The following is a 140329-nucleotide window of genomic DNA, read 5'->3' on the forward strand; positions in this document are numbered from 1 at the left end:
CCTCTGCCCGGCCACCACCCCATCTGGGAGGTGTACTCAACAGCTCATTGAGAACGGGCCATGAAGACAATGGCGGTTTTGTGGAATAGAAAGGGGGGAAAGGTGGGGAAAAGATTGAGAAATCGGATGGTTGCCGTGTCTGTGTAGAAAGAGGTAGACATGGGAGACTTTTCATTTTGTTCTGTACTAAGAAAAGTTCTTCTGCCTTGGGATCCTGTTGATCTGTGACCTTACCCCCAACCCTATGCTCTCTGAAACATGTACTGTATCCACTCAGGGTTGAATGGATTAAGGGCGGTGCAAGATGTGCTTTGTTAAACAGATGCTTGAAGGCAGCATGTTCGTTAAGAGTCATCACCACTCCCTAATCTCAAGTACCCAGGGACACAAACACTGCGGAAGGCCGCAGGGTCCTCTGCCTAGGAAAACCAGAGAACTTTGTTCACTTGTTTATCTGCTGACCTTCCCTCCACTATTGTCCTGTGACCCTGCCAAATCCCCCTTGGCGAGAAACACCCAAGAATGATCAATAAAAAATAAAAATTAAAAAAAAATTATTTCTTTATATTTATTTATTTATTTATTTTTGTTTCAACAGGTTTTTGGGGAACAGGTGAACAGGTGGTATTTGGTTACATAAATAAGTTCTTTTTTTTATTTTGTATTTTTTTTTTAGACAGAGTCTCGCTCTGTTGCCCAGGCTCGAGTGCAGTGGCTTGATCTCAGCTCATTGCAAGCTCTGCCTCCCAGGTTCAAGTGACTGTCCTGCCTCAGCCTCCTGAGTAGCTGGGATTACAGGCATGTGTTACCATTCCTGGCTAATTTTTGTATTTTTTTAGTAGAGGCAGGTTTTCGTCATATTGGTCAAGTTTTTTTTTTTTTTTTTTTTTTAATAGAAATATGGTTTCACTATGTCGCGCTGGTTGGTCTTGAATTTCTGGGCTCAAGCAGTCCTGCCACTTAGGCCTCCCAAAGTGCTGGGATTACACATGTGAACCATCACACCCGACCTGAAAGCAAGCTTATCAGGAAAATAAAGGAATAGCCGGGCGCAGTGGCTCACGTCTGTAATTCCAGCACTTTGGGAGGCTGAGGCAGGTGGATCACCTGAGGTCAGGAGTTCGAGACCAGCCTGGCCAACCTGGTGAAACTCCATCTCTATTAAAAATACAAAAATTAGCTGGGTGTGGTGGTGCATACCTGTAATTCCAGCTACTCGGAAGGCTGAGGCAGGAGAATTGCTTGAACCTGGGAGGCAGAGGTTGCAGTGAGTCAAGATCGTGCCACTGCACTCCAGCCTGGGCAACAGAGCGGGACTCTGTCTCGAAAAAGAAAAAAAAAAAAAAGAAAAAAGAATAGGAAAGGAATAAAGAATGACTCCTCCATAGGCAGAGCAGTGGCATGGGCTGCTTGACTGAGTATACTTAGTTATTTCTTCATTCTATGCTAAACGAAGTATGGGTTATTCATGAGTTTTCCAGGAAAGGGCAGGGATTTCCCAGAACTGAGGGTTCTTCCTTCTTTTAGACCATATAGGGTAACTTCCGGGTGTTGCCGTGGGACTTGTAAACTGTCATAGTCCTGGTGGGAGTGTCTTTTAGCATGGTAATGTATTATAATTAGTGTATAATGAGCAGTGAGGATGACCAGAGGTCAGTTTCATCACCGTTGGTGGGTTTTGGGGCTGGCTTCTTTACTGCGTCCTGTTTTTGTTTTCTTTCTTTCTTTTTTTTTTTGGGGGATGGAGTCTCGCTCTGTTGCCCCGTCTGGAGTGCAGTGGTGCGATCCTGGCTCACTGCAACTTCTGCCTCCAGAGTTCAAGCAATTCTCTTGCCTCAGCCTCCTGAGTAGCTGGGAGTACAGGTGCCTGCCACCATGTCTGGGTAATTTTTGTATTTTTGGTAGAGACAGGGTTTCACCATGTTGGCCAGGCTGGTCTTGATCTCCTGGCATCAAGTGATCTGCCCGCCTCAGCCTCCCAGAATGCTGGGATTACAGGAGTGAGCCACTGTGCCCTGTCAGCATCCTGTTTTATCAGCAGGGTCTTTGTGACCCGTATCTTGTGATACCAGTCCTGCCAACCTTCTGTCTCATCCTGTGAATAAGAATGTCTCACCTACTGGGAATGCAGCCCAGCAGGTCTCAGCCTCATCTTACCCAGCCCCTATTCAAGATAGAGTCACTCTTTTTCAAATGCTTCCTTCCAAAAACAAAGGATAACAGGCTGGGAGCAGTAGCTCACGTCTGTAATCCCAGCAGTTTGGGAGGCTGAGGTGGGCAGATCACTTGAGGTCAAGAGTTTGAAACCAGCCTGGCCAACATGGTGAAACCCCATCTCTACTAAAAATACAAAAATTAGCTAGGGGTGGTGGCACATGCCGATAATCCCAGCTACTCGGGAGGCTGAAGCAGGAGAATCACTTGAGCCCAGGAGGCGGAGGTTGCAGCGAGCCGAGATGCCATCACTCTACTGCAGCCTGTCCAGCAGAGTGAGACTCTGTCTCAAACACACACACACACACACACACACACACACACACACACACCACAAAGGATAACAGGAGACAGGAAAATTAGAGGACCATCTGAATCTTAATGTTTTCAAGGTGATTGCAAAAAAAAAGGGGAGAGACAAAGAAGATATGAAGTATTCCGTAAAATGTAAAAAAAAAAAAGTCTAAGACCTCAGTAGAGAAAATTATGAAATATTTGTTCACAAAACTTATGCATTTTTTTTTTGAGATGTAGTTTCGCTCTTGTTGCCCAGGCTGGAATGCAATGGCACAATCTCATCTCTCTGCAACTTTCGCCTCCCGGGTTCATTGACTCTCCTGCCTCAGCCTCCTGAGTAGCTGGGATTACAGGCATGCACTACCACACCCGTCTAATTTCGTATTTTTAGTAGAGATGGGGTTTCACCATGTTGGCCAGGCTGGTCTCGAACTTCTAACCTCAGGTGATCCACCAGCCTCGGCCTCTCAAAGTGCTGGGATTACAGGTGTGAGCCACTGTGCCTGGCCTTCCCGTCTCTCTTTTTTAGTATATCTGCTGCCAAAGGGAGCACCCGTCTCTCTTTTTAAAAAAAAGAAGGAAGGGGCCGGGCGCGGTGGCTCACGCTCACGCCTGTAATCCCAGCACTTTGGGAGGCCGAGGTGGGCGGATCATGAGGTCAGGAGATCGAGACCATCCTGGCTAACACGGTGAAACCCTGTCTCTACTGAAAATACAAAAAATTAGCTGGGTGTGGTGGCGGGGGCCTGTAGTCCCAGCTACTCGGGAGGCTGAGGCAGGATAATCGATTTAACTTGGGAGGTGGAGCTTGTAGTGAGCTGAGGTCCCGCCACTGCACTCCAGCCTGGGCGACAGAGCAAGACTCCGTCTCAAAAAAAAAAAAAAAAAAAAAAAAGGAAGGGAGGGCGGGAGGGAGGAAGGGAGGAAGGAAGGAAGGAAGGAAGGCAGGCAGAAGATCTGAAGAAACATGAGTGGCCACTAAACACGTAAAGATGCTCAACTATAGAGGAAATCAGGGAAACTCAAATTAGTACCACAGTAAGATACTGTATTGTACCTGTTAGTCTGTAAAAAATTAAAAAGATCTGGACAAGGAAGAATCTGATATACTGCAAGTGAGACCATAAATCACTAGAACTGCTTTGAGAAACAATTTGGCACTTTTCTTCCTTTCTTTTCTTTTCTTTTCTTTTTTTTTTTTTTCATGAGACAGGGTCTGGCTCTGTCACCCAGGCTGCAGCACAGTGGTGCAATCATAGCTTACTGTAGCCTTGAACTCCTGGGCTCAAGCAATCCTCCTGCCTCAGCTTCCCAAAGTACTGGGACTTTAAGGTAAGTCACCTTACCTGGCCTTTTTCTTTTTTCTTTGTTTTTGAGCTGGAGTCTTGCTCTGTTGCCCAGGCTGGAGTGCAGTGGAGCAATCTTGGTTCACTGCAACCTCCGACTCCTGGGTTCAAGTGATCCTCCTGCCTCAGGCTCCTGAGTAGCTGGAATTAGTGATCCGTCCCAAAGTGCTGGTATTACGGGCATGAACCTCCGCACCTGGCCTTTTTTTTTTTTTTTTTAATTTATAGAGGAAAAGGCTGGTCCAGGTGGTGTGGTGGCTCACTCCTGTAATCCCAGTACTTTGGGAGGCTGAAGCAGGCGGATCACTTGAGGCCAGGAGTTTGAGACCAGCCTGGCCAACATGGTGAAACCCCATCTCTACAAAAAATACAAAAATTAGCCAGGTGGTGGCTGGTGCCTGTAATCCTAGCTACTCGGGAGGCTGAGGCAGGAGAATCGCTTGAACTCAGGAGGTGGAGGTTGCAGTGAGCTAAGATTGTACCACTGCACTCCAGACTGGGTGACAGAGTGAAACTCTGTCTCAAAAAAATAAAAAATAGTATAATTTAAATCCCCAAATAGGATAATTGACTTTTTTTTTTCTGTGCCACCACGCCTGTCTAATTTTTGTATTTTTAGTACAGATGGGGGTTTCACTATGTTGGACAGGCTGGTCTCGAATTTCTGACCTCAGGTGATCCACCTGCCTTGGCCTCCTAAAGTGCTGGGATTACAGGCGTGAACCACCAAGCCCAGCTGAGTTTGGAGCTTTAAATAAAAGAGATCCACCAGCATAAGCCCTAGTCGAATGACCTATTGATCATTAAGTGTTGCCCTGTTTATGGAAGATTTACCAATACTTGAAAAATGACTTTAATTTGGTATTGGAGCTTCTTTTTTTTTTTTTTTTCTGAGACAGAGTCTCACTCTGTCGCCTGGGCTGGAGTGCAGTAGCGCGATCTTGGCTTACTGCAACCTCCGCCTCCCAGGTTCAAGTGACTCTCCTGCCTCAGCCTTCCGAGTACCTGGGATTACAGGCGCACGCCTCTATGCTGAGCTAATTTTTATTGTATTTTTAGTAGAGACGGGGTTTCACCATGTTGGCCAGGCTGGTCTCGAACTCCTGACCTTGTGATTCGCCTGCCTCGGCCTCCCAAAGTGCTGGGATTACAGGCGTGAGCCACCGTGCCCGGCCTGGAGCTTCTTAAAGTAGAGTTTTGAAGTTTTTTGTGAGCAGTTTTGGACCAATCCCAGAAGGAAACGTAGCATATTTTATATGCACATGATTTCTCTACTGTGTTAACTCTGCAGCTTTTAAAACATTTTTATTTTTAGAGACAGGGTCTTGCCATGTTGTCCATGCTGGTCTCAAACTCCTGAGCTCAGCAATTTGCTGGTCTCAGCCCCACAAAGTGCTGGGATTACAGGCATGAGCCAGTGTGCCCGGCCAAGAAATTATATAATTTTTTAAAAGCCATATTAATTTGTGTAAAACAACTGACTCTGTTATAAACTGTCATGAAAAGCCTTCATAATTGATTTAGTATTTAGGTGGTGCTTTTGCAGTGGAAATTATGATTAAAGTCATATATGACTCCAACAAAAACATAGTTTTATTGTATTACAAAGTACTGTATTGATTTGCCAAAATTTTATAATTTGGAAAAGGTATTACCTTCTTTAGATCCGTATTTCTAAAACACTGTATGATTTACAATGCTATATTCTAGGCTGATTATATTAACTGAAAAATATTACCTAAATATTGCTGCACTCTAAATTTAAACAGAGGAACCATTGTTCACCTCTTTTATAGCGTTTTTTATTTGCTAACCTCATAAAATTTCTATGTGTCAAAATCACACTTCTATAATTGCCAAAGCATGAGCTATTAGATTATTTGAATGTAATTGGGTTTTGAAGTAATTGTGACCACAAAACATTCTTATAAAAGGAGCTTTGTACATTATGTAACTTATAAATCAACTACAGCATGAATTCCAGGTGCTTAATGCTTTTAATAATATGATGTCACAGCCAGGGGAAAAACTCTATGTACACTAATCACTAAAAGCACTGCAGTGGTTTTTATTTACAGGAAATCATTATTTCCGATTACTGAAGGTCAGGTGCTATCTTAAAAACAATGTAGTAAATGAATTTTGTTTCACATTTCAGGGCAAGTAATTGTCAGCCATTAAATGGTATTTTTGAAGCCGGGCGCAGTGGCTCACACGCCTGTAATTGCAGCACTTGGGAGGCTGAGGCGGGTTGATCACCTGAGGTCAGGGGTTCGAGACCAGCCTGGCCAACATGATGAAACCCCGTCTCTACTAAAAATATAAAAATTAGCTGGGCGTGGTGTGCACATCTCAATTCCAGCTACTCAGGAGGCTGAGGCATAAGAATCGCTTGAACCCAGGAGGTGGTTGTTGCAGTGAGCCAAGATTGTGCCACTGCACTCCAGCCTGGGCAACAGAGCAAGATCCTTTCTCAAAAAAAAAATTACCCAGTTTCAGGTATTTCTTCTTCTTCCTCCTTCCTCCTTCCTTCCTTCTCCTTCTCCTTCTCCCCCTCCTCCTCCTCCTTCTTCCTTTTTTTTTTTTTTTTTTTTTGAGACAGAGCCTTGCTCTTTCACCCAGTCTGGAGTGCAGTGGTGCAATCTAGGCTCACTGCCACCTCTGCCTACCAGGTTCAAGTGATCCTCTTGCCTCGGCCTCCCAAGTAGCTGGAACTACAGGCACACACCACCACACCTGGCTAATTTTTGTATTTTTAGCAGAGACGGGGTTTCGCCATATTGGCCAGGCTGGTCTTGAACTCCTGACCTCAATTGATCCACCTGCCTCGAGCTCCCAAAGTGCTGGGATTACAGGTGTGAGCCACCATGCCTGGCCTGAGAGACTTAATATTATTACGATGTCAATATTCCAATACTCCCCAGTTCACATATAGACATAAACCAATCCCTGTCAAAATCCTCAGCTGGACCGGGAACAGTGGCTCATGCCTGTAATTCCAGTGCTGTGGGAGGCTGAGGCAGGAGGATCACTTGAGGCCAGGAGTTCGAGACCAGCCTGGCCAACATGGTGAAACCCCATCTCTACTAAAAATATGAAAAATTAGCCGGGCATGGTGGCAGGCGCCCATGCCCACCAGCTACTCGGGAGGCTGAGGGAGGAGAATCGCTTGAACCCAGGAGGCAGAGGTTGCAGTGAGGCGAGGTCGCGCCATTGCACTCCAGCCTGGGCGACAGAGTGAGAGTCCATCTCAAAAAAAAAAAAAGATCAGCCTGGTAGGGCAGGAGTTTGAGACCATGTCACTACAAAAATTAAAAAATTAGCAGGGCATGGTGGCATGTGTCTGTATTCCCTGGTACTCAGGAGGCTGAGATGAGAGGATCACTTGAGCCTAGGGGTTCCAGGCTGCAGTGAGCTAGGAGTTGTGCCACTGCACTCCAGTCTGGGTGACAGAGTGACATCTTGTGTCTAATCAAACAAATCCCCAGCTGGCTTGTTTTCAGAAATTGACAAGCTCATCCTAAAAATTCATGTGGAGGCTGGGCATGGTGGCTCACATCTATAATCCCAGCACTTTGGGAGCCTGAGGTGGGTGGATCACTTGAGGCAAGGAGTTCGAGACCAGCCTGGACAACATGGTGAAACCCCATCTCTACTAAAAACACAAAAATTAGCATGGTGGTGCATGCCTCTAGTCCCAGCTACTTGGGAGGCTAAGTTGGGAGAATTGCTTGAACCTGGGAGGCAGAGGTTGCAGTGAGCTATCTCGGCACTTAAAAAAAAAAATTCTTGTGGAAATTCAAGGGACTTCAAATAGCCAAAACAGTCTAGAAAAAGAAAAACAAAGTTGGAAGGCTCACATTTCTCAATTTCAAAAGTTAAGACAAAGCTACAATAATGAAGACAATTAGTACCGATACAGGCATATAGCTAAGCCCCCAAATTGTGGATTAGCCTGGGAGGGTTTTTGGTTTCACTCAAAGAATTCAAGGGTAAGCTGGTGGTGTTACACAGCAATCTTTTATTGAACCAGAGCTGCTCCTTGCAAAGCAGGAGTTAATTCATAAGCAATGCACCCAGAGCTGCGCTTGTGGGCAGTTGGCTAGCTGTAATTTTTTTCTTTTTTTTTGAGATGGAGTCTCGCTCTGTCGCTCAGGCTGGAGTGCAATAGCGCAGTCTCGGCTCACTGTAACCTCTGCCTCCCAGGTTCAAGTGATTCTCCCGCCTCAGCCTCCCAAGTAGGTGGGATTACAGGAGTGGGCCACCACGCCCAGCTAATTTTTGTATTTTTTGGTAGAGACAGGGTTTTGCCAAGTTGGCCAGGCTGGTCTCAAACTCCTGGCCTCAAGGGATCCTGTCTTGGCCTCCCACAATGTTGGGATTACAGGCATGATCCACTGCACCTGGCCTCTTTTCTTTTTTTGAGATGGCGTCTTACTCTGTTGCCCAGGCTGGAGTGCAATGGTACAATCCAGCTCATTGTAGCCTTGACCTTCTGGGCTCAACCAATCCTCCTGCCTTGGCCTCCCAAATAGCTGCGACCACAGGTGTGTGCTACCATACCCAGCTAATTTCTTTCTTTCTTTTTTTTTTTTTTTTTTGAGATGGAGTCTTGCTTTGTCACCCAGGCTGGAGTACAGTGGCACGATCTTGGCTCACTGCAACCTCCGCCTCCCAGGTTGAAGCAATTCTCCTGCCTCAGCTTCCTGAGTAGCTGGGATTACAGGCGCCCGCCACCGTGCCTGGCTAATTTTTGTATTTTTAGTAGAGACAGGGTTTCACCATCTTGGCCAGGCTGGTCTAGAACTCCTGACCTCGTGATCCGCCTGCCTCGGCCTCCCAAAGTGCTGGGATTACAGGCGTGAGCCACCACGCCCAGCCTAAATTCTTTTTTTTTTTTTTTTTTAGTAGAGATGGGGTCTCCCTACATTGCCCAGGCTGGCTTGAACTTCTGGGCTCAAGGGATCCTCCTGCCTCAGACTTCCAAAGTGCTGGGAATACAGGCGTGAGCCACCACACCCGGCCCCTAGTGGCACTTTTCTTTTCTCTCTTGGGATATTCATTCTGGAGGCTGCCGTGGGGACTCTGAAGTAGCCCTATGGAGAGGCCCATGGGATAAACTGAGGCCTCCTACCAGTGAAACCGTGCCCCAAAGAGTTAAAGAAACCAGTGACTAGCAGAAATTTTCCAGTTTGCAGGATGGCAGATAAAAAAAGAAACGACTTGCAGAAATGCTGAAATTCATCTGCTGGTGGGATTAACACGCTGGCTGAAATAGATTGGGACCAATATGGCCAACTGCAGTTTGCACAGAACAAGCTTGCTGATGTCACAGCCCGAATTTCCAGTGCATGTTACATACTAACCACCCCCGGAATTTGCACATGCCCCCCATGAGATAACATGAAGAGGGAACTGCGCATGCCTGAGCACTTTCCAGGCCTCCCCTTTGCTTCCACCAATCACCTAATCTCAGAATCCACCCCCTAAACCTTTCCTAATAAAATTACTGCCTTAAAGCCGGCACAGGGGGACAGATTTGAGCTAGACTTCTGTCTCCTTACTGGTTGACTTGCAATAAAGCTATTCTTTTCTCAAAAGCCTGGCGTCAGCTGGGCATGGTGGCTCATGACTGTAAGCCTAGCACTTTGGGAGGTCGAGGCAGGAGGATCACTTGAGCCTTGGAGTTCAAGACCAGCCGGGACAACATAGCGAGACCCCAACTTTAAAAACAAAAACAACGGCCAGTCATGGTTGCCTGCACCTGTAATCCCAGCACTTTGAGAGGCTGAGGCAGGTGGATCACTTGAGGTCGGGAGTTTGAGACCAGTCTGGCCAACATAGTGAAACCCTGTCTCTACTAAAGGTACAAAAATTAGCCAGGCATGGTGGTGCACGCCTATAGTCCCAGCTACTAGGGAGGCTGAGGCATGAGAATCCCTTTAACCTGGGAGGTGGAGCTTGCAGTGAGCCAAGATTGTGCCACTGCACTGCAGCCTGGGTGACAGAATGAGATTCTGTCTCAAAAAAAAAAAAAAAAAAAAAATACATAAATCATAAAAACAAAAAACCAAAAGCCTGGTGTCATAGTATTGGCTTGTAGCACATTGGCTCAAGCCCGTTTTTCTCTGTAGAATCAACTGCTGGCACCAAATTGCCTGCCATGTGAGTGAGCCACATATGAGGGTTCTTGGAAGGGAACTTCAGCCCCAGTTACACCCTCAAAGGACTGCAGCCCCAGGAGAGACCCCCACATACAAATCCCCCACCCAAATGACTCCCAAATTCTTGACAAACAGAAATCAAGCTGGGCGCGGTGGCTCACGCCTGTAATCTCAACACTTTGGGAGGCCAAGGCAGGCGGATCATGAGGTCAGGAGTTCGAGACCATCCTGGCTAACACGGTGAAACCCTGTATCTACTAAAAATACAAAAAATTAGCCAGGTGTGGTGGCGGGCGCCTGTAGTCCCAGCTACTTGGGAGGCTGAGGCAGGAGAATGGCGTGAACCCGGGAGGCGGAGCTTGCAGTGAGCCAAGATTGCGCCACTGCACTCCAGCCTGGGCGACAGAGCGAGACTCCGTCTCAAAAAAAAAAAAAAAAAAAAAAAAACAGAAATCGTGAGCAACGAGTGATCCCTGTTACTTTAAGCAACCAAGTTGAGAGGTGACTTCCCTATGCAACATTAGGTAACTCAAGTGATCACCTCTCCCCTTCAATCCCCCCACCGAGGGTGGTAGCTCTCTCCTGCAATCATCTCTGGGTTACCTAAGTGTCCACTTTTGGCCTTTCCTCTGTCTTTCAACAGCCATGTAAAAATTTCCTCGTATTGGCTGGGTGCAGTGGCTCACGCCTGTAATCCCAGCACTTTGGGAGGCCAAGATGGGCAGATCATGAGGTCAGGAGATCAAGACTATCCTGGCTTACATGGTGAAACCCCGTCTCTACTAAAAATAGAAAAAAATTAGCCGGGCGTGGTGGCGGGTGCCTGTAGTCCCAGCTACTCGGGAGGCTGAGGCAGGAGAATGGTGTGAACCCGGAAGGCAGAGCTTGCAGTGAGCGGAGATCGTGCCACTGAGCTGTAGCCTAGGTGACAGTGCGAGACTCCATCTCAAAAAAAAAAAACCAAAAAAACAAAACAAAAAAATTCTCGTATTAAATGTGGCTGAGCATGGAGTCTCATGCCTGTAATCCCAGCACTTTGGGAGGCCCAGGAGACTGCTTGAGCCCAGGAGTTTGAGGCCAGCCTAGAGAAGAAAGTGAGACCTTGCCTCTAAACTTTTTTTTTGAGAGGCAGTTTCACTCTTGTCACCCAGGCTGGAGTGCAATGGCATGATCTCGGCTAACTGCAACCTCCGCCTCCCAGGTTCAAGTGATTCTTCTGTCACAGCCTCCCGAGTAGCTGGGATTACAGGCGCCTGCCACCACACCTGGCTAATTTTTGTATTTTTAGTAGAGATGGGGTTTCACCATGTTGGCCAGGCTGGTCTTGAACTCCTGACCTCAGGTGATCCGCCTGCCTCGGCCTCCCAAAGTGTCGGGATTACAGGCGTGAGCCACTGCGCCTGGCCTCTCAAATTTTTTTTCTTTAAATTAACTTGGTGTAGTGGCGTGTATCTATAGTCTCAGCTACCTGAGAAGCTGAGGTGGGAGGATTACTCAACCCTGGGATGTTGAGGCTGCAGTGAGCCATGACTGTGCCACTGCTGTCCAGCCTGGGTGACAGAGTGAGACCTGTCTCAAAACAACAACAAAACAGAAACAAAAAACCAAATTAAATGCCCTGTATTTGCAATACCTAGTGTGTTTTTAAAATGTTTTATTTATTTTTGAGACAAGGTCTTGCTGTGTCACCCAGGCTGGAGTGCAGTGGCACGATCACAGCTCACTGCAGCCTTGACCTCCCAGGCTCAAGCAATCCTCCTGCCTCAGCCTCTCAGTAGCTGGTACTACAGGCACACACCACAGCATCTGGGTAATTTTTTTATTTTTTGGGTAAAAACAGGGTCTTGCTATGTTGCCCAGGCTGATCTTGAACTCCTGGCCTCAAGTGATCCTTCCACCTCGGCCTCCTGAAGCGCTGGTATTCTAGGTGTGAGCCATCACGTGCAGCCCATCTTCTCGATAGAACCCTTTAGTTTAGTTTAGTTTTGTTTGAGATGGAGTTTTGCTCTTGTTGCCCAGGCTGAAGTGTAATGGCACGATCTCAGCTCACCACAACTTCCACCTCCCAGGTTCAAGCAATTCTCCTACCTCAGCCTCCCCAGTAGCTGGGATTACAGGCATGTGTCACCACACCTGGCTAATTTTTTGTATTTTTAGTAGACGGGGTTTCTCCATGTTGGTCAGGTTGGTCTTGAACCCCCGACCTCAGATGATCCGCCCACCTTGGCCTCCCAAAGTGCTGGGATTACAGGTGTGAGTTTTACAAGAAAACATTTAAGTATGAAAGCAGTACCTCCGGAATATGCGCGGCCCTCCAAACCCAGCTTTTGAAGACTCTTCACTTGTCCTGGCTGGGCCACCACCTCAGCTCCACATAAAACTGGGCTGCGCTCTCTTCCCCCCTCCATCCCTGCCTTTTTTTTTTTTTTTTTTGAGACAGAGTCTTGTTTTGTTGCCCAGGCTGGAGTGCAGTGGTGCAAACATGGCTCACTGCAGCCTTGATCTCTTGGGCTCAAAGAATCCTCCCACCTCAGCCTCCTGAGTAGCTGGGACTATAGGTGCATGCCACCATGCCCAACTAATTTTTTTTTTTTTTTTTTTTTTTTGAGATGGAGTTTCGCTCTTGTTGCCCAGGCTGGGGTGCAATGGTGCAGTCTCGGCTCACTGCAACCTCTGCCTCCTGGGTTCAAGCAATTCTCCTGCCTCAGCCCCCCAAATAGCTGGGATTTCAGGCATGTGCCATCAGACCTGGCTAATTTTGTATTGTTAGTAGAGATGGGGTTTCACTATGTCAGTCAGGCTGTTCTCAAACTCCTGACCTCAGGAGATCCTCCTGCCTCGGCCTCCCAGAGGGCTGGGATTACAGGTGTGAGCCACTGTGCCTGGCCTGCCAATTTTTTTTTTTTTTTTGGAGACAAAGTCTCGCTCTGTTGCCCAGGCTGGAGTGGAATGGCACCACCTCGGCTCACTGCAACCTCTGCCTTTTGGGTTCAAGCGATTCTCCTGCCTCAGTCTCCCAAGTAGCTAGGACTACAGGCATGTGCCACCACGCCCGGCTAATTTTTGTATTTTTAGTAGAGACGAGTTTTCACCATGTTGGCCAGGCTGGTCTTGAACTCCTAACTTCAGGTGATCCACCCGCCTCTGCCTCCCAAAGTGCTGGGATTACAGGCATGAGCCACCACACCTGGCCTCTGCCCAACTAATTTTTAAAAAAATTTTGTAGAGACAGGATCTCACTATGTTGTCCAGACTGGTCTTGAACTCCTGGGCTTAAGGGATCGTCCTGTCTCAGCCTCCCAGAGTGCTGGGATCACGGGCATGAGCCACCACACTCATCCTTGTCTTCTGGTCAGGGAAGACTAACTCCTCTTACCTTGACTATTTCCCCAGGGCCCCAGACACACATCGCCACGCAGGACCTGGGTGGGGAGTACGGAATTTATTTTATTGTTCTGCGTCTGGGTTTGGTTCCTTGGACGTCACGGTTCCTGGATGGGGGTGGGTGAGTCCCACCTCCCTAAGTCATGGTCCCACGGGCCTGTCGGGATTGTTTTCCAGGTTCAAAGTGCACTGAGAAAGCTTCACAGTTTTAATACTTCCTAGATGCTCAACTGAGGCAAAGTGACAAAATGGCCCTCCCACCCCCGCCCGCCACAAAAATAAAATCCCAAGCCCCTGGCAGCTGCTGCTGCAGCCGTATGAAAAAATAATACAAACTCTTCTTAAAAAATAGATTACACAGAAAAAACGCAGAGGACAGAGGGGCATGAGGAGGGGCAGGGAGCCTCGGGGGAGAGGCCCGGGAAGGGGCTCTGAGATGACTGCAGGGGCTGAGCTGCTGGTGGACACCTGCCCCGTCCACTGTGCCTATCCTCTCACTGCCCGAGCCAGCTCCTCCCCATCACCGGCCAGGGCACCGCAGCTCCACGCTCCCTCAAGGGACCCCCTTCACCCTGAGGCTTGGTACCTGCTTCTCACTAAAGTGGCTTTAAGAAAGAAACAAAAAAAAGACCTAAAGCGAGAGAAGGGGCTGTTTACTCAGCCACTGGGGACCTCCGCCCCATGGGATCAGCCCTCTCTCTGCTTTGGGGGTTTGGAGAGTCCTCGATACCTGTTGCTACCTAGACACCCCCTGGGGGGAAAACGGGCCCCAGACTCCCCATTTGGTTCCTGGGAACACAGACACCTGGAACTTGGCCTCTGCCCTGATGTGCGCCCTCCCACGCACCCAAGCGTTATATGGAGCATGGTTCGGAGGCTGCCTCCTGGCCCAGCCTCCAGGGAGCTATGGACCAGACAGGTGGAGCGTGAACAGGGTTGCTGGGGCAGCGGCGTGTGGAAAGGGGCGTAACTCACACGGGCCCTCCAGCTCATGCAAGGAGAAGCAAGAGGGGACAGCCCTGCCAAGACAGAGGTTACAGCAGGGCGAGAGCATGGTGTGTGTGTGCAGCTGGGCCGGCTCTGGGCCACGGCAGAGAGAAGGCAGGGGAAGCGGTCCACGGGGTGGGAGAAGGCAAGTCAGGGCCTGGCTCTGAGGAGAAGCCTGGGTCCCCACTGTCCCAGCTGAGGGCCACCTCCCGCGGAGGAATCTGGTGGGGGTGGATTCTCCAGAGGTGGGGACAGGGGCAGCTGAGTGGCCCTGGCTCAGTCGGGGACCTCAGGGTGGGCAGGCAGTCCGCTCTCGCCGCGCCGGTAGGTCTCCCAGAAACCTCTGTCCAGCTGCTCCAGCTGTGGGCCCAGTGGCAGGTGGCCGGCCAGGTGCATGCGGAGGGTCTCCAGCCAGTGTTCCAGCTTCACAAAGGATGGCCTGGGTGACAGGCGGGTGGGGAACGGTGGGTCTGGCTCTCCCGGGAATCGGCCCCACCGTCTCCCAGGCCAGGGCCCCACCCCACTCACCTCTTCTCGGGGTCCAGATCGCAACAGCGCACGGTGATGGGGAAGAAGCTCGGGGGGCAGTTTGGGGGGCAGTAGCGGTCCAGGAATCCTCGCACGTTGAGGCCAAAGTCCATGGTGCGGGGCAGGTAGTCAGGGTCTGCGTTCACCCGCCCGATGATCTGTCCAGTACAAGGCCCAGCAGTTACTCCAGGGGGCCCTCAGCCTGGGCATCTGGGTGCCATCCAGGTGGTTTGAGGGCAGGTGGCACTGGGCCTGGCTGCAGCCTGACTGCAGTACCCCATGGGGGCCAGCCCATGCCTTGCTGTGGGCAGCCTTCCTGGCATGAGGCCCTTGCAGATGCTGAGCCTGCAGCCTGGGTGAGTGGGGAGGAGCCCAGGCCTCAACACCGCTGCTACCCAACCCTGGACCTACCTCGCACAGGACGATCCCAAAGGAGAACACATCCACCTTCTCATCATAGCTGCGGCCTGGATAAAGAGACCGACTGTCAGCAGATGAACACATGGGGGTGCCAGGGATGCCAAAAGGCAGGGGACCAGGCCAGCTGGGAGGATGCCCCGGCCAGGAGGTCCAGGCCCAGGAGGCAGATGCCGGCAACCTCTATGGGAACCCAGGCTTAGGCTCTTTCCCCCAACCCCACCAGGTCTGAGCAAGCCTTTGGGAGCTCTGAGGAGCAAGGGGCAGAGCCCTGGACAAGGAGTTCGAGGCACTGATCAGCTGCGTGACTTTGCACAAGTCATGAACTCTGTGCTGGTCCCAAAAGGGAACCATGTCAGGTCTCTGGAATCTGTGAATGTTACTGGGTCAGAAAAAGGGTCTTTTGCAGATGGGATTAAGTTAAGGATCTGGAGATGAGATGATGCTGGATGATCTGGGTGGGCCCCAAATGCCACTGCAAATGCCCTCTTGAGAGAGACACAGAGAAGACACAGCAGAAGAGGAGGAGGTGGCCCTGTGAAGACAGGGGTGGAGACTGGAGTGATGCGGCCACAAGCCCAGGATTGCAAAACAACCAGAAGGTGGAAGAGGCAAGGAATGCATTCTCCCCTAGATCGCCCTGGAGGGAGCGCAGCCCTGTTGGATTTCAACCTTCTGGCTTCCAAAACTAAGAGGGAATAAATTTCTGCTGTTTATTTTATTTTGAGATGGAGTCTTGCTTTGTCGCCCAGGCAAGAGTGCAGTGGTACGATTGTGGCTCACTGCAACCTCTGCCTCCTGGGTTCAAGCGATTCTCCTGCCTCAATTTCCCGAGTAGCTGGGATTACAGGCGCCCGCCACCATGCCCAGCTAATTTTTGTACTTTTAGTAGAGATGGTGTTTCACCATGTTGGCCAGGCTGGTCTCGAACTCCTGACCTCCAGTGATCTGCCCGCCTCGGCCTCCCAAAGTGCTGGGATTACAGGTGTGAGCCACTGTGCCTGACCATTTTCTGCTGTTTTAAATAATCAAGTTTCTAACAATTTATTACAGCAACCTCAGGAAACTGACACAGACTCTCTGAGCCTCAGTTTCCTTATTGTAAAATGGGAATGATACCAGCTACTTAATGATGTTAAAAATAATCGGTACATGGCCGGGCACAGTGGTTCACACCTGTAATCCCAGCACTTTGGGAGGCCCAGGTGGGCGGATCACCTGAGGTCAGGAGTTCAAGATCAGCCTGGCCAACATGGTGAAACCCCATCTCTACTAAAAATAGAAAAATTAGCCAGGCATGGTGGCAGGTGCCTGTAATCCCAGCTACTCGGGAAACTGAGGCAGGAGAATCACTTGAACCCAGGAGGTGGAGGTTGCAGTGAGCCGAGATCACGCCACTGTACTCCAGCCTGGGTGACAATGCAAGACTCCATCTCAAAAACAAAAAACTGGCCGGGCACGGTGGCTCACACCTGTAATCCCAGCACTTTGGGAGGCTGAGGCGGGTGGATCACGAGGTCAGGAGATCGAGACCATGGTGAAACCCCGTCTCTACTAAAAATACAAAAAATTAGCCAGGCGTGGTGGCGGGCGCCTGTAGTCCCAGCTACTCGGGAGGCTGAGGCAGGAGAATGGTGTGAACCCGGGAGGCGGAGCTTGCAGTGAGCCGAGATCGCACCATGCACTCTAGCCTGGATGACAGAGCAAGACTCGGTCTCAGAAAAAACAAAAAACAAAAAACAAAATACCCAAAACAATTAGTACTAAATGCCAATTCTCATTTACTGAATGCCAACTAGGTGGAAATGAGTTTACAACCTTTAATCCTCACACTAATCCCTAAACATAGGAAACACTAAGACTTTTTTGTTTTTTGAGACAGAGTCTTGCTCTGTCGCCCACTGCAACCTCTGCCTCCTGGGTTCAAGCAACTCTCCTGCCTCTGCCTCCTGGGTTCAAGCAACTCTCCTGCCTCAGCCTCCTGAGTAGCTGGGATTACGGGCGCCCGACACCATGTCCAGCTAATTTTTGTATTTTTAGTAGAGATGGGGTTTCACTGTGTTGGCCAGGCTGGTCTCAAACTCCTGACCTCATGATCCACCTGCCTCGGCCTCCCAAAGTGCTGGGATTACAAGCGTGAACCACTGCGCCCGGCCACTAAGACTGTTTTATAGTCTTCTTTGGGGGCTATGTTAACTTTGTGTCTGTGTGTGTGTGTGTGTGTGTGTGTGTGTGACACAGAGTCCCACTCTGTCGTCAGGCTAGAGTACAGTGGTGCGATCTCGGCTCACTGCAAGCTCCGCCTCCTGGGTTCACATCATTCTCCTGCCTCAGCCTCCCGGGTAGCTGGGACTACAGACGCGTGCCACCACGCCCAGCTAATTTTTTTGTATTTTTAGTAGAGACGGGGTTTCATCATGTTGACCAGGATGGTCTCAATCTCTTGACCTCGTGATCCGCCTACCTCAGCCTCCCAAAGTGCTGGGATTACAGGCAGGTTTTTTTTTTTTTTCTTTTTGAGACACAGTCTTCCTCTGTCGCCCAGGCTGGAGTGCAGTGGTGCAATCTTGGCCCAATGTAACCTCTGCTCCTGGGTTCAAGTGATTCTCCTGCCTCAGCCTCCCTAGTAGCTGTGCCACCACACCCGGGTAATTTTTGTATTTTTATTAGAGACAGGGTTTCACCATGTTGGCCAGGCTGGTCTCAAACTCCTGGCCTCAAGCAATCCGCCTGCTTCAGCCTCCCAAAGTGCTGGAATTACAGGTGTGAGCCACTGTGCCTGGCCTATTTTTTGTTTTCTTGAGACAGGGTCTCACTCTGTTGCCCAGGCTAGAAGGCAGTGGTATGATCATAGCTCACTGCAGCCTTGATCTCCTTGGCTCAAGTAAATCTCCCGCTTTGGCTTCCTGAGTAGCTGGGACCACAGGCATTAGGCACCACGCCACATGCCAGGCTAATTTAACTAGGTTAACTATGATGAGGTGATGGCTGGGGTCTGCCTGCCCTGAACCTGTGTTCATGTGTCACCTGCTTGTAGAAGGACTTTATAACCTATAATCTGGGCATATATAGGACCATTGACAGCAAAGAAATGGACTGAGGGAAGCAGACCCTGTGGGAGGCAGAACTATGATCCCCAAAGATGACTGCGTCCTGATCCCTGGGACTTGTATACGTCCTACCTTCCAACGGACTCTGCAGATGGGATTAAGTTGAGGGTCTTGAGATGGAGGGCTGCTTTTGGATTATCCAGGTGGGCCCAATGTCACCATAAGGGTCCCTATCAGAAGGATGGAGGGCCATGGTGGCTCATGCCTGGAATCCCAGCACTTTGAAAGGTCAAGGCAGGAGGATCGCCTGAAGCCAGGAGTTTGAGACCAGCCTGGGCAACATAGTGAGACCCCCGTCTCTATTAAAAATTTAAAAAATTGGCCAGGCGCGGTGGCTCACGCCTGTAATCCCAGCACTTTGGGAGGCCGAGACGGGCGGATCACGAGGTCAGGAGATCGACACCATCTTGGCTAACACGGTGAAACCCCGTTTCTACTAAAAATACAAAAAATTAGCCAGGCGTGTTGGCGGGCGCCTGTAGTCCCAGCTACTCTGGAGGCTGAGGCAGGAGAATGGCGTGAACCCAGGAGGCGGAGCTTGCAGTGAGCTGAGATCACGCCACTGCACTCTAGCCTGGGAGACACAGCGAGACTGTCTCAGAAAAAAATAAAAAATAAAAAATAAAAAAATTAGCTGGGTGTGGTGTTGCATGCTTGTGGTCCCAGCTATTCAGGAGGCTGGGGTGGGATGACAGTTTGAGCCCAGAAGGTTGAGGCTGCAGTGAGCTATGGTGGCACCACTGCACTCCAGCCTGAGCAACAGAGTGAGACCCTCTTTAAAAAAAAAAAAAAAGGAGGAAGGTTAGAGCCAGGGAAAGAGATGCGAGGATGGATGCAGAGATCAGAGAAGAGAAGATGCTTTGCAGCCAGCCCTGAAGACAGAGGAGGGGGCAGCAACAGGAGGAATGAGGAAGCCTCCACGAGCCAGAAAAGGTCAGGAAACAGGTGCCACAGAGCCTGCAGAAGGAGCTCACCCTGCCGGCGCCTTGATTTCAGCCCGGTGAGGCTGACGCTGGACTTCGGACTCCAGAACTGTATGATCATTTATTTAAGCCACTAAGTGTCTTCTATTTATTTATTTTTTGAGATGGAGTTTCGCTCGTCACCCAGGCTGGAGTGTAATGGCGCGATCTCGGCTCACTGCAACCTCTGCCTCCCAGGTTCAAGCGATTCTCCTGCCTCAGCTTCCCTAGTAGCTGGGATTACAGGAACCCGCCACCATGCCCAGCTAATTTTTGTATTTTTAGTAAAGAACGGGGGTTTCACCATGTTGGCTAGGCTGGTCTCCAACTACTGACCTCAGGTGATCCACTCGCCTCAGCCTCCCAAAGTGCTGGGATTACAGGCGTGAGCCACCATGCCTGGCTGCCACTAAGTGTGTTATAGGAGCAACAGGACCCATAGGATAACTGAAGAGCCAAGGAGGCTGGGAGGGGCCAGGGGCTCGGGAGGTTACAGCTCTGCTGGGCTCCCCCATGGCTTCCCGTGAGGGCCATGATGGGCAGGGCTGAACCACTCACCGTTGATCATCTCAGGCGCCATCCAGTAGGGGTTGCCCACCACGGTGTAGCGCTTCTTGCGGTCTGGCTTCTTGAGGCTCCGCAGGCCCTCAGGCTGAGTCTTCTCGTCCACCATGAGCCGCGCCAGCCCGAAGTCAGCCACTACCACATTCTTGTTCTGGGAAGGTGAAGCCGGGTCACGCTGGGACCCGATCCTGGTACTGCCCGCTTGGCCTGCCCCTCCCCAGGACCCCAAGCCAACCCGTAGACAGCCCAGAGAACATACCTCTGATACGCTGTATTGGCACAGGGTGGGGACCCCTTCCTTCCCCAAACCCATCGGCTCTTTGCAAATGGAGCTGTGGGAAGCACCTGAAGATAGCAGTGTGGCTTCCTCCCTCCCACCACACGCTGCACCCTCTGCCCCCTCCCCACCTGCTCCCCAGACCGTGGCGGCCCCACTGCTCCCTCCTGCAAGCGCTCCCTCCCACCTGCACTCCCTCCCACCTGCGAGGGCACTGATGCTGCTTTGTTTCGGAGAGAAGACAGGAATTCTTTTGTTTTTTTTTTTTCAGATGGAGTCTTGCTCTGTCACCCAGGCTGGAGCGCAGTGGCGTGATCTCGGCTCACTGCAACCTCCGCCTCCCAGGTTCAAGCGATTCTCCTGCCTCACCCTCCCGAGTAGCTGGGATTACAGGCGCCTGCCACCATGCCTGGCTAATTTTTGTATTTTTAGTAAAGACGGGTTTCACCATACTTGGCTAGGCAGGTTTCGAACTCCTGATCTCAGGTGATCCACCCACTGTGGCCTACCAAAGTGCTGGGATTACAGGTGTGAGCCACTGTGCCCATCAAGACAGGAATTTTGATTATAGACCCAGGTCCTGTGCTTGGCATGCCACCAGATTTACTATTTATTTAGGTTGATTGACTGATTGAGATAGGGTCTTGCTATGTTGCCCAGACTGGTCTTCAACTTCTGGCCTCAAGTGATCCACCTGCCTCAGCCTTTCAAAGTGCTGGGATTACAGGAGTAAGCCACCATGCCTGGCCCAATTTTATCTTTTTTTTTTTTTTTGAGTTGGAGTCTTGCTCTGTTGCCCAGGTTGAAGTGCAGTGGCACGATCTCAGCTCACTGCAAGCTCTGCCTCCCAGGTTCACGCCATTCTCCTGCCTCAGCCTCCCAAGTAGCTGGGACTACAGGCGCCTGCCACCACGCCCAGCTAATTTTTTGTATTTTTAGTAGAGACGGGGTTTCACCGTGTTAGCCAGGATGGTCTCGATCTCCTGACCTCGTGATCCGCCCACGTCGGCCTCCCAAAGTGCTGGGATTACAGGCATGAGCCACCGTGCCTGGCCTAATTTTATCTTGAATATTCCCAATAAGCAGGTGAGGTCTATGTTTTTTGCTTTTCGGGTTTTTTTTTTTTTTTTTTTTGAGGCAGAGTCTCCCTCCCGTGGCCCAGGCTGGAGTGCAGTGGCACAAACACAGCTCATTGCAGCCTCAACTTCCCAGGCTCAAGCGATCCTCCCACCTCCACCTCCTGAGTAGCTGGTACTATAGATACTCACCACCATGCCAGCTAATTTTTTAATTTTTTTGTAGAGACAAATTTTTTTATTTTTTTGCCATGTTGCCTGGCTGGTCTCAAACTCCTGGGCTCAAGCAATCTGCCCACCTTGGACTCCCAAAGTGCTTGGATTACAGGTGTAAGCCAACACAGATCTCTGTTATTTTTTATTTTTTTTGAGATGGAGTCCCACTCTGTTGCTGGAGTGCAGTGACGTGATCTTGGCTCACAGCAACCTCCACCTCCCGGGTTCAAGCAATTCTGCCTCAGTCTCATGAGTAGCTGAGACTACAGGCACCCACCACCACGCCCAGCTAATTTTTGTATTTTTAGTAGAGAGGGGTCTCACTGTGTTGGTGAGGCTGGTCTTGAACTCCTGACCTCAAGTGATCTGCCTGCCTCAGTCTCCCAAAGTGTTGGGATTACAGGCGTGAGCCACCGTGCCTGGCTTGTTGCTGTTTTAAAAACGGGGGCTCGCTCTGTTGCCCAGGCTGGAGTGCAGTGACACAATCAGAGCTCACTGTAACATTTACCTCCTGGACTCAAGGGATCCTCCCACCTAGCCTTCCAACTAGCTGGGACTACAGGCCCATGTCACCATGCCTGGCCTGACTCTAACAGTATTAAGAGGCAGGGCCTGTAAGAGGTGATTGGGTCATGAGGGCTCTGTATGAATTAACAGATTAATGGGTTATTGAGGGACCAGGTTAGTTATCACAAGAGTGGGTCTGTATAATGGTCAGTTTGGGGGTCTCTTGTCAGCCCCTCTTGCCATGTGATGCTTTTTTTTTTTTGAGACGGTGTCTGACTGTGTCACCCAGGCTGGAGTGCAGTGGCATAATCTCAGCTCACTACAACCTCTGCCTCCTGGGTTCAAGCAATTCTCCTGCCTCAGCCTCCCGAGTAGCTGGGATTACAGGCATGCGCCACCATGCCTGCTAATTTTTGAATTTTTAGTAGAAACAGGGTTTTGCCATGTTGGCCAGGCTGGTCTTGAACTCCTGGCTTCAAGTGATCCACCCACTTCGGCCTCCCAAAGTGCTGGGATTACAGGCGTGAGCCACAGTGCCCGGCCTTGTTTTGTTTTGTTTTTTGAGACAGGGTCTGGCTCTGTCTCCCAGGCTGGAGTAGAGTAGCACAATCTCGGCTCACTGCAACCTCTACCTCCCAGGCTCAAGTGATCCTCCCACCTCAGCCTCCCAGGTAGTTGGGACCATAGGCTTATGCCACCACGCCTGGCTATTCCGTTTTGTATTTTTGGCAGAGATGGGCTTTCATAATGTTGCCCAGGCTGGTCTCAAACTCCTGAGCTCAAGCAATCCACCTGCCTTGGCCTCCCAAATTGCTGGGATTTTAGGTGTGAGCCACTGTGCCCGGCACATTTCTGTTGTTTTGAGCCATCTGGTTCACAGTACTTCATGATGGCAACCCCAGGACACGAATACACCACCTCTCCAGATGGGCATGGTTACTCGCTCCTGTGCTTTCGGTGGAGAACTGGGCTCTCCTCCCTTGCCAATCCTTAGACACTGGGCTCTTTGCCTGCCCGTCCCCTGCTTAAATATCCACCTAAAGCCTCCTCTTTTTTTTTGAGATGGAGTCTCGCTCTGTCGCCCAGGCTGGAGTGTGGTGGCGTGATCTTGGCTCACTGCAAGTTCCGCCTCCCAGGTTCACACCATTCTCCTGCTTCAGCCTCCCAAGTAGCTGGGACTACAGGCACCTGCCACCACACCCGGCTAATTTTTTATATTTTTAGTAGAGATGGGGTTTCACCGTGTTAGCCATGTTGGCCAGGCTGGTCTTGAACTCCTGGCTTCAAGTGATCCACCCACCTCGGCCTCCCAAAGTGTTGGGATTATAGGCGTGAGCCACAGTGCCCATGTTAGCCAGGACGGTCTTGATCTCCTGACCTTGTGATCCGCCTGCCTTGGCCTCCCAAAGTGCTGGGATTACAGGTGTGAGCCACTGTGCCCGGCTAAGCCTCCTCTTTCAGGAAGCCTGCCCTGACCACTCCAGCCCATACGCCTATGCCCCCACTCTGTGGCCCCCAGATGCTGGTGCTGTCTGGTGTAGCCCATGGCCACTCTGCCGTGGGCTGTGCTCTATGAAGACCACGGTCCTGGTCCTTTGCAGCTTACATGTCACTTTCTCCTTCATTGATTTATGAGACCCTCCTACCAGCCTGGGACTCTGATGGTCCACCGTGAATCAGTGGCAGAGACAGGACTCAAACCCAGGTCTGTCTGCCTCCTGACCCTGCGCTCTTCCCCATGGGCTGCTGCCCCCCACCCCCACCTCAAATTGAAGTCATGGAGGCAACATGGAGGGGCCTCCAGTTCTGGGAAGGCCCTGAGGCTGGGATTGGATGGGCTCCTGCTGTCTCCCGACACCCAGCCACGTGGGGCCCTGGTACTCACCTCGCGGACCAGGCAGTTGTGGGAGTTGAGGTCTCGGTGGATGATGTTCATGGAGTGGAGGTAGGCCTAGGGACAGGGACACGGGAGTCAGAGGGCAGCTGTGCAGAGGGACCCCAGCCCATCCTGGCTCCCCAGGAACTCCCTCCGCTCCCACCCCAATCAGGCCAGTCGGGACGATTCTTCCCACTCTCCCATCGACCCCCTCTGCCCTCTTTCAAAGCTTCTTTGTGGGTTCTGTTTGCAAATTCCTGGTGGGATTATGAATGGAGCTAGAGCACCCGGCTCACTCACCATCCCTGATGCGATGTCCTTGGCAAAGCTCACTCTCTGGCTCCATGGGTACTGGCTGTCCTGGGATGGAGAAAGAATGGCCAGGGTGGGGCCGGTGGGGGCCCCGGTGGCAGGGATGGTTGCATGAGACAGAGGCAGGAAGAGGCAAGCGTCCTAGAGGGTCCCTGGGCTCCCCAACACCCCGATTTCTTCGGGCACCCACAACTGTCTGCTTCTAAGGAGTATGAGTCAACACAGCTCACAGACATTATTTCCTTTTTTTTTTTTCTTTAGATGGAGTCTCACTCTGTCACCCAGGGTGGAGTGCAGTGGTACCATCTCAGCTCCCTACAACCTTCGCCTCCGGGGCTCAAGTGATTCTTGTGTCTCAGCCTCCTGAGTAGCTGGGACTATGGGCATGTGCCACCACACCCAGCTAATTTTTTGTATTTTTAGTAGAGACGGGGTTTCACCATGTTGGTCAGGCTGGTCTTGAACTCCTTACCTCAGGTGATCTGCCCACCTTGGCCTCCCAGTGTTGGGATTACAGGCATGAGCCACTGCACCCGGCCTCAAGCAATTCTCTCGCCTCAGCCTCCCAAGTAGCTGGGATTACAGGTGTCCACCACCAAACCCAGCTAATTTTTGTAGTTTTAGTAGAGACAGGGTTTCACCATGTTGGCCAGGCTGTTCTCAAACTCCTAACCTCAAGTGATCCACCTGCCTCAGCCTCCCAAAGTGCTGGCATTACAGGCGTGAGCCACCGCACCCGGCCCCTACAAACATTATTTCCTAACAGAACTGATTTCAAACTCTAAGCAGGGATATTCCTCTATAGCTCCCAATCTGCCTCCTCTGAGAAAACAAGCTATATTTATTTTCTATAAAATCTCATCTTTCTGTCAGGTGTGGTGGCTCACGCCTGTAATCCCAACACTTTAGGAGGTCAGAGTGGTTGGATCACGAGGTCAGGAGTTTGAGACCAGCCTGACCAACATGGTGAAACCCTGTCTCTACTAAAAATGCAAAAATTAGCCGGGTGTGGTGGTGGGCTCCTGTAATCCCAGCTACTCGGGAGGCTGAGGCAGAATCGATTGAACCTGGGAGGTGGAGGTTGCAGTGAGCCAAGATCACGCCTTTGCACTTCAGGCTGGACAATAAGAGCAAAACTCCGTCTCGGGAAAAACAAAAACAAAAACAAAAAACTCATCTTTCTAGGTTTTTAAAAAATTAGAACCTACTTTCACAGACAGGTAAGAGGTAGAAGGGCCCAGCAAGGTCACCTGCGGAGTGGCAGCACTGAGCTACGCCAGGAGAACGGGGCTTTGGGCTCAAATCATTTGGGGGAGACGCCTCATTCTCAAACCCCATCCCCTTGGAGATCTTTATTTTTTATTGAGACAGGGTCTCACTCTATCACCCAGGCTGGAGTGCAGCCTCGACCTCCTGTGCTCAAGTGATCCTTCTGCCTCAGCCTCCCGTGGAGCTGGAACCACAGGCATGTGCCATCACATTTGGCTAATTTTAAAATTTTTTTTGTAGAGATGGGATTGGGATCTCATTATGTTGTCCAAGCTGGTCTTGACCTCCTGACCTCTAGTGACCCTCCTGCCTCGGCCTTCCAAAGTTTGGGAATTCAGGTGTGAGCCACTGCGCTTGGCCTAGCCCAGAGTTTCTAAATTGCACCTGACAACGGAACCCGTTGTGTCAAGTTACACCTAGCAGGAGCCCATAGGGTCCACACCTTGGATACAAGGTAATCCAACCTGAGGAAGATCCCATGGTCTCAGGGTGGTACAGAAATGGGGCTGGAGGCCAGGACTGGATCCCCAGGGCGTGGTCCAGCACAGGGCTCTGTGAGGCTTCCTCCAAGCGCTTTTTTTTTGAGACGGAGTCTCGCTGTCACCCAGGCTAGAGTGCAGTGGTGCGATCTTGGCTCACTGCAGGCTCTGCCCCCTGGGTTCAACGCCATTCTCCTGCTTCAGTCTCCCGAGTAGCTGGGACTACAGGCACCCGCCACCTTGCCCGGCTAATTTTTTGTATTTTTAGTAGAGACGGGTTACCAGGATGGTCTCGAACTCCTGACCTCAGGTGATCTGCCAACCTCAGTCTCCCAAAGTGCTGGGATTACAGGTGCCTGCCACCAGGCCCAGCTAATTTTTGTATTTTTAGTAGAGACGGGGTTTCACCATGTTGGCCAGGCTGGTCTTGGACTCCTGACCTCAGGTGATCTGCTGGCCTCAGCCTCTGAAAGTGCTGAGATTATAGGCATGAGCCACTGCACCTGGCCTGAGCACTTTATTTCTAAAGATGGATTTGTAATTTTATTCAAATCCTTAAGGAAAGCTCTGAATTTTATTTTAGTTTTTGAGATAGGGTCTTGCTCTGTGGTCCAGGCTGGAGTGCAGTGGTGAGATCACAGCTCACTGCAGCCTTGAATTCCTGGCCTCGAGTGATCCTCTTGCCTTGGGCTCCCAAAGTGCTAGAATAACAGGTGTGCACCATTGTACCTGGCCTTTCCTAGCTTTAGATGGAGTCAGTCGCTCCCCTTTTTGATTAGGAATCAGGGTTCAGAGGGCCTTTGAGACCCCTGTGGCTTCCCCCCATTGAAGAGATGAGACTGAGGCTCACAGAGGGAGCTGCTTTGCCCGGGGCCGCACAGCTGGGGTGGCTGGCTCTGCCCAGGACTCACCATGCTCTTGATGATGCCCCGGAGCGTGCCGCCCTTGATGTACTCAGTGATGAAGTTGAGCCTCTTGTCCTTGTAGAGCACCCCGATGAACTTGAGCACGTTGGGGTGTTCCAGGCATCGCATGACCTTCACCTGGCGGGGCACAAATAGGCTGGGCCCGGGCTCTGTGTGGTCCCAGCTGTGCTTGGGTCTGCTTCTCCCTTTTCCATCCCACCAGGGGCTGTAGGCGGTCTCAAAGATACGGAACCCCCAGCTCCCCTCTCCTGCCTCTGCCACACCCTCTGGCGTCCTGTGCCCTCTGCTTGAGCTGCCCCCACCCCCAGCGATGCTCTTTTTCCCAGTCCCCTGCCTGCAGTTACTTTCTTTTTTCTTTTTTTTTTTTTTTTTTTGAGAAGGAGTCTCACTCTGTCGCCCAGGCTGGAGGGCAGCGGCACGATCTTGGCTCACTGCAACCTCCGCCTCCTGAGTTCAAGAAATTCTCCTGCCTCAGCCTCCTGAGTAGCCTGGATGACAGGCACTCACCACCATCATGCCGGGCTAATTTTTGTATTTTTAGTAGAGACGGGGTTTTGCCATGTTGGCCAGGGTAGTCTCGAACTCCTGACCTCAGGTGATCCGCCCGGCTCAGCCTCCCAAAGTGCTGGGATTACAGGCGTGAGCCACTATGCCCGACCAATGCAGTTACTTTTATTTTTTTTGGACACAGGGTCTTGCCTTGTTCCCCAGGCTGGAGTGCAGTGGTGCAATCATGGCTCATTGCAGCCTCCAACTCCTGGGCTCAAGCGAGCCTCCCACCTCAGCCCCCCGAGTAGCTGGGATGACAGGTGCACATTGCCAAGCTCGGTTAATTTAAAATTTTTTTGTAGAGACGGGGTCTTGCTATGTTGCCCAGGTTGGTCTCAAAGTATCCTCTCTCCTTAACCTCCCAAAGTGTTGGGATTGATTACAGGCGTGAGCCACTATGCCTGGCCTGCTCGCTCTTCTTTCAATGGTTCCCAGAGCCCTTTTCCGACCTGTGTTGATGGGGCAGGGGTGAGCACCTGGAAGTCCCTCTGGAGGGAAGAGGGCATTCCGCTCACTGACCTCCTTGAGGAACGTCCTCTGGGTCTCCTCGTCGAACCGGATCAGCTCCTTCATCACCATCACCTCACCTGTCTCACGGTGTGTCACCTGCGTGTGGGACACAGAGGTGTGAAGACAGAGGCTCTGCTGTAAGCCCGCCTTCTAGGAAGCCCCATCTCCACCCCAGGACTGCCAGGGAGATGTGCAGATGGCTTCATACTCTAGGCTGTGCATGGGATGTTCCCAAATACCCAAGTGGATGGGATGTATTAATCCCTTGTCTTTTTTTTTTTTTTTGAGATGGGGTCTTGCTCTATTGCCCAGGCTGGAGTGCAGTGGCATGATCATAGCTCACTGCAGCCTTGAACTCCTGGCTCACAATCCTCCTGCCTAAGCCTCCCAAGTAGCTGGGACCACAGGCATGCACCACTATACCCAATTAATTTTTAAATTTTTTGTAGAGATGACGTCAAGGCTGGTCTTGAATTCCTGGGCTCAAGCGATCCTACAGCCTTAGCCTCTCACAGTGCTGGGATTACAGGGATAAACCACTGTGCCTGGCTAGGAGCCACCTTTCAATGACCTCCCGCACATAAGGTCTCAGTCTACCTGTAGGAGGTCCCCTGTTCCTAATTAGCTCCAGGAGGCCAAGGGAGGAGAGGGCACTGGCCAGGGAGTCTGGAAGCCAGATACCCCTTCCACTGTGTTTCCATAGACTGGGAAGGAAGGAGGATGGAGGAGTCCCACCCAGACTGTCCCCTGAGACCCTGGCATGCTCTGTACCTTGATAGCCTGGCCGAAGCAGCCCTTGCCCAGCACCTCCCCGTGGATGAGGTCCGACGGCCGGAAGATGCGGTGTGGCCGGCAGACTACGCGGAGGGACTCAGAGCGACCCAGGTCCTTGCGCTGGGAGGCCGGGGAGCCCAGTGAGCCAGCGCCCGGAGATCTGTCGATGCTGCAGCTCCTCCTGGGGGGCACACATGGTGCCAAGTGCCACCGGGGGACAGGTAGCACCCGGCCAAGGCCCTGCCCCTTCCTCCTCCTGCCTGCATGCCCCTGTCCATGCCAGTCTATGCAATCACCCCCTGCTTTGGGAGGGCCCGCCTGGGACAGTCCAAAGGCTGCCCATCCCAGTGTCTCGGCCTATCCTGGCTCTAGTGGCAGCCCCCAGCTCCCCTCAACCCCTCAGATCCCGCTCTGTCATCCTCTTTTTTTTTGAGACAGAGTCTCACTCTGTTGCCCAGGCTGGAGTATAGTGGCGTGACCTTGGCTCACTGCAACCTCCATCTCCTGAGTTCAAGCGATTCATCTGCCTCAGCCTCCCGAGTAGCTGGGACTACAGGCACCCGCCACCAAGCCCGGCTAATTTTTGTATTTTCAGTAAAGATGAGGTTTCCCATGTTGGCCAGGCTGGTCTTGAACTCCTGACCTCAGGTGATCCACCTGCCTCGGCCTCCCAAAGTGCTGGGATTACAGGCATGAGCCACCACGCCTGGCCCCGTCCCCGGCTTTTTAAAAAATGTGTGTTTCCTCTTTTTTTTTGAGAGTGGGTCTTGTTTTGTCACCCAAGCTGGAGAGCAGTGGTGTGATGACAGCTTACTGCAGCCTCCACCTCCCTGGCTCAAGCCTGGGCTGCATTTGTGCAGGGCTGGCTCCCCGACCTAGGTCCCACAGGCCCTGAGCCCCAGCAGGAGTGAAAGCACCCAGCTGAACCGAGGAGCAGGCTGACTTACAAGACAGGTTTCTGCCGGGCAGAGCTGCCCGCCTCCCCGCTGGGAGTATAAGCCGGAGAGCTCAGGGGGCTGGTCTCAGGCCCCAGCCCGTGGCCCAGTGTATCGTGAGGGTCATGCTCGAGGGTCAGCTGGAGCAGGCGGCTGGTTTCCTGAATCAGCAGGTCAATCTGGGGACAGCAGGCATGTGAATGGGGGTGGAGTGGGGAGGGGGCTAGGCATGAAGGCACTACCTCCCGTCCTGCCCCACAGACTCAGGACCGTACCTCGTCCAGGGGCACATTTCGGATGGGTGTGCCATTGATTTCCAAGATCCGGTCTCCGACGTGGATGGAATTCTTCACATCTGGGCTCATGCAGCCCGGATCCACTCTGTGGGTAAGGCAGGGGTCAGGCCAGTGCCCACCTGTCCCTCAGAGCCCCAACAAGAAACCAAGGCGAAGGGCACCAGATCCAGGGTGAGCAGGTGGAGGATTCTACTTCGTGTGACTGGGAAGTAGCAGATGGCCAGAACACCGAGTTCTGGTTTCAGGGGAGGAATTCTGTAATCAATTACTGATGTCTGCCACAGGTGTGAGCTGGAGAAGGTGGCACGCTTGTAGGCACTGGCCACCCACACAGGATGCTCAGCTGTTCCCATTCAATGGACCATTGTCTCCACCCTGGGGGAACAGATCTATCTATCCTTCCAACTCCCAGGTATGCTTGGTCTCGATTTTTTTTTTTTTTTGGAGACAGAATCTCACTCTGTTACCCAGGCTGGAGTGCAATGGCACAATCTCAGCTCACTGCAGCCTCTGCCTCCTGAGTTCAAGCGATTCTCGTACCTCAGCCTCCCGAGTAGCTGGGATTACAGGTGCACACCACCACACCCAGCTAATTTTTTTTGTATTTTTAGTAGAGATGGGGTTACACCACATTTCCCAGGCTGGTCTCGAACTCCTGAGCTCATGCAATCCGCCCGCCTTAGCCTCCCAAAGGGCTAGGACTGGCCAGGCGCAGTGGCTCACACCTGTAATCCCAACAGTTTGGGAGGCCAAGGCGGATGGATTACTTGAAGTCAGGAGTTTGAGACCAGCCTGGCCAACATGGTGAAACGCCATCTCTACTGAAAATACAAAAATTAGCCAGGCGTGGCAGTGGGCGCCTGTAGTCCTAGCTACTTGGGAGGCTGAGGCAGGAATTGCTTGAACCTGGGAGGTGGAGGTTGCAGTGAGTCAAGATTCTGCCACTGCACTCCAGCCTGGGTGGACAGAGCGAGACTCCGTCGCAAAAACAAAGTGCTAGGATTACAGACATGAGTCACTGCACCTGGCCTGCCTGGTATGCTTGGGGCAGATGAGTGCCTTGGGTCCCAAAAAGGTCCCAGATTAGTAGCTTCATATCTGACTCCCAAACTCGCCTGCAAGAGGAGGCCAAGCTCTATTGCTCCTGCATTGGCAGGAGGGAGCTGGCAGCTTGCCCTGAGCCACAATTGCAGGGTGAAGACGGGAAAGAGACCCTCGATCAGTTGCCCATAAGCTAACTCACAAAAAGACCAATTTGCCAAATTTACTTATTTCTTTTAACTCTTCGGTGTTAGGGACCTGGTTTTCTTTTCTTTTCTTTTTTTTTTTTGAGACAGAGTTTTGCTCTTGTTGCCCAGGCTGGAGTGCAATGGAGTGATCTCGGCTCACTGCAACTTCTGCCTCCCAGGTTCAAGTGATTCTCTTGCCTCGGGCTCCTGAGTAGCTGGGATTACAGGCATGTGCCACCATGCCTGGCTAATTTTGTATTTTTAGTACAGATGGGGTTTCTCTATGTTGGTCAGGCTGGTCTTGAACTCCTGACCTCAGGTAATCCACCCACCTTGGCCTCCCAAAGTGCTGGGATTATAGGCGTGAGCCACCACGCCCAGTCTGGGACCTGGTTTTCATTTTGCCTCATAAAAGTTTTTTAGGGAATGCTCACTTTGTCTCTGCCCTAGGTCCTGGAGATGGAAAAGAGGATGGGGGTAAGGCAGAGAGAAGACTGAGAACTTTAAGAAAAACAGGGCCAGGTGTGGTGGCTCATGCCTGGAATCCCAGCACTTTGGGAGGCCAAGGTGGGAGGATTGCTTGAGACTAGGGGTTTGAGACCAGCCTGGGCAGCATAGCAAGACCCCATCTCTATGACATTTTTTACAGAAAATTAGCTGAGCATGGTGGCACACTCCTGTAATCCCAGCTATTTGGGAGGCTGAGGTGGGAAGATCACTTGAGGTCAGGAGTTCGGGACCAGCCTGAGCAAAATAGTGAGACCTCACCGTTACAAAAAATAAAAAATTAGCCAGGCATGGTGGTGCTGCCTGTAGTCCCAGCTACTTGAGAGGCTGAGGCAGGAGGATCGCTTGAGCCCATGAGGTCGAGGCTGCAGTGAGCTATGATCATGTCACTGCACTCCAGCCTGGGCAACAGAGTGAGACCCTATCTCAAAAAAACAACCAAGCAAACAAAAAGACTATTCTCGTATGGGGGAGAAGCTCTTCCTTACAGTAACAAATGCAGAAGGAAGAACAGAGTTAGAAATTCAGCATTTGGTAGCCACCCTAGTAATAATCGCTACAGGCAAGAATCATCAATAGATGCTCAAATCATTTGGGGAAGGGTTTTTGGGAACAGGATATTTACAGACTCAAATCTCACAAATGGTTTATTGATGACAAAGGGAAAAAAATCCTTACAGTACAGAAAAAACAAGTAATCAAAGTGAACATCCTCAGCAAAGGGCACACTGACATCATATGTCTCCCGGCAAGATCCACTTGGAAGGACAGAGGATCACTTATGCAGTATCAGGCCAAACCCGCAGAGCCTGTCTCCCTAAGAGGAAACATCAGTCAAACCCAAATGCGAGGGCGGGTGCGATGGCTCACGCCTGTAATCCCAGCACTTTGGGAAGCTGAGGCGGGAGGATCACTTGAGCCTAGGAGTCTGAGACCAGCCTGGGCAACACAGTGAGACCCTGTCTCTCTTTTAAAAAAAAAAAAAAGGAAAAACATTTTACTTTAATGACTGGCCTGTATACTTCAAAAATGTCAAGATCATGAAGGGCAATGAAAGGCTGAGGAAATGGCCAGACGCAGTGGCTCATGCCTGTAAACCCAGCATTTTGGGAGGCTGAGGTGGGTGGATCATTTGAGGTCAGGAGTTCAAGACCAGCTTGGGCAACATGGTAAAACCCCATCTCTAATAAAAATACAAAAATTAGGCATGCATAATGGTGCACGACTGTAATCTCAGCTACTTAGGAGGCTGAGGCAGGAGAATCACTTAAGCCCAAAGGCGGAGGTTGCAATAAGCCAAGATTGCGCCATTGCGCTCCAACCTGGGCAACAAGAGCAAAATTCCGTCTCAAAAAAAAAAAGATACTGATGACACATGACTATTAAATGCAATGTTGATCATGGACTGGACTGTGGATGAGGGGGAGATTGCTATAAAGGACAGTTCAGTAGTTCAGTATAGAGACAATAGGCAAAATTTGAATATGGTCTGTGTATTAGATAATGGTATCAATGTTACATTTCCAAAATGTGATCACTGAACTATAAGATACAATTGATAATTACATAACAGAATGCCTAGCCAGGCGTGGTGGCCCGTGCCTGTAGTCCCAGCTACTTGGGAGGCAGAGGTGGGAGGATCACTTGAGCCTGGGAGGTTGAGGCTGCAGTGAGCTGTGATCGCATCACTGCACTCCAGCCTCAATGACAGTGATACCCTGTCTCCAAAAAAAAAAAAAAAAGAGAAGGTCCTTCTTTTGAGAATATCTAGCATAATTGTGGGGGAGTCAATGATCCCTGCAACTTACTCCCAAACGATCAATAAATAACAACATGTACATATATGTACAAATATAAACAAGTCACTAAACATGTATATGTATCTGTATCCATATATGTATATATAGAGAGACACACATATAACTCCCAAATATGGCAGTTACGAATTGGTGACCCTTGGTGAAGGGTGTGTATGTATTCAATGGACTTATTATTTTAGCAAATTTTCTATAAATCTGCAAAATGCGAAGATGAAAAGTTGAAAAAAACCAAAGAAAATATTTTCATTGATACGGGCTTTGCATGCATATAACCTTAAAAATAAGCCAGGCATAGTGGCTCACGCCTGTAATCCTAGCACTTTGGGAAGCCAATGTGGGAGGATTGCTTGAGCCCAGGAGTTCAAGACTAGCCTGGGCGACACAGCAAGACTCAGTCTCTACAAAAAATTAAAAAATTAGCTGGGTGTGGTGGTGTGTGCCTGTAGTCTCACTACTCAGGAGGCCGAGGTGAGTGGATTGCTTGAGCACAGGCGTCTGAGGCTACAGTGAGCTATAATTGTGCCACTGCACTCCAGCCTGTATGACAGAGCAAGACCCTGTCTCAAAAAAAAATTGTGTGTCTGTATATATATATATGACATACATATGTAAATTCCTTAGAATCTCACATCCTCTCCCTTGGTTTGCTAAAGCAGCAGGTGGCCTGGATAAATTAGACCTTCCTTAAAACGCTGCTATACACAAAATGAAAAGCGGTCAACTAAAACCAGTTTAAAACAAATAAGTAAATCTTTGGCAAGTTGGGCTCTTTCTGGGAAGGGTGTGGCTCTTTGCAGAACTGGGATGTTCCAGATGTTGGCTGGGCGAATGCTTACCCAGTGAGGCAGACAGGGAGGAGACGTCATTAACTCTCTTCTCCATTTTTATTTTAGAGATAGGGTCTCGCTCTGTCGCCCAAGCTGGAATGCATGGTGTCATCATAGCTTGCTGCAGCCTCCACCTCCTGGGCTCAAGCAATCCTCTCACCTCAGCCCTCCGAAGTGGCTGAGATAACAGGCATGAGCCACTGCACCCAGCTGACTGTCTTCATTTCTAAAATTCTGCCTGGATTTCAGGGACCAGCAGCAGCCTCTGACTCTGTGGGGACCTCCCTTGGCCCTCTGGTAAGAGCCGTTGGTCTGGGAGTTTCCTCATCTCTTTCAAGCAGCTGTCTGCTCACTCATGTATGTAAAGCAGCTGCTGGCTTGGCTGATGCCAAGGGATGGCGACACACAGTCAAGCCCAGTACAATTTTCTGTCCCCAGGGCCACCTTCACATCTCAACAGTGCCTATGCAGTGCCAGGCACCTGCCAGGTGTACAAGAAACATTCACTGCGTCAAATGAAAGCTAGCACTTGGTAGGGCCGGGCGCGGTGGCTCACGCCTGTAATCCCAGCACTTTGGGAGGCTAAGGCAGGCGGATCACGAGGTCAGGAGATCGAGACCATCCTGCCTAACATGGTGAAACCCTGTCTCTACTAAATATAAAAAAAAAATTAGCCGGGCATGGTGGCAGGTGCCTGTAGTCCCAGCTACTCGGGAGGCTGAGGCAGGAGAATGGCGTGAACCCAGGAGGAGGGGCTTGCAGTGAGCCGAGACCACACCACTGCACTCCAGCCTGGGCGACACAGCAAGACTCCGTCTCGAAAAAAAAAAAAGAGAGACAGAAAGCTAGCACTTGGGCCGGGCACGGTGGCTCACACCTGTAATCCCGGCACTTTGGGAGGCCGAGAAGGGAGGATCACTTGAGTCCAGGAGTTTGAAACGAGCCTGGCCAACATGGTGAAACCCTGTCTTTACTAAAAATACAAAAATTAGCCACGTGTGGTCACCTGTAGTCCCAGCTACTCAGGAGGCTGAGGTGCAAGAATTGCTTGAACCTTGTGGGTGGAGGTTGCAGTGAGCTGGTATCACACCACTGCACCCCAGCCTGGGCGACAGAGTGAGACTGTCTCAAAAAAAAAGAAGTGACCAATTGCCCAAAAGTGGAAACACTGCATGCTACTTCTCAAGGTGTCAATAAAGGTGCCACAGAAATCTTAGAAAGCTCCAAGGTATCCAACTCCCTCATTGTTCAAACAGACCCCCAAAGCCTAGAGAGAAAGCAGCTGCTCAGAGTCACACAGTAATCTAATCTTTATCAGCCCTGCCCCATTTTTTTGAGACAGGGTTTTGCTCCATTGCCCAGCCTAGAGTGCAGTCGTGCAATTATAGCTCACTGTAGCCACGACCTCCTGGGCTCAAGAGATCCTTCTGCCTCAGCCTCCCAAGTAGCTGTGACTACAATGTTTCCCAGGCTGGTTTCGAACTCCTGGCCTCAAGTGATCCTCCCATCTCAGCCTCCCAAAGTGTTTCGATTATAAGTGTGAGCAACCATGCCCAGCCTTTATGTGTTCAGTGATTTCACCATGCCCGGCTAATTTTTAATTTTTTTTTTTTTTTGTAGACATGCAGGTCTCACTATGTTGCCCAAGCTGGTCTCAAACTTCTGGCCTTAAGTGATCCTCTCACTTTGGCCTCCCAAAGTGCTGAGATTACAGGTGTGAGTTACTGCGCCCAGCTTCTTCACTCATTCTTGACTTGGTTCCTCCTCTTTCTTGTTGGATCAGACATGGACTAAAGAAAATGTCTTTTTATTTTTTGAGTGTGTTTTTTTTATTTTTATTTTTTTGATACAGAGTTACACTCTTGTTGCCCAGCCTGGAGTGCAATGGCAGTCTGGGCTCACTGAAACCTCCACCTCCTGGGTTCAAGTGATTCTCCTGCCTCAGCCTCCCAAGCAGCTGGCACTATAGGCACACACCACCATGCCTGGCTACGTTTGTATTTTTAGTAGAGACGGGGTTTCACCACATTGCCCAGGCTGGTCTCGAACTCCTGACCTCAGGTGATCCACCCACTTCGGCCTCCCGAAGTGCTGAGATTACAGGTGTGGGCCACCATGCCCGGTTGAAAATGTCTTTTTATTGTATCTGGCATTTGTAATGGTATTCAGAGGAATGACTGGGCCAGAAATCTGGCAAACCAGGTTGTCAGAACTGGGCCCCATCTGTACCCAAACACTCGCCCATTCATTTTCAGGGCCCCCAGTGCCAGACTCTGCCACCCACATCAACAGCCATAGCCACACCGATGGCAGCCTCGGCAGGCCGGCCACTCACCCCTGGACGCGGACGGTGTGTGAGTGCTCGGTGCCACAGCCCGGTGGGCCGTGCGGGGGGTCGATGGAGACTGAAAGTCCACGCTTGCCATGAGATGAGGCTGGGATGGACACTAGGGTGACGGTGTGGGGCAGGTGGGAGCCGGGGGAGTCAGGCAGGATCTGCTCGATGACGGGGGTCACCACAGTCTGGTAGTAGCAGTGCCCGCTGCAAGAGCCGCCGGGGTGGGAAGAAAAGAGTGTCAAGGGCGTCATCAATTTCAGCATCTCTGCAGCCCCCAGCCCCAGGCTCTTCCCCCAATCCCTTCCTTTTTTTTTTTTTTTTTTTGAGATGGAGTCTCACTCTGTTGATTACAACACTGCACCCCAGCCTGGGTGACAAAGCAAGACTCTGTCTCAAAAGAAAAGGAAAGCTAGCAATTGTCCAAAAGTGCAGTGGTGTGATCTTGGCTCACTGTAACCTCCGCCTCCTGGGTTCAAGCGATTCTCCTGCCTCAGCCTCCTAAGTAGCTGGGATTACGGGCACGCACCACCATGCCTGGCTAATTTCTTATTTTTAGTAGAGACGGTTTCACCATGTTGGCCAGGCTGGCCTCAAACGCCAGACCTCAGGTGATCTGCCTGCCTTGGCCTCCCAAAGTGCTGGGATTATAGGGGTGAGCCACTGCACCTGGCCAGCTTTCTTTTCTTTCACTTCTCCTATGGAACTGGGAGCAGGAACTGTGCGTGCCCAGCCAGCCCTCGTCCCTCTGAGTCATTCGGGTCTGTCTACTCGCTGTGATCCTGTAAGGCGGCCAGGACAAGGCCTGAGGATAAATCCAGTTCAGGAGGAAGTCATTAAAAGCCCATCTGGAATCAAGCCACGTTGTCCTCTAATCCAGCTTGATCAGTGTGGTATAAGAAAGAATCTGTCTGGGTTTTGTCCTGATTCCTGGGAGGGAGACTCTAAGTCCTTGGAATGGGGTATCTTTGTTATTCATGAGCCCCTCGGACTATTCCTGAGTTGATACTAATGAGAGACTCAGCCCCGCAAAGATACATCATGTGATTTGAAGAGGGTTGCAGCTTTCATCCAGCCTGACCTCCAAGAATGGGGGCTAGAGACTAAGCTTGATCATACGGCCAATGACTCAATCAGTCATGACGACGTAATGAAATCCCAATAAAAACTCTGGCTGCTGAAGCTCAGTGAAGCTTCCTGGTTGGTGATCACATTGATGTGCTAGGGGAGGGAGGGGAGATGCTTCTTCATTTGGTCGGACCTGAGCTGTGTCCTTCATAATAAAACTGGAATAAAAATGGAGGCTTTCCTGAGTTCTGTGAGTCTGTTAGCAAACAATCAAACTTGGCAGGGTCTTGGGAGTCCCTGAATTTGTAGCCAGTCGGTCAGAAGTGTGAGTGGGTTGGGGACCCCTGAACTTGTGGCTGGTGTCTAAAGAGGGAGCAGTTATGCTGGGGATGGTGTCCTTAACTTGTGGCATCCACCCCACCTCTGGTGGTTTGTGCCAGCACCATGCTGCAGCCATGGCCAGTAAGAAAGCTGACGTCTGAGGTTTTTTGTTTTGAGACAGAGTCTTGCTCTGTTGCCCAGGCTGGAGGGCAGTGGTGCAATCTTGGCTCACTGCAACTTCCACCTCCCAGGTTCAAGAGAGTCTCCTGCCTCAGCCTCCTGAGTAGCTGGGATTACAGGCACCCGCCACCACACCTGGTTAATTTTTGTATTTTTAATAGAGGTGGGGTTCCACAATGTTGGCCAGGCTGGTCTTGAACTCCTAGCCTCAAGGGATCCACCCACCTCGGAATCCCAAAGTGCTGGGATTACAGGCGTGAGCCAGCATGCCTGGCCGTCTGAGGCTTTTTCACACTGACTTCTGTGTGTTATTTCTCACTTGTTTCCATGCCGGGATGGGAAAGGAGATATGAACATTTGCCCCAACAAACCTCACCCCATGGGAAAGGGCAGGAGGCCCGGGTGTGGGAGAGTCAGCACCCTTGCAGATCTGTGACACAGGTGGGCCTCCCAGGCTCAGGGAGGGGCCAAGGCACTCACCAGTACAGCTTGGAGTGCTCCACCAGCGTGTAGGTGTCCCCGTCACCGATAAAGGTCCCACACGTGAGGCAGATGAAACACTCGGGGTGGTACTTCAGCTCCCCAGCCACCTGGTGCGGGGGTGAGGAGGGAACAGCCCAGCTCAGCAGACGCAACAACCCCCACAGATCCTCCCCTAGGCCTCTTCGAAGGGTGTCACCAAAAAAACAACTGCGGGGACCCGGCTGGCCAGCTGCTGAGCTCCTGGACAGAGCTGGCTCCATAGATGGGGGCGCTAAGGGATACAGACAGACAAGTCAGGCTCAGAAAGCAGCTCCAAAGACCAGCAAAAAGGAGACCAGGAGAGACAATGATGGGAGAGAGACCTGGAGCATGGGGTCTGCTTGGATACCCCCACCCCAGGTGAGTGTGCAAGGCAGGGGGCGCTCACCATAACCAGTCCCTTGGTGATTTGCTCAGAGCACCCATGGCAGGACTCGCCATAGCGGGCCCAGTAGTCCTTCTTGCAGAAGAGCTGCCCATCCTTCTCATAGTACTGGTGCGACAGGGAGGCACTGCAGTCACAACACCTGCAGGAGAGGGGCCGGGCTGAGACGTCCACTCCCGCCCTCCTCCACCTCACCTGGGCCCCTGCCTCGGCTACAGGCACCTTTGTAAGAATTAGAACAAGTTTTCTTTTTGTTTGTTTTTTGAGACGGAGTCTTGCTCTGTCGCCAGGCTGCAGTGCAGTGGCTCGATCTCGGCTCACTGCAACCTCTGCCTTCCGGGTTCAAGTGATCCTCCTGCCTCAGCCTCCTGAGTAGCTGGGACTACAGGCACACACCACCATGCCCAGCTAATTTTTTGTATTTTTAATAGAGATGGGGTTTCACCATCTTGGCCAGGATGGTCTCGAGCTCTTGACCTCGTGATCCGCCCACCTCGGCCTCCCAAAGCGGTGGCTCACGCCTGTAATCCCAGCACTTTGGGAGGCCGAGGTGGGCAGATCACTTGGGGTCAGGAGTCCGAGACCAGCCTGGCCAACATGGCAAAACCCAGTCTCCACTAAAAATACAAAAACTAGCCAGGCATGGTGGTGGGCACCTGTAATCCCAGCTACTCGGGAGGCTGAGGCAGAAGAATCGCTTGAACCTGGGAGGCAGAGGTTGCAGTGAGCCAAAATTGTGCCACTGCACTGCAGCCTGGACAAGAGTGAGACTCTGTCTCCAAAAAAAAAAAAAAAAAAAAAAAAAAGAAAAAGCAAAATGGAGGAGAATCCCCAGGTATGCAGGGTCATCAAAGCCAGGGTTCGCCTGTTTCCTCACTAGAGGCTACCAAGGAGGCCTGGTTGGTGGGGCCTTGAAGGGCAGATGGGGAGGAATGCCAGGCTGTAGGTGCCACAACACAGGCCAGGGTTAGACCTACATTCCCGGCTTTTTCCCAGCCAAGCATCCCGGTGGGGTGGGGACCAGCAGCCCTGCCCAGCCAGGATGAACAAATATAGAAATGTCAGTCTGGGATGGGCATGGTGGCTCATGCCTGTAATCTCAGCACTTCAGGAGGCGAAGGTGGGAGGATCACTTGAGGCCAGAGGTTTGAGGCCAGCCTGGGCAACACAGTAAGACCCCATCTCTTAAAAAAATTATTAAAAAATTAGCCAGGATACAGTGGGTCCTGTACTCCCAGCTACTAGGGAGGCTGGGGAGGGAGGATCGCTTGAGCCCAGGAGTTCAAGGCTGCAGTGTGCTATGATTACACCACTGCACTCCAGCTGGGTGACACAGCAAGACCCTCTCTCTAAAAAATAAAATAAACCAAATGCGGGTGCCCCAGTGAACCCGCAGGCACACATGTGCCCCCCTGGGTCCTGCTGTTGGGGGGCATGTCTGGGTCAGGGTACGGACCCACACAGAGAACAGGCTAGGGGGTCCGTCCCGCTCTGCCACTGTTTGGGTGCTATGGGTCGGTCACACAGGGACAGAAGAACCAGGCTCCAAAGGGCCACAATCTAGGAGAGAGGCAGGTAGGAAAGACTGGGACCTGGATGAGATGAGGGACCTTAAGGGCTGTTTCCTACCCAGGAAACTCTCCACAGCCTGGGGCCTGCATGGGTATCACTCATGGGCTGTCTGCTAATGCTAATTAACTGTAACTAGGGAACTGGGGTTGAGGAGGGGAGTTCAGCAGTAAGCTGGTGGGACACTGTCCCTTTAAGAGGATCCAGCCAGTTCCCCTTTGTCTGGGAGCCTAGGGGAAGGGGTGGGAGTAAAGGGGGAGCAGAAAATGCCAGGGTTTGGAAGCATGTGGGTGAGGGGTGCATCCAGGAAGGCAGGCCTGGTGCATTCCTCCATGGGGGTGGGGAATGCGGAGGCTGGGCCACCGGAGGTGGTGGCGGTGGCAGGGGCGGCAGGAGACGCGACGTTCAGGGTCACTGCCCCACTCGGTGCACAGCAGGGGGCCGGCAGTTCACCGGATCACCGCGGGGGTGGGGCGGAGGACGGAAGTTGGTGAGGGGGGTGGTCTACAGGGCACCTCCCGTCCCGGGGCTCTAACCTAATTCGAAAGGGAAAGGAGTGCTGCAGCCAGGAGGCCAGGCCGACTTTGGGTCCTGCCCTCGCAGAAGCCCTCACGCCTGGTGCAGACCAATGACTCGCTTCCTGCCCTTACACCGATCACACATGACCTCGGTCACAGGGGTGCCACATCACAGGAGTGCCCCTCACTCCTGCCTGCAGGAAGCAGGGCCCCCGCATACCTCTGCAGTGGGCGGTGGGTGGGTGGGGGATTAGGAATTGCTGTAACCAAGTGTCCCCATCCCGGGGAGGGAACGCTCTTCCGCAACCTGGAAACTGCTACTGGTCCATTCACTCGCTCACGCAGAAAACTCACAAAGCTTCATCACTGTTGCTCACTTTCAGCAGCTGTGAAAGACCCGGCGGTGATGACTCACCCGAGGGTTTGAGTGCACTTGGCTTCCCTCCGGTCACCACTTCCTTGATGCCTGTTCTACCAGACACTAGGTCTGCCCACCAGTGTCTGCCACTGACCTGCCAGCTCCCCGCGGCCCCAGGCTGGGCATCCACAAAGCTTGGCCCAGGAGAGAGCATAAGCGATTCCTGCCGGTGAGGCCCCCGCTGTGTACCCAGCATCCTCAGAACTGCCCCGAGACCCCGTCTCTGCCTCCATTGCAGACAGGGCACCCAGGCCTGGCCCAGGCTGACTTGGTGGCTCAGTGGCTGGGGCTCGGGGCCTCAGTGAACCTTTGCGGATGGAGAGCACGCCGGAGTTCCTGTTCCTGTCCCTGCCCCTGCCCCTGCCCCGCCCCTCACCCCTCAGGCCTGCATTCTGGCAGGAGCTAGAGGCTGACGGGCCTGGCTCTCTTGAGTGCCCCACACAGAGTGCCTGACTGTCCCTAAGAAGGATGTCAAGGGAGGTGTGCCAGGTACTGAGGCTGTGCAGAGCTGCCCTGGGGACAGCCAGAGAGGAACTCCCTCGGGGGAGAGCCATGCCCTGGCCCCACTCCAGGGTACCCCTCCCTGACAGCAGGGTAGGACAAAGCCAGGCTGGGGCAGGAGAAGGGGGAGGCACCCGGAGGGCATGAAACGGGTGCTCTGCAGCCCAGGTGGCTGGCTGGGCTGGGAGACAGCGGTGGCTTCCATAATGACAGGAGTGGAGAATCATCGCTCTACCCAGGGCCACATCCCTGGCCACCAGGTGTGAAGAAACAGCAGGTGGAGGACTGGCCTCATGGGGAGACTGTCCTGGAAGGACCCACAGCTTTGGCAGTGGCCTGCTCCCAGGCAGCAGCCGACGGTAACCAAGGAGTTTCAGTTCTGCCCCAGAGCCTGGACCTAGGTGGGTCGGCTTCCAGCCCCAGGCCTTACACCAGGGGCCCTGCCTGGAGCCCGGGACAAGTAGGGAGGGGGATTCCCACTTACTTAGCCCTCTGGAGGAAGCGGCGTCTTCTTGGGGCTGAAGCCAACAGCATCCTCTGTGGCTACACCGGGGGCTCTGGAGGTCTAAGGGAGGGCAGGGGTGGCCAGACCAGCTGCTTCCCCATCCTCCCTCAGGGGCTCAGGATTGGAGGCTGCAGAGGGTGGGGCCAGCGTGGCTGCAGCGCACAGGAGGAGGCTGCAGCCGCGTGGGTGCCAGGGGACTTGGTCTGAGCCTGCAACAGGAAGTGGCTGAAGCACCCTTTGCCTGGGCTTTGGTGCGGGTGGGGAGCGAGCGATCTAGGCTTGGACCCCAGGCAGGGAGCCTGTGGCCCATCCCTGGCCCTCAGTCCTGAACACACGCTGTAGGCTCCTCAGCCTCGGCCCTGGCAACGGCACTGAAGGCCTCAGGCTTCTCTGGGGACAGGGACAAGCTCAAAAGCAGCTGCCTCTTCCACTGCTGCCCCCAAGGGAACAGAGGTCGACTTCCTATGGACAGTTTGTCCTCGCCAAAAAGGTCCCCTGAAGAAAGGGAGGTTGCATCCCGCTGCTGCTCCAACCCCACAGGCCAGCAGCATGCTCAGCCCTCCTTGCCCAGGGCCAGCCCACCCAGCTGCCAAGGAGATGCTACCAGGGATGCGGCAGCCCTGGGGGTTGTGCACTGGAGGCTTCCTGGAGGGGACCTCGCAGAGGCAGTATGTGAGCCAAAGGGAAGCCTGGACCAGTCCAAGCCTGGTCATAATCTTCCGGGAGGCGGGGCCTGCAAGGGGGCGGGGCCTGCAAGGGGCTGGGAGGTCAGAACACAGAAAGGGGCAGGCCCCGGAGTGACAACCCTCAGGGCTAATACCAGAGGTCCCATGGGCCTGCAGCAATTGTCCCACTCTACAAAGAGGGGCAGCATCTGGTCCCGGCTGAGCCCTCCAGCAGCCTGCAGGCCCCCATCACAGCACTTATGACCCTGTCTGTCCTATCAGCGTGGGACTTTCTCAAGAGCAGGGGCCAGGGGACAGGAGCAGCTCTCAGATGCTCAGGTTATGACATTCAAAGATGCACAGCTGGCTGTGCGCAGTGGCTCATGCCTGTAACCCCAGCACTTTGGGAGGCTGAGGTAGACAGATCGCTTGAGGTCAGGAGTTCGAGGCCAGCCTGGCTAACATGGTGAAACCCCGTCTCTATTAAAAACACAAAAATTAGCCAGGTGTGGTGGTGGGCGCCTGTAGTCCCAGCTACCGGGAAGCTGAGGCAGGAGAATCGCTTGAACCCGGGAGGTGGAGTTTGCAGTGAGCTGAGATCACGCCACTGCACTCCAGCCTGGGCAACAAAAGCGAGACTCTGTCTCAAAAAAAAAAAAAAAAAGCTGCACAGCCAACGGCACCTTCCATGGGGCCCACAAGGCTCTATGCACCCCTGGCCACTGACTGCGCTCCCGCACGCTGGCTTTGTGGTCCTCAGTTGTGCCAAGCACATTCCCACCCCAAGGCCTTTGCACATGCACCCGCCCTACCCCCGACATCCTCTAAACACTGCTCCCTTCAATTCTGTCCCTTAAACATCACTTCCTGAGAGTGCTGTCCCCCAATACCTGACACTACATTTGTTCACTGAGTGTCTTGCCCACTAGAAGGCAGGGACCCTGTTGGTCTGGGAGGTGTGGGACTAAGCTGTGGTTACACTGTAGGCTCTGAAGCCAGGCTGCCTCGGTTCCAGTCCTGATTCTACTCCTCACGCGCTGTGAGACTTTTGGCAAGTGACTGAACTCCGCACCTCATTTGTAAAATCGCTTTTTAAAAATTTGAGACAGTGTCTCGCTCTGTTGCCCAGGCCAGAGTGCAGTGGCGTGATCACAGCTCACTGCAGCTTCGACATCCTGGGTTCAAATGATCCTCCCATCTCAGCCTCCTGAGTAGCTGGGACTACAGGTACGCACCACCACGCCTGGCTAATTTTTTTGTAGAGATGGAGTCTCACTATGTTGCCTAGGTTGATCTCAAACTCCTGGCCTCAAGCAGTCCTCCTGCCTCAGCCTCCCAAAGTGCTGGGATTACAGGCATGAGTTACCAGCCTTGGCCTTAAAATTGCTTTAATATTGCTGGGCACGGTGGCTCATGCCTGTAATCCCAGCACTTTGGGAGGCTGAGGTGGGCGGATCACGAGGTCAGGAGCATCGAGACCATCCTGGCTCACACAGCGAAACCTCATCTGTACTAAAAATACAAACAAACAAACAAAAAATTAGCCGGGTGTGGTGGTGGGCGCCCGTAGTCCCAGCTACTTGGGAGGCCGAGGCAGGAGAATGGTGTGAACCCGGGAGGCAGAGCTTGCAGTAAGCCGAGATTGCGCCACCGCACTCCAGCCTGGGCGACAGAGCGAGACTCAAAAAAAAAAAATCGCTTTAATAAATAAATAGCACCCCCTTCCTGGGTTGTTGTGAGAGGGGCCTAATGCAGAGTGGGCACGCCATAATTATTTGCAAGTGACTGACTCAGGGACCCTAGGAAGTTCCACTGGGAGGGGCATGCAGAGGGGCCAGGAAGGTGGAAATCACTGGCCACCTGCCCAGTGGGGCTGGAGGCTGCAGACCCCTCATGGCCCTATCACATTGCCCCTGCCCGAACACCTTCAGAGGGGTGAGGGGCCCTAGAACAAAGGTCTCAGTGCATGAAATGAGGTCTGGGCCGGGCCCAATGCCTCAAGCCCAGGGCCCGAGGGAGACTAAGCAGAGTCTAGCACCTTGGGCATCCCACTGAGAGCCAGCCTGGCTGTGGTCAGCCATGCACCCAGGTGAGCAGTGACCCCCTCTGAGCTGCTCTGCTCACTGTCATGCAGTGAGGACCACCAGCTTTGGGGACTGTTGGGAGTATCACACCCACAAGCCACGAGGTAGAAGCCATGGCTCTTACTTCTAGTGGATCTTTCCCCATATTGAGACTTTTTTGTTTTCGAGATGGAGTCTTGCTCTGTCACCCAGGCTAGAGTGCAGTGGCGCGATCTTGACTCACTGCAATCACTGCCTCTCAGGTTCAAGCGATTCTTCTGCCTCAGCCTCCTGAGTAGCTGGGATTACAGGCGCCCACCAACAGGCCCGGCCAATTTTTGTATTTTTAGTAGAGATGGGGTTTCACCATGTTGGCCAGACTGGTCTCAAACTCCCGACCTCAGGTGATCTGCCTGCCTTGGCCTCCCAAAGTGCTGGGATTACAGGCGTGAGCCACTGCACCTGGCTTCCTTCTTGAGTTTCACTACACCAGGGACAGCACAAACATGCCTCCTCCTTACTGCCCTGACCTGGGGACTCACCCCTCTCCTGGTGAGTGATTTGGGACAGGCCACTCCAAAGCCAGGTACACCCATCCTGTAACACGGCTTCCCTCCTGTGGCTTCTGTGGCTCTACTCCTGACCCTCTCTCCATCACCCAAGGCTCCATCTCCCCCCTCACCACAGACACAGGGGTCCCCAAAGTTCTTCCCTTCATTCGTCTTGGCCCTATCACAAATCCCACTCACCATCTCAGGGCCAGCTCCGAGGCGGCCGTTTTTTCTGACTTTCCTACCTCCAACTGGACTCAGGCTCCCATGGCTAGCTCTGGGCAGGACACAGCCACCATGGATAGCCCATGTCCCCTCCAGCTCAACACAGATGAGCATGTCTCCTCCCCAACCTGACCCCCAATTCCATCAGAGTCAACAAACCACCAACTCCCCAGTGCCCAGGTTAGAAAACCAGACGGCTTCAGGTTCCACCCTGCCATTCGCCAGTGCCCATGCCCTCCCCGAAGCCCCTGCCTTTTTCTTTCTTCCTTTCTTTCTTTTTTTGAGATGGGATTTCACTCTGTCACCCAGGCTGGTGTGCAGTGGTGTGATCATAGCTCACTGCAACCTCCACCTCCCAGGCTCAAGCAACCCTCCCGTGTCAGCGCCCTTGAGTAGCTGGGACTACAGGCACCATCACCACGCTCAGCTAATTTTTTTGTAGAGACAAGGTTTCACTATGTTGCCCACACTGGTCTCGAACTCCTGGGCTCAAGAGATCCACCTGCCTCCGCCTCCCAAAGGGCTGGGATTATAGGCATGTGCCACCGCCAGCCCCTGCCTTTCCTACTCTGTGGAGATGTGGAGTGAGAAGGTTTTAGTCCCAGCTCTAAATGTTACAACCTTCAGCGAGGCACTTGATTGCATGGAATCTCTGTTTCTCCCATGCAAACTGGGCACATACAGTCCCTCATAGAGTTATGATGAAGATTTAACAAATTAGCATGAAGAGTGCTCAATGCATGGTAGCCAATATGACAAATACTCACCAAAAACTGTCCCTTCTGCCTGAAATTCTCTCCATCCTCAGTCACTGTCCCAGGTCAGGTCCTATGAGCTCGGACCCTTGAGTTACTGGGACAGTCCCTTCCCTGCCTAGATACCACCACCGGCCCACTGGGATGGCATTCTTCAACAGCATGTCACCCCAGCCCCTCCCTGGCTTTCTGCCGACTCCCTTCTTTTTTTTTTTTTTTTTTGAGATGGAGTCTCGCTCTGTCTCCCAGGCTGGAGTGCAGTGACGTGATCTCAGCTCACTGCAGCCTCTGCCTCCCAGGTTCAAGTGATTCTCCTTCCTTAGCCTCCCGAGTAGCTTAGATTACAGTCATGTGCCACCATGCCTGGCAAATTTTTGAATATTTAGTAGAGATGGGGGTTTCACCAAGTTGGCCAGGCTGGTCTCGAGCTCCTGGGGTCAAGTGATCTGCCTGCCTCGGCCTCCCAAATTGCTGGGATTACGGGGATGAGCCACCACCCCCATCCTGACTTCTGAAACTCCCTATCTTGGCATTCAAGGCCCTTCACGAATCGGTCTCAACTTTTGTTTCTTGTTGGATCCCTCAGCTTATTCTGTTCCTTCCAAGTGAACTGTTCCTGTTCCCTCAGCAGTCCGCACCATCCCACCGCTGTGCAGATGGTTTCCTCTGCCTGTTGAGAGCCCTCTTGCCCCCCGAAGGCCTCTTTCTGAGCACCTGATGCAGAATCCCAGGGCATGCTGTCTGTCTCCTTTCAGCCACACTGAGTGTGTTCATTTCACTCACTGGCTGTGTGACTTTCATCAAGAGAATTAACCTCTCTGTGTCCCAATTTTCTCTCTGGCAAAACAAAGACAGCACTAATATCTAACTATGCAAAGTACTTAGAACAGGGGTTGTCCCTTACTGAATGTTAGAAAACGTTAGACGTTATTCCTAAAAAAGAAAAAACAGGCTGGGCATGGTGGCTTATGCTTGTAATCCCAGCACTTTGGGAGGCTGAGTCAGGAGGATTGCTTGAACCAGTTGGAGCTGGAGGCTACAGTGGGCTATGATCTCACCACTGCACTCAAGCCTGGGTGACACAGCAAGACCCTGTGTAAAAAAAAAGAAAAGAAGAAACAAAAAAACAAACCGAGGCCAGGTGCAGTGGCTCATGCCTGTAATTCCAGCATTTTGGGAGGCTGAGGCGGGCAGATCACTTGAGGTCAGGAGTTCGAGACCAGCCTGGCCAACATGGCAAAACCCTATCTCTACTGAAAATACAAAACTTAGCCGGGCATGGTGGTGCACACCTGTAATCCCAGCTACTTGGGAGGCTGAAGCAGGAGAATCGCTTGAACCTGGGAGGCGGAGGTTGCAGTGAGGAGGGATCGCGCCACTGCTCTCCAGCCTGGGCGACACAACAAGACTGTCTCAAAAAAACCAAAAACCAAAAAATAAACCAAGGCAGAAGCCTAAAATAAAGTCCTAGTGGTAGATGTCTTGACCCCTGCTGGGCATCCCAGAAGCTTCACCTTCTACCCTTTTATGGAGTTTTCTCCCCTGAACCTTGCTGTTTGGTGACTATGCCCGTAATTCTCTCCCACTCCATTTGTTTTTCTTTCTTTCTTTTTTAAAAATTGAGACAGGGTCTTGCTCTATTTCCCAGGCTAGAGTGCAGTGGTGCGATCATAGCTCACTGCAGCCTCCACCTCCCGGGCTCAAGTAACCCTGTCACCTCAGCCTCTTGAGTAGCTGGGACTACAGGCATGCGCCACCACGCCCGGCTAATTTTTTGTATTTTCGGTGGAGACAGGGTGTTGCCATATTGCCCAGGCTTGTCTCGAACTCCTGAACTCAAGTGATCTGCCCACCTCAGCCCCAAAAAGTGATGGGATTATAGGTGTGAGCCACCACGCCCCACCTCCACTCTACTTTTCTACCCAGGAAATCTCACATCCTTTGAGACCCCTGCTCTGGCCCTGCTCTGGCTCAAGGCAGGTAGACCCCTGCTCCTGGCTTCTCAGGATGGTCCTACTGGGTGACCTTCAGGTCCTCATGTACTCTTTATCCTCCGCCACAACCCTGACCCTACTTTCTTCCTACCTGTGGGTGTGTGTCTGGACACTGGGGCTGGTGTGACTGGGTTATGCATGTTCGCAAGCAGCCTGGAAGACACTGAGGGTAGCCTGGAAGACACTGAGGGTGGCCTGGTTTCCCTCAAGGCCTGGTTTGTCTTCCCTCCCTGCAAGAGCATGAACACCCAGAAGGCAGGAGGGACATTCCTTCCAACTCTTCCCCCTGTCTGGGTGCCAGCAGGGGGCTGAATTGCAGGCACTGGCTCAATTGGAGGTCTCTCCCATCCTCTCTAAGATTTAGATCTCAGAGATCTAGGATGACAACAGAGGCCAAGGCGTTAGCTCACGCCTGTAAGCCTAGCACTTTCGGAGGCCAAGGCAGGAGGATTGCTTGAGGTCACGAGTTCAAGACCAGCCTGGGTCTCAATAGTGAGACCCTGTCTTTACACAAAATTTAAAAAATTAGCTGAGCATTGTGGTGTATACCTATAATCCCAGCTACTCGGGAGGCTGAAGTAGGAGGATCACTTTAGCCCGGGAGATGGAGGTTGCAATGAGCCGAGATGGCACCACTGCACTCCAGCCTGGGCAACAGAGCAAGACCATTTCGAAAAAAGAAAAATACATAAAATAAAATAAAATGAGGCCAGGAGCGGTGGTTTATGCCTGTCATCCCAGCACTTTGGGAGGCTGAGGTGGGAAGATCACTTGAGGTCAGAAGTTTCAGACCAGCCTGGCTAACATGGCAAAACCCCATCTCTACTAAAAATACAAAAATTAGCTGGGCGTGGTGGTGCACGCCTGTAATCCCAGCTACTCCAGAGGCTGACACAGGAGAATTGCTTGAGCCCAGGAGGAAGAGGTTGCAATGAGCCAAGATTGCACCACTGTACTCCAGCCTGGGTGACAGAGCGAGACTCCGTCTCAAAAAGAAAAAAAAAATAGATAAATAAAATGACAACAGGAAGGCCTGTAGGGATTTTCTAGTCAAAACACCTCATGTCATAAATGGTAAATTAAGGCCACGAAGTCACAATGGGGGACGGCACCAGGAGGTATATCCCGGCCTCCCCCATTCCTTGACCAGCCTGTCCTCTCTGGCAGGCCTTGTTTAGGGCAACACAGGCCCTGGGCACCCCACCCTACCTGAAGCAGTCTGCGTGCCAGTCCGCGTTCAGGGCCTGGAGGTACTGGCCATCATAGATCCTCTGGCCGCAGCTTGCACACACGGGCAACTCGCTTCCTGCAGGGTGGGAAGGGAGTTGGGAAGCGTTCTCAGGAAGTGTGATCTGGTGCAGGCCCAGCTTGCCCTGCCCACCCCACATATACCTACACCTGCACCAATCCTCGCACACTGCACATGTGCAGCGCCCAGGCAGGGCAGTCGCTGTGCCAAATAGGAGAAGAAAGGGCGCTGGCCTGAGTCTTGCTGAGATACTGACTAGGTTGCCAAGCTTCTCTGGCCCTGTTTCCCTATGTATCAGCTTAGGAGGAGGATCAGGTCCATCCTCCCGCTATAGCATTGGATCTGGCAAGGTAAATGAGGAGAAAGGAAGCAGTGGCTTTAGGGATAAGGCAGTGGGTGACATTCCTATCACAGCCTCCTTTCCTCCCTCTCCTGCCCAGGAAGAAGTACTAAGAGGGCCCTTCAAAGGCAGGGACTGGACAGGGCTGGATTAGTGCATCCTGGGCTGAAGCCAGCTGGGAGGTCAAGGGCAGGAAGCCTGGAGGTGCCGGCCCTAACAGATCCTTGGCAATGAATGCCCTGGCTTGGCAAGGGGAAGGGGCTGCAGAGCTGGGTACTCCCAGACACCTGTCCCAGGGAGGCCTGGCACCTCCTCTAGCCAGCCACAGGCATGCTTAGTCATCCTTGGGGCCTGGCACCCTTGGAGCTGGTGGGCCCTGGAAAATGCCCCAGACCTGCCCCTCCCCACTGTACAGAAGGGGAGACTGAGCCCCAGAGATGGCATGGCTTGCCCAGTCACATAGCTAGGTCCCAAGGCCACAACAGCTTGACCCTCTGTGAAGACGCAGGTACCTTAGGTAGGTAGGGGCTACAGGAAGGCGGGCCCCTACCCCAATCAGGTTTTCATGGGCCTGGGAAGAGTTGGTGGCAGGGGGAGGTGCGGAGTCAGGCCCTGCCTTGGGGCCAGGTGGATCTAAGTGACAGGTCAGCGAAGGAGATCCAAGGAGGGGCCCCCAGACCCTGTCCTAGGCTGGGGGAGTCCTTGAACCCTAACTGCAGTGCAGTACTGCGCCTTGGGCCCCAGTGAGGGAGAAGGTGCTAAAGAGGAGGTTAGGATGAGTCATGCTCCCAGCCAAGACTGAGGGCAGGCACCGGGTTTGGGGCACGGACAGGGAGAGTGGATGAGGCTCCGGCAGTACACGGCCTCCGGCTTCCTGGACGCCTATCTCCGCTCTACCCATCTGGCCCCCAATCACCGACACCGGGGGGCAACTACCCAGTTTCCAAATGTACAGAAGGGGAAACTGAGGCCCAGGAAGTCAGCGCCTGGCTCAAGGTCACAGAGCCGGGCAGGCGCCCGGCGGCCACTGGGACCCGGGGCTGCGGCTTCCCCAGCCGCTCTTTCTTCCGAGACTGGATAAAGGGTGGCCCCAGGGCGAGGCCCGGGTGGTGGACAGAGCACGCGGATGGAGGCCGACGCGGGGTGGGCAGTGCCTGGGAGTCCTTCGCGGGGGGACGTGGGGGGAGGAAAAAGGGTCCAGGGGCCCCCAGACCCGCAGGAGGGCAGCTCGCCGGGGGCCGGGGAGGGGGATCCCAGGCGGGAGGGGGACAGGGAGGGGCCTGCGGGCTTCGTAAGGACGAGCTCATCCCGGAGGAGGCAGGGGCGCGGCCTCCTGGCAGACCCGGCCCCCTCCCGTGCCCCACGCTGCCCCGGGCACCCCCTCCAGGCCCTCGCCCCACACCCCGCGGCCCGCGCACCTTCCTCTCCCATACGTTCTTCCCTCCAGGTGCAACAAAGTAGCGTCAACCTCATGCACTCGACGGGGGGCGGGGCCCGGCGGGGCTGGGGCTGGGGGCGGCCGGGCCCGCGAGCTCGCCCACCGCCGCCGGCCCGGGGAGGCGGGGGCGGAGGGCGCGGGCCGGGCCGGGCCGGGCCGGGGGCGCCTCTCGGACACCGGCGGGGAAACCGGCTCGGCGCCGCGGCGGCTTGGGGAGCGAGCGGAGGGGCGGACCGAGGCGGGGCCTGTGAGCTGCGGCACGGGGGCGGGGCGCGGGCGGCCGGCGGCGGGAAACGGCCCTGCGCGGCCCCGCCCCCACCAGAAAACCCCGCCCCCACACCCAAGGCCACGCCTCTAGAGGCCACGCCCCGCTGCGGCCCGGCCTGGGGGCGCCGCGAGCCGGCGCGGCGCGCCCCGCCCCTCCCCGCCCCTTCCGCCCTTCATTCATTCTTCTTTCTCCCAGCGACAGGTCTCGGCTGGGAGCTGCGAGGCCCAGCTGTCTCGAAGGGCCGCTAGCTCTGCTGGGGCAGGCCAGGAGGATGTAGGAGCCTAGAGAAGGGGCCTCCGCTTCCCTGCGTGAGGCCCCCACAGACCCAAACCAGCTGCAGCCGGGAACTCGGATCAGAGCTGGAGAGGCCCTGTGGACCCCCAGGACACTGGTGGTCGCCTTGGGGAGGGGAGGGAGGCGGGCCGGGTTTTGTCCCTCTCTCTGAGGCCTGCATTGAGGCCAGGCTGGGCCCGGGGAAGGTGACGGTCTGCGTCTCAGGCCTCGCGAATGAGCAGCACCAGAGAAAGGAGCGAGCCCCTGCCAGGCGGTGACAGGTGTACTCTTCTCAGTGCCGATTACCTGGAGCTGGGGCTGCCCTGCCCAGGGTCCTGGAGGGAGCACGGGTTTGGGCTGAGTCAAGCGTCCAAAGGAATTGGGTGGTCCAGTCCAGCACTGATGGTGGAACGCCCTGCCTAGATGTGGACAATTCTAGAATGCTGGACATGGGCAGGAAGCAACCCTGTCCCCCCTAGGTCTACCTTCCACGTCATCCCTCTGCCCAGGAAGCAGTGACCGGAGTGGAGCCACGTGCCCACGTGAACCCAGTGAACAAGAGGCAGCGCTAGCCCAGCTCCAACTCTAGTCATCATGTTTGTGGGGAGAGGTCTAGGCATGTCTGCAAAGTGGGGGGCACTCACCCCTGGGTGCAAAACAATTACGTGGGGTGGGAAGAAAATACTAGATTTTTTTTTTCTTTTTTTAGATTCAGTCTCGCTCTGTTGCCTAGGCTGGAGTGCAGTGGCGGGATCTCGGCTCACCGCAGTCTCCACCTCCCAGGTTCAAGCAATTCTCCCACCTTAGCCTCCCGAGTAGCTGATATTACAGGCATGCACCACCATGACCGACTAATTTTTGTATTTTTAGTAGAGACGGGGTTTCACCATGTTGACCAGGCTGGTCCTGAACTCCTGACCTCAGGTGATCCACCCTCCTTGGCTTCCCAAAGTGCTGGGATTACAGGTGTGAGCCACCACGCCTGGCTGGAATTTTTAATTTCTCATGAGAAAGAAGGCTGGGCACAGTGGCTCACACCTATAATCCCAGCACTTTGGGAGGCCAAGGTGGGAGCATCACGTGGGGCCAGGAATTGGAGATCAGCTTAGGCAATGAAGTGAAACCCTGCCTCTTCTAACTTTTTTTTTTTTTGAGACGGAGTTTCACTCTTGTTGCCCAGGCTGGAGTGCAATGGTGCGATCTCAGCTCACAGCAACCTCCGCCTCCCGGGTTCAAGCCATTCTCCTGCCTCAGCCTCTGGAATAGCTGGGATTATAGGCATGCGCCACCATGCCCGGCTAATTTTGTATTTTTAATAGAGACGGGGTTTCTCCATGTTGGTCAGGCTGGTCTCGAATTCCGGACCTCAGGTGATCCACCCACCTTGGCCTCCCAAAGTGCTGGGATTACAGGCGTGAGCCACCACGCCCAGACTTTTTTTTTTTTTTCAATTAGCCATGCATGGTGGCTCATGCCTGTCGTTCCAGTTACTTGGGAGGCTGAGGTGGGAGGATACTTGACCTCAGGAGGTTGAGGCTGCAGTGAGCTATGATTGCACCATTGCACTCTAGCCTGGGTGACAGAGACCCTGTCAAAAAAGATGGGGAGGGAAAAAAAGGGGAAGGAAAGAGAGGGGAATGAGAGCCTTGTAACTTGGCTGTAGGGCATATACCAGGCAGGACCCTGGCTGGAAACAGAAAGTGCCACTTAGTGGGGCTAACTGGGGAGAGTTTGATAAAGGGGATGTTTACAATGCACTGGGGAGGGGGGATTAAAGGAGACCAGTAAGGACTGGCACAGTTGGAGGGGTGGCAGCAGTTACCAGCCCAGGGTAAGGGGGCATAGAGGGGGTCCCTGGAGGAGAGGCCTGCCTGAGAGGAGCTGTGCAAGAGGGGTCCCCAGTTCTGGGGGACTCATGGGGAAGAGGGCCCAGAAGGGCTATTCTGATCTGACTCCCCTGCTCTTCTTATTCTTCCATTGCCTCCCGTTAACCAATCCCGTCTGGATGCAGCGGGCAGGGCCATGTTGATGCTGTGCCCACAGTGCAGGGCAGAGAAGTACACAGTGGCCTGGAGGGGCTGTGAGCCTGAGCCAGCTTGGTTGAGTGATGTTATCCAGTTTTGACTAAATTAACCCTCACAGAATGGACTCATAGTTGAAAACAATTCCTGCAAAGAAAGCACAGATTGGGCCTGGCGCGGTGGCTCACGCCTGTAATCCCAGCACTTTGAGAGGCTGAGGCGGGTGGATCGTGAGGTCAGGAGATCGAGACCATCCTGGCCAACATGGTGAAACCCCGTCTCTACTAAAAATACAAAAATTAGCTGGGCATGGTGGTACGTGCCTGCAATCCCAGCTACTTGGGAGGCTGAGGCAGGAAAATCGCTTGAATCAGGGAGTTGGAGGTTGCGGTGAGCCGAGATTGCGCCACTGCACCCCAGCCTGGTGACAGAGCAAGACTCCATCTCAAAAAAAAAAAAAAGAAAGCACAGATTGAAGATGATGCAGACTGGGTGCAGAGGCTTATACCTGTAATCCCAGCACTTTGGGAGGCTGAACCGGGAGGATCGCTTGAGGTCAGGAGTTCAAGACCAGCCTGGGCAACATAGTGAGACCCCCTCACATCTCTTCGGAAAAAAAAAATTATCTGGGAGTGGTGGTGTGCATCTGTAGTCACAGCTACTCAGGAGGCTGAGACGGGAGGATCGCTTGAGTCCAGGATTTGGAGGCTCTAGTGAGCTCTGATCGTGCCACTGTACAGCCTGTCTCAAACAAATAAACAAACAAAAAAAAGAAGATGCTAACACACCCAGATGAGCGAAAAGATGGAGCTGGCACTTCCACACCCTGTAGGAGCTCCTTGTCAGCCACAGTTCCAGGTGAAACATCAGATCTGACATATTCAGTTACATTGCTCATGCAAGATTTTTTTTGCTGAAAGCAAAAAGGATTTTTGCTTTTTATTTGTATTTATTTATTTATTTATTTATTTTGAGATGGAGGTTTGCTCTTCTTTCCCAGGCTGGAGTGCAGTGGCACGATCCCAGCTCATTGCAATCTCCACCTCCTGGGTTCAAGCAATTCTCCTGCCTCAGCCTCCCAAGTAGCTGGGATTACAGGTGTGCACCACCATGCCTGGCTAATTTTTTGTATTTTTAGTAGAGATGGGGTTTCACCAGGTTGGCCAGACTGGTCTCGAACTCCTGACCTCAGGCGATTCGCCCACCTAGGCCTCCCAAAGTGCTGGGATTATAGATGTGAGCCATCTCGCCTGGCTGCAAAAAGGATTTTTGGACTTTTTTTTTTTTTTTTTTTTTTTTTTATGAGAGACAGGGTCTCACTCTGTCACACAGGGTGGAATGCAGTGGCACGATTGTAGCTCACTGCAGCCTCAAACTCCTGAGCTCAAGTGATCCTCCCACCTCAGACTTCTAGGTAGGTGGGCCCACAGGCACACACCGCCACGTCTGGCTAATTTTTATCTTTTGTAGAGATGGGGGGCGGGGGTCTTACCATGTTGCCCAGGCTAGTCTCGAACTCCTGTGCTCAATTGATCCTTTCCACTTTGTGTTTCCAAAGTGCTGGGATTATAGGCATGAGCCACTGAGTCCGGCCTGATAAAAGTTTTTTGTTTTGTTTTTGTTTTTTTGAGATGGAGTCTCGCCCTGTTGCCCAAGCTGGACTGCAGTGGCGCTAACTCGGCTCACTGCAACCTCTGCCTCCTGGATTCAAGTGATTCTCTTGCCTCAGCCTCCCGAGTAGCTGGGATTACAGGTGCCTGCCACCACGCCTGGCTAATTTTTGTATTTTTAGTAGAGATAGGGTTTCACCATGTTGGCCAGGCTGGTCTTGAACTCCTGACCTCAAGTGATCATCCCACCTCGGCCTCTTAAAGTGCTGGGATTACAGCGTGAGCCACCACTCCCGGCCAATAAAAGTTTTTTCTATGAGGAGTTGAGCGCCCCATGGGAATGGCTTACTCACTCTAGAGGTTAGAATTGCCCAGTTGCAAATTTGTGCCTGGCTGGACACAAGCCAGTGACAAGCAGGAGGCTCCTTGGGGATGCTGCTGTAACATGAGCCCAAGGCTGTTGTTGAAGGCAGGGCCAGAGCCTGAGCTGTCCTAGCATGCAAAGCAGGCTGGCGTCATGGGATCCCTGCTGTCAGACCGTGCCTGCTCACATCTCGCCCACTCTGCGTGAGCTCACTCAGATGCATGGCTTGGTGACTCCTCTGACCTCTCCTCGAACTGCAGACACAAGAACCCGAATGTCTATTTGGGATCTCCACTTGGATGGCAAATGGGACCTCATACTTAATGTGTCCAGGTCAGAGCTCATAATTTGTGCCCGGATAGTTCCTCCCCAGGTGTTTCTTATCTCAGTAAATGACACCACCATCATCCAGTAATTTAGGTTAAACTCACAGACATTTTTTTTTTTGAGACAAGATCTTCCTCTATCACCCAGGCTGGTGGGCAGTGGCACGATCAAAGCTCACTGCAGCCTTGACCTCCCAGGCTCAAGCGATCCTCCCATCTCAGCCTCCCTAGCTGCTGGAACTACAGGTGTACTATATGGCGTTACTGCTCCCATTCCCTCTCTTGACTCCCTGCCTCTGATCCATTGGCAAATCCTATTGGCTCTATATGTAAAATACATCCAGAATTCCAGCACTTCTCCCTCCTTCTTGGCCTAGTTAGGTATTTAGAGCAACAGCCTCCCAAGTCATGTCCCTATGCCCTGTCATCCTGCAGAGCCTCTGAACATGTGTGACATTCCTTTGCTTTCTAACCCTAAGGTCCCTGCTTCTGCGCTTATGGGACCTAGCCTCTGGCTACTACTTTGCCCTTATTTTTATTCTCCTGTCAGTTTTGTTAAAATCATGATGGTCAGTCATGGTAGCTCACACCTGTAATCCCAGCCATTTGAGAGGCCAAGGCAGGAGGATCCCTTGAGGCCAGAAATTTGAAACCAGCCTGGGCAACATAGCGAGACCTCATCTCTAAAAAAAAAAAAATTAGCCAGGTATGGTGGCATGTGACTGTAGTCCTAGCTACTTGGGAGGCTGAGGCAGGAGGATTGCTTGAGACCAAGTCTTGCTCTGTCGCCCAGGCTGGAGAGCAATGGTGCAATCTCGGCTCACTCCAACTTCTGCCTCCTGGGTTCAAGCAATTCTCCTGCCTCAGCCTCCTGAGTAGCTGGGATTACAGGCTCATGCTATCACACCCGGCTAATTTTTGTATTTTTAGTAGAAACGGGGTTTCACCATGTTGGCCAGGTTGGTCTTGAACTCCTGACCTCAGGTGATCCACCCGCCTCGGCCTCCCAAAGTGCTGGGATTACAGGCGTGAGCCACCGCGCCTGGCCCCTTTCTCTAATTAAAAAGAAGAAAAATCGTGGTGCACCTCTCTGCTGTTCTAACTTCCCAAGTACGTGGTTGTTACAGGGCTTTTGACTTGAGGCCAGGTCCATTAACCATCCTAAGTTAGGGTGATAACATTCCTTGTAACTCTCTCCTCCCGGGCTTTTTATCTTCATAGCACCGATTTACCTGGCATTAGAGTTATTACTTATTCACTGTACTATATCAGTTTCCCCTGGCTGCTATGACAAATTACCAGAAACTTGGTGGCTGAAAACAAGACATTTATTTTCTCACAGTTCTGGAGGCCAGAAGTCTGAAATCAGATTGTTGGAAATCAATCCTGAAATCAATCTGCTGTGTCTTCTTTCAGGCATTTTATAGTTTTGGGTCTTACATTTAGTTATTTAATCTGAGTTATTTTTTGTATATGGTGTAAGATAAGGATCGAACTTTTTTTGAGACAGGGTCTTGCTCTGTTGCCCATGGAGTGCAGTGGCATGATCTTGGCTCACCACAACCTCCGCCTCCCAGGTTCGAGCAATTCTCCTGCCTCAGCCTCCCAAGTAGCTAGGCTTACAGGTGCATGCCACCAGGCTCGGCTAATTTTTGTATTTTTAGTAGAGACGGGGTTTCACCATGTTGGACAGGCTGGTCTCACACTTGTGATCTCAGGTGATCCACCCGCCTCAGCCTCCCAAAATGCTGGGATTACAGGTGTGATCCACCGCGCCCGGCCCCCAGACTTTATTCTGAGACAGGGTCTCGCTCTGTCACCCAGGCTGGAGGGCAGTGGCATGATCTCAGCTCACTGCAACCTCTGCCTCCCTGGTTCAAGTGATTCTCCTGCCTCAGCCTCCTGAGTAGCTGGGATTACAGGCACCCACCACCGTGCCCAGCTAATTTTTGTGTTTTTAGTAGAGATGGGGTTTCACCATATTGGCCAGGCTGGTTTCGAATTCCTGATCTTGTGATTTACCTGCCTCGGCCTCCCAAAGTGCTGGGATTACAGGCATGAGCCACCGTGCCCGGCCACTTTATTCTTTTGTATGTGGATATCCAGTTTTCCCAACAAAATTTGGCTTTTTTGTTTTGTTTTTTGTTTTTTTAAAGAGAGATGGGATCTCTCTATGTTGCTCAGGGCGGTCTCGAACTCCTGGGCTCAAACAATCCTCCCACTTTGGCCTCCCAGAAGTGTGAGGATTACAGGCATGAGCCACTGTGTCTGGCCACTAACATTGCTTGTTGAAGAGACTATTCTTTCCCCACCGAATGGTCTTAGCATCTTGTCAAATATCATTTAATCATATACACGAGGCTTTATTAATATTTCTTGGCCATTATAAATATTCTGTTCTGTTGGTCTGTTTGTCTGTCATTATGCCAGTATCACACTGTTTGGGTTACTGTAACTTTGTAATATGTTTTGGCATCACAAATTGTGAGTCCTCCAACTTTGTTCTTCTTTCTCAAAATTGTTTTGGCTATTTGGAGTCCCTTGAGATTTCACATGAGGTTTAAGATGAAATTTTCTGTTTCTGCAAAAAATGCCATTGGAACTTTGATGGCAATTGTGTTGAAACCATAGATTGTTTTGAGTACTACAGGCCTCTTAACAGTTAAGTCTTACCATCCATGAACATGGATGTAAATTTTTATATTTACCTGTGTCTTCTTTAATTTAATTCAGCAGTGTTTTACAGTTTTCAGTGTACAAATCTTTCACTTCCTTGGTTAGGTTCATTTCTAGTATTTTATTCTTTTTGATGCTATTAGAAATGGAATTGTTTCCTTTTTTTCTTTTGAGTCTTGCTCTGTCCCCCAGGCTGGAGTGCAGTGGCGCGATCTTGGCTCACTGCAAGCTCCGCCTCCCGGGTTCACGCCATTCTCCTGCCTCAGCCTCACGAGTAGCTGGGACTACAGGTGCCCGCCACCATGCCCGGCTAATTTTTTTTGTATTTTTAGTAGAGATGGGTTTTCACCGTGTTAGCCAGGATGGTCTCAATCTCCTGACCTTGTGATCCGCCCGCCTCAGCCTCCCAAAGTGCTGGGATTACAGGCGTGAGTCACCGCGCCCGGCCTGGAATTGTTTTCTTAATTTCCTTTTTAGATTGTTCATTGTGAGGATGTGGAAACACAACTAATTTTGTGGGCATGTTCGATCTTTAGGAGTTTTTACATATAAGAGTCTGTTTCTTTCTTCTCAATTTGGATGTCTTTAATTTCTTTTTTTTTTTTTGCCTAGTTGTTCTGACTAGGACTTCCAATACTATGCTGAATAGAAGTGATAGGAGTAGGCATCCTTGTCTTATTCCTAATCTTAGAGGAAAATCTTTAAGTCCTTTTTATTTTTTTCGAGACAGGGTGTCACTCTGTTTTCCAGGCTAGAGTGCAGTGGCATGATCATGGCTCACTGCAGCCTCAACCTCCCAGTCTCAAGCAATTCTCCTGCCTCAGCCTCCTGAACAGCTGGGACTACAGGCATGTGCCACTATGCCCGGCTTATTTTTATATTTTCTTGTAGAGACAGGGCTTCGCTATGTTGCCCAGGCTGGTCTCGAACTTCTGGGCTCAAGAGATCTGCCTGCCTCAGCCTCCCAAAGTGCTGGGATTACAGGTGTGAGCCACCACTCAAGCTCACTCTTTCACCATTAAGTATGATGTTAGCTGTGGGCTTTCATCTATAGCCTTTATTAGGTTGAAGTGGTTTGCTTCTATTCCTAGTCTGTTGAATGTTTTTATCATGAAAGTTTATTGGATCTTGCTGCTTTTTCTGCTGCAATTGAGATGATCATGTAATTGTCTTTCATTCTGTTTATATGTTATATTTCACTGATTGATTTTCATATGTTGAAACATCCTAACATTTCAGGAAAAATTCCACTTGGTTATGGTGTATAATCCTTTTAATCTGCTATTGAATTTGGTTCGCTTGTATTTTGTTGAAGATTTTTGCATCAATGTTCATAAAGGATATTGGCCTATAGTTTGCTTTTCTTGTGTCTTTGGTATTAGAATAATGCTGGCCTCTTAGAAGGAGATTGGAAGTGTTCCCTCTACTTCAGTTTTCTGGAAGAGTTTCAGGAGGATTGGTGTTAATTTTTTAAATGTTTGTTAGAATTCTCCTGTGAAGCCATCTGGTCCTGGGTTTTTCTCTGTTGGGAGACTTTTTATTACTGATTTAATCTCCTTACTCACTATTGGTCTATGCTGATTTTCTATTTCTTCATGATTCAGTCTTGGCAGGCTGTGGCTTTCTAGGAACTTATCCATTTTATCTAGATTTTCCAGTTTTTTTTTTCCTCAGATAGGGTCTTACTCTGTCACCCAGATTGGAGTGCAGTGGCACAATCATAGCTCACTGCAGCCTTGACCTCCTGGCTTAAGTGATCCTCCTGCTTTGGCCTCCCAAAGTGTTGGGATGATAGGTGTGAGCCATTGTGCCCAGCCCCAGCTTCTCATAAGAATACCTATGTAGCATTTAGGGCCCAGCAGGATAATCTCCCTATCTCTCAAGATCCTTGACTTAATCACAACTACAAAGACCCTTTTTCCATGAGGTAACTCTTAGGGGTGGAACTGTGTCTCCTCAAAATTTATATCTTGAAGCATTTACTCCAATACTGCAGAATATGACTGTATTTGGAGATAGGGTCTTTAAAAATTTTTTTTTTCTGTTTTTTGAGACAGTCTTGCTCTGTTGCCCAGGCTGGAGTGCAGTGGCGCAATCTTGGCTCACTGCAACCTCTGCCTCCTGGGTTCAAGCGATTCACCTGCCTCAGTCCCCAGAGTAGCTGGGATTACAAGCATGCACCACCACACCCAGCTAATTTTTGTTGTTGTTGTTGGGGTTTTGCCATGTTAGCCAGGCTGGTCTTGAACTCCTGACCTCAAGTGATCTGCCTGCCTCGGCCTCCCAAAGTGCTGGGATTACAAGCACGAGCCACTGTGTCCAGGCTGTGTTATTCTTAAAGCAGTGCCCATCTTAGAGTTTACAGTCTGGTGTAGAGAGACAGAAAACAAAGAAGTAAAATATATTTTGTTTATGGTGACAGGTGCTCTGGAGTCAAAGAAGGCAGAGACAGGCTGGGCGCGGTGGTTCATGCCTGTAATCCCAGCACTTTGGTAGGCCAAGGAGGGTGGATCACCTGAGGTCAGGAGTTCAAGACCAGCCTGGCCAACATGGTCAAACCCTGTCTGTATAAAAATACAAAAAATATTTGCCAGGCATGATGGCGGGTGCCTGTAATCCGAGCTACTCAGGAGGCTGAGGTGGGAGAATTGCTTGAACCCGGGAAGTAGAGGTCGCAGTGAGGTGAGATTGTGCCATTGCACTCCAGCCTGGGCAACAGAGTGAGACTCCATCTCAAAAAACAAAACAAAACACAAAACGGAGGTAGAGCCAGGTGAGGGAGTGCTGAGCAGAGGAGGAGGGTGCAGCTTGCAATTTTATTTATGTTTTAAATAGAGATGGAGTCTCACTATGTTGCCCAGGCTGGTCTTGAACTCCTGGCCTCAAGTGATCCTCCCACCTCAGCCTCCCAAAGTGCTGGGATTATAGGCCCGGGCCACCGCATCCAGACCAATTTGCAATTTTAGAAAGGTGTCAGTGTAGGACACTCTGAGAAGGTGACACCTGAGTCAAGACCTGAAGCAGCTGAGTGAGCCAGAAACACAGATAGCTGATGAAAGGGCGTTTTGGGCAGAAGAGATAGCAGATGCCAAGGCTGGCAGTGGGGTGACCTGTTGCACTCAAGGAAAAGTAAGATGGCCAGGGCGACCGCATGGCTCGAATAGCAGAATGTGAGGTCAGGAGAGCTGCTGCCATGCAAGTAGGGGCTTCTTGGCCATAGAAAGGCCTCTGGCTTTGTCTCTGAGTGAGACAGGAACCACTGCAGGACTTTGAGTAGATGCATGACCCGAGTTGACTTATGCTTTGAAAGAATTGCTTTGGGCCAGATGTGGTGGCTCATACCTGTAATCCCAGCACTTTGGGAGGCAGAGGCAGGAGGATCGCTTGAGGCCAGGAGTTCGAAACCAGCCTGGCCAACATGGTGAAACCTTGTCTCTACTAAAAACACAAAAATTAGCCAGGCACGTTGGCACATGCCAGTAGTCCCAGCTACGCAGGAGGCTGAGGCAGGAGAATCTCTTGAACCCGGGAGGCAGAGGTTGAGTGAGCTGAGATCACGCCAATGTACTCCAGCCTGGGCAACAGAGTGAAACTCCATCTCAAAAAAAAAAAAAAAAAAAAAAAAAAGATTGCTTTGGTTGCTGAGTGGAGAGAAGGCCGAAGGGGAGCCAGGGGAGAACTAAGGGGTTCAGGGAGCTATTTCAGTAATTCAGGCAAGAGATACTGGGGATTGTGGCTTAGGCCTGAGACGTGGTAGGACTCTGGATATATTCTTTTTTTTTTAGACAGAGTTTCGCTCTTGTTGCCCAGGCTATAGCGCAATGGTGTGACCTTGGCTCACCGCAACCTCTGCCTCCCGTGTCCAAGTGATTCTCCTGCCTCAGCCTCCTGAGCAGCTAGGATTACAGGCATGCACCACCATGCCTGGCTAATTTTTTTGTATTTTTAGTAGAGACGGGGTTTCTCCATGTTGGTCAGGCTGGTCTCGAACTCCCGACCTCGGGTAATCTGCCCACTTCGGCCTCCCAAAGTGCTGGGATTACAGGTGTGAGCCAGTGTGCCTGGCCAACTCTGGATATATTTTGAAGGTGGTGCCGTATTATTTGCTGGTGAATCTGCTGTGGGGAGTGAGGGAAGAGCAGAGTCAGAGATGGTTCCAGAGTTGCAGGCCGGAACCTCTGGAAGAGTAGGGCTGCCCTTTACTGAGATGGGAAAGGCAGGGAGGGAAAACCACGCTACCTAGGCCATGTCTATGAGATTTCTAGGTAGAGATGTTAGAATTGGCCTTGGATGTGCAAGTCCTGGGCTCAGGGGAGCGGTCATGCTGGAGATGTCAATTGGAGAGTCACCAATGAATAGGTCGTATTAAATATTTAAAGCCACGAGCAACCAGCTGAGGTGGCTCACACCTGTAACCCCAACACTTTGGGAGGCCGAGGCCAGGAGTTTGAGAGCAGCCTGGGCAACATAGCAAGATTCTTTGTTTTTTTTTTTTGAGACAGAGTCTCGCTCTGTCGCCAGGCTGGAGTGCAATGGTACGGTCTTGGCTCACCGCAACCTCCGCCTCCTGGGTTCAAGTGATTCTCCTGCCTTGGCCTCCCAAGTAGATGGGATTACAGGCATGCACCTCCACACCCGGCTAATTTTTATATTTTTAGTAGAGATGAGGCTTCACCATGTTGGCCAGGCTGGTCTTGAACTCCTGACCTCATGATCCGCCCGCCTCAGCCTCCCAAAGTGCTGGGATTACAGGTATGAGCCACCACGCCTGGCTGCAACATAGCAAGATTCTATCTCTATAAAAAAATTTAAAAATTAGCTGGGCATGGTGGTATGTGCCTGTAGTTGGGAGGATTGCTCCAGCCTGGGAGTTTAAGGCTGCAGTGAGCTGTGATAGCACCACTGCACTCCAGCCTGGGCGAAAGACTGAGGCCCTGTCTCTGATAAATAAATAAAACCGCAAGCTATGAGAAACCAAGACAGGGAGTCCACAGGCCTGAATGCTGGGGCTTACTGACTTTTAGAGGCCAGAGACCTGAGGAAAAACCAGCAATGGATATTTTTGTTGAGTGAAGTAATGAATGGATGGATGGACTGGTGGGTGGATGGATGGGTGGATAGATGGATGGATGGATGGGTGGGTGGATAGATGGGTGGGTGGGTGGATGGGTGGAAGGAGACATGGATGGATGGAAGAATGGTTGGGTGGGTGGGTGGATGGGTGGGTTGATGGGTGGGTAGGTGGACAGATGGGTGGGTGGATGGGTGGATGGATGGATGGATGGATCTCCTTTGTCACCACTCTAGGGCAGGCTGTGTCACCCCTCCCTGGATTATTACAGCAACCCTCTTGTGCATCTCCTTGAACCACACCGCTCACCCCCTCCTGATCCATCCTCCATAAGTCCTCAGCACTGCCCTCTCCTACCAGACATCTAGTTGTCCTGTCCTCTGCCCGAAAGGCCTGACCCTCCTCTCTGTTCTATTCTTTGCCTGGTAAAATGTTTTTTGCCCTTTACTGTCCTCTGGGAAGCTCTCTCTGAGCATACCCTCCACCAGCTTTCTCTTTCCCACCCAGCTCCTTCTGGGATCGCAAGGATCCTCGTATGCAAACCCACATATGCTCCAGTCTGCATGGTGAGCCCCACCCACACTCCCCACGAACAGCTCTGTTGCCACATTTCTGGCTTAGAGGTGTGCACACTCAGCACGGGGCCCACTCTCAGGAGGATGGCACAGGCCTGAGGCTGAGTGAGCCCTGGAAGTGGGCTTGGTGGTTGGGGAAGGGAATTCCAGTATCTGGTATCCAGAGCGTGGTCTAGAGGTAGGGATGTAGGCTGCAGGTGAACACATTCCCGGGCCCCATGGATTTCTGGCCTCAAGGGGAGGAGGAAGGGCCAGAATGGGAATGGGTGCATCTGAGTAAGGGTGGAGCTGAACCTGCTGCTGGGTGTCACTTCTTAAACTTCTCAAGCCAAATGGCCTTACATGGCCACGCATGAGAGTGGGTCTTCCTCAGAGGGGACTGTTTCGGAGGAAAATGGTTACCTTTGACTGTCTTCTGCATTTTCTTAGGTCAGCCATCTTTCCTCTCTGTCTCTTTCTGTTTCTCTCTCTCTCTCTCGAGACAGGATCTTGCTGTCTCACCCAGGCTGGAGTGCAGTGGCGCAATCATAGCTCACTGCAGCCTCGAAATCCTGGGCTCAAGCGATCCTCCCACCTCAGCCTCCTGAGTAGCTGGGACCACAGGCATGCACCACCACCAATCTTGGGTAATTTTTTTTTTTTTTGTAGCTATGTGGTACAAAGTGATTCTCCACTGGACAGCTATGTTGTCCAGGTGGGTCTCAAACTCCTGGCCTCATTGTTAAAGTACAAGCCAAACTTGGAGAAAGATCGATGCCCCAGAAGCCAGCAGCAGGGGCTTTTGGTTGGGCAACCTCTCAAATACACTGTGGGTGGTGGAGGTTCCCTGAAGCAGAGCCCTTATCCCCATCCAGGCCAGCGAGTTGAAGGCAGATTAAATCATACGAAGGAAGCTAAGACACAGTTTCCTTTAAAGGTTTTTCATTTATTAGTCATTTCTGAAGCAGTTAATTCTCTTTTCTATTAAAAAAAAAATGGTGTGTTTCATCCAGAGTTATATCAGAGTGATTAAAATGATTTTTCTACTGGGGATACAGCTCCCCGGATCAGAAAAAAAAATTATCTTTTTTTGTTAAATGAACCACAAAAATAAAACCAAAAGAGAATATCAACAATCAAAAATAATCCCCAAATATCCAGGACAAAAAATAAAATATTTATTGATCTATCACAGCGAGACACAAAAAGATGGGCGGGGCAGGAGTGGGAACTGCTCTGAAGTTCAGTGGACCGAGGGAGGGATGGGGGGGTATACAGTACTGCATGTGGGGACACCCCGGGTGGGGAGGAGATGCCTGGCACCCCAGTCTGCACAGCCCCGCACGCCCTAGGGGAGTGTAGGATGGGGGTGGAGGCAGGGCACAGGCGGCCATGACAGGTCAACCAGGTTGATGGTGGGTGCACCCAGCCAGCTAGTGGTGCCGGGCGGTCAACTGGGGACATGGATGGATGGACGGATGGATGAATGGACGGATGGGCGGATGGATTCTACAAGGGCAAGGTGGCTATTCCCAGTGTGGGGTGGTTTTCCAACCCAAAAGCGCCCCAGATGTGGGGAACAGCGATCGGTGGGGAGGAGACGGCCAAGTGGACCCAGGAGAGGAGGGATGCTATGAGCGAATCCAGCTTTGAGGCTTCAGGTTCTTGGGTACCAACTGGATGGCAGCCAACGGTGGGTCCTGGTGGGCAGGGGGAGCTGGGACTGCCCAGGAAGTGTCTGCACCATCTTTAGAGGAGCCCCAGGGAGGGGGTTCCCCGAGGGGCCACCCTTCCCTCCTCCCTCCCCCCAGGAAGATAAGAGCACCAGCGTGTAGCACCAAGTTCCCCTGGAGATGGAGGCTGTGTGGAGGGGGAGCTCCTAGGTGGGAAGGGATGGGGTGGGGGGCCAGGACCACACGGCCCTTGCCTCTGAAGTAGGGGGCCTCCTGATCGGGGCACTTGGCCACTCCCCTCTTGTTTCCTTGCCCTGTGGATCTGCAAGGCCGCCCGGCCTGCCTGTTCCCTCCTGGGGTGGGGAGTCGGAGGGGCATGGGATGGGGTTACAAAGGGTTTACATTCTCCACCAAGCAGTAGCACCAACGTTGATGAGGTCGTGAGTCAGGGGTCCTAGGAAGCTCATTTTCTCTTCCGGCCACAAGCTTTCCCCAGGCAGGCCCCACCTGGACGGGAGGAGGTGCACATCACTGTGAGTCCGGCCCCTCTCAGTTTCGGCTCTAATCCCCGCCTGCTCTGACCCACTCGAATGGAGGCTCCAAGAAGCCAAGAGAAGCCAAGTCGTGGCCCCAGGCCAAACTCAGACCTGATCCATGCCATCAACTTCCACTGGACAGATGGGGCGGGAGAAGCCCCCAAGATATTACTTGGATGAAACCAACGCTCGCAGAAAAGGGGGCAGGTCATGGGGCCTGGCTGGGGAAGGACGGGGCCTGGCTGGGGAAGGACAGGGCCTGGCACTGGCTCCTGGCTCCACTGCTCCAAGAAGCCTTTCGGGGAAAGGCTAAGAGCAGCTCCATCAAGGAACATGGGATGAAGGGAGAGTCAGTGTCTGCAGGAGACGGCCCTCTCAGGGAGTTGGGTGGACCCATACATCTGAGAGGGCATCAGATAAGTAAATCAAGGCCCAGTAGAGGGAGAGAGGGTCTTATCCACATAGTGTCTGAGCTGGGACTCAAACCCAGGATTTCTACCCCCTCCTGGGAATAGTCTGATGGGTGAACCCTGTTTCAAGGCATCAGTCTGTGTTAGGTAAGGCACCATTGTCTAGTAGCGCGGCCCGGAGCAGTTCCTAACCCTGCTTGAGCCAGATATGGCTCCTTACCGCCACCTGGTGGCAGTGAGCAGAGAGAGGGGCAGGAACAGACATCTGCCTCTGAAGTTTTTTTTTTTTTTTTTTTTTTTTTTTTTTTTTTGAGACGCAATCGTCTTGCCCTGTCATCACCCAGGCTAGAGGGCAGTGGTGTAGTCTCAGCTCACTGCAACCTCCGCCTCCTGGGTTCAAGCAATTCTCCTGTCTCAGCCTCCAGAGTAGCTGGGATTACAGGCGTGCACCACCACACCTGGCTAATTTTTTTTTTTTTTTTTTTTTTGAGACGGAGTCTTGCTGTGCCGCCCAGGCTGGAGTGCAGTGGCGCAATCTCGGCTCACTGCAAGCTCCGCCTCCCGGGTTCACACCATGCTCCGCCTCCCGGGTTCACACCATTCTCCTGCGTGAGCCTCCCGAGTAGCTGAGACTACAGGTGCCCGCCACCATGCCCGGCTAATTTTTTGTATTTTTAGTAGAGACGGCCGGACGTGGTGGCTCACTCCTATAATCCCAGCACTTTGGGAGGCCGAGGCGGGCGGATCACGAGGTCAGGAGTTCGAGACCAGCCTGGCCAAAATGGTGAAACCCCGTCTCTACTAAAAATACAAAAATTAGCTGGGCACAGTGGTGTATGCCTGTAGTCCCAGCTACTTGGGAGGCTGAGGCAGAAGAATCGCTTGAACCTAGGAGGCAGAGGTTGCAGTGAGCCAAGATCGTGCCACTGCACTCCAGCCTGGGCAACAGAGCAAGACTCCGTCTCAAAAAAAAAAGAAGACTATAGTATTTTTAGTAGAGATGGGGTTTCACCGTGTCAGCCAGGATGGTCTCCATCTCCTGACCTCGTGATCCACCTGCCTTGGCCTCCCAAAGGGCTGGGATTACAGGCGTGAGCCACCACGCCCAGCTAATTTTAGTATTTTTAATAGAGACAGGGTTTCGCCATGTTGGCCAGGCTGGTCTTGAACTCCTGACCTCAGGTGATCTGCCCTCCTCAGCCTCCCAAAGTGCTGGGATTACAGGTGTGAGCCATCACACCTGGCCATGAACTGTGTTTTTAAAAAGCAAATGTTCCCTGTGTTTGTAAGAGGTCAGCAAGAAGGAGGGGAGGCTCTACATTCAGCTCGGGGTCCAGCCTCGTGTGACCTGAGGCTGTGGGGTCCACCCCTGGGTGCTGGCTCAGCCCTTCTGAGCAGGAGATGGCACAGGAGAGGAGGGAGGAGGTGGCTGCAGCTCCAGGGCAGGGCCCAGGGGCAGGGAGCCTGGCATACCTGGGAAAATGGGAGACAATCCGAAGCCAGGTCTTGCTGCCACTCCTGCAGGAGAGATTTCAGGTTGGTGGGTTGGTAGGGGTGGAAACTGACTCCAGCCTCATCACTTTCTGCCTGCACTGGCTCACCCAAGACCTCTGTCTGGGATCACCTCCTCTCTATCCCCCCCACTATATAATTTTTTATATTTTATTTTATTATTATTTTTTTGAGATGGGGTCTTGCTCTATTGCCCAGGCTGGAGTGCAGTGGTGCGATCTTGGCTCACTGCAACCTCCGCTTCCCAGGCTCCAGTGATTCTCCCACCTCAGCCTCCCGAGTAGCTGGGATTACAGGCGTCCACCACGTTTGGCTAATTTTTGCATTTTTTTTAGTAGGACAGGGTTTCACCATGTTGACCAGACTGGTCTCGAACTCCTGACCTCAAGTGATCCACCCACCTAGGCCTCCCAAAGTGCTGGGATTACAGGCGTGAGCCACCGCGCCCAGCCAATCCCCCTCACTACAGCCAGAGTGGCTTTCTCAACACAACATGCCGCCACCTAGCAACCAGGTGTGGCACCTCATGGCCTCAACCCTGAGCTCTGCCTGGCACTGTCCCCAACCTTATAGCTTGCCCGTTTGCCCAGTACATCTGCAATCCTAAAGTGCCCTCGCCAGCCCCAGTCTCCTGTCCTTGTGTGGACATGGGCTCTGGGAGTCCCCACTGCTAGATGGACAGGCCCCCTCTAGATCGGGACAGAGCTGAGGACTACATAGCAGAGCTGGCCACCCCTACCTCCAAGTGGGAACTGCCCGGCACCCCCTAGGACACCTCCAAGGCCAGCAGCACCTGAGAAGAGGCAGGTGGGGTCAGGATAAGACACCCCCATCGGGAAGAGGCCCTGATATCCCTGCTGGGTTCTGGGTTAAGGAATGTCCCAGACAAGATCTTCAGGGGTAGGGGGAGCCAGAGGGAGGCCTGAGCTGGGCTGGGGGAGGGCGGCGATGGGCATGGCAGGGGGTGCAGGCCACTGGCAGGAAGGCATCAGAGGGGAACTCACCGTATTTAGCTGCTTTAGCGGCTGCCGCTGGAGGTATACCTGGGGAGATGAGGCACATGACGGCTCAGGAATGCCAATGCCACCTGTCAGGCCCTGTCTTTTTATTTATTTATTTTTTCTTGAGGCAGAGTCTCACTCCTTCGCCTGGGCTGGAGTGCAGTGGCGCGATCCCGGCTCACTGCAACCTCCATCTCCTGGGTTCAAGCGGTTCTCCTGCCTCAGCCTCCTGAGCAGCTGGGATTACAGGCACCCACCACCACGCCTGGCTAATTTTTGTATTTTTAGTAGAGACAGGTTTCACCATGTTGGCCAGGCTGGTCTCGAACTCCTGACCTCAGGTGATCCACCTGCCTCAGCCTCCCAAAGTGCTGACATTACAGGTGTGAGCCACTGCGCCTGGCTAGGCCCTGTCTTCTTACCTACTCACCCTTTACCGTCTGCCCATGGACTCATCCTCCCAGTGTCTATCCCCCCATCTCTCCTTCATCTATCCAGGGTCTTGCTCTGTTGCCCAGGCTGGAATGCAGTGGCTCGATCACAGCTCACTGCAGCCCTGAACTCCCGGGTTCAAGTGATCTTCCTGCCTCAGCCTCCCAAGTAGCTGAAACTACAGGCACACACCACGCCCAGCTAATTTTTAAATATTTCGTAGAGGTGGTGGTGGTGGGGGGTCTTGCTACGTTGTCCAGGCTGGTCTTGAACTCCTGGCCTCAAGCAATCCACCTACCTAAGCCTCCCAAAGTGTTGGGATTACAGGCATGAGCCACCATGCCCGGCCCCAAAAGTCTTAATTGTTAAGCTCCTACTGTGTGTCTGGTCTTGTGGCACTCACAGGAAGAGCTGTGCAGGCTAGTTTACAGGGGGAGACACAATGACAGCCCAAGAAAGGGGGAAATGGCCACACAAGGTCGGCCACCATGGTGGAGACTTAGGGAAAGCAATTTCTCTCCAAGCTTTGATTTCTTTCTTGGAGAACTGGCATAACCATCATTCTCCTAATTTACTCCCACCGCAGTGGTCAGGTGGGTTGAAAGAGAGAGGAGAGGGGGAGGACTGGGACCCTGGCGGCAAGGGATAGCCCCAGCTCCCGCTTGTCACATTTCTTGTTTTTATTTTGTTTTGGGATGAGGTCTTGCTCTGTTGCCCAGGCTGGAGTGCAGCGGCGTGATCTTGGCTCACTGCAACTTCTGCCTCCTGGGTTCAAGTGATTCTCCTGTCTCAGGCTCCCGAGTAGCTGGGATTACAGGTGTGTGTCCCCATGCCCAGCTAATTTATATATATACATACATACATATATATATATATATATATTTTTTTTTTTTTTGAGACGGAGTCTCGCTCTGTTGCCCAGGCTGGAGTGCAGTGGCGCGATCTCGGCTCACTGCAAGCTCCGCCTCCCAGGTTCACGCCATTCTTCTGCCTCAGCCTCCCGAGTAGCTGGGACTACAGGCGTCTGCCACCATGCCCAGCTAATTTTTTGTATTTTTTAGTAGAGACGGGGTTTCACTGTGTTAGCCAGGATGGTCTTGATCTGACCTCGTGATCTGCCCACCTCGGCCTCCCAAAGTGCTGGGATCACAGGCGTGAGCCACCATGCCTGGCCTCTTTTCTTTTCTTTCTTTCTTTTTTTTTTTTTAGATGACAGGGTCTCACTCTGCTGCCCAAGCTGGAATGCAGTGGTACCATCTCAGCTCACTGCAGCCTCTGCCTCCTGGGCTCAAGCGATCCTCTGGCCTCAGCCTCCCAAGTACCTGGAAATACAGGTGCCCACCACCACGCCCGGCTTATTTTTGTATTTTTGGTAGAGATGAGGTTTCGCCATGTCACCCAGGCTGGTCTCAAACTCCTCACCTCAAGTGATCCGCCCACCTTGGCCTACTAGAGTGCTGGGATTGCAGGCGTGAGCCACCGCACCTGGCCAAGAGGACATCTTGAGCAAAGACGTGCCAGGGGTGGGAACGAAAGTCTCTGTCTCTGTCTCTGTCTCCATCTCTGTCTCGCATACACACACCACACACACTCACTGATTTCAGAACAACTCTCACCTGCAAGGCCCCCAACACCTGGAACTCCAAGCCCTCCGACTCCGAGTCCTCCGAGCCCAGCGGCTCCCACTAGGCCTGTGGAGACAGCTGAGCATTAGACTCCACTGGTCAGAAAGGTGGGACTGAAGCCTCGGCCTGTGGAGGGCGGAGGTGTCCTCTGGGGACACAGGTGGAGCCTGAGGTCTCCCCTGGCCTTCGATGGCACAGTGGAGCCAGGAGGTGTCTGGGGCAGGGACTCTGAGTCTACAGTGCCTGGTCAGAAGCTCCTCCCACACCCTGGGGGCCTGGGGGCCTGGGGGCCTGGCGGCAGCTCCCACCTCCACCCAGTGCTCACCAAACTGGGCGGCTTTGGCAGCAGCTTTGGCTGCGGCAGCGGCGGCGGCGGGTCCGGCTCCTGGGAACACAGACCGAGTTCAGGGAGGCACTCTGTATTGGTTAGATTCCCTCCCCACCCTGCCCCTCCTGGGGTTTCAACTCACCCACCACACCGCCTGGGATGCCTACTCCACCGAGAGCCCCGAGCCCTCCAAGGACCCCAGGCACTGCTGCTCCTGCGGGGAGAGGAGGGAAAATGAGTGTTCCATTTCTGAACGATGGGTCTCCCTGCCCCAGGGACACAAGGCAAGCAGACAGGTGGCAGGGGCCATGTGACACTGTGGAGGAGCAGTGGACAGGAAGTCCAGTCCATATTTTGTTTCATTTTGAGATGGGGTTTTGCTCTGTCACCCCGGCTGGAGTGCAGTGGTACAATCATAGTTCACTGCAACCTCCAACTCCTGGGCTCATGCGATCCTCCTGCCTTAGCCTCCCAAAGGTGTGAGCCACTGTGCCTGGCCTTAAAAGTTCTTTTGTAAGCCGGGTGCGGTGGCTCACACCTGTAATCCCAGCACTTTGGGAGGCTGAGGCTAGTGGATCACCTGAGGTCAGGAGTTTGAGAACAGCCTGGCCAACACGGTGAAACCCTGTCTCTACGAAAAATACAAAAATTAGCCAGGCGTGGTGGCGGGCGCCTGTAATCCCAGCTACTTGGAAGGCTGAGGCAGGAGAATCACTTGAACCCGGGAGATGGAGGCTGCAGGGAGCCGAGATCGTACCACTGCATTCCAGCCTGGGTGACAGAGCAAGACTCTGTCAAAACAAACAAACAAACAAACAAACAAACAACGGCAATAGTATCTACAGCAGGCACTTAACATTTTGAGTGCTTCACACTTAGCAGCCCATTTTTTATGCATTGCAGCAGGAAAGGTAGGCACTATTGTCATTCCCATTTTGCAGATGAGAACGCTGAGGCAGAGCAGAGGTTAAGCAGTGTGCTCAGGGCTTCAGGGACGGGAAGTGGCTGGGGAGCCTGCGCCCTTCGCGGCTCCACCACATGACGTCACTCTGTTTCCCTGGCAATGTCTGTTGACTCAGGCCTGCCAAGCAGTCAGCAGTGAGCAGGGGAGGAGGCCAGGGCCGCTGGGGGTCGGCGCTGAGGAAGCCAGGATTTTCCGAGGTAGAAACTGGCCCCAAGTGGAGCTGCCCGGCTGGTTGGTGGATCCCTGGGGGAGTCTTCCACCTCCCACCAACGCTGCTCACAGGAGGCCAGGAATTCAGGGGCTACAGACAGCGTGGGTCTGGCCAGGCGGGGCTGCCAGAGTGCCAAGTGCAGAGGCTGTGGGACTGCCACGTCCTCTGGGCTGGCTCGTGGTGGGAGCAGTCCTGCTGGCAGGACAGGAAGGCAGGCGGGGGCCCGGGGTGCCCAGATGAGGAATACCAGCTCCTTTGCTCGGGCCAGAGAGCTGGGGTGGAGGCAGAGACTGCCCAGACTCCTCATACCCACAGCAGGCCCAGTCCCTTCCTGGACACAGGGACCATGAAACTGTCAGGGTCAGGGCGAGCTTAGGGATGGTGGAATTGCCTCCTGGGGGGCAACTGGGATTTCAAGGGTGTTTTTGGTGGTCACAGGGGTTGAAGGCACCATAAGCATTTAGTGGGCAGGGGCCAGGTTTTTAAACTGTCATAAATGTGTCCTAGAAACTGCCTTTTTCTTTTTCTTTTCTTTTCTTTTTTTGAGATACAGTCTCGCTCTGTCGTCCAGGCCGGAGTGCAGTGGCGTGATCTCGGCTCACTGCAGCCTCCATCTCCTGGGTTCAAGCGATTCTCCTGCCTCAGCCTCCCGAGTAGCTGGGATTACAGGTGCCCGCCACCACACCTGGCTAATTTTTGTGTTTTTAGTAGAGATGGGTTTTCACCATATTGGTCAGGCTGGTCTGGAACTCCTGACCTCAGGTGATCCGCCCACCTCGGCCTCCCAAAGTGCTGGGATTACAGGTGCCCGCCACCACGCCTGGCTAATTTTTGAATTTTTAGTAGAGATGGGGTTTAACCATATTGTTCAGGCTGGTCTGGAACTCCTGACCTCAGGTGATCTGCCTGCCTCGGCCTCCCAAAGTGCTGGGATTACAGGTGTGAGCCACCACGCCCGGCCGAAACTGCCTTTTTCTATTGTGACCACCCCAGTCCTGTGCTGTCAGGGATGGTGTGGTGGCAAGGGAGCCACAAGTGGTTGTGGGGTGCACTCACCATATTTGGCTGCTTTAGCGGCAGCCAGGGCTCCAGGTACTGGGGAGAAAGAAAAGTTGGGGAGTGGTCAGGAGCCGAGCTCTGTGCCTGGGAGTTCTGCCGCCTCCTCTAGAGAGCCCTCCCTGACTTCCTTGGCCTCTATTGCTTCCTCAAAGCCCTGAAGCTGTACAGGCACAGAGCTTTAGGGCTAAACAGTGCCTCCACCTTCCGTCTGCCCCCTCCTTCTCTCCCCAGGCCTAGCATGGACTGCCTGAGGCTGGGCACAGAGTGGGGCTCAGTCACCAGCTGGTGAAGAACTGGAGTTCCTAGTGGTCCCCTGGGCACAGAGCACTGCTGAAGGGGAGCCAGGCTGATCTACCTGTTCCTTGCCTGGTTGGAGGGCAGGCTTTTTCTCAGTCTGGAGCCCTGCCACCCCTCTACTGAGGAGGCAGATACTCTGCAATTGGGCAGCCTGGGGTCCCTTGGCCTGGTCTGCCCTCCTCCGGCTATCTGTTACCCCGAGATGCTTAGGAGAACCTAACAAGGATTTTACTATGCACCCCTGGGTGGTGAGGGGGTGCTGGGGAGGTGCTGAGAGGAGGAGGGATCTCCTTCCCTGAGCTCAGGGGACAGGCTCCGCCTAACCCCCTCATCTGCACCTGCCCCGAAGCCAGGCACACCAGCACCAACTCCAAGTCCAGGAACACCAGCACCAACTCCAAGTCCAGGGACGCCGACACCAACTCCAAGTCCAGGGATGCCAGCACCAAGCCCAGCTGCAGCTCCTGCAGACAGAGGGCAGTGGTGGTGACAGCAGGCAGGGAGCATGCCCCTAAGGAGGTGTCCTGCCCAGGGAGCTGAGCCTAGTCCCAGAGGAAGGGGCCCAGATCCAAGCAGCGGCCTCCTCCCTGGCTGTTGCCCCTAACCAGCTCTGGGATCGTTGGGGAGAGGAGAGAAAGGTGGGCGAGGCACTCACGGAGCTGGGCTTTGGCAGCCACCTTGGCAGCGGATTTTGCTGCAGCTGAGGGAGGGAGAGAGAGGGGGATTAGAGATGGAGGCGGGGCCCATGGAGGCTTCGGGGGCCCCTCAGGCTCATTGACTCATGAAACTCACCTGCAACTCCACCAGGGCCAATGCCGGGAGCCACGCCAACGCCGGGAGCCACACCAACGCCGGGAGCCACACCAACACCAGGAGCCACACCAACTCCAGGAGCCACGCCAACTCCAGGAGCCACGCCAACGCCAGGAGCCACGCCGACACCAGGAGCCACACCAACTCCAGGAGCCACGCCGACACCAGGAACTAACCCTGCAAGATTGAGAAGAGCTGATCATTAACCAAGACCTGATCAAAGAGGACAGAAGCTTATGGAAAGAGGGCTGGAGCCTCGGCCCTGGCATAGATTTGCTGTGTGACCCTGGATCAGTTACTTTCCCTTGCTGGGCCTCAGCTTCCTCCTCCCTAGTATGAAGTGTGTGCAGGCTCAGGAGTTCATAACTTTGTTTTTTTGGAGACAGAGTCTCACTCTATCGCCCAGGCTGGAGTGCAATGGCGTGATCTCGACTCACTGCAACCACCACCTCCCGAGTTCAAGTGAGTCTCCTGCCTCAGCCTCCTGAGTAGCTGGGACTACAGGTGCGCACCACCATGCCCGGCTAATTTTTTTGTATTTTTAGTAGAGACAGGGTTTCACCATGTTGGCCAGGCTGGTCTTAAACTCCTGACCTTGGGTGATCCACCCGACTTGGCCTCCCAAAGTTCTGGGATTATAGTTGTGAGCTGCTGCATTTGGCCAGGAGTTCTTAACCTTTTCAGTGACAAGGACCCCTTGGAGATTTGAGGCTGATGGCGGCAGATTTACATTATATAAGGGACTTTGTAAGACAGAAAGGCTTTGGGTTCAAATCTCAGCTCAGCCACCATTTAGCTGTGCAACTGTAGGCAAGTTGCTTAAGCTCTGGGAACCTCAGTTTCCACATCTGTAAAATGGGAAAAATAAAATCAACTCTGTAAGATTTTTGTAGGCCAGGCACGTTGGCTCATGCCTGTCATCCCAGCACTTTGAGAGGCCAATGTGGGAGGATCGCATACAATTTTTCTTTTTTTTAAACTGGGCCTGGTGGTATGTAACTGTAGCCCCAGCTACTAGGGATACTAAGGGGGAATAATTGCTTAAGCTAGGAGTTTGAGGCCTGTGGCGAGCTATGACGGCATCACTGCACTCCAACCTGGGTGACAATGTGAGACCCCATCTCAAATAAATAAATAATAAAGATTGCTGTGTGTGAGAATTTGGGGCTCAGCAGACCTGCAGTTGAAATGCTCTCTGGCCTATTCAGTCCTAGAGATTCTGATCTGAACCTTTCAGCCCACAGGTCCCTAGGGCCAAGGCCTACAGACCCCATGCCCAGGGCCTGACATACAGTTGAGCTCTACAATTGGTGCTGCCACGATTTGCCATGTTCAGAAAAGTGTGGGCACCTGGGGCTGCCAGGGTGGCCCTCAAATGTAGCAAGAGATGGGGATCAAGAAGTACTGCAGGCCAGGTATGGTGGCTCACGCCTGTAATCCCAGGACTTTGGGAGGCAGAGGCAGGAGGATCGCTTTAGCCTAGGAGTTTGAGACGAGCCCGAGCAACATAGTGAGACCGCTGTCGCTACAAAAAAATTAAAAAATTAGCCAGGCATGGTGGTGGGCACCTGTGGTCTCAGCTCTTGGGGGGCGGAGGCAGGCAGACTGCTTGAGCCTGGGAGGTTGAGGCTGTAGTGAGCTATGATTGTGGCACTGTACCCCATCCTGGGTGACAGAGCTAGACCCTATCTCAAGAAAAAAGAAGGAGAAGGAGAAGAAAGAAGAAGGAGGAAAAGGAGGAGAAGAAAGACGGAAGAGAAGAGAAGAAGGAGGAGAAAGAAGAAGGAGCAGAGGAAGAAGAAGAAGAAGGAGAAAGAAGAAGAAGAAAGAAGGAGAAAAAGAGGAAGAAGAAGAAAGAAGAAGAAGGAGAAGAAAGGAGAAGCAGGAGGAGGAGGAAGAGGGAGGAGAAGGAAAAGAAGCAGGAGGAGAAGAAGAGGAAGGAGAAGAAGAATGAGAAGGAGGAGGAGGAGGGAGAAGGAGAAGGAGGAGGAGGAGAAGAAAGAAGAAGAAGAAGAAAGAGAAGCACAAGAAGAAGAAGGAGAAGGAGAAAGAGAAGGAGAAGGGGGAGAACTGGAGTCCCTCAAGGGGAGCTGGAGCTCAGCATGAGGTCAGGTCCCCAATAGCCTGGGAGGCACCAGGGGCTTTAGGAACAGGGAGGCTCACACTGCTCACCCTGCTTCCCTAATCAGAAACATCACCCACACTCCTAGAGGTCATTCATCAGTGGGCCAAAAGGTCTAAGGAGGGCCCACCCCAGAATGTGACAGCTTAAGTGGGGTGGAAAGGAACAGGGAGCTGGGCGGTCAGACCCCAGAGCAGGGCACAGGAGAAAGCAGTTCTCCGTGAGCCAATGGCGGGGGTGAGGGGGACTTACCAAACTGGGCAGCTTTGGCGGCTGCTTTAGCAGCTGCAGCTGCTGGGGTCCCCACTCCTGGAGGTGTGAAGAGAAGGGGTGAGAGAGTAGTCTCTCACACCCCTCCCTGCTTCCCATCTCTAGGCTCAGTCTTCCCGTTTGTAAAATGGTGCAGTCGACCTTGGTCAACTCCAGGGACCCTTTCATGAGACAAACCAAACCCGTCTCTGGGCTGGAGACACAGCTCACCTGGCACTCCTCCCGTGCCCGGCACACCTGGGACTGCGCCTGGGGCACCTGGCACTAGCCCACCCAGCACTCCTGCTCCTGCAGCACCTGGGGGAGTGGAGAACCTTCAGCCTTGCCCCTCCCAGTGCTCACTTTTTGGGGGAGCAAGGGTGGGTGGGAGAATAGGGGGAAGAAGAGAATGGCTTCCTGGCACCTTCAATTCTTTTTCTTTTTCTTTTTTTTTTATTTTTAGAGTTGGAGTCTTGCTCTGTCACCCAGGCTGGAGTGCAATGGTGTAATCTCTGCTCACTGCAGCCTCTACCTCCCGGGTTCAAGCCATTCTCCTGCCTCAGCCTCCCAAGTAGCTGGGACTATAGGTGCCCGCCACCATGCCCAGCTAATTTTTGTATTTTTAGTACAGACAGCATTTCACCATGTTGGCCAGGCTGGTCTCGAACTCCTGGCCTCAAGGGATCCACCTGCCTTGGCCTCCCAAATTGCTGGGATTACAGGCATCAGCCACCCAACCCTGCCAGACACCTTCAATTCTGGGGGTGGGGGGTGGGGTGATGAGCCAGTGACCAACAGTCCTAACAGGGGGCATCTGAAAAGGACAGTAAGAGTGGAGTGTGGCTTTGGAAGATGGGGCAGGGGCCTCGTGACCTTGGTCCAGGCCATTTCAGTCCTGGAGGCCTGGGAGCCAGTTTGCCCTGAGGTTGGACCCTGAGCCCCGCGGGAGAGCAGGACTTGGGGACAGGCAGGGCAGGGGCACTTACCGTACTTGGCAGCCTTGGCGGCAGCTGCTGCCTGAGCTTCGGCTACAAGGAAACGAGAAAGAAAGAGACCCTCAGAAGCCGTGCCTGGGTCTCCTCTGAGCCGTGTTTAAAGCTCTTCTGCCCTGTAAGGCATGGATACGACCTCCCTTCTTCTCCCCCAACTCCTCCCTGAGCACATTCAAGCCCGATCTACAGTCCCCACTGCCCCTGCAGAGCCGAGCAGACAAGAAGCCCCCATCCCTTCTCAACCCATGTCCCCAGATGTGACTAAGGCTCACGGGAAATGCCAACTCCCGGGACACCTCCGACTCCGGGAACACCTCCGACACTAGGGACACCTGCGACTCCAGGGATACCTCCGACTCCGACACCAAAGCCGGGAAAGCCCCCAGCTCCAACCCCGTAAGTAGGAATGCCTCCAACTCCGACTCCGGGCCTGGCCCCTGCAGAGGGAAGGGAGCCAAGTAGAAAAGAAGCTCAGTGAGAGAGGCTGGGTGGGCTCTGAGGGATGCTGATGGATTGGGAAAGAGGATGTAAATTTCCCCCAGGCCTTGTCCATAAAAGGCAGAAAACTGGGATGCCTGGGTCCCCAGCACCTCCACCATGAAGCCTTTAAAAAAAAATGTGGGGCCGGGTGCAGTGGCTCATGCCTGTAATCCTAGCACTTTGGGAGGCTGAGGCAGGTGGATCACCTGAGGTCAGGAGTTCGAGACCAGCCTGGCCAATATGGTGAAACCCCATCTCTACTAAAAATACAAAAATTAGCCAGGCGTGGTGGCGGGCACCTGTAATCCCAGTTACATGGGAGGCTGAGGTAGGAGAATCACTTGAACCCAGAAGGTGGAGCTTGCAGTGAGCGGAGATCACGCCACTGCACTCCAGCCTGGGTGACAGAGCAAGACTCCGTCTCAAAAAAAAAAAAAAATTCTTTTTTTTGGCCAGGTGCAGTGGCTCATGCCCATAATCCCAGCACTTTGGGATCCACGAGGCAGGTGGATCATTTGAGTCCAGGAGTTCGAGACCAGCCTGGCCAACAAGGCAAAACCCCGTCTCTACTGAAAATACAAAAATTAGCCAGGCATGGTGGTGCATGTCTGTAATCCCAGCTTCTTGGGAGGCTGATGCATGAGAATTGCTTGAACCTGGGATGCAGAGATTGCAGTGAGCCAAAATCATGCCACTGCACTCCAGCCGGGGCGACAGAGTGAGACTCTATCTCAGAAAAAAAGAAAAAGAAAAAGAAAAGAAAAATTAAAATTTTTCATTTATTTTTTATTTTTTTTATTTTTTATTTTTATTTTTATTTTATTTATGGGGTCTTGCTATGTTGCCCAGGCTGGTCTTAAACTCCTGGCCTCAAGCAATCCTCCTGCCTCGACCTCCCAAGTAGCTGGAACAAACAAGCACATGCCACTATGCCCAGCTAATTTTTACATTTTATGTAGAGACAGGGTCTTGCTATTTTGCCCATGCTGGTCTCTAATTCCTGGCCTCAAGCAATCCTCCTACCTTGGTCTCCCAAATTGCTGGGATTACAGGTGTAAGCCACTGCACCCAGCCCTTTACTGACACTCTTCAGTCCTCCTCTGGCCCCTCTCCTCTCTGAGCACTTCGGGAAGACCCCCTTTGTTGGATGCAGAGAGATTATTGGCAGAATCCACATCCCCAGGCAGTTTTGGGCTCCTCTGAGAGGGCCTTGGCCAGAGCAGGGAGGCTCAGGGTCACTGTCCCCACTGGGAATGCCATCCTGGGACTTTCCCGCCACTCAGCCCCATGGCCCTGTGGTGGGAGACAAATGGGGGAGACATTGTCCTGAGGCCTGCTGGTGACTTGCTCGGTGACCTTGGGCAAGTCACTTCCCTTCTCTGGGCAAGTAGAGGAGGGTCCTTTAGTTCTGGCAAGTAAAGGCCAGGACAGGGTGGGGCAGAGCTGTCAGCATAGCACTCACCGTATTTGGCTGCCTTCGCAGCTGCCTTAGCAGCTGCTTCTGGTGACACAACCCCTGGAGAGACCAAAAGGGACACAAATGCTCAGGAGAGATTGGAGGAGAGCTGTGTAGTATGTATCCCTCTGTCTGCCCATCTGTGTGTTGGGCCATCTCCTTTCATGCCAACATAGAGTTGGCTACACATCCATTTATGCACTGATGTCCACCCACCTGCCCATCTGTATACCCAGCCACCCCCATCATCCATCTACCTAATGACCCACCTCTATACCTGTCCATTTGTCTTTTTTTTTTTTTTTTTGAGATGGAGTCTCAATCTTGTCACCCAGGCTGGAGTGCAATAGCGCGATCTCAGCTCACTGCAATCTCCGCCTCCCCGGTTCAAGCACTTCTCCTGCCTCAGCCTCCCAAGTAGCTAGGATTACAGGCACCCACCACCATGCCTGGCTAATTTTTTTCTATTTTTAGTGGAGATGGGATTTCACCATATTGGCCAGGCTGGTCTCGAACTCCTCACCTCAGGTGATCTGCCCACCTTGGCCTCCCAAAGTGCTGAGATTATAGGTGTGAGCCACTGCTCCCGGCTGTCCATTTGTCTATCCTTGGATAGCAATCCACCCACCCAACCACCTAACTCTCTGTCCACTCATCTATCTGCCAACTTATCCCATCTGCCTATCTATCCATTCGTCTAACCATCTAGCCAACCATCGATTTTGCATTTGCTTGCCCACCATTCCACCCACCCATCTATTCATCTGCCCCTCCAACCATGTGCTCATTCATCCACCCATCTACCCATTCATCCACCCGTTCTTTCATCCAGCCTCCCATCCATCCATCCCTCATCCATCTACCCATTCATCCATTCTTCCATCCATCCTCCCATCCATCCATGCCCCCATCCATCCACTCACCTATCCATCCCACACCCATCCACCCACACATCCACTCACCTACCCATCTATCCACCCATTCATCCATCCACTTATTCATCCATCCATCCATCCATCCATCCATCCATCCATCCATCCACCCACCCACCCATCCACCCATCCATCCATCCACCCACCCATCTATCCATCCATTCATTCATCCACCCACCCATTCATCCACTTATCCATCTATCCACCCACTTACCGTTTTATCTACCATAAACTGAACACCTACTCAGCTAAGGGCTAGGAACATGGAGTTGAAAAAGACACGGTTCCTGCCCCCCAGAGAACACTGATAGCCAGAAGGTCAATTGGAAAATATGATACTGATTAGAAGCTAATAAGGAGATTGGTATAGCCCAAGGAAGAGAAGATGAGGGGATGAGACGTGGTCAAGGGTATGGGCAGATGGTTATGGTGTTAGGGAGAATGCAAAAATTTTGGCAATAGTCTCAATATTTCTCTCTAATACACACACACACACACACACACACACACACACACACACACACACAGAGCCCAGCTCACCTGGAACCGCAGCACCTGGGATCCCAGCACCTGGGACAACTGGAATCCCAGCTCCTGGGACACCAACACCTGGAACGCCAGCTCCTGGGACACCAACTACTCCCGGGCCAAAGCCTGGCCCACCAGGCACTAAGCCTGCAGCAGCTCCTGTGGAAGAAAAAGCATTGTTCCCCTAACCTATGGGAACCTCAGAGGGGCTAGAAGGGTGGTTAGTAGAGTATGGAAGTGACAGTTGGTCCTGAATGCAGGATTGCAGGTGGGTTGACATTTCCTCTGCATGGATCCTACTCATCAGAGAGATGTGGAGAGACTAAGAGGGTCCCTAAAGAGCTCTAGGGATTTGAATCAGTGAGCTGGAGGAATGTGACCTCTTTCTTTTTCTTTTCTTTTCTTTCCTTCCTTTCTCTTTCTTTCTTTTCTCTCTCTCTTTCTTTCTTTCTCTCTCCCTCCCTCTCTCTCTCTCCCTCCCTCCCTCTTTTCTTTTTCCTTCCTTTCTTCCTTTCCCTTTCTTTCTTTCTCTTTCTCTCTTTTGTTTCTTCCTTTCTTTCCTTCCTGCCTCTCTCTCTCCCTCCCTCCCTTCCTTCATTTCCTTCCTTCCCTCCCTCCCTCCCTTCCTTCCTTCCTTCCGTCCTTCCTTCCTTCCTTCCTTCCTTCCTTCCTTCCTTCCTTCCTTCCTTCCTTCCTTCCTGTCTCTCTCTTTCTGTCTCTCTTTCCCTATTTTTTGAACCAAATTCTCACTTACCCAGGCTGGAGTGCAGTGGCATGATCATAGCTCACTGCAGCCTTGAACTACTAGGCTCAAGCAATCCTCTCACCTCAGCCTCGCAGGTGGCTGGGACCACAGGCATGTGCCACCATGCCTAGATAATTTTTAAATACTTTTTGGAAAGATGGGGTCTCAGTATGTTGCTCAGGCTGGTCTCAAACTCCTGGTTTTAGCCTCCCAAATTGTTGGGATTACAGGCGTGAGCCATTGTGCATAGCTAGAATGTGATCTATTTCTAAAGCACAGTCAGAATTCTCACCACTGGGCACCCATTTAGTTGATGCAGCAGACACCTGTGGGCCGGCCCTGGAGGGGATGGAGTGGGAGGAGCCATGTCCCCTCTGCAGGGTCCCCTCCCTCTGCTGAGTTAATCAGGGCAAAACAATAGAGACGGCATCTCAGGTAGAGTGATCAGAAGGGGCAAAGGTAAGGAGGCATGAACAATGCATATTTGGGAAGGAACAAAGGCCAAGTCCATCTGGCTTTATGGCTAGGGTCTCTGAGGTCTATGCAGGGGCCCGAGCCGTGGACTTGCCACCCCGGGAGGCACTCACCATACTTGGCTGCCTTAGCGGCTGCTGCTGCAGCTGCAGCTGCAGCTGCAGCTGCAGCTGGAGTCCCAACGCCTGAAAACACAGCCACAGAGGGTGAGGTCCTTGCCCTGTGGCCATCTCAAGGACACACCCACCCCCTGCTGGGACAGATGTTACCTGCGATGCCTCCGATTCCAGGAATTGCCCCAGGCACGCCAGGAACACCGGCCCCTCCAACACCAGGGAGGACTCCGGCTGCTCCAGCACCTGTTGAGATGGGGACAGTGCAATGTAGTTTCCCAAGGACCCTCCTGAGGACAGGCAGGATGGCCACTTAGACGCTGGCGTTTTCACCAGTGTGATCTTATCCAGGAATGGGGCCCGGGTGTCTCCAGATGGGCCTGTCTGGGGTGGCCCCCACCCCACTCCACTGTTCCTTGACTCTCCCCCAAAGTGTCCATTTCAACACACTCATTAAGGGACTTGTATGTTTTCAGACAAATCCCATTCTAATCACTGCCACATACTGAGAAACCACAAGTGGCCGCTCCCTGGGCCAGAGGGGCCCCTGCAGGAATGTTCAAGACTTCCTCTCCCTGTGTTCCAAAGATGCAGCCAAGTTTGTAATCCAAGCGCCTGGCTGCTTGGCTCTGGCAGCCCCTCACAGCCCTGCTCTCCCGCTCCCACATTCCAGCCGTCCCCACCAGCCGCTGGGGCCAAGGAGCCTCGGGTGCTGGGAGGGGGGCCTGCGGGGCCTCCACTGGGAGGCCCAGCTTCAGGCTTCTCCCCACATTCTCACTCTCTCGGGCTGGTGGGGAGATAAGGAAAGGGCTTCCCTGGGGCTGAGGATGAAGGAGGACTTCAGCCCTAGTGGTCTGACCCTGAGGTGGGCACTACCTGGGGCAGGGGACAGATGCCCACTCCACCCACTGCACGGGCACAGGAATACCACGTTCCATCTGCAGCCATGCTAGCCAAGAACTCACTGACCTGAGCAGTGAGTTAACATTTTTATAGTACACATTAAATTGATACATAACTATTAAATATTTTAAATGCTTATATATGCACCACCTAAAATTATCTTTCTAACCACCGTGGTACCCATTCCCTCTGCTTGGCCTCCTCTTTCCTGTTTTAACCACATGGTAAGCTCCATCTTTATTTTTAAGGCCTAAATCACATGTCACTTTCTCTGGGAAGCCTTTCTAACTTTCCTCAGGTAGAAAAAAATGCCTCCCATTTCTTGACTCCCACAACAGTGGCTATATTCTCTAAGAGAACTCTTGTTTGTCCCTGATCTCTGATATGGATGGGTGGGAGGAGGCAGTGAGGGAGGGAAGGAATGAGGCATGGATGAATGCATGGAGGAAAGAAAGAATGAATGAATGAATGAATGAATGCATGGGTGAATGGATGGATGGGTGCATGGATGCATGGAGGAATGGATGGATGGATGGATGGATGGATGGATGCATGGAGAAATGGATGGATGGGTGCATGGAGGAATGGATGGAGGGATGCATGGAAGAATGGGCAGATGGATGGATGGATGGATGGAAGAATCAATGGAGGGAGTGATGGATAGATGGATTGATGGGTGGATGGATGGATGGATGGATGGATGGATGGACGAGTGGATGGATGGGTAAATGGATGGATGGATGAGTGGATGGATGAATGGATGGATGGATAGATGGATGCATGGAGGAATGGATGCATGGAGGAATGGATGGATGAGTGGATGGATAGAGGGAAGAATGGATGAATGAGTAGATGGATAGAGGGAAGAATGGATGGAAGGAAGAATTGATGGGTAGATGGATGGATGGATGGATAGATGGATGAGTGGATGGATGGATGGATGGAAGGATGCATGGAGAAATGGATAGATGGGTGGATGGATGCATGGAGGAATAGATGGATGGATGGATGGATGAATGGATGGAAGGATGGATCCAAGCATGGAGAAATGGATGGGTGGGTGCATGGAGGAATGGATGGAGGGATGCATGGAAGAATGGGTGGATGGATGGATGGAAGAATCAATGGAGGGAGTGATGGATGGATGGATCGATGGATGGATGGATGGATGGATGGATTGAGTGGATGGATGGGTAAATGGATGGATGGATGAGTGGATGGATGAATGGATGGATGGATAGATGGATGCATGGAGGAATGGATGCATAGAGGAATGGATGGATGAGTGGACGGATAGAGGGAAGAATGGATGGATGAGTGGATGGATAGAGGGAAGAATGGATGGAGGGAAGAATTGATGGGTGGATGGATGGATGGAAGGATGAATGCATGGAGGAATGGATGGATGGATGAATGGATGCATGGAGGAATAGATGGTGGATGGATGGATGGAAGGATGGATGCATGCATGGAGAAATGGATGGATGGGTGCCTAGAGGAATGGATGGAGGGATAGATGGACGCATGGAGGAATGGTTGGATGGATGAATGGGTATATGGGGGAATAGATGGATAGATGGTGGATGGATGAATGGAGCGAGGGAGTGATGGATGGATAAATGGATGGATGGATGAGGGGATGGATGGATGGGTGCATGGATGGATGGATGCATGGAGGAATGGATGGATGCGTGGATGGATGGATGGAAGAATGGATGGAGGGAGGGATTGATGGATGGATGAATGGATGGATAAGTGGATGGATAGATGGCTGCATGGAGGAATGGAGGATGGATGAATGGAGGGAGGTAGTGATGGATGGGTGGATGAATGGATAGATGGATGAGTGGGTGGATGGATAAATGGATGGATGGATGTGTGGACAGATGGATGGATAGATGGATCCATGGAGAAATGGATGGATGGATGGATGGATGGATAGATGGATGGATGAATGGATGGATAAGTGGATGGATAGATGGCTGCATGGAGGAATGGAGGATGGATGAATGGAGGGAGGTAGTGATGGATGGGTGGATGAATGGATAGATGGATGAGTGGGTGGATGGATAAATGGATGGATGGATGTGTGGACAGATGGATGGATAGATGGATCCATGGAGAAATGGATGGATGGATGGATGGATGGATAGATGGATGGATGAATGGATGGATAAGTGGATGGATAGATGGCTGCATGGAGGAATGGAGGATGGATGAATGGAGGGAGGTAGTGATGGATGGGTGGATGAATGGATAGATGGATGAGTGGGTGGATGGATAAATGGATGGATGGATGTGTGGACAGATGGATGGATAGATGGATCCATGGAGAAATGGATGGATGGATGGATGGATGGATAGATGGATGGATGAATGGATGGATGGATGAATGGATGGAGGCAGAGATGGATGGATGAATGAGTGGATGGATGAGTGGATGGATGGATGGATGCATGGATGTGTAAATAAGTAGATAATGGATAGATAAGTGGATGGATGGATAGATGGATGCATGGAGGAATGGATGGATGGATGGATTAATGGATGGAGGGAGAGATGGATGGATGAATGAATGGATGGATGAGTGGATGGATGCATGGATGGGCAGATGAGTACATGAATGGATGGATGGATAGATGGATGCATGGAGGAATGGGAATGGATGGAGGGAGGGATGGAGAAAGTAATAGATTGATGGAAGGATGAATGGATACATGGATGCATGGAAGAATGGTTGGAGGGAGGGATAGATAGATGGGTGATGTTGAAAATTTTGAGTAAATGGGGGTATGTAGGGGCCACTTTGGAGGCAGGCTCTCAATAGTAATGGGAATGGAGAGGGTAGGGGCCTGGAGGCCACCAGGTGGGGACTCCAGGGGCACTCACCTAACTTTGCTGCTGCTTTAGCTGCCGCTGCTGCTGCTGCCTGGGGGCCAACCCCTGGGGGAAGAAAGCAGAGGGGAGAGACCTTGAAACAGTGCTCCTGTATCTCCAGAGCCCACTTGTTCCCAGCCCTGAGAGAGCCAATCCACTGATATGTGGGTATACATGGGAGCTTCAGAGTAGGCAGAGGCTGATGGAGCTGCCCCACTCCTCCCCCAGGATCCTGCTCCAGGTTTGGACCAGGGTCTGGAAGCAGGGTGGGCTGCTGCTTTCAGGAGGGAACCTCACCCACCCCAGGGCTCTGGAGCCTGGAAGATCAGTGCTCCCTTGGCTGGAAGTGACGTGAGGCTTTCCTTACCTGTCCCTGTTGGGTAACCAGCTTTGCCCGCTACACCAGCCACTCCTCCGGGCCCATAGCCTGCAAAACAGAGAGGCTTGATGGTCATCTGTGCAGACGTCACCACTGCTGCCCTCCCCCTCCCCCTGCTCTGCCCTTGGGGCCCAAGCTGTCCTGAGTCTGCACCTGTCACCCCCAGCCAGAGTGAAAACAAATACAAACACATGTATGGAGTTGTTATGTCCATTTTACAGATGAGAACACAGAGGCTCAAAGAAGCAACACAGCTCACTTAAGGTCTCATTATTGATAGATGGGAGGGCAGGGATGGAGACCCATGTTGAGTCCAAATTCCATGCCCTTTCCTTCTGAGATTCCCACTCCAAGACCCCAACCCTGCCCCAGCGAGGTGCTCTCCTGGCCCAGGGCTGGAAGCACAGCACCCTTGCTAGGACCCTGGAGAGGGAAAGAGCTGGAAGCCCACAGTCTAGAAGGGTCTCACTCACCATAGGGCAGTTTCCCTGTGGTGTAGGGCAGTCCATAGCCACCTGGAGAGAGGACAGAGCAAACTCAGGGGCTGCCCCATGCCTTACTGGGCTCCCACCAACCTGGGTGGACAGATCTACCCCCACAGGTGCTAAAGCTTGAGACCTCCCACATCAGGGTCCTGAGCTGCTCCCAGGAGAGCAAAGGCGCTGGGTGGAGGAGGGAGAGGACACCTCTGCCCCCGAGGCCCATGGAACACCCATCCCCCTACAAATTCAAGCCCCATCATGGCCCTGGAGTCTGAGTATTTTCCTTACACCCCCTCCTCAGTGGAAAGCATTTTATTGTCTAAGCTGATTGCAGAGGTAGGGGCGGGAGCACGAGTGGGTGGATGTTAGAGGGATCTTTCCAATGAACCGTGTTCCTTTCCACCAGCCTAATAGCTTCAGATCGGGACTATGGGTCTCTTGTGCATGAGCGTGTGTGTGTGAGTTCAATACCTGCAGATGACTTTCCCATGCTCTCCTTGGCTGGTGACCATACAGGGGCTTCAACACCCCTTCCCTGCCACCAGAGACACCTGTACCCAGGCTGACTTCTGTGCAGGGAGGCACAGTGAGTGGTGCATTTTTTTTTCTTCTTTTCTTTTTTTGGAGGAGAGTCTCACTCTGTTACCCAGGCTGGAGTGCAGTAGCGCGATCTCAGTTCACTGCAACCTCTGCCTTCTGGGTTCAAGAGATTCTCCTGCCTCAGCCTCCCCAGTAGCTGGGATTATAGGCCTATGCCACCACACCTGGCTAATTTTTGTATCTTTAGTAGGGACGGGGTTTTGCCATGTTGGCCAGGCTAGTCTTGAACTCCTGACCTCAAGTGATCTGCCCACCTTAGCCTCCCAAAGTGCTGGGATTACAGGTGTGAACCACCACACCCGGCCGAGTGGTGCATCTTGAACCGTCCCTCTGACTTACCAGGCAGCTTGGGGGCCTTGATGGGATACCCCAGTGGGACTCCAGGTTGCGGTCCCCCAAAGGGTCCAACTCCTGTGGGAATAAAGAGAGCAAGTTCAGGTCCCAGCACCCCCTTCCAAACCCTCCGCCACCCACTCCACTTTCTGCTCAGGCAGAAGGAGCTTGCTACAGCATCCAGAAACCATCCTGCTTCGAGGGACTCCCTGAATCTCCATCATGGGTCAGTTGAGAAATTCCCAGTGACAGGCCACTTCCTCCAGGAAGCTACGGGATTCTCTCCCTCCTGGGGCCTGGGCCCCAGTTCGGGACTGCAGCCCTTGGCACAGGCTGGAGGGTTTTCTGGACTCCTTTGAATTTTGGGCTGCTATGCCAGTTGGGGGAGCAGGCCTGGGATGGGTGCCACTTTGTGCTACAGCCACTGCAAGGCCTGGCTCTGCAGGCGTGGGAGAAATTGGGCAGGCTTGGATGGGATCTTGGGTGCCCAACCCCTCCCAACGCCAGAGCCTCTGCCTGGCTGGCCACCCTGCTTCTCCCACCAGCCTTGCCTCACCTGGGATTCCAGCAAAAGCTCCACCTACACCTGTAATGATAAAAAGCTGTCACTACAGCCCTGGAACTGTGGACACTGGGCCAGACAGCACCAAGGGGCCAGGAGGCCGAAGGAATGGCCAGTTCTTCCCAGACCAGTCATCGCATGCTGCGCTCACATGAACTCTGCGGTTTCTTTTTTCGGAGATGGAGTTTCGCTCTTGTCGCCCAGGCTGGGGTGGAATGGGGTGATCTCAACTCACCGCAACCTCTGCCTCCCAGGTTCTGGCGATTCTCCCGCCTCAGCCTCCCAAGTAGCTGGGATTACAGGTGCAGGCCACCACGCCCAGCTAATTTTTGTATTATTAGTAGAGACAGGGCTTCACCGTGTTGGTCAGGCTGACCTCAGGTGATCCGCCCACCTCGGCCTCCCAAAGTGCTGGGATTACAGGCATGAGCCACTGCATCTGGCCCTCTTTTCTTTCTTTCTTATTCTGGGGGGGAACGGGGTCTCTGTTGCCCAGGCTGGAGTGCAGTGGTGTGATCATAGCTCACGACAACCTTGATCTCCTGGGCTCAAGAGATCCTCCTGTCTTAGCCTCCTGAATAGTTGGGATCACAGGTGTGTGTGACCATGTCTGGCTAATTTTTTAATCATGTTTTTGTAGAGATAAGGTCTTGCTATGTTGCCCAGGCTGGTCTTCAACTCCTGGGCTCAAGCGATCCTCCCAGCTCACCCTCCCAAAATACTGGGATTACAGGTGTGAGCCAGTGTGCCCATCCACACTCTGAGGTTTTTCAGCACCAGGCTGCCCAGGGCTGGAACATAAAAAGTGTCACCCAGAGGGCCCTGAGCCAGTCCAGGATCCCACCCCATTTCACACCCGGGGCCAGAAGGTGGTTGGAGAGTCCCTGCCATCAGCCCTCTGTCCAGACAGCTGCATACCTGGAGCCTTGGGCTTAACTCCTGCTCCAGTGGGAACTCCAGGGAGCACCCCCACACCGGGGAACCGAGCTCCTGCCGGGGGACAAAGCAGTGAGTGTAGGAAGGCAGGCCTTGCAGGCCCTGCTGGGAACCCCTCCCCTCCTCGGGTCCCCCAGCTGACCTCCCTTGGGACCGACTGTCAGTGACAGGCACGGCTCACGGGGTGGGTGGAGAAAGGACCTGTTTAGTGCTGACTTTCCTTCCCTGTCTGGCTCAAGGTCAGAAGATCTGAGTTTTAATCCTATTTCCCAGCCATGTGAGCTCGTGCCTCAGTCAGCCTCATCTCTATGCTGGAGTTAATCACAAAAGCCGTCTCGACCACCCGCCGCAGAAAAGGTAAAGAGAGGGACAGCTGCTGCGCGGTGCCACTCGCCCGTAGACCAGGGAGGCCCGTGCTCTCTGGGGCTCTCGCCCACAACCCAGACCCCCAAAGCAGCCATCCAGCTACAGCTGGGACCATGCCAGCGTCTTCCACCTCTCCTGTCTCCCCTGGGGCTGGGCAGCCTTGGCTTTCAGCGTAGTGGGGGAGAGAGGGAGGAAGGGCCACTCCATCAGCAAATCCCACATAACAGCCTAAATCTGGGCTTTTGGGGGAATTCAGGAGGTCACATGTTGGGTGGGGTGGTCAGGCCCTGGCAGGGGAAAGGAGGGTGAGGGGCAGCTCTTTAGGGTCTCCTGCAGGGCAGACTCATTGGGTGGCCCCTTGGTGACTCACAGCTTTTGGGAAATAGCTGGTCACACTGGGATCTGTCCTCGGGGGCCCGCCTCGGGCTGTGATGATGGTCTGTGCCTGGGATCAGGGCTTGGGTGGGGTGCAGGAAGGCTGGTTGACCTTCAGGGGATGGACGGACTGCCAGGGACCTTATGTCTGTTAGCCTGAGCTTTGGAATTTGGGGAAATGGCTCAGGTCAGGACCCAGGGCTTCTGGTGGCCTCTGCTTTTCGGGGAGGCGAGGGGGGTACTAGGGAGGCTGAGGGGGCTGCTTTTCTTTTCCTTTTTCTTTTTCTTTGTTTTGAGACAGGGTCTTGCTCTGTCACCCAGGCTGCTGTGCAGTGGCACCATCGTAGCTCTCTGCAGCCTGGACCTTCTGGGCTCAAGCAATCCTCCCACCTCAGCCTCCCGAGTAGCTGGGACTACAGGTGCACACCACCATGCCTGGCTAAATTTTTTTGTAGAGACGAGGGCCTTACTATGATGCCCAGACTGGCCTCAAACTCCTGGCCTCAAGCCATCCTCCTGCCTCAGTCTCCCAAAGCAATGGGATTATAGGCATGAGCCACTGCGTCCTGGCTGCTTTCTTCCTATAGAGTCCCTGTTTCCCTCCTTGCCCTCACCTGGGAGCACGCCACCTGGGTATACACCTGGCAGCCCCACACCTGTGGCCAAAAGAAAGCAAAGTTACTAGCAGCAGCTCAGCCTCCAGGGACCCCTCCCCGGCCCTTCCCACCCAGGCAGCTCCAAGGCCCTCAAACCCACAGCCTCTGTGCCCGACAGGGGCAGCCAGGGACAGACGTGGGGTGGCCACAACCCTCCTCCCACGAGTTTCGGAAGTCATCTGCAAACTCTTCGGTGTGTGGATTTATCTCCGTCTCCTGGAGCCTGTTTACATGGCTGGGCCAGCCCACCTCTGGCTAACAGCTTCCAGATGTCCCTCCCTGCTGCGTAGACTCAGGCAGTCTTTTGTTTAACCTGAAGTCACTTCCTAAAGGGCTTGGTGAGGCAGAACGAGTACCAGATGGGGAGTCAGAGGACACGGGGCTCCCCCAGCTCTGCCGGGACTCGCTGCAGGCCCTTCCACACTGACTCGCCTCTTTGAGCCTCAGTTTCCCCATCTGTCGCCCGACAGCCTGCCACAGAGCCCGTCTCTTTCTACCCCAATATCCTGGGAGAAGGGCCCGGGAAGTGGGCCAGGCCCCTCCTCCCCATTTCACAGACGCAGGCACCAGCCTGGCTAGTTTCTCTGCCCAACTGAAGCCAGGCCCTGCCCTTCCTCCCCAAGTGCAGTGGCGTGGAGAGGGCTCTGTTCCTCCCTGCCCTCTGCCCCTCCCTGCCCTCTGTCCTCCAGCCCCAGGGATTCCGCACTGACCCGGCACTTTCCCAGGCTTCACTCCGGCTCCAGGCTGAGGAACCACCGCACCTGGCACAGAAGGGGCTGCATCAGAGTTGGCTCCACCCAGGCCTGCAACTTTGACCCAGGGAGTTCGGGGATAGCCATCGTACCTGCAGACACTCCTAAGCCACCAACTCCTGGGACACCACCAAGCCCAGCGCCTGCAGAGCCAGGACAGGTGAGGCATTGCATAAGGAACAGTGGGGAGGCAGAAGGGCCAGGGGCTGCATGCTGAGGGCCCAGCATTGAGGTCTGGCCCCGTTACTAACTCACCTTCAGACTGGGCACAGCTAGCTGCCTCCCTCAGCCCCAGTAGATTGCAACTGACAATCCCACCCACCCGGTTCCCAAGCCTGAGTTGAGGGAAGGTTCTTTGCAAAGCGGAGGGCCCCATGGAAGCCAGAGGGCTTGTGGCATGTCCCAAAGAGCACCACTCACCAGCCTTAGCAGCTTTATAGGCTGCAGCAGCGTCAGCCACTCCACCAGGCACCAGAGCCCCCGGAAAGGTAACTGCGGGGAAGGCGCCGAGCCCTGCGGAGGGGAGGATGGGGTGAGGTCCTGAGCTACCACACCTATGAAGACTCCTACGCTCTGGCCCTGCCTGGCTGTGCCCCACTCAGGAAGCACATTGGAGGCTCTTCCGCTCTCTGCCAGACATCAATGCCTGCAGGACATCCATGTGAGCACTGCTCACCGGTAATGGATTTTTTTTTTTTTTTTTTGACACAAGGTCTCACTCTGTCACCCAGGCTGGAGCGCAGTGGTGCGATCTTGGCTCACTGCAGCCTCAACCACCCAGGCTCAAGCAATCCTCCCGCCTCAGCCTTCCAAGTAGGTGGGACTACAGGTGCATGCCACTGTGCCTGGCAAATTTTTTTTTTTTTTTTGTATTTTTTGTAGTGACAAGATTTTACCATGTTGCCCAGGCTGGTCTCAAACTCCTGGGCTCAAGCCATCTGCCCGTCTCAGCCTCCCAAAGTGCTAGGATTACAGGCGTGAGCCACTGCGCCTAAGTACCAGAACTAGATTGTGTGCCGAGGTTAATGTGTCAGACAGCTCTGACAAAACTGCATGGCTCTTTTTTTTTTTTTCCCCCTTTAGAGATGGGGTCTTGTGGCTGGGCACGGTGGCTTGAGCCTGTCATCCCAGCACTTTGGGAGGCCGAGGTGAGTGGATCACTTGAGGCCAGGAGTTCGAGACCAGCCTGGCCAACATGGTGAAACTCCGTCTCTACTAAGAATACAAAAATTAGCCGAGCGTGGTGGTGCACACTGGTAATTCCAGCTATTTGGGAGGCTGAGACACAAGAATCACTTGAACCCGGGAGGTGGAGGTTGTGGTGAGCTGAGATCAACTGCACCAGGTGCGGGGAGCTGAGACTGAGCCACTGCACTCCAGCCTGGGTGACAGAGTGGGACTCTGTCTCAACAACAACAAGAACAACAAAAGAGATGAGGTCTTTCTCTGTCGCCCAGGCTGGAGTGCAGTGACATGATCATAGCTCTCTGAAGCCTCAGCCTCCTGGGCTCAAGGGATCCTCTCACTTCAGCCTTCCTGAAAACTGCATGGATCTTTTGGGGTCAAATTTCCCCACCCACCTCCTCTAGAATGCCTTCCTGAACCCCTGCTGAGTTAAGCGACTCCCTTGGGCTTCCTTGGTCCATGGGGCTTCCTCCATGCAGCCTTCACTACTACTATGTTATAAAGGAACCCAGGTACTCAGCTGTGATTTCCTCATGTCCTGGGCAGCTGCTTGGGGCAGTTGGTATCAGCATCAGTCCCCGTCAGTGCCCAGGACGGAACCTGGCCTGCACCCTTGTTCCATGACCGTGCTGCATACCAGCCCTGGGTTGAGCTCAGGGGCTGGTCCCCACAGGGGATATCTTTCTTGGGTGTCAGCACTCACCTGCCCCAAGGCCAGCACCCACAAGCCCTCCGGGAACTGTGGATAAGAAACAGAGACAGGAGTGTAGGCAGTGTTCCTAGGCCCAGAGTGGGAAATGTCTCCTGGAGTTAGGGCAGTGCTGTGATCAGCCACTCAGGTCCCTAGGCTGGTCCCTAAGCCTGTGATGCTCAGGGTCGATCCTGATAAAATAGCATCCACCTGTAGTTTAGTGAGCGACTACTATGTGCAGTGCAGGTGTCATTGCACCGATCCCTAACAAGCCTGGGCCAGGCCTGTGCTTCTCCTAGAAGCCCTGCTGGCTAACAGGATTCAGCAGGGCTTTCAGCAAGGGCTGGAACAGAGCAGAGTCCGTGAGCGAGACCTCACCCCAGGCCAGTGAGGTCTCTCTTCTGCTTCCTTGCAGATATCTCTTGACTCAGTCCCCTCCCCTTCACCTGCATCGGGGAACTCCTATGTCCCCACTACCCATCTGTCCTTCCATCCAGCCTGCCCTGCAGCCCAGGAGCCTCCTACTAAGATGTTTATGAGACGCCAAATGGGTCCCTCTGGCTCTCTCCTCCCCACATCTGGGCCCAATCGCTTTGTCTCCCACTGCGGGAGACATTCCACTGCCTTGGCCAGGACCAATGGGCCATCAGGTCAGAGTTCACAACCGTGCCAGGTTTGTTTCTAATTATGTGACGATCTCTCCTACAAATGCTAGTCCTGAGCCTCAGGGGCGAGTCCTCTCCAGGGATGGATCCCAAACATGGAGCCTGCTGTACCCTGGAGAGGTCCCCCCTGGCTTTCCCTGGGTGTGGTCTCCGTTACTAACCACTCCTCGTCCCTCATTTCCTACTAGTGGGAGCTGGACCCCTCTGAAACTCAGCCAGCCTCATGTAAGAAGCATCTTTGCCTCTGGGCGGGAGTGCCTGGCGATCAGGCAGGAGTCACTTCCCAGCACCCGGGCCCTGCCCCACCAGCGCTGGCAGTCGCTTCTCTCAAGCCAGGCCTGTTTCCTGAGCTCTGAGAGGGCAAGGGACATGCTCAGACCTTTCCTGTCCACAGAGGGGCTGGGAGGGGAAGCTGAGGACTGCACAGGAAGTGAGAAGAGGCTGGGGCTGAAGTGAGAAGAGGCTGGGGCTGCAGTGGGGGACAGGCGGCTTCTCTGGGGCCATCTTCCTTTTTCCATGATCCCAGCCTGAGCATCCTGTCCTGTGGCCTGACCACTTCTGTCTCTGCCTGCCCTCCTTCCTTTGCACTCACCTGCCCCAAATGCCCCAAGGATTCCAGCATCTGGAAAGGAGGAGAAAGCGGGGAGGGGCTGACCACAGCTGGGAGTCCAGGGACCTGGCCAGCTCCAACCTCCTTCTTTCTAGAGTCAGAGAGTTCTAGATTCAGACCCTGCTGCTGCTACCCAGCCTCCATGAGCACAAGCAGGTCAATTTGCCTCTCCGATGAGGCTCAGTTTTTGCCATCTACAAAATGGCCATTATATCACCTGCCTTGCTGGGACCAGTGAGCATGTGTGCAGAAAGCACCTAGTTGTGCAACCTACCCAGGGCACACAGTGGGTGCTCCCAGTTCCTTCTTGTCCATGCCCGTGCCCCTCTCAGTGGGCGGCTGGCCTCTGGCTAGTGCTCAGGGTGTTGGGTGTGCAGGCTTCCAGCTGCCTGGTCCCCCGCTGAGAGCTGAGGCAGGGCAGGGCCAGCTTGGACCTGTGGTGGCGCCCACGTGGAAAAACAGCTGCCAGGCCACCCACCCTCTGTCACCAAGGGATTAATTGTTCCCAAGCATGACATGCGCTGCCTGTGCTCCATTCCATCCTGCCTGGGCAGGCCCGGACGTCCTGGCAGTCCGGATTTGGGGGCCTCCCTGGGAGTGCCATGGGGGCTCTGCCGACCCTTCTGTAGCCCTGAGTCTTCGGGGAGGTCATGGAATCCAGCCCCTTGCCTGGAAACACTGCCCTTTTTATCAGAAGGAGATGCTCTGACTTTCCTTTGGATTGACTCCTTCACCCTGAGCTGGAAGTTCTTTCAGAAGTCTAACCTAAATCTTTCATTAACAAAAGCTTCACTTTTGCAACTACACATCCTGGAACTTCGTAGGGAGTTGTCTGTCTTTCCTCTGGTGTTTAACCACAACCCGCTATGTGTCTCTTGCTCCTAGTGGGATCAATGAATGTACCCTCCAGCTTTGCAGGCACAACCTCCTCAATTTGGGTCTTCTAGGCCAAGCACAGACCTACCTCCACACCTCTGCACCACTATCATCTCCCCTGTCCTCTCTTCACCGTCAAAGACCCTACTAAGAACCCTCACCTGCTCCAGGAAGACAGGGTATAGGTGCTGGCGGGGATAAGTGGCAAGCTCCCAGGGTCTCCTGGCCTTGCAGAGCCCTGTAGACCCCAGGCACCCCGTTCTCCTGCCTCTCCTGGCTCCAGCCCTGGTGTTTCACAACCCAGATGGACTTTTAGCGCAGGGGAATCTGGGTCTTGAAGATTCATTTGCACTTGGATTATCAACGATCAGGATTTCATAAGAGCTCTTGGACATCTAAACTGTGTCCTGGAGACTTGGGCTTCTGAGCCAGGGCAACATAGCTCAGGGTGTGGGGCGGCCAAAGTCACATGTGGAGCGTCTCATGCCGAGGGACCATCAATCTGGACAGAGACGCTGTTTCCTCCACCTGCTCCTTATCCGCCAGTATTTCCCGGAGGGAACTGCCCCACCCTCCTTCCTGGGGGTGCATTCCCCAGAGCTGAGAGTGGACCCTCGTGGCAGATCCCAGCCCCTTGGGCGAGGCCAGGATAGATCCGGCCACACCTTCTTACTGGAAAACTCCATGGTCTGGACACAGCTGGAAAGGGCCCGAGATTAGGAGGGGAGCTTATCTGGGGCCATGGTCGGTGCTCAGCTTGGGCTTGGGGTCAGGGCTTGGCCTAAGGCCAGGATTGGGGGTCCTGTGGGACCAGGGTCAGCAGGGTCAGGGTTCAGCCTGGGATTAGGCTCAGGGCTTGGGCTGGGGTTAAGCTTTGGCTTGAGACCAGTGCTCCGTCTGGAGTCAGGAGAAGGGCTCAGAATGGCATCAAGGTCAGGGCGATTTGGGGTATTGGTCTGGGGTCAAGGGCTAGGGGACCACTCAGGGGAAGTCTGGGGCTGAGGATCTGTGTCTGAGCTCCCGAGGGTCATGTAAGGCTTGGAGGCCACTGGAACCGGAGCAATCCCTGATGTTGCCTCTAACAGCCTCTCCTTTGCAGAGAGGAGTCTCTGGACAGCTGGGTGAACACACATGCACATGTAGGGTAGATGCTAGACGCCCTCACACAGGGAGGACATGGAGCTGCTTCCAGCCTCTTGTTCCTGGAAGCCCTGGGACCTGGCCCCGGCCTACTCATCCTTGGGAGGCTAATCGGTGTCCACACCTCCCTCCTTCCTCCTGCCCGTTGGCTTCCTTGTCCCGTTCCTGGTTTCCTTGTCCCATTCCCAGCTGGGTAGGCTCCTCCCTCCCCAGCTCCCTCGCTGTCTCTCAATGCTCCGAGGCCTTGGGTCTTACCTGGCTTAAGAGGTTTGACTCCAGGCGCCAGTGCTGCAGAGGGAAGAGAAGATAGTGAATGGGGTGGCCCAGCTTATCCATCTACTACTTATCCAACCCCCAACCCGGGCAAAGTGTGGGCAGTGTGGAATCTCACGCCCCAGGTCCTCCCACTCAGACTTGGAGCCCCTGGGAACCTAGCTCTACTTCTAACTCGTGGTTTATACTCTCTGAGTCCCAGAGTCTCAGGCTCAAAAGGGGATGATGGGCTGGGGGTGGTGGCTCACGCCTGTAATCCTAGCACTTTGGGAGGCTGAGGCAGGCGGATCATCTGAGGTCAGGAGTTTGAGACCAGCCTGGCAAACATGGTGAAACCCTGTCTCTACTAAAAATACAAAAATTAGCCAGGCGTGGTGGCGTGTGCCTGTAATCCCAGCTACTCAGGAGGCTGAGGCAGGAGAATCACCTGAACCTGGGAGGTGGAGGTTACAGTGAGCTGAGATCGCGCCACTGCACTCCAGCCTGGGTGACAAGAGCAAGACTTTGTCTCAAAAAAATAAAAAAAAAAGATGGTGCCTGCTCAGCCGGCTTGGCAGGGAGGTTTTTCAGGATAAAAAGAAATAGGAAGGGTCCGGGCAAGGTGGCTCACGCCTGTAATCCCAGCACTTTGAGAGGCCGAGTCAGGCAGATCACTTGAGGTTGGGAGTTCGAGCCCAGCCTGGCCAACATGATGAAACCCTGTCTCTAGAAAAAATAGAAAAATAAGCTGGGCGTGGTGGCACGCGCCTGTAGTCCTTGCTAATTGGGAGGCTGAGGGAGGAGCATCACTTGAACCTGGGAGGCAGATGCTGCAGTGAGCTGAGATCACACCAGTGCACTCCAGCCTGGGCGACAGAACGAGACTCTGTCCCCCCGCCCCCCCACCCCCACCAAAAAAAAGAAGAAATAGGAAGGCAGAGGGCACCAGAGATAAAGTCTAGGGGAGGGACTGGGAAGGCCAATGGGTTCTGGCTCTCAAGGAAGCCTCCTCCCGCCGCCTGGATGCTGTCTGTGAAATGAGGGAGTCCTTGATGCTCGGGTCTCCCAGGGTTCTCAGGTCTGAGGATGCATGTGGCTCGGGTGAAACCCAGGCCCTTTCAGTGATGAACAAGTGGGGTTTCTGAGCTCACCTCCTCCTCCAAGGGCTCCGAGACCAGCCCCTGTCGGGGGAGAGAAAGAGAAAGAGAGATCATCGGTACTTCTGCCAGGCAAGCCCGCTGCCACCCCCAGCTATGGCTGAATCCACCTCTGCCTAACTACGTGACCTTGGGCAAGACCTGCTCTCTGCAAGCCTCGGTTTTCTCTTCTGCTTGGCCAGCAGTCCAGTGTCAGTATGTATCTGGGGGAGTGCTGGCATCTCTCCCCACTTCCAGGTCACTTCTGTACACTCAAATGCTTTTTAAAATTTTTTTATTTTTTTTTATATGGAGTCTCCCTCTGTCGCCCAGGCTGGAGTGCAGTGGCGCGATCTGGGCTCACTGTAAGCTCCGCCTCCTGGGTTCAATCACGTCATTCTCCTGCCTTAGCCTCCCGAGTAGCTGGGACTAGAGGCGCTCGCCACCACACCTGGTTAATTTTTTGTATTTTTAGTAGAGACAGGGTTTCACCGTGTTAGCCAGGATGGTCTTGATCTCCTGACCTTGTGATCCGCCTGCCTCGGCCTCCCAAAGTGCTGGGATTACAGGCTTGAGCCACCGTGCCTGGCCTCAAATCCTTTTTAAGTATTGAAAGTATTACTTTTGATTTTTCTTTTCTTTTTTTCCCCTTTTCTTTTTAGAGACAGGGTTTTACTCTGTCACCCAGACTTCAGTGCAGTGGTGCTATTATAGCTCACTGCAGCCTTGAACTCCTAAGCTCAAGTGATCCTCCTGCCTCAGCCTCCCCAGTAGCTAGGACTACAGGCGTGCACCACCATGCCCAGCTAATTTTTTTTTTAATTTCTATACTTCATTTTCATTTTTCTCAATGCAGAACATGGCTAATTTTAAATTTGTGTGTGTGTGTGTGTAGAGAGGGGGATCTCACTATGTTGTCCAGGCTGGTCTGAAACTCCTGGCCTCAAGCAATCCTCGTTTCTCTGCCTCCCAGAGTGTTGAGATTACAGGCGTGAGCCACCATGTCCAGCCTGTATGCTCTTAATAGCTGTAAATCAGTGTCTTGTTAATTGCATTTTTAAGTGGGTGTGACTTCTGGTAGGTGTGTCAATGTTCCTACCTTCTGTAGTGTCAAAATGTGCATCTATTATGGACATCAGCATCATCTGCATGACCTGGGTGTGTGGAAGTTTCATGTACATTACCTGGATAAAAGACTCCTCCAGGAACTCCACCAGGAATGGCCCCAGGGACCCCTGAAAGGAAACAGGTAGAGTCAGTCCTCCAGGAGCCAGAACTATTAGGCTGGTGCAAAAGTAACTGCGATTTTTGCCATTACTTTCAATGGCAAAACCCACAATTACATGGAAACAAGAATGATGCTGATGGCAATAATGACATTGCTTGTCTCCAGAGCAGTTTCTGTTTACAAAGTGTGTTCTCATTCTTGCTCTTTGAAATCGGCCTGTGAAGTTGGAAGGGCAGGGCTTACTATCATCATTTTGTTTTGTTTGAGACTGAGACGGAGCCTTGGCCTTTCACCCAGGCTGGAGTGCAGTGGTGGGATCTCAGCTCACTGCAACCTCCGTCTGCCCGGGTCAAGCGATTCTGCTGTCTCAGCCTCCCGAGTAGCTGGGATTACAGGTGCATGCCACCAAGCACGGCTAATTTCTGTATTTTTAGCGGAGACAGGGTTTCACTATGTTGGGCAGGCTGGTCTTGAACCCCTGACCTCAAGTGATCTGCCTGCCTCGGCCTCCCAAAGTGCTAGGATTACAGGTGTGAGCCACCGCTCCCAGAGACTATCATCTTAAGACATGAAATCAGGCTCAGAGAGGTTAAGGGACATGCCTGGGGCCACACAGCTGGAAAGAGACGGGGCCTGGATTCAAGCTCAGGCCAGTGCTTTATTTTTGAGACAGAGTCTTGCTCTGTCACCCAGGCTGGAGTGCAGTGGCAAGATCTCAGCTCACTGCAACTTCCGCCTCCTAGGTTCGAGCTATTCTCCTGCCTCAGTCTCCCAAGTAGCTGGGACTACAGGCGTACACCTCCACATCTGGCTAATTGATTTTTTTGTAAAGATGGGGTGTCAGTATGTTCCCCAGGCTGGTCTGGAACTCCTGGGCTCAAGCGATCCTCCTGCCTTGGCCTCCTAAAGTGCTAGGATGACAGGCCCCTGCGCCCTGCTGCCAGTCCTTAGAGTATGATGGTTCTTGCTGTGTTACCTGGTTCTCCCTGGAGTCAGGGAGAGGGCCTGGGGTGGAAGACACTGGGTCTGAGCACCTCTCACCAGGCAGCCCACTCCCTTCCCGAGCTGAGCTGCCGGGTAGAGGCCAGAGCTTTGGGAAGGGCAGGCCGGGCTGCTACAGCAAGCATTAAGGAGGTGCAGCTGCCAGCACAAATGCAGCCATTCCCACACTGATAGGACGGCGTGAGGTCAGCGTCCTCAGCCACTGGGCAGCCGAGCTTGGGTGGGGCTCTGGCCGTCTGACACGGGCTGTCTTAGGAGGCGCCGGGGCCGCAGGGGGACGCCATGAATGAGCACAGTGAATAGTTTCCTAAGGAAAAGCGAATTCACCGGCCAGACAGGATCACGAGTTCAGTCCCCATGGACCAGTGAAGCTCTCACTGGGGAACGCTGTGATGCTGGATCCAGACCCTGCCTGAGCCATCGCCATGGCAACAGACAGGGTCCCAAACCGGGGGCCCTGCCTCCACCTCAGAAGGCCCCCCTCTGAGCTTGACAAGCCACCTTGCCAACGCCCCAGCCCAGCCCTCCCTTACTGCTTTTGCTGAAAGGGGCTGGGAGCCCCGTGGGGCATGGGCGGGGCTGGGGGAACGGGTGTCTCTGCAATGTGTCCAGGGAGGCCTCGCGGCCAGACGTCTGGCCTCTGAGGCCTGGCGACGCTGCACAGCTCGGCTTGCTGGCCCCAGGGCCCTGTCAGCCTCAGCTGCAGCCCAGCAGGGTCAGGGCTGTGGAGCTGTCACAGCCACCGGAGCCAAGACCCCGGCGCCACCCCCTCCCAGGGCTTGTGGCTCCTCAGGCACTGCAGTCCAGGCCTGAAGTGTGCAAGTAATCTGGTCAGAACCTCAAGGCTCGGAGTGGTGGCCCCAGGGGGGCTGGGCCTGCTGGGAAGGAGCACTTGGGCCCTGTCATCCGCTGCCAAGCACACACATGGCCCGCCTCGGGCCTCTGATGCCTTCCCTGGCTCCGGCCTCCAGCTCTCAGCAGTCTCTTATGCGTCTTTCTCTGCCTCGGCCTCTCTCCTTCCTCCTCTTTCTCCCCCTCTCCCTCGTTCTTCATGTGCCTCTCTCCCTTCCTCTCTACTCTCCGGCTCCAGAGCAGACTGCAGGGAACAGTGTGGTGGAGGTGGGGGGAAGAGCAAAGCGCTCAGAACAGACCCCTCTGGCTTCTAATTCTGCCTTCGCTGCTTCTTACCATCTGTGTGACCTTGGGAAAGTCACTCAACCTCTCTGAACATCGGTTTCCTTTTTTGTGACATGGGGCAGATAATCACTTGGTTGCTGCAACGTTGCAAGGTTGCTGCAAGGTTGCAAGGTTCCTGCAAGTTGTAAAAGGGTTCAAGTAATAGGCTATGTCCTCTTCTGGACCTGGCAGACAGTAATTGCTCAAAAATAAAAAGACAGTGGCACTTACGTTTCATTTTTTCCCGTTTCACTGCACAGTCCGTGGCCCAGGGCCAGGTATGCAGTAGTTACTCAATACATGATGGGTGAATTAAGTAGAGGGGTGGCAGTGTGGTTGTCTGTGAATCCAGCTCTAACCTGTTTCATCCCCATCTGCCCTGGGAGTCCCCCTGCCTTGGGCTTGTTGAGCCCCCGGGCCTGGCTGAACCCTGACTTCCTTTCTCCTGGGGTTCTGCCCTCCTGCACCCCAGGCACTTTCTGGGGGGAAGACTTAGCTTCCCCTCCCCCAGATCTCCTCTGTCCCCACTCTCCACCCCCACCGTTCAGACCCTGATGATGGTGGCATTTGCCAAACTTCATGCCTGAACCTGACGGCCTGGGGAGCCCGAGGTTTTAATCCCCATTTTGCAATGAGGAAATGGAGAAGGTTTAGGGGCTGCGAAGGATTCCTGCCTCTCTGCAAGTGAGAGAGGTGAGAATAAAATTAGACAGCAGCTGGAAATTGGAAAGGACTTTGAAAAGGTAACAGCTGCTTCCCCAAGCCCCGTGGGGCATCCTCACTTCTCCCTCCACTCCTTGGCACAAGCCGTTTCTCCTGCCAGGAATGTCCTTGCCTCTGTCCAAGTCCTACCCCCGCACCAGGGCTGAGCTCAGACTCTCCCGCCTGCCTTTCCCGAGCCCACGGCTCTCCCTGACTGTGCTGCTCAGCTGGCCCTAAGCAGTTGGCCTGGAGAACACTTGTCTTGTTTTATGTGGTTTTGGCATGTTTCACCGACTAGCCCAGGGTGGAACTTGTCTCTTGCATCTTAGAATCACGATCCTAGACTCTCAGGGATCATAATAGTCTTCTGGCCTGGGCTGGACCTCCTTCCGCAAACATCCTTCGTGTTCTGCTTGCATACCTCCCATGACGGGAAAATCACCACCTCCAAATGCTGTCAGCACTAACTGCAGACAGGGCTTCCTCCAATCGAGAATCTGCTCTTCTGTCTCTTCAGTTCTGCCTGCCAGGGCCTGTAGTCTGGGACTTACCCCTCATCCACAGACAGGTCCTCCAACATTTTCCTTCCTTCCTTCCTTCCTTCCTTCCTTCCTTCCTTCCTTCCTTCCTTCCTTCTTTCCTTTCTTTCTTTCTTTCTTTCTGTCTCTCTCTCTCTCCTTTCTTTCTCTCTCTCTCTTTCTTTCTTTCTTTTTCTTTCTTTTTAAATATTCATTTATTTTTTAAATAGAGACGGGGGCCTTCCTATGTTGCCCAGGCTGGTCTCAAACTCCTGGGCTCAAGCAATCTGCCCATGTGGGCCTCCCAAAGTGCTAGGATTACAGGCATGAGTCACTGCACCTGGCCCCATTTACTTTTCTCTTTAGGTCTAACTCAAATGTCACTTCTGCTGGGAAGCCTTCCTGGATTTCTCAAGGCTCCTTCTGGCCACCCCCAACCGAGTCCTGTCTGCTTCTTTCATCATTGCACATCTATTTACACATTAGCTGCCCCTCCACTAGACAAAACATGGTGTAAGTAGCGAGAGGGAGTATTAAACCTTAGCAATGTGCACTAATTACAAGGATCCATGAGCCCAAATTAGCAGACTCTGAATAAGAGAATAGATTATTTTAAAAATGCCATTCCCACGGTCCTTTTATTTGATGCTTTTTTTTCCCCCCAGATAGTACATTGCTGGAAGCTCTCACTGGCCCTAGGAGGTACTTCAGGCAGGGCTGTTTCTCCCCATTTTGCAGCCAGGGAAATGGAGAACCAGTGAGCTGAAGAGCCTGGTCTGGGACCCCCAGCTGACCCCAAGTCACATGTAGGGCCATTTGCCTGGGCCCTGGGCTCCAGGTTCAAAGAGCTGGAAGCAGCCTGTTTGGGAGCGAGCCTGGGGCCAGCCGGTCTTGGCAGGGGGCTTTGCCAAACCAAAGTCCAGGGGGCTGGCTTGGGGAGCAGATAAGACCACACGAAGCTGTTTGTTGTTTGCATGCAGAAGGCTGCCAAGGGTTTTCAAAAACAAGCTGTCCTCCACTGGGTGACTGTGTCCCCTCCCACACAGGGCACATTTGCCCTCATGCCGGGGCCTCGGCAGACACACAGAGCGGGATCGACCTCTAAACCAGTGCTTCTTGGCCCTGGCGACCCCACCGTCACCTGGGAAGCCTGAAAATTCTGTGTCCAGGTCCCTCTCCAACCAAAGCAAGCAGGGATTCTTGGGTGGGAAGTCTAATAGATAGCCAGGTTGAAAACCCCTGTTCCTACTTAAGGACGGAAAACAATAATTAAAAAAATATTTAAAAAGAGGCAGTGGCTCATGCCTGTAATCCAAGCACTTTGGGAGGCGGAGGTGGGAGGATCACTTGAGCCCAGGAATTCAGACCAGCCTGGACAACACAGCGAGACCCTGTCTCAATTTAAAAAAAATAAAAAAGGTAAAAAAATAAAAATAAAAAAGGAAAATAAAAGAAAAGGAAACCTCTGTTCCAAACCATCTTCAGTTCTGAAATCAGGAAAAAAAAAAAAAATCCCTGATACTATTTCTGGGGGATGGGGAAGAATTATCCCTGGGTTAATTTCTCATGCTCACTTTTGAAACAGCCTGGGAGCTGTGCGGCTTGTCCCCTCCTCCTGCTCCCCCACCGCCGCAACAGGGTTCCTTCCTTGGAGCCGCTGAACTTGCATAAGTGACACCCTCCTCCTTGAGGGAGAAGCCAGGCTCCCCCAGGACGGCCAGGTGAGTGGCAGTGAGCATGTGACTGAGCGCTCCACTCCCTGTGTTGGCTCCCCGACCTCTGCAGACTTCAGTAGCACTTCTGTGCAAAACCCCACACGAGCTCATCAGTTCACACACCCCTTATTTGGACCTAGCAAGTCCAGCCACCTGGGACAGAGCTGAGATTGATCTCTGCAAAGTGTGAGGCCAGCTGGGCGTTTAGCGGTGTCACTGAGGACACAAGGAGAGAGCTGATTCTGCCTAGGGCATGCCTGCTTTAAAGGACTCAGCCCCAAGCCTTCCCCTCCCCAAATGTTGCCTGCTAGCTCACTCCTAACCCCCTTGCCCCTTGACCTGGGGCAGAGAGCTGGCTGATACTAACCCCCGGGGACTGCCTTAGCCTGCCGGAGCCTCAGTTTCCTTGTTTGTCAAGTGATGATAATAATTTCTAATTCTCAAGGTTCCTTGATGATGAACTGCCACCCTATAGGTGGTGGCCCCATCTGGGAAGGAGGGTGGCTGGGTGTTTGGGGGCTACACCTGGGGAGGAGGCTGAGACGCACCCGGGGCTGCTGCTTTCAGGCCCTGGCTCGTTGCCCCTGCTGGGGCCCGCCTGTGGGTACCCATGTCCCTTGGCCTCATCCAGGTCCAGCAGCGGACCCTGCACAGGAAGCTGTTCAATCTCACGGAAACAGCTGCAGCTCCTGCCCAGGCCCCTGACTCCACCCGGTGGCCCTCCTGCCCCCTACTCAGCGTTTGGTTCTCATGGCAAGGAGGACTCCCGAGGAAACCAGACTCCACCCAGACCCCCCTACCAAATGCCCTCCTTTTTCCCATGCCCGGGGAGCCTCTTCTGTCCTCCCCCGTTGGCCACGGCATAGCAGCCCCACAGGGGGCACCCTCAAACCCCATAACCAACTGTGCCTGGGTTGGGGCACATAGCAGATGGCCCAGCAGTGCCCCAGGATCCACTCCAGCCTCTGTCTCAGCCACACTGCCTCTGCCAGGAGACAGACACCTTCTCCAGCCCGCCTTTCCATGCTTGCGTGCCACATCGCACACACATTCACACACACAGATGCACACACTCCATAACACACATAGTGACAGTCCACACCAGTGTCACACCTGGATGCCAGATCGCCCATGTCTACATGTGTACATGTCTACATGTCTGTCAGGTGGCAGACTTTTGCACACACTAAGGAGCAGCTTCATATACCTCCTCCAAACATACGCATACACCTGCCTAAGGATGAACCTGTGAGCAGACATAGGTACCCCTCCAGAAATCCCTTCCTCTGTTCAGTGACACAGCTGGGCATCTGCACACGTGCACACCTGTGCATGCACACATACACACACGAGCACACAGCACGCTCATTCCTGCACACATGCACACGCGCACACACACACAAATGCATACCAGGAGTCCCTGCCTGCCTCAGCAGGGAGAACACAGCAGCAGCTTCCCAACCTGCAAACCCATCCTCAGCGGAGCCCTGACCTTCCTCACGGGGGGATCCCGGCTTCCCAGGGGTCAAGGAACCTGCTGAGGTCACACAGCTCACTGCGGTTGAGCTGGTATCAAGCCCAGGTTCCCTGTCCCCAGGGCTGGTGTGCACCCCAGCTGTGTCCACAGGTGTGCAGACTGTGGTGTCTCCAGACCCAGGGGTTCCCGCTGGGCCCTCCCCCAGGATGCTCTGATCCCCCTACAGGGCGGGCACCCGGGCACCTGAGCAGGGGCCCCCTCAGCCCTCGCAGGGCAGCAAAGCCTGGATGCTGGGTTGGGACTATTCTGAGTCGAGGGTGTCTGTTTGACAGGTTCCTCCTGGGCACAGGGCTGGCTCCTGGGAGGGGCAGTTCCGAGGACCCAGTGGCTGAGGGGCTCCCACCTGGGACCCCTTGCAGTTCCCAGGGATGAAGGTCTCTCCCTTGAGCGACTAGTCACCTGGCCCAAAGGGCCCGCAGCTGTGGGCAGCGCTGGGGACAGGGGCGAGGGGTCCTTACCTCCAGGCCGAGAGGGGTGGAGGATGGACAGCAGGAGCAGGAGGACTCCGGGCCGTGGGGCCGCCGCCGTCAGACCCGCCATCTCGGGGAGAAATGCCCCAGCCCGCTCTCCGCACCTCGTTTTATCCCCAAAGCCTAATTGTTGCCTCGTCGGCTGCGAGGGAAAGAGGGAGGGAGAGAGGGCGGGCGGGAGGGCGGGAGAGGGGGGAGGCCTGGGGGAGGGGGCCGCGGGGAGGGGACAATTACGAAAGGCCCGGCTCACAAGCCTCCCAGGCCCGGGCTGCTGGACTGCGAGCTTTTTTCCTTGACACACACACGCACACACATGCACACAAGCACACACTCACACACACACACTTTCCCCCATCTCTTTCCCGCTTTCCCTCTGCGACTGTTCTTTCGCTGCTGGCCCTGTTCCCGCCAGAAAGAGCGAGGGGGGCCTCTGCCAGGACAGCCCTCGGGAGAGGAAGCAGAAGGGAGGGCCTGGCGGCCAGGCCAAAAATCCCAGCCCCAGCCAAGGCCCGAGTGGCCAGGCCCCCGCCCCTCCGGCTGGGCCCCGGGCCCAGTGTGAGGATACGGGCCAGCTGTCCCGCGCCTCAGCCCCCACCCCGGCCCTCCAGACTCCCCAACACCCCCAGGTCTGGCTAGAGACAGGTTCTGCCCAAAGCTGGGGAGGGGAGGCATTGGGCAGGTCTGGGGGTTTGGGGGGTGTGATGTCTACAGAGGCCGGGGGGCTGCAGGTTGAATGGCCTGGAAGGTAGGATCGGGTTGGTATTGCTCTGGGAGGGATCTGGGGGGAAGGTAGGGGACCCTGGACAGGGCTGCATTCTGCAGGGGCCAAGGTCTCTGCCTAGCGCCTGAAGCTGGGGAGGAGGTGTTGGGTGGGTCTGGGGTGGATGCCTGCAGATGCCAGGGGGTTAGAGGCAGGGGAATGGCCTGGGAGTTAAGGCCATGTTGGTGCTGCCCCCAGGGGCATCTGGAGCACATGGAGGATCCCGACACACAGGGTTCTATTCTGCATGGGTCAAGGTCACAGCCCTATACCCAGCCCCATGCAGGCCGCAGGGTCTGGCAAAAATCAGGCTGGATCCCCAGGTGCCCTGTGGGGGAACAGGGAGGTGGGAGCCCCCCGCAGACTGACAGGCAGCCCAGCTTCCCATTATCACTGGGTCACCTCCCATCCCCACGCTGAGCACAGCTAGCGCCCACACCAGTCTGGGAGCTTCTGGACTGCTGTTCTCCCGGCCCCTCTGGGAAGGCTGACATTCCGCTGGTGGCCAGGAGGGGGCGGCCTGCACTGAAACAGCTGGGACCGCGTTCCTGGAGAACTCTGCATTTCTGCCCCCAGGACTGAGCTGGACGGGGACCCTGGGGGATTTTGGGGGTTGGAGTGTGGGATGGAACAGGGGAGGGTCGTGTCCCCCACCCCTCACTTCCCACTACTGCTAGAGGAGAAGAAATGTGAGACCTAGAGAATAGGAGAGGGAAACTTGTTCCTTGTCCTAGGTCACAGCCAGTCAGGGAACAGCATGGAAGCCACACGCCCTGTGGGCTTCTCCCTGCACCACGATGGCTCCGAGGGATGAGTTAAAGACCCCTTGTGGAGGCAGGAGCACTGTGGCAGTCTGGAGTGCCAGCAGGGGTGGCTCAGCGTGGAAAGGTCAAATGCAGGCATCGGTCAAAGGCAGGTATTGGTGGACCTAGAAGTAAATTTCTGGCTCTAGCCTTTCTGGTAGGAAAACCTCTCCACAGAGCATCAGTTTCCTAATCTGTCTACAGGTGATCAGTATTCCTAGCTAAGAGATTATTGCAAAGACAAATACAACGTGGTCTTGTATTTCTGCTAGATCAAAAATGCTCTGTGTTCAGCTGGTGCTAGGACTGGTGGCAATACCACAGTTGCCGTCACTCGCTCTGCAAGTACTCTGCTTCTAGGACAGCTATCAGGCTTCGGTCTATACGGGGCCACCCCAGGACCCTGGACAAACCCTTCCTTTTCCCTGGGTCTTTGGAGGGAGCAGCTCTGGAATTTTGGAAGGTAGGGGCATGCTGGGAGAATTGTCTTGAAGATGTACACACACAGCCAGTGTACAGCTCTTACTTACGGTATGTGTTTATTTGGGGGTGCTTTGAGGGTAGCTGATGGAGATTATGCTGGGGTGAAAGCCCCCCAAGCCACCCTTTGTTGGCAGGGTTAGGGGCTGCTCAGGGGCAGGGTCTGAAGCTCGATGCCCAGGATGTGCCTGCTGCAGGAGAGGGGAAGTCAATGGTATATCTGCGTGCCTCCGCCTTCCTGGGAAGGAGGAAGGCAGGGGGTACTGTGGGGAGCTGGACCCCTCTCCTCTCGAGGCAGACGTGGGCAGGAACCAGCTTTCAGACTTGCAAACCGCAGTCTGCACAGAGTCTTTATTAATTCCAGGACGGGGAGAGAGTCCGGAGCCAGGGGGAGAGAGTTTGCAGTGGGGGGATCCAGGAGGGGTGCGGAGGGGCACTCACAGGAATAGACTTGAGGTGGCTGGAACAGACCTCACCCCCGAGGCTGGGGGCCCTGTGTCCTGCCCCCAGCCTGTGCGCTGCTTCTGCTTAGCAGCCTCTGCTCATTGCAGGAGCTCCACGAACATAACATGCAACAAGATTGCAAAAGGGGGCCTCAATTCACAATCAAATCCATTGCACAGAATATCCATGCCATGTAGTCTGATGCATGCGATACATAATGTAAGAACTGGAGATGACAGTCATCGGCCACCATCCATTCATTCATTCATTTACTTGTTCATTCAAGACCCCATCAGTACTCAAATGCTTAGTGTCACCTCCTTGCCTAGCTGTATGACTAAATAAGGTCATACATGCAGAATTGCCCACAGAGGGCTACCGGGTGCACCTGGCTGCCTGGTGATCGTTGGTCTTGCCGTTATCATTGACAAGCCTTTCCCGCTTGTTGCCTGGCTCAGTGCTACCAAGGGGCAACCAGATGAGTCACCTACAGGCCATCTCTATCTTCCAGCTCCTCTGGGTGTACCCATTTTGGTAGGACAGAGTTCCCAGTCTCTGGATGGCTCTGAGAACATCGTGCTTTGCTCAGACACCCTCCGTCGCTATCCAGACAAAGTTCAGATTTTTTTTTTGAGACGGAGTCTCGTTCTGTCACCCAGGCTGGAGTGCAGTGGCGTGATCTCCGCTTACTAAAATTTCTGCCTCCCGGGTTCAAGCAGTTCTCCTGCCTCAGCCCCCGAGTAGCTGGGATTACAGGCATCCGCCACCACTGCCAGCTAATTTTTGTATTTTTAGTAAAGAACGGATTTCACCATGTTGGCCAGGCTGGTCTCAAACTCCTGAGCTCAGGTGATCCGCCCGCCTCAGCCTCCCAAAATGCTGGGATTACAGGTGTGAGCTACCGCATCCAGCCCCTCCTATGATCTTAAATTTACTAGTAGCCATATGAAATAAAAGAAAACATAAGTAAAACTATTCTTAGTAATATATTTAACACAACATATCTAAAGTATAATCCTTTCAACATCTAATCAAAATAAAAATTATTGAGATATCTTGCATTCTTTTTCATACCAGGTCTTAAAACTGGTGTGTATTTTGCATCGAGGGTACGTCTCAATCTGGACTTGTCACATTTCAAGTGCTCCATTAGCCACATGTGGCCAGCAGCTGCCACCGGGGACAGCACTGGTTTAGATCATAAAGGACTGGTGAGATGAGCTAGCCTTAGTTCTTTTTTGGTGGTTTGTTTTCTTTTTTGAGAGGGAGTCTTTCTCTGTCGCCCAGGCTGGAGTGCAGTGGCACGATCTTGGCTCACTGCAACCTCCGCCTCCCGGGTTCAAGCAATTCTCCTGCCTCAGCCTCCCGAGTAGCTGGGATTACAGGCACGCGCCACCACGCCTGGCTAATTTTTGTATTTTTAGTAGAGACGGGGTGAGGTCAGAGAACTCCTGACCTCAGGTGATCCTCCCGCCTCGACTTCCCTAAGTGCTGGGATTACAGGCATGAACCACCATGCCCAGCCAGAGCTAGCCTTAGTTCTGACGCGCTTGGAGGGGAATCTGGATCCTGCTATGCAGAGGTTCGAAATGGGACGGGGCTTGAGGACAGGGGAGAGGGACAGAGAAGGAAGGATGTCCTTGGAGGCTGGCAAAGGGCACCCGTGACAAGCAGCCCCAAAGGAGTGGCCCTGCCCTCGTGCTGGTGACTGAGCCAGAGAGGGCGGCTACCTCCTGTGGGGTGCCCGGCAGCATCGGCCCAGAGCCAGCACCTCAGCTGGAAAATGAAAGGGACTTCTGCAGTTCCTCTCTTCCCAGAGGCCACCAGGGACCCCTCGGATGGCCGGCCAGGAAAGGAAGGGGTCTGGCGCGGGCACAGGTGTCAGAGGTAAAGGGACTGCAACTGAAAATAGATCGAATGCCCATGAGTCTGGGCCATTTGCTGGGTGTCCCTTCATCACACAGAGCCAGCTCAAAAGAAGGACAGGCTGTGCTTCGAGGGGGTGCGTTGGACGTTGTGGGAGGGAGGCTGAAATTCTGGAACTCGGTGCTTCTGCAACCCCCCAGGCTGGGAGTGGGTTCGGAAGGGTCAGCAGTCGTTGTTGTGGTTGTGATGGGGACTGATATTAATTAGTGTATGAGTTTGGCCAGATTATCTAATAATAATGAAGGATGGTGACATCAACAGTAATTGACCCCTAGAATCCCTGGTTTCGTCCTATGAAGACAGGATCTTCATAACCATTTAAGAGTACAAACATATCTGTAAGAATTTGGTATACAGCAAGTGCTCAAACATGGGAGGGGATCCATGACACCATTTCAGGCCACTGATCATGGCTGGGTGGAGGGGTAGGCATAGCAGAAAGCCCCATCCCTGTGAGTGCTGCCCCCTGCAACCTCCGGGCCATGCCGTGTTTCCTCTTAGCCCCGGGTGTTTGTGTGTCTGAGTCATTTGTCAGTCTGGATCTTTGGCCAGTGTGAGCCGGGGGTGGGGAGGTGGGTGTCCCGGACGGGCTGTTCTGCCCTGTGCTGTTCCTACAGCGCCTCACGGGCTGTCTGTTGCCATCTGGTGGGGAACATCGTGAGCCGGCCCTCCTCTGTGCACCCCCTTCCCATGGGACCCGGGATGGAGGAGTCCAGAGCATGCCTCTCGTTTGTTTCACACTTGACCGTTTACAAAGCACACTTCCATTTTCTAATGGGGATATTATTATCCCGGTTAACAAGCAGAAGGGTTAGGAGTCCTGTCTATAAACTCGGCCCCACCAGAAAGAGCATTTTGGTGTCTGCCTTAGATCTGTTTAATTTAATTTAAGCCAATGTCACACGGGTAGGTGGCAGTGAATTCCATCCCAGTTGCTGGGTCTGTCTTCCTCCACTTCCACCCCCCACCAAAATCCAGGCATCTTAGATGGAGCCTGGAGATAGTAGGGGCCCTGACTCCCTGACTCCCTTGTTGGAGCCTGTGAGCTCGTGTGCACCCCAAGACTGTGCTGGAATCTGAGGCTGGGAAGCTCGGGCTGGACCACCTCCAGAGGTGCTTCCAAGAGAGTGGCCTGCAGGACATTCTGTCATCTCCGGGCTGGCAGGAGATGCTTCCAGTCTAAGATACTCACTCTCATCTTAAAGATGACTTTCGGCGGCTTTTTGCTTGCAACTTGGAGAGCCGCTTGGAAAGTGGCAAGAGGGGAGGGTTACAGGGTGGATAAGAACAGATATTCATGACTCAATAAACTATCCTGCCACACAGGTGAGGAAACGGATCCTTGAGGAAACACGTGACCAGCGGAAGGTCACCCAAAGGCACTGTGACCTGGAGCTCAAGCCTCTAGAGTATTTCACTCCTCCAGCCACACTGCTTTAGGGTGGAGCGATGATCTCTGTTCGGCTCCGCACCTGGAAAGCAGAGCCTTCTCTTCCCTGGGCTGCACATGTTGTGGGACCCAGGGCTGAGCTGCCTGCTCCCCTGAGCTGGCTCTAGGAACCAGTGGGCAGAGCTGCTACAGCTCTTACCCCACCCAAGCGCCCTCCCTCGAGCCCTTATCTCCCTGGCCTCCCGCAGCCCTCCGTGCTCAGGAGCCCTTCCAAGCGCCTGAGCCGGGAACACTGCCGGGTCGGGGGAGCTCTCTTCCTCCTGGTTTTGCCCGTCTCCGTCCCCACACCACGTTCGGCTGCTCCCCGCCCTGGGCAGAGCCCTCCACCCATGCCCGGAACCCTCAGTTGGCCTGATCCCTGTGGCGCCAGGCGGGTCCTGCAGGGCGGGCAGGGCAGCTGCCAGGATGCTGGGTGGGAGGCAGGCGAGGCTGGGCCAGGGGCTCCTGCTGGGCCTGGGGTGATCCACTTCCTTGTTCATTCTCTTCTCCACATTTCTGAGTGGCCTGCTCTGGCAGGCATTGGGTTTGGGGAGGGGAGACAGGCTTAGAGGACACCAGTACCTGCAGTCCTGGGAACGGAGGGTCAGAGCCTGCAGGAGGGGAGGCAATCAGGAAGGCTTCCTGGAGGAGTCGATGCCGGAGCTGAATCCTGTTCCCGTCTCCCAAAGGGAGTTGCTTTCCGGTGGTGTACGCAAAAGCAGGAAGGCTGAAGGCAGCCCTGACCAGGCACCCAGCCTTTGTCCTCCTGCCCACCCACACAGCCGCCTGCAGGGAGCTTCTGAGAGCACAGACCCCACATGTCCCTGCCCTGCTTAAAGCCTGCCAGTAACAGACTCTCAGAGGACGCTGGTCCTTCCTACTCGGCCCGGGTCACCTCAGGGCTCCTATGAAGGACTTTCACTCAATCAGCGCCTTTCAAATTTCAGGTTGTGACCCATTAGTGGGGCTTGGAATCACTTTAGTGGGCCAGGAATGACATTTTCATTTATTTATTTATTTGGAGACAGGGTTTCACCCTGTCACCCAGGCTTAGCTCACTGCAACCTCCGCCTCCTGGGTTCAAGCAATTCTCCCACCTCAGCCTCCTGAATGGCTGGGATTACAGGCAGGAACCACTGTGCCCAGCTTATTTTTGTATTTTTTTGGTAGAGACAGGGTTTTACCATGTTGCTCAGGCTGGACTCGAACTCCTGGCCTCAAGCGATCTGCCCACCTCGGCCTCCCAAAGTGCTGGGATTACAGGCGTGAGCCACCGCGCCCGGCCAGGAACAGGATTTTCAGATGGGATGGGCTGTCATAGAATAGAATGGAGTGAAATAGAATAGAAAAGAATAGAATAGAATAAGCGCAAGTGATCAAATTTAGCACTGTCTCTTGTGCTTTTTCTTTTTCCTTCTTTCTCCTATCTTTTGAGACAGGGTCTTGCTCTGTTGTCCAGGCTGGAGTGCAGTGGCACGATCATAGCTCACTGCAGCCTCGAATCCCTGGACTCAAGTGATCCTCCTGAGTAGCTGGGACTGCAGGTGCATGTCACCACATCTGGCTAATTTTTTTTAAAGTTATTAATTAAAAAAAAAAAAGGAACAGGGTCTCAGTATCTTACTCAGGCTGGTCTCAAATTCCTGGCCTCAAGCGATCCTCCCGCCTCGGCCTGATTACACGCATGAGCCATGGCGCCTGGCCTACACCGTTGTTTAAGTTTATCTGTTTGCATGTGTGTACTGGATCGTGATGAATTGTTTTTCGGCTCAGCACTGTCAAAAAGTCTAAAAGGCATGGTTGCCATGACTATTTACACATCATTCTCTCTGTCTACCCTGAGGGCTGTTGTCATTCCTATAGCAAGCATCTGCAATGCAGCTGAGTGAATGTGTGAGTGAAAAAAAAATGAATAGGGATGGGGGGAGACCTCTATTGCTACACACTTCCCTAGCCCCCTTGGTGGTCACAGGTCAGTCTCCTGCCAAGCAGATAAGAGCTTGGTGCTGAGGTCTTGGGCCCCCAGCTTGGATCACAGGTGGGGTCATGGTTCTCAGGTGGGGCCATGTCTGCTCCTGGCCCCATAAGCCCTCCAGACTCCCAGGGGGACAATCAATGGGTTCAGATCCTCAGAATCCCGAGGACAGGACCAGGCACAGTGGCTCACGCCTGTAACCCCAACACTTTGGGAGGCCATAGCAGGTGGATCGCTTTAGGTCAGAAGTTTGAGACCAGCCTGGCCAATATGGCAAACCTTGTCTCTACCAAAAATACAAAGATTAGCCGGGCATGGTGGTGCACAACTGTAATCTCAGCTACTTGGGAGGCTGAGATCAGGCTGCTGCATTCCAGCCTGGGCAACAGAATGAGACTCTGTCTCAAAAAAAAAAAAAAAAAAAAAAAAAAAGACGCTGTCTCCAAATACAGTCACATTCTGAGGTCCTGGGGGACTCAGAGGACAACACGTGAATTTTGGGGTGACACAATTCAGCCTGTAACAGAAGACTTATGGGAAACTGGGAGAGGGAGGGGACCTCCTCCTTCCTCCCAGCCCCAAGTGCAGTAAGGGAATATCCTGGAGCTAAGACCTGCAGATGCCCTGATTCCTTTCTCAACCATCCGCACGCTCATTGCAAACCTTCCCTTGCCCTCTCCTGAAAGCAAACCTCTCTGATTTAGGTTTGTGCCTGGGCTGGAAGGGTGGGTTTCCGGAGTTGGGGGCCCCCTCCCAGACCCATATTCAAAATATCCTGATTAGGAGAAAAGCCCCCACTTCCACTGACTTCTTAAGAGATCCTTCCAAGTCACACTGTGTTACTAGACGGTCTGAGTATGATGCCCGGCAAGGGGCATGTGATTGTCCCCGGCCCTTTCTTTGGTTCATGCTGGGCTACCTACTCGTCTTCCATCAGCCCAGATTGGTGGGAGCCCTTGTCCCCCTACCCTGAACTGTGTATGGGAATTCACTGGTGTGAAAAAAACCACCTGAAAGTGATAATGGGGATTAGGGCGGGAGGTCAGGCAGAAGCAGTGCCAGATGGGGTCAGTCCAGGAGGGCTTCCTGGAGGAGGCGAGAAATGGCTTTAGCTTTCAGCCTGAACTGCCCTCCTACTGGTTGTCAGGCACCATGCTGGGAGCCTCTATTACAATAACTGGTTTAATCTCCAGACAAGCAGAGTGGTGCTATTATCCCCCTCAATCTTTTTTCTTTTTTTGTTTTGTTTGTTTGTTTTTTTAGATGGAGCCTCGCTCTGTCGCCCAGGTTGTCACCCAGGCTGGAGTGCAGTAGCACAGTCTCCACACACTGCAGCCTCCGCCTCCCGGGTTCAAGAAATTCTCCTGCCTCAGCCTCCCAAGTAGCTGGGGTTACAGGTGCCTACCACCATGCCCGGCTAATTTTTGTGTTTTTAGTAGAGATGGGCTTTCACCATGTTGGCCAGGCTGGTCTCGAACTCCTGACCTCAAGTGATCCACCCGCCTCGGCCTCCCAAAGTGCTGGGATTAGAGGCGTGAGCTACCGCGCCCGGCCTCCACCCCTCTCTGCATCTCTGTCTCCCTCTCTGTCCATCTCCCCATGTTCTTGTCTGCATCTTTCTCTGCACCCCGGGGTCTACTCCTGCAGGGTCTGAGGCTCTCATTCCCTGGGTTTGCATTACATTGTTTATCCAGAAGAGATCCAGCTGCCTGAACTCTCCTGCCAGCTCTCAGAGGAAGAAGCATGCTCAGTGGGGTGGTCCCCCTGGCCCCTCATGCAGGTTTTGGCTTTTGGCTCTGGGCAGACACTGCTTTTCTCTGCCTTGTGCTCTATCCTTGAAATCACCGGGGCAGCCTGGATGGTCTTCCTGCTGCCCCCTGCCCCTCCCAGAGGAGACTGAAGCCTGCTGGGGATGTAGCAGTGAGAGCGAGTGTGTCTGTGTGTGTCTCTGTGTCAGTATATCTGTGGATGTGAGGCACTGTGTGTGCATGTTGTCATGTTGACTTTTGCCAGATGACATCTGCTCACACAACTGCTAATGCAACTCATAAGAGTATTTTATTTATTTTTGAGACAGGGTCTTGCTCTGTTATCCAGGCTGCAGTGCAGTGGTGCTATCATAGCTCACTGCAGCCTCAGCCTCCCGGGCTCAAGTGATCCTCCCGCCTCAGTCTCCCGAGTAGCTGGGACTACAGGTGTGCACCACCACGCCCGGCTACTTTTTAAATTTTTTGGACTTGGGGTCTCACTATGTTGCCCAGGCTGGTCTCAAACTTCTGGCCTCAAGTGATCCTCCCATCTTGGCCTCCCGAAGTGCTGTGATTACAGGCAGGAGCCTCCGCGCTGGGCTCCCAGTGTGATTTTAACTTTAATTTCCCTGATGAGTAATGATGGCGCACACTTTCTCACACGCTTTTTGGGCATTTGATTATCCTTGTTTGTGAAGTGACTTTTTATGTCTTATGCACATTTTTGAAAATAGGATTGATATTTCCTTATGATGCGTGGAGTTCTTTATGTTGATACAATTCTGCAGTTAGCTATATGTGTGAGAAAGATCTTCTCTCAATCTTTGGCTTGCCTTTATTTATATTTATTTTGATTGTTTGTAGAGATGGGGGTCTTGCTATGTTGCCCAGGTTGGCCTTGAACTCCTGGCTTCAAGCGATCCTCCCACCTTGGCCTCTCAAGGCACTGGGATTATGAGCATGAGCCACCCTGCCTGGCTTGCCTTACTTTTAATGCTGTCTTTTGATGACTACAATTCCTTAATTTTAACAAAGTCAAATGTATCCGTCTTTTCTCTAGGGGTTAGTGCTTCATCTGTCCTGTTTAAGAAATCTGTGCCCACCCAAAGGTCATGAAGATAATCTGTTAAGCTTTATTTTAGAAACATTACAGTTTTCCCTTTCACAATTAGGTCTATGACCTACGTTGACACAGCATTTTAAATCCCCCCAGAGCCAGGACTTGGCCTGTCTACCCTCACCCTTCCCAAAGCGTGGTGGCCTCAGTGTTTGGAAAAAAAACTCTTCCCTCCTGGGTCATCAGCTGCACAGCCTCTTTCGAGGGCCCCAGCCCTTCCTCCAGGCCCTGGAATTAATAAAAGCTCTGAGCTGCCTGTGGTTTTCAGGCTGACAGCTGGTTCCAATGCCTGTTAGGATTCAGGCAGCAAGCTGGGGGCCACCATCCTTTCTCCATGTGGGTTTTTGTGTTCCCCCTCCTGGTGGTGGAGAAGCTCACCCATTCATGGAACTCTGAGGGTCCCCAGACCAGAATAAGGAATCTCTCTTTTTCTTTTCTTTTCTTTCTTTCTTTTTTTTTTTTTTTGAGACAGACTCTCACTCTGTCGCTCAGGCTGGAGTGCAGTGGTGCGATCTCGGCTCACTGCAACCTCCACCTTCTGGGTTCAAATGATTCTCCTGCCTCACCCTCCCAAGTAGCTGGGATGACACGTGCCTGACACTGTGCCCTGCTAATTTTTGTATTTTTAGTAGAGATGGGGTTTCGCCATGTTGGCCAGGCTGTTCTCGAACTCCTGACCTCAAGCGATCCGCCCCCTTCAGCCTCCCAAAGTGCTGGGATTACAGGTGTGAGCCACCGTGCCCAGCCCGGAATTAGGAATATTTAAAGAGCCCTGGCTGGGTGAGGTGGCTCACGCCTGTAATCCTAGCACTTTGGGAGGCTGAGGCAGGCGGATCGCTTGAGGTCAGGAGTTCGAGACCAGCCTGGCCAACAAGGTGAAACTTCGTCTCTACTAAAAATACAATTAGCCAGGCATGGTGGCACATGCCTGTAGTCCCAGCTGCTTGGGAGGTTGAGGCAGGAGAATCACTTGAACATGGGAGGTGGAGGTTGCAGTGAGCCGAGATCGTGCCAGTGCACTCCAGCCTGGGTGACAGACGGAGACTCCTTCTCAAAAAACAAAAAACAAAAAAAAAAAAAAAAAGAAAAGAAAAAAAAAAAGAGCATCTTATCTAGTCCCTCCTTACTCCTCCCTAAACTCTCTCTATAGCCTGGATTTCTCTCAGCTGCCTCTCTCTTTAATGGGCTGGGGGAGCTCATTCCAACCAGTATGGCAGATAGGTTCCGTCACCAACTGTGTTTGATGGGCAATGGCCATCAGAAGTGGTGTTAAGAAGGATTCTGAGGATATCCAGTCTCAGCAGATGGGAATCACACAGTCAATGGGTCATGTCTGCTGGCAGCAAGAAGTGGGAGGTATGGCCTATACTTTGTGTCTTAAATGACCCTGATCTAGTCTAAATCCCTTATTAGGATTAATCCAAAGTAGAGTTTAAATGATTCATTCAATGGTACTCAGGCATTAATTAACAGAGATGGTTTGTCTGGGCGCAGTGGCTCACGCCTGTAATCCCAGCACTTTGGGAGGCCGATGTGGGAGGATTCCTTGAAGCCAGGAGTTAGAGATCAGCGTGGGCAACATAGCGAAACCCCCATCTCTGCAAAAAACAAACAAAACAATTAGCTGGGTATGGTGGTATATGCCTGTACTCCAGCCATTCAGGAGGCTGAGGTAGGAGGATCACTTGAGTCCAGGAGTTCGAGGCTGCAGTGAGTCATGACTACGTCATTGCGCTCCAGTCTGGGCAACAGAGTGAGTCTCTGTTTCTAAAAGAAAAAAAAATAATAATAATGATAATAAGATAGTTTAGAAGCTTGGCTATTACCCATTTAACAGAAAGGCACTTACTTGTTTATTCAGCAAATATTGATTTAGCAACTACTAATTTCTGTTCCTGTGCTGAGCATTGAGAATATGATGGTGAATCCAATCTAGTCTGATGTCTGCCTAATTCTGCGTTTCTCCCTTGACTCCAATATTCAATGTATGGACTTAATGGAGCCATCTCACGGGATAGTCACTTACCATCTGGTGAGCCAGCTGTTCCTGGGGTGGGATTATAATAAAATTTTTAAAAAATGGAACTTGGGGCCAGGTGTGGTGACTCATGCCTATAATCCCAGCAATTTGGGAGACCAAGGCGAGCGGATCACTTGAGCCCGGGAGTTCGAGACCAGCCTGGGCAATATGGCAAAACCCCATTTCTACAAAACACACACACACACACACACACACACACACACACACACACACACAAAATTAGCCAGACTTAATGGCGTGTGCCTGTAGTCTCAGCTACTTGGCGGGGCTGAGGCTGGAGGATCGCTTGAGCCTGGAAGGTGGAGGTTGCAGTGAGCTGAGATCGTGCCACTGCACTCCAGCCTGGGTGACAGATTGAACCCTGTCTCAAAAAAAAATAAATAAATAAAAATAAAAAAGGAAGTTGGTGGGTAACTGGGGTTCTGAGGTTGTAATGTTTCTCTCCAAGTACCTTTGCAGAAAGAGGTCCCCAAATAAGGCCTGTAAATGAAAAGATGTGAAAACACAAATCACTAATGAAATGGACCAGGGGGGCTCCTGGGTTTCTATGATGGTCCTTGGAGACTGTTCGGGCACCATTCAGCACCATTCAGTCCTCCCCTGGTTCTGCCCACCTGCAATGCCTGTCTCCCTCTGAGCCGGCCTCAGGACCTTCCGCCCTTCCCCAGACACACCCTTCCCACTACACCCCTGTGGTTAAAAGCAGAGGTTCTGAGTCCACATGGCGCAAGTTCAAGTCCCTCTTGTTCCACTTTGGGCACTTTGACCTTGGGCAAGTTACCCTCCCTGAGCTTTAGTTTCCTCATCTCTTAGAGAGGGTGTGGCAGGGAGTCAGGGAGCTCAAGCACATTGCATGCATGCAAGCACAAAATAGCTGCTCAGCAAAATCTTAGCTACAGCCCTGCTCAGATCCCTGGCTCAGGGCCATTTGGAGAAACTGGGGCAGTAAAAAGAGGTGTGGCCCCGTCCTGGGGCTCCATAGAAAATTCACTTCTGCATCCTCTACGTGGAGCTTTGCACTGAGCCTCGGAAATGGTAGAGACTCGATCAAGGCCTGTAACAGGAGGGAGAACCAGGGTTTTGTTCTCAACTTTCTGCTTCTTTCCCTGTGGGAAAACCCAGATTTGTTTCAGGGGAGTGAAGGAGCAGGGTCTGTATGTTTTCTGGACCAGGTGGGCTCGGAGAAGGCCCTGAAGCTTCTGTCGGATGAGAGGGGCCCCAGGAGGTGAGTCCCGACCCTGCGGCAGAGCCACTCCCTGGGGTCCAAGTGAACCTCCACCGCCCGCCAGGCCCCATGTTCTAGCTTCAATCATGTCCACCGCCCTGGCTGGGCCCCAGCCAAGCCCTCACTCGCTGGTGAGGGCCAAGCCGAGGCCGTGCCAGGCTCAGCGGAGGCCCTTGGCCAAGAACAGCAGAGCCATTCTCAGGAAAGCTGAGGGATTAAGCTGGGAGGCCAGCAGGGATTCAGGTATCCGCCCTCTGCCCCAGCTTGGCCATGGGAGGCAGGGCGACCTCACAGTTGTAAAGCAAAGGGACTGACCAGAGCCACCCACCCGGGGACCTGAGGACACAGTGTGGCCTGGACCAGCTCGCTCCTGCGGCCGCCTCTGGGGAGGAGTCGAGATCACATGGACCGATGCTGAAGGACTCTGGCCCAGGACCTGTCCCTGATCTCAGGCCCGCCCTGCCCTGGTGTTGGAATCTTAGCTCCTCTGGGTCTCCTGGGGGCTGTGCTCACCTGGAGGGATGGGTAGGATGACGTGGATGCCTCAGTGCAGACAGTCCCTTCTGCTGGGGCCACCTTTGTGTCTGGCAGGGCTAGTGTGGGGCGGACAGGCCTGGCCATGGCTGCTGGGCTGTAGTGGCAGAGGTGATTGGGGTCAGAGGGCTATATGTGTCTGCCCAGCCCCTGGGGGGAGGGTCTCCAGCTTGGCTCTGGTAGGGGTCCCTGAACTCCTGGGGCTCTCTCTCTTCCACCTCCCCCTGTGGAGGGGCTTCTGTTCCCTGACTCCCCCTGGGTAGAATGTGGTTCCCGCATCCCTGTCCTGTCCAAATCCAACCCACACTCAGGACTTGCTTGCCTCTAGGGACCCCAGACTGGGCCATGTGCTTGCACCTGCTCCCAGCCCCCTATTCTCCCCCCAGGGTGACACTGGCTGCATTGAACTGCTACCATCTGCAGACAGCCCTGTCTCTCTCGCACTGGAGCCCACCTCAGGCAGGGCCGCCCCCTTCTCTTTCTTCTCCAATCTCCCTCTCCCCACTTGGCTAATTCCAATGTTCCTGGGCCATGCTGGCCGCTGGCTGGGCCCCGCCAGAGCAGGTGGCTGCCTGACCTGGCCTGGTCCCCGTCTGGGCCGCCTCTAGGCCCCTCCCTATGGGCCCAGGCTGATGGGGGTGTCTGCAGGGATGCTGACTCAGATGTTATTTTGGGCTCCCCTTGGGCCCGGCGGGCTCTGGGGCCTCAGGCCTGTTTAGACGGCTGGGCCGGATGTGACTGATTCCAGGCCCCTGGGCCTCCACCTACTGGGTGAGAGCCAGGCCAAGGTAGACACTCTGGGCAGGGGGCAGGCAGGTCGGGCAGGCCTCACGGGTCCAGAGATCCCAGGTCCAGCCCAGCCTCCCTCCTGGACTCCAGCTGCCTGGAGGCCCTGCCTTCCTCACACCTCATTCACAGCTCCAGGGGTTCCAGCTGAGGGCCTGAACCTGGGGGCTGCCATCCTAGGCACTGAGAGGTCATTTTCTTTTTCTTTTTTCTTTTTTTTGGGACAGAGTCTCACTCTGTCGCCCAGGCTGGAGTGCAGTGGCATGATCTTGATTCATTGCAACCTCCTCCTCCTAGGTTCAAGTGATTCTCCTGCCTCAGCCTCCCAAGAAGCTGGGATTACAGGCGGCTGCCACCACGTCTGGCTAATTTCTGTATTTTTGCTAGAGACCGGGGTCTCACCATGTTGGCCAGGCTGATCTTGAACTCCTGACCTCAAGTGATCTGCCTGCCTCGGCCTCCCAAAGTTCTGGGATTATAGGCGTGAGCCACCACGCCCAGCCCTGGAGGATTTTCAGTCCCAGAATCCCTGAATGAGATTGCCAGCTGGAGAGAGCCAGTCTCCAAGGGCATAGCCTCAGTATCCCCTCGGCCCCAGATACACACCTGTGCCCCCAAGGTAGGGGACTCGAGGCCCAGAGACGCAGAGACAGGCCCATTCCAACCTGGGTCTCTAACTCCCAGAATATGCGCCCTCTTCAAAGCTGCTCAGCGGAAGACCAAGGGACAAGTCCCCTGGGCTCCCCAAGCCCCACATGGGCTCTGCGCCGGGTGTCCCTGGCATTAAGAACACTCCCTCTGTTCAGTGGGTCTCGGCTTCCTCATCTGTCAAAGCCACTGTTCGGGCTCCATTGGGAGCCCACGGGCCAGGACGACCTCCAGATTTGCTGTTGTAAAGTGGCCACCCAGGCAGGGGCAGCTGGTGCTGCTGGTCTTGGGGGCAGAGCTTCACCATCCACCCCCCCGGAGTAATATATAATTCTATTATTTGTGTTCTGAGAAGCTGGCTGTTATATCTAGAGGCTTGATTAAGGTAATATTCTGGCTGGGCGCAGTGGTTCACACCGGTAATCCCAGCACTTTGGGAGGCCTATGCGGACGGATCACCTGAGGTCAGGCGTTTGAGACCAGCCTGGCCAACATGGCGAAACCCCATCTCTACTAAAAATACAAAAAATTAGCCAGGCATGGTGGTGCACTCCTGTAATCCCAGCTACTTGGCTGAGGCAGGAGAATCATTTGAACCCGGGAGGTGGAGGTTGCAGTGAGCCAAGATCGTGCCATTGCACTCCGGCCTGGGCAACAAGAGCAAAACTCCATCTCAAAGTAAATAAATAAATAAATAAATAAAATTAAAGAAAACAAAGTAATATTATTTCTTGGTCACCCAGCCTGGATTGCAGTGGCACAATCACAGCTCACTGCAGCCTCAACCTCCTGGGTCCAAGCAATCCTCCCACCTCAGCCTCCCGGGTAGCTGGGACCACAGGTATGTGCCACTATGCCTGGCTAGTTTTGTATTTTTTTGTAGAGAGGGGGTTTCACCATGTTAGCCAGGCTGGTCTCGAACTCCTGACCTCAAGCAATCCGCCTGACTCGGACCCCAGCCGAGAAATGTTCAAGGAAACATGCAAATCCTTAAGCTTGGTCCACTGTGTCCAAATTGAAAACAGGAGCGGGCTGGAGTGTGCAGTTAACCCCTGAAGCGCGGGTGGTTGGCCAGGACTGGGGGCTGGCGGGCAGGTACCACCTGCCACCCCCTCTGCAGGCTCTACTGCGGGCAAATCCAGGACTGGCTGGTCGGTGGGTGCACGATGTCAGCCACCTCATGCATTGGGCTCAGTGACACCCAGACCTGCAGCCTAGGTGGGAGGCATTTCTGAGGGACAGAGGGGCAGTGGGGGGAAAGGCTGGCAGCTGCTTGGTCCTTAACACTCTCTCCCTTGCCACCATTGGGTCCCCAAGGAAGCCCACCACTGCCGAGACTCAGAGCCGTGAGAGAGCCCATTGTATGGAGAGGAAGCCTGAGGCTCAGAGGGCTGTGGCTGTGCTTATGGCACCCCATCTGTCTCCCAGGGTGTCTCTCTGTCAAAGACAGTGCTTGGTCAGCAGAGCTGGGGGCTGGGTGGGGGGGTGACCTCTCTTCCCTGCAAATTCTTTCCCTCTAGATCCCAGCCCCAGAGATGTTCCCCCAGGTTTCCCAGGCAGGTGGTGCAGGGAGTGGCTTTGCTGAGGCCAGGCCCCACCGGAATGAGGACACTACTGGCATGGGTGGCCCTCGGCCCGGCAGCCGCCCAAGCATGCAAACGGCCATGTGGACGGCTGTTCTTGCCCCGTTCCCAGAGCACGCACCAAGGAAAACATAGAATGTTTCTTGGATGACACAGTCTCCTTCCAAAGTCGTGCATTCCGGTGGGAAGCCAGCGAGGAGGGGGTCACAGCTGTCTGCAGTGGCGGGGGCTTGCGGCGGCACGCACAGTCCTGCCTTGTGGCTGCTGGGCTTGGTGGCAGAGGTGATTGGCGTCAGAGGGCTGTGTGCGTTTGCCCAGCCCCTGGGGGGAGGTCTCCAGCTTGGCTCTGGTAGGGGTCCCTGAACTCCTGGGGCTCTCTCTCTTCCACCTCCCCCTGTGGAGGGGCTTCTGCTCCCTGACTCCCCCTGGGTAGAATGTGGTTCCTACATCCCTGTCCTGTCCAAATCCAACCTGCGCTCAGGACTTGCTTGCTTTTAGGGACCCCAGACTGGGTCACGTGCTCCCACCTGCTCCCAACCCCCTATTCTCCCTCCAGGGTGACACTGGCCACATTCTGCCACCATCTGCAGTGGAGTCTGGGCCACGCACACAATCACAGGGGTCTGCATTGGGTACACCGCCGCGCGGCTGTGTCGTGGGCCCGCAGCTGTGTTCCCGTCCACGCAGGCGGTCTGTGGCCACCCGGCCTATGACACAGCCCATGCCCTGGTTCTGTCTCCTGCCAGGGCGCTCAGCTTGTACATCCATCTCCCTGCTCCACGGGGACAACTGGTATGACCCTGCCGATGTGTGTCCTTAGCCCTGGGCAGGCAGCGGTGCATTCCAGGTCCTTGCATGCAACTGCCAGTCCCCTGACTGAGCATGCTTTGCCAATTGTCCTGCCCAGGCACCAGCTGGTATGTCCCCGGAGTGGGTATGTCCTCAACCTACTCTCGACAAAGGGCTGCTTTAGGGAGTCAAATAGCTTGCTCTCCCACTGTTTGCTGTAGGCGTGGGTAGATATGTCTCCCCACCTCCAGACTCAGTTTCCTCCTCTGTCAGTGGGCCCGGTCATTCCCCTCACATGGCCGCCGTGACCATGACCTCAAGCAATCCGCCTGACTTGAGGCAGGAGGAAGGGTCATAGCCAGGGTACTTTTGTCTGTTGGCCCAGGGCTGAGTTAGCGGGGACTGCAGAGAGTGTGTGTGTGGAGCGGAGGACTATGTTGGATGCTGGATCTTTTTCCTCTTGGTGCAGGGCCTCTTCACAAAAGGTGGGAGCCTTTAGCTTTGAACTTGGAGATTCTTTTTTTTTTAAGACAGGGTTCTGCTGTGTCGCCCAGGCTGGAGTGCAGTGGTGCAATCATAGCTCATTGCAGCCTCGACCTCCGGGGCTCAAGTGATCCGCCCACCTCAGCCTCTCATGTAGCTGGGACCACAGACACACACCACCACACCTGGCTAATTTTTTAAACTTTTTTTGTAGACATGGGGTCTTACTTTGTTGCCCAGGCTAGTCTTGAACTCCTGGGCTCAAGTGATCCTCCTGTCTCTGCTTTCCGAAGTGCTGGGATTACAGGCATGAGCTACCACGCCCAGCCATGAACTTGGAGATTCTGAGTCCTCAACAGCGCAAGGTGGAGGTCAGGGACCTGCAGAGGGCATTCCTGAGGACTTCGCCCTGGAGAGCCCCCATCAAGAGAGTAGCAGGCTTGCAAGAATGCTGAGTACTATGACTGAGAGGACTGGATTGGGATGGGGGTGCCGCAGGAGCTGAAGGCAGCCCCTACCTTACCTTAGAGAGGCAGGAATGACTCTGGAGGAGGGCACCTATGAGATGGGTTTTGAAGGTTGCATAGGAGTTCACCAGCAGATCAGAGCAGAGAAGGCTATTAGAGCCAAGGCATCACGTCTGCAAAGGCCCAGAGGTGGCAAGAAATGCTGGGCACACTCAGGAAAGTGCAGGAGGTCAGGATGGCTGAGCTTAAGTAGGGCCATGATGAACTGCAAAGGAGGAGAGGCTGGCAGGGTCTGGTCATGAGGGGCTCGCGTCCAGGCTAAGGGGCTTGGGTGTCATCCTGAAGGCAGCAGGGACCCAGCAGCAAAGTGACACGATCAGGTCTGGAAGATGGAAGTGGTGGTCTCGGTGAGAGGTGGGGTGGCCTGCTCTGGTGCAGTGTTGTTGGGCCCTGAAGGACCAGGAAAAATTCTGAGACTAGGTTTGCCTTGAGAGAGGACGCAGAGTTGGGCACGGTTGAAATGATGACGTGGAACAAGGGGTCCGGGCTGGCTGGAGCGGGAGTGAGGCCCGGTCCTGGGAGGCCATGGGGCCTTCTTCCATCTGAGATGGCTGCTTTGCCCTTCCCCGGTCTGGGTGTCTCTGGCTGGTACAGGAGAGCTGGGGTGCCCGCTCCCAGCTGTTTACATCGCTTGCATACCTCTGGGCTCTTATCTCTGAGGGTCTGTCGTGCATGCCCACCTTGCCAAGTGATCCCATCCCTGCTTGCCTCATAAATCAGGCTGGCCTCTCCCCAACGCCTCTGGCTCCTACCCCACCCTCCTGGCGCTGCCCACCTTTGCCCTGCCTGGAGGCAGAGAGGGGCCCTGAGGTTAGCCTGGGGCCTGTCCAGAAGCTCCTGGCTCTGCAGAACAGGTGCCCTGGGTGATCTAGGCCCTAGAAGTGTTCTCAAAGGTCCCCAAAGATGGCTCCAGGGGTCACCTTCCTCCTGGTCCTAGAGGGGTGGTCGAATCTGCTGTTCCCTGCTGGGGCCTGACCTGGAGTGAGGTGGGAGTGGGCGGACCATGGTCCCACATCTCAGGGGGCCCAGAAACCAGCTCACACCCTCAGAGGATGTCTCGTAGAAGCCCCGTGCCTGCACTCCACTGTGGCCCAGAGTCACTGTCGCTGCTGTATTGGGACTCATGTGCCTTGTCTATAAAATAGGTGCGTTCACTTATTCATTCAACAAACACTTACTGTGTGCCAGGCCCAGGCATGGAGATGAGCCAAGTAGAGCCTCGGCCCTGAGTCCACAGCCTGGAGTGGGTGATAGACAAGTGAAAAGCAGTGCCCCAAAGTGTCTCATGGCCCAGGATGGGTGGCAAGAGGTACTGCAGGGGGACTGATGTGGAGCAGTCAGAGAGAACAGGAATGGTTTATAGAGTGCTGGTGGCCACTGGCTGGGTAGAATGAGTTCTCCAGGTGGAGGCAATGTGGGGGACAAGGGCTCAAGGGGGTGACAGTTTGGGGACCTGCCCTATTTTCTCTGATAGAGTGAGGGCTGGGGATGGGGCAGCAGACACTGGGAACCAGACCAAGACTTTGTCCTGAGGCACTGGGGAGCCATGGAGGGTTTGAGGCAGGGAGCATCACAGATCTGCATGTGAGCAGGTGCTCTCTGCTTGCCAAGTGGAGAATGAGCTGAGGCAGGTGGGGAGCTCTGTTAGGAGGCTGTGGGATCCTGGTAGGGGGGCAGTTGAGGGCTCAGAGGAAGCTCAAATCAGAGGAGCTATCCAAGGTTGGCTTTGGCCCCAAAGCCTCACCACTGCCTTGACACCTGCTGGCCCAGTGTGGAGGAAAGGCTGGCACATCCCTGGGAGACATTCATCATTTAGGCCATCTGGCCATGGCTCCCTGACATCTCCCCATGGAGGGACACATCCAGGGCCCTGTGCCAGCCCAGACCCTGTGGGCCCATGCGTGGGGAGTATGAGAGGTCAGATGAGGCACCAGCCCTGCCTGGGCCATCAAGGAAGGTTTCCTGGAGGAAAGGCATTTTTCAGCCGAGTCTTTGAAGACAAAGAGAACTTTGCTAGTTTAAAGGCGGGCAGGGAGCACTGCAATCAGCTGGCCCCAATCCAAAAAGTACAAAGACAAGAAATAGCAGGCGAGGCTTGGAGTGGGAGCTTGGGAGGGGAGAGTGGAAAGAAACCAGGCCAGGGGGCCTAGATCCTGCAGAACGGAGGAGTAGGAGTGCGTTAGTGGAGGTCATTGGGAGCCATGGGAGGTTTCCACAGAGGGTGACATAGACAGATTTGCATCCTGGAATGACCCTGGGGGCATCACCTCTTACGTAAGAAACAGAACTGGGCGCAGGCACCAGCGGTCCTAGAGAAGGAGCTGCAGGGGTCTAGGGGAGATGGGGACAGAGGGTCAACCTGGCATCACAGGGGAGGTGTCAGTCAATCTGGGCCTTAGAGGAGAAGAAGAAAGTTGTCTGGACAGCGGAATGTGGCCCACATCTGTGTCCCTAGGCATGGTACAGACCCAGGGCTTGGGAAGAGAGCACATGGGTCGATTGTCCCATGGACACCATCCTGTCTTAGAGGGAGGTGCAGACAGTTTGGGGGTCTGAGGCTGCTTCTCCATCCATGGGAGCTCTCTCCTTCCAGCCTTTCCAATAGGGCTGCAGACTTAAGAGGCTCCTCGTCCTGCCTGCAAGGCAGCTGTTTGCTCCCAGCACCTGCTCTTAGCTTGCTTTTGCTTGGCGCATTCCTGGAAGGACGAAGGAAGGTCTGGGGAAGCTTAAGACCCATCCCTGTGGTCTCTCATTCCCCATTGCCCGAGGCATAGATCTGGGAGCTCAACAGAAGCCCCAGAGGCCATATCCTGTCTTGGTGGATCACAGCTTCACAGAGCTAGAGATGTTTGTTTCCTTGCAAAGTCTTCCCCTAGAATTTTTCCCTTCCTTCTTTCCTCTCTTCCTCCCTTCCTTCCCTCTTCTCTTTCTTTCTCTCTTTCTCTCTCTCTCTCTGTCTCCCCTCCCCTTCCCTTCTCTTTCTCTCTCTCTCTCTTTTTTTTTTTTTTGACAGAGTCTCGCTCTGTTGCCCAGGCTGGGATGCAGTGGTGCAATCACAGCTCACTGCAGCCTCGACCTCCTGGGCTCAAGCAATCCTCGCACCTCAGCCTCCCGAGTAGCTGGGACTACAGGCGCATGCCACCAAGCCTGGTTACTCTTCTCTGTAGTTTTTGGTGAGACAGGGTCTTGCTATGTTGCCCACGGTGGTGTCGAACTCCTGGCCTCAAGCAATCCTCCTACCTCGGCCTCCCAAAGTGCTAGGATTACAGGCATGAGCCACCGTGCCTGGCCTCCCCTAGGATTTTCTTCCCAGTGGTGGGCTCCTGAGAACTCGGCGGGAGAGGGGCAGAGTCGTGGGAATGCACAGGCTAAAATAATATAAAATAAAGTAAATCATGCAACAGCTTTGATGAATCTGAAACGTAAGGGTAGATAATCTAGGATTCTATTTACATCAAATCAAAAAATGACAAAAGGAATCTATGCTGAAGTCAGAGCAATGGCTATTCTTAGGGGGAGATTGGGGGCTGGGAGGGGAATAAGGGAAATGGGGGTCAGAGGGGCTGGTATGTTGATCTGAGTGCTGTCAACAGCAATGTGTGTGGTTTGTGAAAATTCCCATTCGATCTGATGCAAGTTCACATACGCTGTGTGCATGTCTCTGTATAAATAATATCTTAGGTCAGGCGGGGTGGCTCACGCCTGTAACCTCCAACATTTTGGGAGGCTGAGGCAGGCAAATCACTTGAGGTCAGGAGTTTGAGAGCAGCCTGGCCAACATGGTGAAACCCCGTCTGTACTAAAAATACAAAAATTAGCTGGGCGTGGTGGCGGGCACCTGTAATCTGAGCTACTTGGGAGACTGAGGCAGGAGAATCACTTGAACCCAGGAGGTGGAGTTTTCAGAGAGCTGAGATTGTGCCACTGCACTCCAGCCTGGGCAACAGAGTGAGACTCCGCCTCAAAAATAAAATAAAATAATGAAATAAAATAATTATAAATAAATAAAATCTTGATTTAAAAGTTCAGGCCAGGCACTGTGGCTCACACCTGTAATCCTAGCACTTTGGGAGGCCGAGGCAGGTAGATTGCTTGAGCCCTGGAGTTTGAAACCAGCCTGGGTAAGATAATGAGACCCTGTCTCTACAAAAAATACAAAAATTAGCCACACGTGCTGGAGCACACTTGTAGTCCCAGCTACTTGGGAGGCTTAGGTGGGAGGATCACTTGAACCTGGGAAGTGGAGGCTGCAGTGAACTGAGATCGCACCACTGCACTCTAGCCTGGGTGAAAGAGTGAGAGCCTGTCTCAAAAAATAATAATGCTAATACTAAAAAAAAAAAAAATTAAAATTAATTAAAAGTTCAGACGTCAGTTGGAGTATTTTATTCTATGTGATATCATATCTGTGTATGTACATGTATGGATGTGTGTGTATGTATGCATATGGATGGATGGATGTGTGTGTATACATACATATACACATGTATGTATGCATCTATTAATCATCTGTCTCTATACTTTGGGGACAGTTGAGCCAGTGCTCTTTCTCCATGCACATTTGGGTTTTCTGCTGGGGAGTGAGGTGGAGGGAGGTATTGACTATGGATTAGGTCCCCCTGCCCCCTGCTAACCCAGGACAGAAACCCCACAAACCAGGCACCCAGGGAAGGGGAAGGGCTCCAGGGTACACCTTTAACTACAGAGACACACAGCAACACCGGCCAGAGGGGACAACTATGTCCTCATTTGCAGTCCCTGCAGACCGGTGGATGGAGGCAGATGAGACAGCAAGCCCCCAGGACCGCCTATATACACCCCAAAATAAACATATGTTGACCGACTGACTGCCCATCCAAAAGCTGCTGCCTAGCACTGCCCAGGGACCCCTGACAACAGGCTGGAGGACACACTGACTTGTCCCAGTTACCAGGAAACTTTGGAAAAAGTGCCATCAGCACAGTCAGCCCAGTCTCAGAGACTAAGCATAGGGGATAGACAGCTGGACACTTGGCATGCACATGTCACATGCAGAGACATCTGCAGGCACACATGTGGGCCCACACACAGGCTTGCACCCAGGTGACAGGCATCGGCAGAACTGGCAAGCCCTGGGACCCAGACCCAACGCCGCAGAAGCACTCAGCCCTCCCGGGACGAAGGCGCGGGGCTGGTGCTGGTGTTGAGTCACCCTTTGTCAGATGATGAAAGGGGTAAGACACAGATGCCCAAAGAGCTCTGGGGACACCCCAGTGAGCACAGACACACCCTTGCTTGTTCTCTCAATGGATTTCTTGTCTGGCCGTGTGTTTTGGCTGGAAGGGGATTGGCCTCAAAGGGCCATTGGAGAAACAAGAGAAGATTCTAGAAGGGGTAGAGGGTGCGTACCATCTCAGATCAGAGATCCTAATCTGGGGTCCTCTCTCCCCTGGAAAGAAGATTCTGGAAGGGGTAGGGGTGTGGACTGTCTCAGATCGAAAATCATAATCTGGGGCCCTCTCTCCTCTGGAAAGAAGATTCTGGAAGGGGTTGGGAGTGAGGACAGGCTCAGATTGGAGATTCTAATCTGGGGCCCTCTCTTCCCTGGAAAGAAGATTCTGGAAGGGGTAGGGGTGTGGACTGTCTTAGATAGGAAATCCTAATCTGGGTCCCTCTCTCCCCTGGAAATAAGATTCTGGAAGGGGCTGGGGTTTGGGGCCCTCTCTCCCCTGGCCTGGGGCACCTGTCCCTGTTCCCCTGACCCGGCCACACTGTGATGACACGAACCTCTTGCCACCCCCAGCCCTGGGGCCTGGCTGGGGTCCCTTAAGGGTCTGCTTTGCCCCCCACCCTCACCTCCAAAGTGCAGCAACAGCTTTGCCAGCGACCTCTGACCTCTCCCTGACCCTCCACTGCCTCCCACCTCCCACCCTCATTACATCCCTGGCCCTGACCTCATGTCTGTGGGGCCATGGGCGAGGGTGAGATAAGGCGGCCATTGCAGGCTGTGCTCCCTCCTGGGTACCGACGGGAAGGGCGGGCCAGGCCGCCAGCCTCAGAAGAGAGTGGCCCATGACTCACCAGGTGGGCAGCGCCCAGGCCGGCGTCCGGGAGGAAACGCCACTTCCTCTGGGTGAGGCAGGAGGCTGGCGGGGGAAGCTTTCTGGTTTATGCATTTTTTGAGGTTTTGTTTCAGGAGTCCTTCACTTCTATGTCAAAAGATCTTCTCCCACAATTTGTTCTAGCAACTTCAGAATCTTACTTTTTTGTTTGTTTTTGTTTTTAGAGACAGGTTCTCCATCTGTGGCCCAGACTGGAGTACAGTGGTGTGACCTAGCTCACTGCAGCATTGAACTCCTGGGCTCAAGCGATCCACCCACCTCAGCCTCCCAAGTAGCTAGGACTATAGGCACGAGCCACCACAGCTGGCTAATTGTTTATTTTTGTAGAGATGAGGTCTTGCTATGTATTCCCAGTGCCTTGGGAGGCTGAGGTGCGAAGATCGCTTGAGACCAGGAATTCAAGACCAGCCTGGGCAACATATTGAGACCCTATCTCTACAAAAACATTTTTTTAAAAAAGATTAGCCGGGTGTGGTGGCATGCACCTGTAGTCACAGCTAGTCAGGAGGCTGAGGCGGGAGGATTGCTTAAGCCCAGGAGTTCAAGGATGCAGTGAGTTAGGATCACACACTGCACTCCAACCTGGGAGACAGAGCAAGACCTTGTCTCAAAAAAACAAAACAAATAAAAAAAACACCAGACTCTGAGAAGAAAGAGTAAGACAGAAATATAATCCATAGCCCAGTTCCACTTGGGTAAATCAAAACTCCTCCAAAACAGTGATACACATATTAAGAAATGGAGGTAAAATTCACATAACATAAAGTTAACCATGAACCACTTGTAAAGGGTACAGTTCAGTGGCATTTAGCACACTCACCTCTATCTAGTTCTGAGACATGTGAGTTACCCCAAAAGGAAGATCCGTCCCCATTAGTAGCCATGAGTGATCCTTGTTTTACAAGAACGCACGTGAATGAAAGGGCACACCTTGAATGCATTGGAAAGGTTGCCTGTGGGTGTGGGTGGTGGGTTAGGAATGATGGGAATAAAAGGGACTAGATAAATAAAACCTCTGTACTCCAGGGCCAAAAAGAGATTTAAACACTAAAACAGGCCGGGTACAGTGGCTCACGCCTGTCATCCCAGCACTTTGGGAAGCTGAGGCGGGTGGATCACTTGAGGCCAGGAGTTTGAGACCAGCCTGGCCAACATGGTGAAACCCCGTCTCTTCTAAAAATACAAAAATTAACCAGACGTGGTGGCGGGAGACTGTAATCCCAGATACTAGGGAGGCTGAGATGGGAGAATCGCTTAAACCCAGGAGGCGGAGATTGCAATGAGCCATTGCACTCCAGTCTGGACAACAGAGTGAGACCCTGTCTTGGGGAAAACAAAACAAAACAAAACAACAAAAAACAGAAGCTGGAGGTTCTGACTCTCTCTACCCCATGCATTCAGGGAGTAGAGACCCCGGAAGGACCCTGGACTCCAGGAGGCTGCCCCTTGTCTACTCCCCAGCCTCCTGGTACAGGGCAGAGAACAGGCTGGAGTTGGTGCTTGGGCCTGAGGAGGCGCCCAGCAGGAGTGAGGTGATGGTGAGGAGGCTGTTGGTGTGAGGCAGTGAGGAGGGGACAGACAGAACAGGGCTTGAGGACTCTCTTGGGGGGTGCACGGTGTGGTGCTGTCTGTGTGGCTGCCAGGGAAGGGGACAGGGACCTGAGAAGTGTCAGGCCCCACTTTCTCGTGGTCCCAGGCTTGGGGCAGGGCAGGGCTTCCTTTTCCAAGCAAGAAACCCAGACATGTGGCTTGCCAGAGGCCGTTTTGTTTTTTGGATTTGAGAACTTATTTATATGAAAAGTCTTACCAAGGTATAAACATTCTGGGCCTTTGCACATGCTTTGGCCTCAGCTGGAATGTTCCTTCCAAGCAAGCCCCCTCTCCCACTGCGTGTCCGCCTGGTGAACTCTGGCCCCTCTCAGGGTGCAACTCCCTTCAGAAAGCTTTCTCAAACCAGCGTCCTCCCCTGCAGCCCCAGGGCGGCCGCTCTCTCCTCTGGGGACCCACAGTCCCTCCAGCCCCCTGGTTCTCACGTGACAGTCACCTCCATTTTTTCATCAGTCTTTCCTCCATGCTCCACTTGGCGGTGAAGCCTCCTCTGCCTTGGTTTCCCCTTTTTCCAGGTGCCCGGGACACAGTGGAACTCAGCACGTGTCAGGCAGATGGGTGACACGTGGATGCTCAGTTACACCTGCGGGGCTCGGGGCTGGGGCCAAGGCTATCTTCCCAGCATCGGGTCATCTGGGTTTGAGTCTGGGTGGTCTCCAGCCCCCTCCTCACCTCCCCTCCACTACTACAGGCAGCATCCCCAGTCTCTCTGCTGCCAGAGACCTAGGTGCCCGGGTCTGCGAGGAGCTCGCTCTCTGGAGAGTCAAGACCCCAGAACCAAGATGGCAGAGGCGAGATGAGATGAAGCAGGCTCCCACCTCAGGGGGCTTGGTGACAGGGCCCAGGATGATATGTGTTGTGTTCATGTCAACTGCCCTGGGTTGGCCAGAGAGGTGGGGTCACCACGGAGATCCTGCCCCCGCCCCCCCGCCCCCCACCCCGTGAGGCCGAGCTGCTGAGCTTGGGTCTGAGAGAAGGAGCAACTTCCAGACCCTCCAGGGACCCGAGGGACGCCCCCGTGACAGCGTCGCAGGCCCTATCTCCAAGGGAAACTCTGTTCCCAGACCAGAGGCCTGCCCGGGCCATGCTGGGAGACCTTGTTTAAGCCCCAGTTTGGGAACTTGAGGGAGAGAAGGGATTTCTTTTTTTTTTTTTTTCTTTTTTAATGCACGTACTTTGGTTTTCCGTGCAACCAACTCCTAAAGCCACGACTCCACTCCCCACTTGGCAGGGATGCCCGCCTCGTGCTGTTGACCTTGGCAGTGGGTCTGCGGGGACTGGAGCTCTCACACCATAAATTCCTGTCTTCTAGGAATTCAGCCTGGGAAAGAAAAGAAACACGGAGGAGAATATTTGATTAACATTTTTCCAACGTGACCACATCACAGGGGCGTGTGGCCGGAATTCTCACCCTGGACTGGGTAGGGCGGGACTCGGCTCGTGGCCCGGCTGCTGGGGAGGGTGGGCCTGGGTTTTGGGGGGCCCTCCTGGCCTAAAGGAAGAGTGGGGTCTGGGCTGGCATTTCCCCCTTGGGATCGGGGCTGAGGAGGTTCCTGGACAGAAGCTGGGCCAGGTCGGCCACCCAAAGGGTGAGCAGCTCAGGGAGCTTATCTTCAACCTCAGGACCACCAGGGATTGGACCCTGAGCTCAGGATGGACCTCAGGGGTGGGGGCCTCTGGCCTTGCCTTCACCATCTGCTCCTGACTCTGGGCAGAGCCCTCTCTGATCCCAGATTGAGTCTTTTTTTTTTTTTTTTGAGATGAAGCCTTGCTCTGTCACCCAGGCTGGAGTGCAGTGGTGCCATCTCAGCTCACTGCAACCTCCACCTCCCAGGTTCAAGCAATTCTCCTGCCTCAGCCTCCCGAGCAGCTGGGATTACAGGTGCCAGCCACCTTGCCTGGCTAATTTTTGTATTTTTAGTAGAGACAGGTTTCACCATATTGGCCAGACTGGTCTCAAACTCCTAGCCTCAAGTGATCCACCCGCCTCAGCTTCCCAAAGTGCTGGGATTACAGGCGCGAGCCACCACACCTGGCCTACGTCTTAACTCCAACTCCAGACTGAGACCTGGCTCCAGGTCTACCGTGTCCTCTGAGCCCGGCTCATGATGACTTGTGGCCCAGACCCCAGCTGGTTTTGGGCTTCCCTCTGTTTGAGCTCTTGCACAGCAATCCTCCATACCCCCTTCACTGTCTGAGAACTTTTTTTTTTTTTTGAGACAGAGCCTCGCTCTGTCACCCAGGCTGGAGTGCAATGGTGCGAACTTGGCTTACTGCAAACTCTGCCTCCCGGGTTCAAGAGACGATTCTCCCACCTCAGCCTCCTGAGTAGCAGGGGTAATTTACAAGCGTGCACCACCACGCCCAGCTAATTTTTTTTGCATTTTTAGTAGAGATGGGGTTTCACCATGTTGGCCAGGCTGGTCTCGAGTTCCTGACCTTAAGTGATCTGCCCTCCTCAGCCTCCCAAAGGGCTGGGATTATAGGTGTGAGCCACCGCGCCCAGCGCTGTCTGAGAATTTCTGACCTTTTGTCCTCAGCCTCAGGCTAGCTCTAGGGGACTGTCCTTACCCTTGTGTCTCCAAATGTCCAAGTCTATGGCCATCTCCCTGTGGATGAGAGGCCACTTCTGCCAAAGGGTGACCCCACCCATGCTTGGTTCCCCTTCCCTCCCCTCCACCTGCTCAGACGTCTCAGCCCACGAACCACCTTTAGGGTTCCAGCCACGCCTCCTTTTATTGGCCCCTTCTCGTTGGCATTTAAGCATTCCATGAACAAAATAAAAGAAACCCCTTCTTGAACCCCACTCCCACCTCTAGCTGCCCCATCTCTCACCTCTCTGTCACAGCCAAACTCTTCAAAGAGCTGTCTGCACACGTGTTTCTACTTCTCACCTGCTGCTCACTCCTTGGCCGGCTCCTGCCTGGCTCTGGCCCCCACCCGCCACCCAAACACTCTCACCCAGGTCAGCAGTGACTTCCATGCAGCCCAACCTGATAGCATTGTTGTTTTTGGTATTTATTTATTTTGAGACAGGGTCTTGCTCTGTTGCCCAGGCTGGAGTGCAGTGGCGTGATCCTAGCTCACTGCAGCCTCCAACTCCTGGGCTCAAGTGATCCTCCTGCCTCAGCCTCCTGAGTAGCTGGGATCACAGGTGCATGCCACCATGACTGGCTAATTTTTTTTTTTTTAACTTTTTGTAGGGATGGGGGTCTCACTATGTTGCCCAGGCTGGTCTTGAACTCCTGGGCTTGAGCAATCCTCCTGCCTTGGCCTCCCAAAATGCTGGAATGACAGGCATGAGCTACCACGTCCAGCCCAGCTTGATGTATAGAAATGCAAATCTTTGCCAGGTGCAGTGGCTCATGTCTGTAATCCCAACAGTTTGGGAGGCCGAGGCAGGAGGATTGCTTGAGCCCAGGAGTTCAAACCTGGGCAAGATAGTGAGACCCCATCCCTATGAAAAGTAAAAAAAAAAAAAAAAATTAGCCAGGCATGGTGGTGCATGCTTGTAGTCCCAGCTACTTGGGAAGCTGAGGTGGGAGGATAACCTGAGCCTGGGAGGCGGAGGTTGCAGAGCCCAGGAGTTCGAGGCTGCAGTGAGTTTTGATTGCACCACTGCACTCCAGCCTGGGTGACAGAGTGAGACCCTGTCTCAAGGAAAGAAAAAAGAAATGTAAATCTCATCATGCCACTTGCCTAAAACCAGTAACTTCCCACCAGCTGTAGGATAACAGAAAATCCCTTTTGTGCCCGCAGGGCCCTGTGATATCTGGCTCCAGACTACTGCGCCCATCTCACCCCCAGCTCTCTTTCTCCAGCTCTGCTCCAGCTATATTCTCCCCCTTCCCCCGGCCTTAAGCCACTTTGTTCCCCTCTGAGCCAGGACTTGGCGTCCCTCTCCTGAAGCCCTCTCTTCCTCATCTCTCTTCTCTTGCGACTGTGGCTGGCTGATGTCTGCTCAGCTACTGTCTTCACTCAGACATCACTTCCACTAGGAAGCCTTCTGTTATCTCCAACTCTGGCCTGGGCTCTCCCACATCCTATATGTCATGATTTCCTGGTTCTCTGACTTCCAGTTTGGAAGCCCCCCAGGAGCAGAGGCTGGGTCTGTGTGCCCACCGGTGGTTTTCCTGTTCCAGGGATAGGGCGGCCACTCAGAAAACATTTCTGGAATGAATAAAGAATGGGCTTGTCTATGAAAGGTCCCCCAGTAGACCATGAGCTCCAGGTGGCTGCGTCTCTGGCTTATTTTTCTTTGTTTTCCTAAGGACTGGGGAAGCCCAGGTACATAAGAAGGACAGTGGAGATTGGCTAAACTAATGAATGAATGAAAACAGGGGCTGGGGGGTGGTGAAGAGGGGAACAGAGGGGCTGCTACCCTAGAAGTTCTTGGACCATGGAGCTGTGAGCAGGGAGGCATGGGAACCAGGAGACCCAAGTGTTTCTCCTTTTCAGAGATGGGGGAGATACTGAGGTCAGGAGTTTGAGACCAGCCTGGCCAACATGACGAAACCCCATCTCTACTAAAAATACAAAAATTAGCCAGGTGTGGTGGTGCACATCTGTAATCCCAGCTACTTGGGAGACTGAGGCAGGAGAATCACTTGAACCCAGGAGGCGGAGGCTGCAGTGAGCCAAGATCACACCCCTGCACTCCAGACTGGGCAACAGAGCAAGACTCTGTCTCAAAAAAAAAAAAAAAAAGATGGGGAGGATATTGGGTCACTGGTGGGAAAACAGGGCAGAGAAACTAGCCTCAGGCTGTCTTGGAAGAGGAAGAGTGGGTTGGGGGTGTAGGGATACCCCATCAGCAGGGAAGAGGTTCACAGCATCATGGCACAGAGAGGTGCCTGTCCTTTGACAAAGAGAATCTGAGGCCCAGAGAGGGTTGGCAGCTTGCCCAGACACACACAGTGGCTGGGGTTAGAGCTGGACACTGGAACCAGGACCCCAACCTTGGGACATGGGCTCAGCATCCCCAGGAGACTGTGCCACTCTTGGCTTTAACCTTCACTTCCTGTGCCCACATCGTCATACCTGGTGAGCCCACCTGGCTGTCTACACCTCCTGGCTTTTCCAGAGCCTCTTTTCTCCTCTGCAACCTGCTTATAATACCCGCC

General features: G+C 53.3%; 2 protein-coding genes across 12 annotated transcripts; both read right to left on the bottom strand.

The window, feature by feature from the left end:
* Positions 1-13444: 13444 nt before the first annotated feature.
* Positions 13445-52183, bottom strand: LIMK1 (LIM domain kinase 1). Of its 2 annotated transcripts, XM_001148746.6 has the most exons (16): positions 51941-52183; positions 50143-50239; positions 39173-39311; positions 38743-38852; positions 36694-36900; positions 29955-30060; positions 29692-29858; positions 28742-28925; positions 27980-28066; positions 26897-27028; positions 24226-24285; positions 23935-24000; positions 19968-20124; positions 15332-15387; positions 14921-15078; positions 13445-14831 (listed from the first exon to the last, which is right to left on the bottom strand). In XM_001148746.6, exons 1-16 carry the CDS (start codon positions 51993-51995, stop codon positions 14669-14671), a joined length of 1944 nt encoding a protein of 647 aa, XP_001148746.2. In that variant the 5' UTR covers positions 51996-52183; the 3' UTR covers positions 13445-14668. The 2 variants fall into 2 exon arrangements, with proteins under 2 accessions (XP_001148746.2, XP_009451603.1); XM_009453328.3 differs by lacking the exons at positions 50143-50239; positions 51941-52183 and adding an exon at positions 42660-43393.
* A 14096-nt stretch (positions 52184-66279) lies between these two features.
* ELN (elastin) lies at positions 66280-108555 on the bottom strand. Of its 10 annotated transcripts, XM_016957587.4 has the most exons (33): positions 108188-108555; positions 101036-101086; positions 99867-99896; positions 98719-98751; positions 95185-95220; positions 93717-93809; positions 93389-93439; positions 93255-93305; positions 92503-92544; positions 91130-91201; positions 90206-90235; positions 89656-89727; positions 88708-88749; positions 88223-88282; positions 87868-87921; positions 84232-84321; positions 84076-84147; positions 82756-82902; positions 81290-81343; positions 79620-79784; positions 79342-79383; positions 78359-78415; positions 75964-76161; positions 75827-75871; positions 75510-75635; positions 74872-74910; positions 72783-72854; positions 72638-72697; positions 72304-72378; positions 70259-70297; positions 69994-70047; positions 69216-69260; positions 66280-67303 (listed from the first exon to the last, which is right to left on the bottom strand). In XM_016957587.4, the coding sequence occupies exons 1-33, from the start codon at positions 108267-108269 to the stop codon at positions 67260-67262; spliced, it is 2223 nt and encodes a 740-aa protein (XP_016813076.1). In that variant the 5' UTR covers positions 108270-108555; the 3' UTR covers positions 66280-67259. The 10 variants fall into 10 exon arrangements, with proteins under 10 accessions (XP_016813076.1, XP_016813078.1, XP_016813080.1 ...); XM_016957589.4 differs by lacking the exon at positions 95185-95220; XM_016957591.4 differs by lacking the exon at positions 78359-78415.
* Positions 108556-140329: the final 31774 nt, after the last annotated feature.

This window comes from Pan troglodytes, chromosome 6, assembly GCF_028858775.2.
Source record: "Pan troglodytes isolate AG18354 chromosome 6, NHGRI_mPanTro3-v2.0_pri, whole genome shotgun sequence".
In the NCBI taxonomy this organism is placed as follows: domain Eukaryota; kingdom Metazoa; phylum Chordata; class Mammalia; order Primates; family Hominidae; genus Pan; species Pan troglodytes.

Coding starts and splice junctions, on each gene's coding strand:
- ELN (XM_016957587.4), bottom strand. CDS start 108,269: ATGGCGGGTCTGACGGCGGCGGCCCCACGGCCCGGAGTCCTCCTGCTC. Junction 81,344..82,755: donor CCCAGGTGCTGCGGTTCCAG/GTGAGCTGGGCT, acceptor TGGTCTCTCCAG/GGGTTGTGTCACCAGAAGCA. Junction 75,636..75,826: donor GGCTGCCAAAGCCCAGCTCC/GTGAGTGCCTCG, acceptor CTCTGTCTGCAG/GAGCTGCAGCTGGGCTTGGT.
- LIMK1 (XM_001148746.6), bottom strand. CDS start 51,995: ATGAGGTTGACGCTACTTTGTTGCACCTGGAGGGAAGAACGTATGGGA. Junction 29,859..29,954: donor GAAATGTGCCCCTGGACGAG/GTACGGTCCTGA, acceptor TGCTGTCCCCAG/ATTGACCTGCTGATTCAGGA. Junction 24,286..26,896: donor GGGGCATCATCAAGAGCATG/GTGAGTCCTGGG, acceptor TCTCCATCCCAG/GACAGCCAGTACCCATGGAG.